Here is a 144,179-nt window from a genome sequence, read left to right on the forward strand (position 1 = left end):
CATACCATCGGCAGCAGCGAGAGTATGCATCTTAGCGAGTGGGTCTGAATGAGCTCCCCTGCTCCCAAGAGCTTACACTCGCTACAGTGTGTTGTGTTTACAGGATGCCTTACAGCTCATATCCCCCATATATGAACCTTTGTGAATCACTTGAAGCCCAGGGAAATGCTTAATGTCGTTGACTTGATCCCTCTGGCCTGATCTGCAGTACATCCTTGTGTGGCTCTCTCAGACAAATGAATGGCACACATCTGTATAAGCTTTCCTGGGCACTAGGACCGCTGCCCTTTCTGCATGGATTTGTCATTGGTTTGTCTCCGTTTACTCACTTGCAGGCTGCCGCTGTGCATGTTGGTGCTTTTAAAAGGCAAAGTGTAATCATTGTGAACTTCTGTCATTTAACACATTGTTAGTCAGCCATTGGCTTAATTAACAGCTGAAGGTTATATGGAAGGTGCACCATTGATTTGGGATGGAGACAGCATTGTTTCCTGCCCCGGGGATGTTCTTCCTATGACATGTGCTCGGATTCCCACTCTCGTCTCCCCTCTCCCCTTCACGCCCTTCTGAAGGGATTAGTGCCAAAGCATGGGGGCCTCCTCCCTCTTATAGACCTGACCTTGCTGGGAGCCATGGCAGAGGTTACTTATAGGGTGACAATGAGCAGGGTCTCTAGCACTGGATGCCACCCATCTTGGTCACAGACCCAACAGTACATGGTGAGTCTTCTTGCATCTGAATTGTTGTCCTGGATGAGCAAAGTAAGGGACTTCTCCCTTCACTGTGACATAAACATGATCAGTTTTCTGAAAAGTTGAAGTTTCTGCAAATTCAATTGTTATATGGCGAACAAATCAGTCTGCGTAGGTAAAGCGGAGAAAAAAAGTTTATTTTTTTTTTATTTTTTTTTAAACAAAATGTTATAACCAGTAATAAAGATGTTAAACAGATTTGCTGAAAATTGAACATTTGATTCAATCTCTCTTGGATCGGGTTTGTCATCCCAGTGTATATTTGTGTGCCCCATTGTCCTTAACTATTGCCTAAATCATTTTTTATATCCATATCATATTCAGAAACAATGTGTAAGTTAAAAAAATAGTATTCCTTTTATTTTATTTGTGTGTAGATATTGATGACATTGTTGTATTTTTGAACTGGTTTAAAAATTATTTATATACCTTTTAATGTTAAATGGATGAATATTACAAGTGAACAAGGAATTGTATGACTATATAAAATCAAGCGGAAGGCCTACTGTTTTTATACACAACATGGATCAGAGCAGTTGAAGTAGTACAATGCTATAATTCTTGTATATTACATTTACATAGCATACTGTATACATGTATGTGTGTATATATATATTATATACTGTATATATAAAATGTTTAGCAAGGTTTGCATGCAGTAGACGCTGATGTGGGTATGGGGTGATGTTAGTAACAGCAGAATGAGTTTAATCTGGGGCTTTTAATCCTTATTTATCTCCATCACTAAAACAGGACACATTTGATATGAAAGCCAGGCTGTCGCTTAACTCTCTCCCTGCCATGATCGTACACTGTGCACTGTTGCATTTCATTGTGCGATAATCTCTAAAGGCTGCAGATCTCTCAGGCTTTGTACCCTGACCTGTTAACACACACAAGCTCTATTAACGACTTCAAGTTTATAGCTACACTCAAACAATAGCTTGTGCGATTGCTGTCATCGTTTACGTTCCTGCTCACTCGATGACCCGTTTTATCACCCCATGTGGGGCCGTCACTGTATACATGTGCAGTGACAGTATACACGTAGAATCATCTTCGATATGAATCACATGAATAAAGGGCATTAGACAGCCATTACCTCTTCCGCATCAATGAACAAGTGCCAATAGCCTGTCTGCACTCCAGTTATCAAGTGCTTTCAATATTTTTTTCTCTCTGGAAATGTAGGTGACGGATGAGCTACAGTCTAGACTGAGCCTAAACTTGTCCTTAACTTGAGGACTGACCATCAACATGTTTGTGGGATGTCATTTGTTTAGCCTGGGTGTTAATGGGGAATTTGACCTGAATCATTATGCTCTCCACAATTCACAAATATGGTGCATGGGTTTTGATGCCTGTGGCACCTGCCCCATATATGCCTAAATGGAGCCCAGTCACAGCAATCAGAAGCAGCTGTATGAGATGTTGTGTGGCACCTACATCAGTGAATCCCATTTACTGAATACAAGGGATTTGGAAAGAAAATAGGTCACATGCGCAACGCTGCTGGTCATGTGGCTTCTTCGTGGGGCCAATAAGGTTTTTTCGGCATTTATGAGCTCAGAACAAAACCTATTTTGGAATTTACTTATTTTTTTTCCCTCAGCAGTTGTGATTTTCTCCCAGCGGTGAACGGAATACATCCCCACCAAACAGCCTTACCGAAAGATTTGTCGCAAGGTTACCGAGTAGGATCCGCCACCGGGTTTCCATACGGTAAGAAAATTTCCGGCTGTAGTTCGTGACAGTCATCATTGGAAATGGTAGTACGGAGCTAAGACTATAAATGTAATTAAAATTTAAATATTATATGAATTTTGCAATGCAAAAGGTATACTATAATGACATATGTATAGACTGTCTTTTTAGAGGTATATGATTTTATATATTTATATGCTTTATCTTATTTTTTTGATCACAATATTAGTCGGCATAATTTTTTTTTGAGCTTATCTACCTCACGAATGACATGGCTAAAACTCTTTAATGAGACGTTGAAATGATTTAATGACTTTGCTGATGTACCATAATAAAACAAACATGTATACAGTGAAATCTCTGGGCACATTTGTCCATCCACGTGAACATCTCAATATATAATTCACTGATGGCAAATATTCCCTGGCTCAATTGTAAAGTCATTTTCTGTAAGTGAAAATGGCAAATGTGGCCCCATTCTGTTGGAGCACCCAATAATATCATCTCCCTCAGCCCCCAAGGCATCCATTTTGTGATACAAATCCAGTGTGCATTTTATACCATTTTCTCCATCTTATAAGCGAGAACACCCAGTCGACAGCACCCAATCTTTATAATCGTGTTTTAAAGCTCTACTATGAAAACAATGGAAAAGGCTCCATTTAATATATTAGAAAATATAAAAAATGGTATAAAAATACTGTATAATGAATTATATTTTACTGTTGTAAAGACGTCATGATTTAATCATTTTCCGGCTGATATATTTGTCTGATGATTATATGCTAGAAAATTATCCACATGGCATAATATTGGTTTTTAGATGGTTTTATTCACTGAAATGGCTACTCAGTGTCCCTGTCATTTCATTCCAGTGCTGTTGGGTCCATTGATCCCATATTCAGTATTTTTTGTCTTATCTGTATGTGCATAAATTAGAGTATAATTAATGTCTTGAAAATTATTGCATAAATTAATCTGAGCCTGTCGATGTGAAGAATAAAGCAATATATATGTTCGTTCTACAATGTACGTTATGTGTCAGAGGAGGTTATGAAATACAGTAGAAGGGATGCAGACGTTCATACTAGTGTATGATTTCATAGGGGTTCATTAATACTATTAATGCACTGAATGTAGCATTTTTTTTTTTAAACAATTTTTTTTTTTTCAAAATGTTAGTTTTATATCTTATTTTACTTTTAGCAATTTCTTAAGGACAGCTAACTCCCTAAATTTTTTTAGTTCCAATTATTTCAATTAAAGAAAAATAAAATTAAATATATATTTTTTTAATTTTTGTCTGTGTTTTCTGAAAATATATACACTGTCTCAATACTTTACAGAAATTACTATTAATTTATCAAACAGCCAACTACAGTTTTTGTTTAATAGATAGGAGCATATCAGAAGTAGATATCATGGCTGTGTGATGGACGTGACGCTTATCTTGCATCTTCATCTCAGTATTGAAGAGTTTTGTTCTGGTTTTCTGGATTTATGTTCATTTGCTAATATTTATCTAAATGTGTCAGTATATATTGTAGTCATAAATGTGAAGACCCTTAAGAGATGATAAGCACATATGTATTTGAAGACCGTATGGCTTGTTCGAATCAGCAAAGACTAATATTCTTTTGCAAAATAGTACATGTCAATAGGTTGACAAAATCTATGTTCACTAGACTGGGGCCATCCACTCTACCTATACACATAGGGAATTGGATGGTTACATTTGTTATTTGGGTCCAAAATGGCCAAAAAGTCACTTCATGTATGAGCCCCAAACAGTCAATAATCTCAAAATAGAACTCGTGAAAAAGGGACTGGTGGAAATCTGCAATCTGCCAATGGGTGCTCATCAGCCGACTTCCCTAATTGGGTTGTTCAGCCTAAGCGCAGAATGGTGTAATGTGTCCATGATCTGCCAATTTGGCTGAAAATCAAGCATGCATCCGGATCTCCCTGTGTATGGACAGTTTTATTTGAACATCTATCAAATTGCATGAAAAAAATTAAATACGTGAAAATAAATCTTGAACTTTAATAGAAATAAATGCACAACAGATGCATCCATCTAACAAAATGCACGTTTATAAGGAAAATAATGTATAAAATATAATATAAAGTAACTATATCTTTTATTGTAGGTATCAGTCATCCCAGAATGGTCCAATGTGGCATCCTACTTATCCTACTTATTTGTAATATACACCAAGAGGGAAGATGTCCTTCTGAAGCGTCAGTGTGAGACAGATTGCATAGGTGGACAATAGTACAGATTCATAGAAGGACATAATAGAACATATTAAAGCTAAGATCGAATCTTTAGAATTGTGGACCAAAGTAATATGAGGTATGAGAGGAGCCACATATGTTGTAGTCTGAAGAATTTGATTTTGTGCCACATTCATATGTAAATTAGACATCATATATTAACAAACAAATCATTTATTACTTAGTTACTCAATATATTTTGATCAGTTTGACTCACTGATAAACATATTACACTACCCAAGGTCCATGGCCAAGATGTGCAAATTCCACATGCAAACACATTAACATTATATGGGCCCAAAGAGTCTAATGCAATTAAGGGGCCTATCCTTTAGGCAACCTGAAAGTCTGAACGTCTAGCGTTCAGACCTTCAGGTCGCTGAGGTGTGGTGCCCGCACTGAACGGCATTCACTGAACGTCATTGAGTGAAGGAGCCTGACCTCCTATCTCTGAACATGCCGAACCTGACGAGCGTCGTCAGGTTGACGGGCATGTTCAGTAGACAGTCGGGGTCGGCAAGGACCCAGCGTGCACGTGCATTGCTGGTCCTTGCCAGCTATCCATTGCCTGACTTTGTGAACAATGCGACCAAAACTTCCTAGATTTGGTCGGATTGTTCACAAAGCAGGATAATGGATAGGCCCTTTGACTTGGGACCTGTAGACAACATTTATGTAAGTGTTCCGACCTATGTGAAGTGCATGAGAGAGTGTGGAAATCGTCCTGAACCCCCCAAAAAGTGACAAATGAGATAAGAAGACAGTGGCTCCCAAACGTGGTCCTGAAGGCACCCTAACAGTCCAAGTTTTAAGGCTATCCATGCATGACCACAGGTGACTTGATTAGTATTTGATTTAACCACCTGTGCACAGCCATGGATATCTCTAAAACCTGAACTGTCGTGGAGCCTTGGGGACCATGTTTGGGAACTTCTGGTGTAGGAGGCTGTTAGTGGCCATAATCAAAGTATTGGGGGCTGTTACATGGTGTCACATGGTTAATTTTTCAAACTTTTTCTGAATGATGGAAACATTATAGCCAGCATGTGTATTTCAGCAAATGCAAGTGTCTGGAGTATATAGGGGTACATTAAAGTGATTTTTTAAAGTGATCTTTAGTGATTTTTAAGTGTATATACAAGTTTGTTAAAAGTTTTGAAAAAAAACAAAAAACTCACAACTCCCATCTGCTAAAGATTAAAAAAAAGTTTTAAAAAAACTCTTTCCCATCAATGCAACAACTCAACATACATGACTCACATCATTTACACCTCAACACACTTGACCCATACCCACATAATTTATCAAATTTTTCTGCTTTTTAAAGAAAATAAAATATATTTTTTTTCCATATTTTATTATTTAAAAACCTCTAAGTGCCTTATTATTCATTATGAATTTCTCCCTACTTTTCACCAACTCTGGAGGTTCGAACTAAAATCGGCGTCACCGCCCCTTGGAGACCCGCCTTAACTTACTACAGATTTCTAATTGAATAGCAAGACCTTGCAGCCACGGGTCTTTAGCACACGTTAAGCAATTTTGAGCCAACTTGCGGCTAATTGAATGTCCCTCAATTTTATTTTATTTATTCATTTGCACGTGATGGGAGATTAGTCTTATTTTATAGAGTTAAATTACTTTGCATGATATCAATAGGTAAGATGATCAAGATGGATTTAGGATTGTAATGTTAATGTGCATTTTTTTATACAGTATACAGCTTACTCTATGCTGTGATAATACAGGGCAATGTTTAGCTCTTTTGTCAGCCAACTGGTCCGTACATAGGGCCTGATTCAGAGCCGCTCGTAAGCGGCCGCTCGTTCGTTCCGAGCGATGTTTGCCCAACTGCGCATGCGTACGGATCGTTATACGCATGCGCTAACCAGTCAGTGTGGACGAAATTCATGTGCTCGCAAAATAGCGAATGCCTGCTAATTTGATTGACATAAAGAGGCGTATGTGGGTGGTAACAGGGGAAGGTGCTTGAAAACGGGGAGTGGAAATCAGAACGCAGGCGTGCTTAAAGGTGAAAACGGGCGTTTTATGGGTGTGCATATTTAAAACAGCAGCGTCATTGACCACGTCACTGGGTTATTTTATAGCCAGAACTGCTCGCAAAATTGTGGTAGCAAACACCAGCCCCAAGAATAGCGAGCAGTTCATACCCTGGTCGATGTACTCGATTAATCTAATAAATAGCGGACAGGACATAGGATGCGAGCGGCCAGGGGGCGTATTTTTTCAAAAAACGAACGCAAGTTTTGTTCGCTCGTTCAGACATAGAGGCGTGAACAGACCGCAAGCAGCGAATGGTTCATTTGAATAGCCACCCCTTGTTTTAGAACGAACGACCGCAAATAGCGAGTGGCTCTGAATGAGGGCCATAGATCAGACCTTATATGACGCCCATTGTCTTCGCTGTACCTGGACGTGGGTTAAATAAATTGCCTAGGCAAATAGGGGAAGAAAAACTCACCCTTTTATTGTGTGACAGCACACAACACAAGACAATAACACAAATGCAGGGTCACTGCTCTGCGAGTGAACGCTCCTAACTCTTATCTGCATTTTTTGTCGCAATCCCTTCTTTGTGTAATTCCAGCTGCTGCTCCGCGCTCTTTATTCTTCTACACACATGGTGGCACAAAGTCTTCCCACTTTTGGTGGGTACACAAAGTAGCAAATCCACTTAGGCTTCTCACTGTGACGTCTGTGCTGCCAACCCTCGCTATCTTGCGTCCAGTCCATCCGGAGTCATAACCCTGAGGCGGCACTGACCCCGGTTACATCCATCAATGACCACCCTTCTTAGCTGTGACTGTGCCTTTTAAACCCACCTGTTCCCTTGGTGCCTTGCTTTACCTAGGTTGGCGCTGGGTCTTCCGCCAACCTTTAACTTGTCCTGATTACCATGTGCAACCAGGTCTTCTATCCAGACTGGATGTCGTTTAGCGGGATACCCATGGAAAGCGAATACATGTATATCCTATAGAACAAGGAACATCGTAATATCAGTGTGGGGTCTGCACCACAGAATTACAGAAGGGCACTACTCGTATGGTGGCCTAGATTTGGTACCCCCTGTAAATGCAGCCATAGACATACCTTGCTTACTATTAGTTTGATCATTTCAAACTTGGCATTTAAATTAAGAGGCTAATGACTTCACTTTTTATTGCCAGTACTGTAAGTACAGTAAATGATGCCCTTCTCTGATGTCCTGTTGGGCACATAAGGCCAAGAAAAGGACGAATGAATGGAACCTGTGCTGAACATAATGAGCATAGGTATTGAAACCCGCTGTATTAGCAAAATGCAGAATATGGCAATCCTACCGTGATGTATTTGGTCTTGCTTTAGTGTTTTACTAGTGTTTTTATTATTATTATTATGATTTTTATTTTTATTATCCTTTATTTAAATGGCACCACAAGTGTTCCGCAGCACCTTACAAAGTACATAGACAAATAAGTGAACAGGAAGTCAGTGACTTACAGTACAGTACAATGCAGGACAAGGACATGGTTTGTACACATTGCTGCATTAGCGATCATAACACTCAAATTAGCAACAGGGCGTAAGCAACCAGGTGTTAGGTGCCCAAGTAAAGTATAAGTAAAGAGAAGCACATTCTAAAGGGGTGGGGCAGACAAACAGGTTTTACACAGATGGGGTAGACAGGGAGGAAGGAGCATGTAGCAGTGGGTTAGGATGAAAGCCTGAAGGCGTTGATGAAGTAGTGGGTCTTGAGAGCCCGTTTAAAGATTTGTAGAGAGGTGGAAAGTCTGATGGGAAGAGGGAGAGAGTTCCAGAGGTAGGGAGCAGCACTGGCAAAATTTTGGAGGCGGGAGTGGCAGAGAGTAATCAGTTGGCAGGAGAGGCGGCATGCATTTGTTGAGGGAAGAGGGCGGGCAGGAGAGTGAAGGGAGATGAGGTCAGAGATGTAAATGGGAGAGGAATGGGTGGCGGCTTCATAAGAGAGTGTAACCTTGAATTAGTTTCTGAAGGGTAAGGGGAGCCAGTGTAGGGCTTGAAGGAGAGGGGAGGCATATTCAGAACGTTTTGGAGAGGAAGATGAGCTGAGCAGTAGAGGACAGATTGGAGTGGAGAGAGACGGGAGTCAGGAAGGAGGAGGTAACAGTAGTCCAATCTGGAGATGACCAGTGAGTAGATAAGGGTTTTAGTAGCATCCTGGTTGAGAAAGGGTCTGATCTTGGAAATATTTTTTAGATGGAAATAGCAGGACTGAATGAGAGAAAAGAGTCCAGGATAACTACAAGACAGCGCACTTTGGGGCTAGAGGAGATAGTTGTGCCGCCAATTGATAATGAAATTGCGGGAGTGTGGGAAGATGTAATTGTCCATTTTACCGTCGGATCGGAACTTTGTGTTCTGCTACACTTCATCATTGGTTATGGCAACCAATCAGGTTTTAGCAATCATTTTATAGAATGTACTAGATAAATGATAGTTAGAATATTATTGGTTGGTATGGTGACATCTCCATCTCCACTTGTCCTCTTTAGAAGGTTTGATAAATGTCCCCCTAAGTCTTTTCAGGAATAGTCTGAAAAGATTGGTGAGTCACTAAGAAAAGAGTGGTATATAGATCAGGAGTAAAGGCTCATACACACTAGACGATGTACTCCATGAGTGGTATTGTCTAGTGTTTGGCCTTGTACTCATGGGCAAACGATTTCAGCATACACACTGAACGATATCATTAACGATATCGTTCATTGACGTCATGCTGCCAAATTCCCGAACTTGCAGAATCTGAGAATATCGTCAGGTTGCCCTGCAAGTTCAGGCGATGGAAGATATCCTTAACACTCCGTAGGAGCGTGCATCGTTAACGATATTGTGCATACACTCTGGACAATCTTGAACGATAATGATTCGTCCATATCGTTCACTTTATCGTCTAGTGTGTATACCTTTTAAGTTGCAGGAAAATGCTATGCTACAACCCAAGAACAAGAGCACAAGCAGGTAGCTTAGTCAAAAACAAGTTGTGCTCCTGGTCAAACTAAGAATATGTGAAGACCGAGCTCCTGCGGCTTCCAGCAATATAATGTACAGTAGTGACAGTAGTGACCCTAATTGGCCATTCAGAAGCAAATGTGCAGCTAAAGATGAGCTAATGATTATTGGTTTATAAAAGTTTCTAAAACGCTATTTATAGAGTGTAATTTATCAAACAGTAGCACTAGCCAATATGCCAGCAATTTTCCATTTTAACATAACAAAGCTGTACAGTATTTATGGAAAGCGGCTGTATTTTTTTGTTTTGTTTTGCAGGACTATACATAGATTTGCACTGAAAAAAGGTTTTGATTGCAGAGTGACCATTTCTTGTAAGTGACATTTGATGTTCCTTGGAAGATGGGAGTTGTTACGCTGCAAGATAAACTCAGGCGTATATTTCAAAGAGCGTCAGAGTATACAGGTCCCTTGATCAATATAGACTTAACCTTTTTAAAATAATGTTTAAGTTATATATAACACTTTCATTCATATTTGTTTTATTTTTGTAACTCATTTTCTGAATAATAATAATAATAATAATAAGGGACTGTGGGGGTGATTCAGCTGCACCCCGGCAACTTTGTAATTCCGCCCTGGCAAACATGCAAATGCAGCAGTATGACACCCCCTGTATGACACCCCCTGTATGACACCGCCTGTATGACACCGCCTGTATGACACCCCCTGTATGACACCGCCTGTATGACACCCCCTGTATGACACCGCCTGTATGACACCCCCTGTATGACACCGCCTGTATGACACAACCTGTATGACACACCCTGTATGACACCCCATGTATGACACCGCCTGTATGACACCCCCTGTATGACACCGCCTGTATGACACCGCCTGTATGACACCCCCTGTATGACACCGCCTGTATGACACCCCCTGTATGACACCGCCTGTATGACACAACCTGTATGACACACCCTGTATGACACCCCCTGTATGACACCGCCTGTATGACACCGCCTGTATGACACCCCCTGTATGACACCGCCTGTATGACACACCCTGTATGACACACCCTGTATGACACCACCTGTATGACACCCCCTGTATGACACGTCCTGTATGACACCGCCTGTATGACACCCCCTGTATGACACCCCCTGTATGACACCGCCTGTATGACACCCCCTGTATGACACCGCCTCTATGACACCCCCTGTATGACACCCCCTGCAGCATTTGCGATCCCAGCACTGCTACAGAGGTCGCAGGCTGGGATCACCAGTGGATGGCGCCGGGTCAGCTGATACTCCCCCATTTCCGGGAACGCCGGCCGTCCCCGCAACCTCCCTTATATGTCAATCAGGCAGAGGCATAGAAGGGGCTGCCTGTGATCACACAGGACCCATTCTGTACATTCGCAGAACGGGTTCTGCGCACGCGCAGATTCCCAATAATTGGGAATCTGCGTTCAGCAGTGCACGTATGCCCCTGTGTCCAGAAAAGGAAATAGGGCTGGGAGCCACATGACTATTTGCATTACAAGGTTCATTTCAAATTGCCCAAAATACATAAAAGCATAAACCTCCTGCTGGACGATACATAGGATATAAAATGACCAAGGGGTCAAATTCCAGGCAGTGAATGGATTTAAGAGATGAAACACAAACTATTTGTAATCTGTGCAACATAGGAGATACAGGGATAGAAGGCGTCTGCTGGTAGCATATATGCAGGGAGAGGAGGAGGAAGGGGGAAGGTAATAAAGGGTACAGAGACACAAGCACTGTCATGGAGAGTTACTGTAGGTGCCAAAAGAGTCATAATAATCAGTCCATGTGCACATATTTATTAGGACATTTGGTCAGGATGCTCCTTATAGGCATGATTAAGAGTTGCATGCAAATCATCCACATCTGTGGCCACATTGTGTGATTGGAAATAAGGGCCTGATTCAGAGGCGCACGCTGTTTGCATGCGCTGGCTCTGAATAAGGGCGTTCTTTTTTTTTTTTCGGCTTTCAGGCCGCTCGCACAGCTGTGGGTGACCACCCACAGCTTGTGCGAGCGGCCTGGCGATGGTCGCGATTATCGCGACCATCGGGCTTGCGGCGAGACCCTGCATGGGTCTCAGCTCCCGCAAGCCCGAGTGGACTTCCTGCTCTAATAGAGCAGGAAGTCCACTACTGACATCACGAGTGATGTCAGTAGGGCCGCCCACAAGTGTTTGTGCAGCCACCACCATCCCTGCCTACAAAACGGGGCGAGCTGTCAATCACCATCGACAGCCGCCCGTCTTGTAGTGAGCCCCGGAGCAACGGAGCTGCCGTCGCTTGCTGTGGCTCGCGCATGCGTACGCCGGAAGGAAGCGCATGCGCAGGGGCCAAACATCGACCCTCCAGAATGGCGTTGAACAATCTTAGCGGTATACGTTCAGGAAGTTGGCGGACGGAATGCCGACCGCCGGCTTCCAGACATTGTTATCCCGACTAGGGACGAATGACAGGCATCTAAATCTAGACCGGCGCCCGGCATCCCGATCGAGCGGATGCCGGGCGCCGCAGCGGACAGCTGCGGGTGGGGGGAGGGTTAGGTTTAGGGCTCCCGGGGGGGGACTTAGGTTTAGGCACCCCCCGGGAGGTTAGGCTAGGGGGAGGGAGGGTTAGGCACCCCCGGGGGGAGGTTAGGGTCAGGCACTCTCCCGGGGGACTTAGATTTAGGTGGCGGGGAAGGGGGGGGTTAGGTTTAGGCACTTAGAGGAGGGGATTAGGGTTAGGAACCCTAAAGGAGGGTTACGGTTAGCAGGTAGATTAGGTTAGTGAATACTTACCTATTACCTAGGGACGATCGGGATTTCTTCCTCTGTCGGCCAGGCGCTGTCGGGATTTGAACTGCCGGCCAGGGGTCCAGCGGTAATTCATACCGATTCCATCTTAGCAATGATGGACAACCTTCCTGGACTGTTTAAGGTTCAAATGGGCAAAATAAACCCAAAGGATCTACTGCAGAGCACAACTTCTCTTATCTGGGGATGTCCACAGTTTGCATACTTGCGGGGATTGGAACAGATTCTTATTCAGAGTGTTCACGACTGCAAATTAATTTTAGGAGATGAGTGTGCTGATCTTGGAAGGCAAAGACCTGTGCACTGGAGTGTTATGAGGGCAGGGCTTCATGTGACAGGCACAGCCAAAATATTTTCTAATTCCAAAGGTTTTATGTGTGTTTTGTTGTATAGAGCTAAAACTCACCTGTTCCACCTAGTGGACAAATACGGCATATACTTGATAGATGTTATACTGTATGTCACCCTGTGAGCTCTGATTTACACAGTGCTGCATCAGCGAGCCATGGTATTCAACAGTGGCTTCTATCAGCTGATGACGTATTGGGATTTCTGTGCTTATATTGGGATAGGTATGGTGGGTAGCTGGATCTGGCTGTGAGCTGTAGGTGTGCAGCTTCTGTGAGAATTGTAACCAAGTAACTGGCAGCATCGCCAGCCAGTCCGGATCCCTGTGCACATGCGTGGCACATTGCTCACTGAATGCATGCAGTTTGCGTTGTGTAATCTGTGACTGACATTTTGGTCTTTTTCCAGGTATGGTCTTGCTTGGGTGCACTCAGGGGCGTCTTTAGAGAGAAGGGGGCCTGTGTGCGTACCCATTATAAATAGGTTAGGTCTAGACTATACAGGGCTGATGGCCCTGTGACGTCACACCCACGTGACTCGGCCTCAAAGGGGGAGGGGCGGGGATGGTAACGGGGGACCAAAAGTGTCCCCTTGCGGGCTCGCTACGCTTCGGGCACGGTGGCTCGCTGCGCTCGCCACAAATATATATTCCCACTCTATGCCCTAGTGGATGGTAACGCAGGAGCGGTCCAGTCTCCTGCAGCGGTCACGTGGTGTCTACGTCACAGAGGTCCTTTCTCCAACTTGGAAATAGCAGCAACCATTATGAATACGCCCCTGGGTGCACTAGTGTGCAAATAGCTGCTGGTCGCTAGGACCAGATCTGTTCTGTTTCCAGTTACAGTTTCTGGAGATCTATTGGCTGCAGTAGTTTGGGGGTGGGAGCAGAGGTGCCAGGACTTTGCCAATAGGTGTTGGGGAGTCAGATGAGAGTCATTAGGGATTGGTGAAGTGTAGGGAGCATAAGTCAGTTGCAGAGGGAATCTTCTTTCCAAACTGTAGTAGCTGTCTAGAGAAGATGAAAAAAGTTATGCCGGGTACACACTTGGACGACCCGTCGACTAAGCGGCTGATTTGGTAAGCTATAAACACTTACCGCTCGATATGCCAGACATCACAACTGGGCAGGCACATTTAAATTTGGCCACTTCCCAGAACATTCCTGCTATACTCATACTCTTCTCTTTTCTCCCCCCGACTCGTTTCCCTTCTTTCTCCCCTCCTCCTCTTTTTTTCTCTAATACACTTTATTTTACTTTTTTCGATATAAGTTACTAAGACCCGCCATGGTTATTTTGGGCACAACCGTTTTCCCCGTCTTTTATGGGTCTGTTGTTTCTAATTGATGCGTTTTTTTTATTTTCCTTCTCTCTCGCTGACTTGTAAACATGTGTTTCCAGCTAATTTTTTGTATATCAAAATTCAATGATGGACGACAGTTCTACTTAGTTGTATTTTTTTCCCCTGTGCTTAATAAACAAATATAAAAAAAAAAAAAATTGGCCGCCCAGTTGTGATGGTTGAGCCTGCGGTTCCTGTGGCCAGTGTTCGGGTCGGTTGGTGGGTCGTCACCCGTACACACAGGCAGATGTACCAATATATCTGCAAGATATATCGGCATCGGCTGTGCTGCAGGGCCGACCTGATATGTCTGTGAGCACGGACAGATGCTCTTATCGCCTCGGCTGTGCGAACGACATATCTCATTGTATGCACCGGGCATGAGAGAGACAGGAAAACAAGATTACAACTGAGTCTCCCCCACCTTCCGGCAGAGCAGATAAGTATGACTCAAACTGAGAGACAGAGGAATACAAGGCTGTTAGTGAATGGAGATGGGGAACAGTAAATGTATGCAAGGGTTGGCTATGGAAGACCGGCAGTCGGGATGCCGGCCGTCACAAGACCGACAGTGGCATCCCGATGCTGAGAATCCCGATAGGGGCTCAGTAAGTATACTAACCCCCCTCCCTTCCTGCATCCTAACCCTAACCCCCCTGCACCCTAACGCTAACCCTCTCCATTAGTGCCTAAACATAACCCTCCCCTGTAAGTGCCTAACCGTCCCCCCCGTGGTGCCTAATCCTAACCCCCCCTGCCTGCAGCCTAACCCTAGCCTCCCCCCCTCCCACAGAGAAACCCTAACCCCCCAGTGGTGCCTAAACCTCCAACCCCCCTCCCCGCAGCTAACAGCTAACCCGGCCCGCTATACTTAAGTGTCGGGATTCCTGTGTCAGCATCTCAACTAACGTTGGGATTCCAGTGACGGTGTTCTGGACACAAGTCAGGATTCCGGCGCCCGGATTTCAACTGCTGGCATCCCGTGAGGCGGTAAACTAACTACATCCCTGTATGCAAGGTGTGTAAGGATGTGTTACGTGAAGATGACAAGCAGTGTGGACCATCTGTGACAATGGCTAATTTGAGGCGTGAGGACAGGAAGGAAGCAAACCATTGGTAGCACTTACTAACTAGAAAAGGAGTGCATGCCATTAACAAGGGGACCGAAGCCATCCTGGCTATATTCCCACAAGCCCAAGCTGCATATACAGATTTGATTGCATTTGCTCCTGTTTGCTGCAGAAGAGGCGTGAAGGGGAGAAGTGATCTTACATTGGTGCCTGCTATGAATACCTAATGATCTATACACCCTAAATGTCGCTATTGAGCGTTATAAGTCGCACAAGAAATAATTGCTTTCCAGACTTTGATTGTGGTTTCAAAGCACAAAAAGTTATTATTCACATAAAAAGCATTTAGTTACACGCTGTGATCTAAATACAATTAGCGCAAACAAATTATACAATCACAAGGTACAGTCGAATACATACGCATGAGCTCTGGATCTAGATTCCCGGCATCAACTATGAAACCTCCGTCAACAGCAAAGAAAGATCACTGACTATCTGATCCAGAGTGCTTGTTTTTGTACCCTTACAGAGCTGGCAATACAATAGAACAAGTTGGCATAATCCCATTGGTTCTTCTTCCTGGTTCTTCTGTTACGATACAGTTCATAGGTCAGTTTGTATTGTAATAGTTCAACCTCCAACAGCTCTTTGTGTCTGTTTTCCTGCCGAAGAACAAGTCTAAACTGGCTAGCAAACATTACATTACAGAGTACATTTCAATGCCTAACTCTCTATGATCCATAATTTGCAGACACATGTTGCGATCTCCTTGCCGATGGAACCGGAGATCTGCAAATAAACAGTGGTTTAGAATAGCACCAGACACGGTCTGCTTATTATGTACTAAACCTGAGATCTTAAATACAGTCGCTTTATTACATAATTAATAATGAATACAACCTTGTATATTAACCTTAATGCTAGGGAACCTTCCTATGTAAGTGTGCAATGTATAAGTGTAAGGATATTAAGAAAAGACGCTAGTTAGCGTTGTGCGTCTTCGTGTTTGTGGAGTGTACCGTGGTACGTGTTTTGCAGGATTGTTCATATTATATGTTTTAGTAAATGTATGTATTTATATAATGGGGACTTTTAACATTGTTCTATTGCATGGGAATCGCACAACGCTAAATAATAACATCGCCGTATGTACTGATACTGTGCGAGATTCGCCAAAATGGCCCTGGGCGGCCATTCGCAAAATGGCGTCTTTTTTTGCCATTCACAAAATGGCGTCATGCAGATTTTAATTTTAACAGATTCTGTCTCAGCCAATTATCCAGCTTCGACACTGCATAACAACGAAGAGATATAGATGCATATATATATACACCTGTCAGCAACTACACTCATCTGAGGACTGGTGCAAATACACACTGATGATGGTCACCTGCCTTTGAATGATTGCGCATTTATCTCTAAAGCTGCTTTCATCATACTTTTTGGGGGGTTACGATTTTGCAAAACAGGCGTGATTCTGGTGTATTTCCCGTGAGTTTCAACGCGCTTTATATAATAGAGTGAGATTCCAGACAAGCTCAACAGAATCAGGGGTCTATTTACTAAGCAGTGTTAGGTGACAGAAAAGTGATAAGGTGCCAGCCAATCAGCTCCCAACTGTCATTTTTCAAACACAGCCTGAGAGATGGCAGTTAGGAGCTGATTGGCTGGCACCTTATCACTTTTCACTCTGTCTCCTAACACTGCTTAGTAACTAGACCCTCAATCTCTTCGCCACGCAAGTTGCCCTCCAGATGTTAAAGATACAATTTGCCCGGCGTAATAGTCAGCGAGTAGACAACTAACTGGATATGAGCCAGAATTAACAGTGCAGCGAGATTGATGAAATCTGACATTCGAGGCCTGTTAGCTTATATGTATGGAATATTTCATCACATGCAAAGTCTATAGAAACCATCCCACAGGCCATTTCACTATAAATATCGCACTTTTGTTGCGTGCAAAGTTTATTATTTTCTTTAACAAACGTTTTTCAAATACCAAGTTCCTGCACTGGTCTTCCCTTTATGTTGGTAATTGTGTAAAATTACCCCATAAGTGCTCTGATAAATGCCTAAAGTGATGTGAAAACATGTTTGATGGGTTAGTTTTGCATACTAACTTTGACAGTTGTATTGTATTGTCCATTATGCAAGTCATATAAGTATTACCTTTCTTAAGTCGAGGACAACTTTTTGTTTCAATTTTTTTTTTTTTTTAAATAAAGTGTTTTTTTAGAAAAAGTAAGACTGCAAACTCACATTGTTTACTTAGATCAAAATAGAATGCACAAAAATATTTTGATCTTTATTTATAGTACAGCAAAATTATATTTTATTTTTGGTATCCTCCTCAACATCTGAGTCACTTTTGCATTCCTCTGCTCTGTCCTCCAATCTTTTTCCCTAAGCTATTAACTTATAATACTGTATGCCCTGTGTACAGGATGGAACTAGGGTAGTGCGACCTTGTGCCATGGCACAGGGCACCACAGGACAAGGGGCGCTGTTTGGGCCTGTCAATTTTTTTGTTAATTATCATTCTCACTTGTAGCTTCCTCTTATTTTATTCCCAGCATCTCCTGGCCGCCCCTATCTCTTCCCTGGCCCTTCCCCATGAGGCCATAGCCCTTTTTCGGGAGCGTTATGTCCATATTTGAAAAATAATGGGGGGGGGGGGCGCACCAATACTCTTTCTGGCACAGGGCACCAAAAAGTACAGTTACGGCTCTGCCTGTGTAATGCAACTCGCTGGCTGATTTGGGCAATTTTTCATGGGCTTTAGCAACTCGATGGAAGTCGCGGGAGACTTTATTTGGTACCTTCTACACTGAAGTGCCAAAAGTCATGGGAAAGGTACTTAGTATTGTGTAGAACCCCCTCTAGCCAGCGAATTGCAGCAACTCAACATGGCATCGATTCCACAAGTGGAAGGAATACGGTGACCTCTGGAGAGATGTTGACCCATGCCGTCTGGATAGCTTCCCACAGCTCCCTGATAATTGTAGGTGCAGGATCTTTGGTGTGAATAGACCTCTCCGCCACGTCCCATAAATGCTTGATTAGGTTCATATCGTGTGAAGGAGATGGCTACACCATTCGGCGGAACACTACTGAATTCTCCTTGAACCAATTCCAGACAACTTGGGACCGATGACACGGTGCATTATCCTGCTGAAATATTTCATCGTCGTTGGGGTACATGAATTCCATGAAGGGCTGCAAATGGTCATCAGTCAATGCAATATAGCAGTTAATGGTCAATAACGTGTTCAGGCGGGCCAGCGGACCCAACCCATGCCACGTGAGCACACCCTGCACTATTATGGAACCACCAACAGCCTGCACCGTACCTTGTTGACAACTGGGGTCCATGGCCTCATGGGGTCTACGCCACACCTGAAACATAACATCAGCCCTAAATAACTGGAACCGTGACTCATCAGACAACTCCACATGTTGCCAGTCATCCAGGGTCCAATTAGCGACATCATGAGCCCAGGTGAGGCGCTGTGTCCGTTGTCATAGTGTTAACAGGGGCTCTCTGGTAGGTCTTCTGCTCCCATATCCCATGGAAGCTAAAGAACACCGCACTGACCTGCTGGATGTAATTTGAGCCAGTGTCCCCAGTGTGATTTTGGGCAGATGTCACTGGTCACGATCATTAAACATCCTTGGTCAGCCACTGCGCTTTCTACAGTGGGTCATAATGCCTTCCATGAGGTATTCCCGGTACACACGTGACACCATAGATTGAGAAATGTTGAATGTACGCACAACTTTGAAAATGTCCCATCCGTTGAGCACCCACTAATATGCTCCGTTTGGATAATGCACATCGCCTTGCCATGAGCAGCCTAGCCAGTGTTCAAACTGACGAACGAGATGTCAGATTACAACTGATGCAGGTCTGGGCATTTCCAAGACATCACAGTACGGTGACACCACCTACGGTTACCTACCGTTACCTTTTACGTACAGCTATCCCATAACTTTAGTGTAAATCAACACGTATTACATCCCACAACTTTTGCTCCAAAGTTGAGGTAAACTCACTTCGAATTGTCGCAAGGTAGAAAGCTCAGAAAATGCAGAGTTCACCATATACACCCCTTTGGTGGAAGTATTTTAAATTATTTTTTCTACTTTCAATTGCATGCAATAAGTGATATTATGGGGCTGATACTGCGCATGCGCCAAGGAGATAAATTGGCGACTGCTCAAATGTGATGAGGCCTAGGGCTGTGTGGAGAGGCCTAGGTGTGTGGTGAGGCCTAGGTGTGTGGAGAGGCCTAAGATTGTGTGGCATGGCCTAGGGGTGTTTGGTGAGGCTTATGTGTGTGGAGAGGCCTATGTGTGTAGAGAGGCCTAGGTGAGTGGAGAAGCCTAGGTGAATGGAGAGGCCTAGGGATGTGTGGAGAGGTCTAGGTGTGTGGAGAGGAGAGGCCTAGGTGTGTGTGGAAAGGCCTAGGTGTGTGTGGTGAGGCCTAGGGATGTGTGGAGAGATCTAGGTGTGTGGAGAGGAGAGGCCTAGGTGTGTGTGGAAAGGCCTAGGTGTGTGTGGTGAGGCCTAGGGATGTGTGGAGAGGAGAGGCCTAGGTGTGTGTGGTGAGGCCTAGGTGTGTGTGGTGAGGCCTAGGGGTGTGTGGAGAGTCATCCTTTGAAAGTGTTAAAAAATACATCCTCCGCCCTGGAAAACACTGTGGGTCTGATTCTGATTCGCAAGCTGCTGTCACCACTTTAGCGTCTTTTGCCATAGTCGCGTCTACAACTTTATGTTAATGCTAGAATCAGCCCTTCCCCTGATGTGCAAGCGTCTACCTGGGATACCACTTGTTGCATCATTAGCCGCCACCATCGAAACTTGCACCAGCTAGGTGCAGATTTTCCATCTGTGAGCGATTAAACGTCGGTGTATGCAACCGGTTCAGCACCCCGTCCGCAACACTCTCATAACATCTGACTAGCCACCTCCCAGTTTCCGCCAAGCACATTTCCAATTCATTTCTGATGCTGTGCGTCTCAATCACAGCTGCGCCTTTGTGCACACACACCTTGGGATACATGCGCTGCATGAGTTTTTAGGGTGTTTTGTGCACGCGCAGCAGCAAAGTATCCCTCAACTCTGTGGACACCGGCATTGCTGGCGACTCAGTCTGTGACGGGGAGCGTTCCTGAAACCAGGGGGAAGGGGGTCTAGATTTTACGGAAGCTTCTAAAACTGAAAAATAGTGCTGTTCCTCATATTATTATTATTAGCCTTTATTTTTAATGGCGCCACAAAGGTTCCGCAGCGCCTTACACAGTACATAAATGAGCACAGAAGAAAAACAGTTAATAGTAATACAAAACAATGTAGGACAAGGACAAGGTTATAAACATAGCTGCATAACACAAGCAGCAGGACATGAGCAACCAAGTGTTAGGTGCCGTTGTGGGGAGGGAGGAATATCTCCGGGACCTCCTTCCCGGGACTATTCAACATCGCAATCAATTGAATTCCCCCAATAAAGTAAATAAAAGAGAAAGCTGCGTTATTATGTGTCATGTAGACAGAGTTTCCCAAGAACAAAATGTTTTCACAAACATTATCCCTCTGAGCAGGGGAGCCATCCGGGATCCTTACTAACAAATGCATCACCAATACGAGACTATGGCCCATATTCAATTTGATTCGCACCCGCAATACTTTTTCGACTCCCGGATTTTTCGCCCATATCGCCTGTTTTGCAGGCGAGAAAGTAACGTGTTCGCTGCCGCGCGTCCCCGTATTCAATTTGAAAGGACGCGAAAACAGGACCCAGCGAACTGAAACAGGCAGAAAGTCCTGTCAGATTTGGGGAAATCAGTCTGACACCCCCCAAAAGATGCACTGACATGGGGGTTCACTTTGGATACCCCCGAATTGCCCTGCTGAAGGTATTTGGGGTTTTTAAATGGTCGTGCTGTTTTGGGTCTTTGCATTTAGAAGTTTTCTTTTGTGAAAATAACTAGTCCCAGCAAATTTTGGGTACCTGAAAATGGGGAGCAGCATATTTTAAAGTTGATAAAGTAAAGTTTAAAAAATCGTGAAAAATCCATCTGGCGCAACCACATGCAAAGTAAAAAAGCACATGGGGCATACTTGGGGACCCCCCTGGAGTCTATTCCGCTAGCTTTTAAGTGTGTCCCCCCAACTTTCGCTTTTTTCACCCTCAAAATTAAAGTACTTTTTTGGGGTCTTGTAAAGTCTTTTTTTTTTAAATGTTTGACACAATTTAATTTTTGGAGGACTGTCTTAAGCCTGCTAGGGGGTTCCCGCAACGTTGCACCCCAAAACCCCAATTCTGCACTTTTTTCTGCCTGCAATTCATAGGCGAAACTTTTTCACCTATTACATTGCATTGACTTTCCACCTAGGCGAAACTGAATACGGCGATACTTTTCCGCCTGGCAAAATGATGTCATCAGAGAAACTTTTTCGCCGATCTCGGCTTTTCGCACCAAATTGAATATGGGCCAATATTGAGTAATTATGTCTAATGTAACAAAGCAATAACATACATAGGGGGAATTCGATTAGCCGCGAAAAAGCCGCAGTTTGGCGCAAACATTTTGCACCAAAATGTGTATTTTGGGGGGCTGAAAGGATGGTTCAGGTGTTATTGCAGGTGGCTTCAGCAGGTGTATTTTTTTTTTTTTAAAAGTGCACTTTATAGACACAAAAATATACTTGCACCCATTTTACTGTACCCCCAATTTAACTGCAACAATTATTTGATAAAAAAATATTGTTTTATAATTTTTCCACACTTATACAAATATGCATATAACAGCCATTTGACACAATTTATGAACCCAAAATACTTTTATTAGGTCCACTAATACACTTCTATATTGCTTTCCTATGTCAGTTAGGCTGTTTATGGGGTACAGACCATACTTGCCGACAATCAGCTCCAGCCTTCCGGGATGGAGCTGATTGTCGGCTAACAGCGGGGGGCGGGGCTGGCCATTGGGGGCGGAGCCGGGGCGCGGCTGGTCAGGTTTTTCCCATTGGGGGTGGAGCCGGGGGCGGGGCCACATGATCGCGTCATCGTGGCCCCGCCCCCTCTTCACAATGCCGTTATTTTCAGTGTTGTGAAGCAGGGGGCGGGGCCACGATGATGTGATTCAGCGCGAATCGCGTCACCGGCCCCCCCGCTGCGGGGGTTTCTAGTTGTTTCAGGAGGGAGGTAGGGAGGGTCAGGGACTTCCGGGAGGCTTGCCTGCCTTTCCGGGGGGCCGGGAGCGGCACCCGAAAATCGGGAGGGTAGGCAAGCCTGGTACAGACTGATTTCTCCAAAACGTGTTGTACTTTTCGCGGGTTTCACCATGTGCAGTTTTCGCAGGAATGTGTTTTCGCGTCTTTTGTAATAGGTTAGGGCAAAAAAAGGGAGCGAACAGACAAAAGACATTAAGTTTTCGCTTTTTATGTATAATTGAATTCCCCCCATAGTTCAGCATTTTATTATAACCTTGTTGTTACTTCGTAACAAGCCTCACTATTACCTTTCAGTAACCGGCCTATTTCTCTATATTTCTACATTTACACAAAGCTACAGTAGAAAATCAGGGTACGGTTCATATTATATCAATTTGTCATTCATATAATGAGTGCACTTTTAGGGTTTAAATGTCCTTTAAATGAATAAGGGGTCTAGTTACTAAGCAGTGTTAGGAGACAGAGTGAAAAGTGATAAGAAAGTGATAAGGGGCCAGCCAATCAGCTCCCAACTGCCATCTCACAGGCTGTGTTTGAAAATAACAGTTGATAGTTAGTTGGCTGGCACCTCATCACTTTCTTACCACTTTTCACTCTGTCTCCTAACACTGCTTAGTAAATGCGTAAGCTGCATTTTTCATGAGCAACATGGCTGCCTCCACTGAGGAATGTAGACAGGTAAATTTTAATCAGTTACGAGGTCACAGAGTTGAGTTTATTTTATCTTAATTTACATAAAGGGAGATGTATCAAGCTCTGGAGAGAGATAAAGTGGATGAGTGGCCCATAGCAACCAGTCAGCATCTAAGTGAAGTTGAACATAGTAACCAATCAGCTTCCAGTTGGCATTTCTCATGAATATTCTGTAAAATAGGTAGAAGTTGATTGGTTGCTATGGGCAACTTCACTTTATCTTCTCCAAGGGGTCTATTTACTAAGCAGTGTGAGGAGACAGAGTAGAAAGTGATAAGGTGCCAGCCAATCAGCTCCCAACTGTCATCTCACAGGCTGTGTTTGAAAATGGCAGTTGGGAGCTGATTGGCTGGCACCTTATCACTGACTTATCACTTTTCACTCTGTCTCCTAACACTGCTTAGTAACTAGACCCCTCAATGTTTTAATATCCTGCCGTCTTATGGTTGGTGTATCGCCCACTGACTTGCGTAGATTCATCAATTGGCTATGGAGAGGCAAATGCATATGATAATTAGAAAACAGAATAAATATTCCACGTGCCATGATCACAGACGTATGTAAGAATTCCCCCAGTTTATGAGTGTAATTAGCTCCAACCCCTCCCCCCCTCTTGTCATTATGTCCATCGTTAGTCTTATCAGGGAAGAGTCTCTGAGAACTGTGCTCACTGAATTATGCATCATGTAAGCTGTAGTCTCTCTATTGCACTGCACTAACCCAGCATCTGCTCTGATCCGGAGATCATGGTAGAGACTACATAGAACGATTTGTCACAATTACTTATTTATGAAGTGGGAATATATATTCTGCATTACCGTACACTTGGGGATTTGACCAAGATTGCGAACGTCAGTTGACGTTTACAAATATGGGAAAGCGAGCTTACCTTATATAGGAGACGTATGCCACTTCATTTTGTCACGTTAATCGTACAGTCGTTTATTCATCATGCCATACATTGGAGTTGCTTTGTGATTTTGGACATAAAACTGTTGATCTTTGTGAGTCCTTAATAAATCTGCGTTTGCTGCCAGTTTCATAAAGTGTTTTTGAAATTATTTAGATATCGTATTGCTTATTATCTGTTATATGGAACTGTTTATGTACAATTGTCGGTGATCTAGAGGACAAAGGGTCTTAGAGACAGTAACTAAGGCCACTGCTGTAAGTGCATTAGATGTCACCACGGTCTCGTATCCCCGTCTCTATTGTATAAGTGCATGACACAGCCAATCTAGGACAGTACTTGGATGTGTGACTTTAGGTGCAGGTCACTGTGTACATCTCGGGCCATTCTCCGATGGGTAAGAAAAGACTAGTGTTCCCGACAGTACAGGGGGCATGAAGCGTGATTAATCCAATAACCCTGGAAGATCGCGCCGCTCCAGCACATGACCCACTTTTTCAGTCAATTGGAAACATTTACACAGACATGGGAATTAATTGTGTATTTGTCAGCATGTGGTGTGCTGGATGTAATGTTAGGTCTGTGTTTCTCCTACCGATTACTGTATGTTCTGTTACAGCTATGATAACGAAACATTTACATTTAGGCGATAAATGTATACTTCTGAGTGCTTGTGCCAGTCTGTCCCTTTGTTTGTCTGTCTAGGCATCTGTCTGCTGATACTGCGCAAGTTTCCAGAATGAGTCCACTGGTAACTAATGTAACCTGACCAGCAGCAAACGCGCACACTGTCACCAGCTTTCATTGTTTAACTTTGCACTAGATGGAACAGAGCTACAGTAGTTGCAGATTGGTTACAATGAGTTACTACATACTCTACTTTATTGTAAAAAGCCTCCATTGTGTTTTATTGCCATTTAAAGGTGTTCTACATCTTTGGACGGAATGGATATGAAGTACCTAACCCTAATCTCCCCCCCAGTGCCTAACCCTAACCTCCCCCCCTAGTGCCTAACCCTAACCTCCCCCCCTAGTGCCTAACCCTAACCTCCCCCCCCAGTGCCTAACCCTAACCTCCCCCCTAGTGCCTAACCCTAAGCTCCCCCCAGTGCCTAACCTCCCCCCTAGTGCCTAACCCTAACCTCCCCCTCTAATGCCTAACCCTAACCTCCCCCCCTGTGCCTAACCCTAACCTCCCCCTCTAATGTCTAACCCTAACCTCCCCCCCAGTGCCTAACCCTAACCTCCCCCCCTAGTGCATAACCCTAACCTCCCCCCTAGTACCTAACCCTAACCCCCCCCAGTGCCTAACCCTAACCTCCCCCCTAGTGCCTAACCCTAAACTCCCCCCCAGTGCCTAACCCTAACCGCCCCCCCGTGCCTAACCCTAATCTCCCCCCCTAGTGCATAACCCTAACCTCCCCCCAGTGCCTAACCCTAACCTCCCCCCCCAGTGCCTAACCCTAACCTCCCCCCTAGTGCCTAACCCTAACCTCCCCCCTAGTGCCTAACCCTAATCTCCCCCCCTAGTGCCTAACTCTAACCTCCCCCCCTAGTGCATAACCCTAATTTCCCCCCCTAGTGCCTAACCCTAACCTCCCCCCGTGCCTAACCCTAACCTCCCCCCCTAGTGCATTACCCTAACCTCCCCCCCAGTGCCTAACCCTAACCCCGCCCCTAGTGCATAACCCTAACCTCCCCCCTAGTGCATAACCCTAACCTCCCCCCCAGTGCCTAACCCTAACCTCCCCTCTAGGGCCTAACCCTAACCTCCCCCCCTAGTGCCTAACCCTAATCTCCCCCCCTAGTGCCTAACCCTAACCTCCCCCCTAGTGCCTAACCCTAACCTCCCCCCCTAGTGCATAACCCTAATCTCCCCTCCTAGTGCATAACCCTAACCTCCCCCCCAGTGCCTAACCCTAACCTCCCCCCTAGTGCCTAACCCTAACCTCCCCCCAGTGCATAACCCTAACCTCCCCCCAGTGCATAACCCTAACCTCCCCCCCTAGTGCATAACCCTAACCTCCCCCCTTGTGCCTAACCCTAACCTCCCCCCCAGTGCCCTAACCTCCCCCCCTAGTGCCTAACCCTAACCTCCGCCCCTAATGCCTAACGCTAGTGTTCACTCTAGGTGCAGGGTGCTGATCAGTGAGGAAGGCATATTTTAATTCTAAAGGGCAAATTTTAGACGTAAGGTTTCGCTACAGCTACAGGAGCTGTAGCGATCATCCAATCTAAAATGTTGCCCTTTAAAATTAAAAATTGCCCCCCTCACTGATCAGCACCCTGCATCTAGAGTGAACACTCTAACCCTAACCTCCCCCCTAGTGCCTAACCCAAATCTCTCCCCCTAGTGCCTAACCCCAACCTCCCCCCCTAGTGCCTAACCCTAACCGTTCCTAATGCCTAACCCTAACCCCCCTTACCGCACCCTAAACCTAACCCTCCCGGGGGCTGCCTAACCCTAACCTCCCCCCTAGTGCCTAACCCTAACCTCCCCCTGGGGGTGCCTAACCATAACTCTCTCCCCCCAAACCTAACACTAACATCGCTACGCTCCCTAAACCTAACACCCCCTCCCTGCGGCTAATGCTAAGGGTGCCCCAGGCTTACCTCATTCGGGCTGGCATCCTTCAGCGTTCTGTTGTCGGGTTTACGATATGCATCGGTATTTCGCCGCCTATCTTAAGTTCCTTGCCGCGGCCGCCAGTCGCACCTGCTATTTATGAACACCTTCATCAGATCTACCCAGCCCTTACAGGGTAGGGATGGCCATTGCAGAGTAGGAATGGTAGCTATGCTGCCATTGGAACTTGCCTTGTAATGACTATATGCCATCAATGGATAAACCATGCACATGCGCAGTAGAAGCCGGAGCTTCACGCCTGCGCAAATGAGCTGTGTTTCAGACATTAATTGCGGGAACATCAGTGGTTGCCAACCATCGGTTTCCAATGTCCATCCTTATCACAGAACATTGCAGCCATGTGTCGGCAGCAATGGCAGCCGTGAGAGCTGAGATTTGTCAGTGCTGGAGAACACAAGCCCCCAGAGCTGCTTCAGCGATTAGGATGGGGGTGGGTGAGAATTTGCAGGAGTGGGTGGGGGAGTCTGAACCTCTGGTTGAGTTCTCCCAGCCTGTGCTAATTGCTCTCTCTGCTCCTGGCTGTCCGTGCTGGTGGCGCTCGGCTGCAAACTGGCGGCAGGCCTGTGTATTCTGAGAGTTCTCCATCAAAAGAGGGTACAATCGATGGGTTACTTAAAAAAAACGAAATGCAGACAAAGTTTATTTAAAGGGAAATTTGTACCTTTTTTTGTGCAGAATCAGCTTTTGTTTTTCGTTGTGGTCAGATGTGCAGGTTCTGTATGAATGAATTCTTAATTCGCTGTCAATACTGTCCTTCTGGCTCCTAAGTTGACTTTATCTGGCACATTTTATATTATAGGACAGACAAACCCCAACACAACCAATGTATAGGGGTAATAAATCCAAATTAACTATGGAACATTCTTGTTACTCATATAAATTGAACTGATTGCGGGTAAACAATGTTCACTAGTCTTCAGTTAGTTCAACAAAGGTTTCTTTTTTTTTATTTCACAACATTAATGTCAAAATAAGAAACAGTGTTATATCCCGGAGAAGTAAGACCCTATGCCTATATATGGGATGTAATGACCTTACCGCCACCTGGAATGCCGGCCTTCGGAATCCCAACAGTGGAAGGCTGACCCGGGACTAAAGACAGGCTTCGAGATCCCGACGGCCGGCATCCCAAAAGAAGGTAAGCGGGGATAGTTAATTCTTGGGGGGGGGGTTAGATTTAGGCATCCCAGGGGGGGACTTAAGGTAAGGTACCCCCTCGGGAGGGTTAGGCTAGGGGTAGGGAGGTTAGGGTTTTGTACCCCCGGGGGGAGGTTAGAGTTAGGTTTAGGTTGTTGGACGGTGGGGTTAGGGATAGGCACCACCAGGGGGGGGGGGGTTAGGCACCCCCCCCCCAGGGAGTTTAGGGTTAGGCACCACTAAGGGAGGGTTAGGGTGAGGGGGGAGTGAGGGGAGTGTTAGGATACTTCCGTGCCCCTGACGGGATATGTTGTCATCGGGCTTCCGGCGTCGGTATGAGAACCGGCAGCTATTCAGCCATCTGTATTTCATACCGTTTCCCTATATATTGGTTGTGTCACAGAAAGTGCCGGGGATTGTCTCTCCTATATACCCTCTGGAGCACTTTGGGAAGCTCCAATATCTCGCCATGGCTGCATCTAAGACCAAACTATCTGCTCTAGGAGGTGCCAGCCTGAAACATTTGCTGTTACACATTTTATATCATAATAGATATTTTATATTATACATTGTGGTGTTTAGTACTGTAGCTGTGTATTATCGAGCTTTAGTTTTCATCACATATGATGTATATTTTCAAAAGTAACAACGTAATTTTAATAACACGAAAAAAAGTATTTGTATCACACTCCTACTTGTCCGTCTCTGACCATGTGGGATGTTAGGAGGCCTGTTATTGGTCCAGCCTGGTAAATGATCCATTGTATGCAAAGTGATGACTGAGCGTGTACAGCCATGGCCAAAAGATTTGAGAATGGCACAAGTATTGGTTTTCATAAAGTTTGCTGCTTCAGTGTTTTTATACCTTTTTGTCAGATGTTACTGTGGTATACTGAAGTAATATTACAAGCCTCTGACACTTATGAAATGCTTGTAATTTACAAGCATTTCATAAGTGTCAGAGGCTTTTATTGACAATTACATTAAGTTTATGCAAAGAGTCAATATTTGCAAGACCTCTGCAATTCGCCCTGGCATGCTGTCACTCAAATTCTGGGCCACATACTGACTGATGGCCGCCCATTCTTGCCTAATCAATGCTTGGAGTGTCAGAATTTGTGGGTTATTGTTTGTCCACCCGCCTCTTGAGGATTGACCACAAGTTGGGATTAAGGTCTGGAGAGTTTCCTGGCCCATTTCGATGTTTTGGTCCCCGAGCCACTTAGTTATCACTTTTGCCTTATGGCAAGGTGCTCCATCATGCTGGAAAAGGCATTGTTCATCACCAAACTGTTCTTGGATGGTTGGGAGAAGTTGCTCTTGGAGGATGTTTTGGTACCATTCTTTATTCATGGCTGTGTTCTTAGGCAAAATTGTGAGTGAGCCCACTCCCTTGGCTGAGAAGCTATCCCACACCTGAATGGTCTCAGGATGCTTTACTGTTGGCATGTAAACAGGGCCGAAACTAGGATATATGTCACCCTGTGCAAGGTAGCAATTTTGCGCCCCCTCCTTTCCCGTACCTGGATTTTGTCCTTGCTCCTCCATAAGGCAGTGCACTAGTCAAACGTCCCTGGTATAGAGACTTACATTATTCCACACACAATAATGCCCATTACACATTATGCCACACACTATAATGCCTATTACCAAAGTGCCACTTACATATTTGCCCAACACCATTGTATGCCCCACAGTAAGGCTTCTAATTACTTTAAAATTACCTGCTCGTTGTCAGGGGTTTCATGCTCGTTGCCAGGGGGTTTCATGCTCGTTGCCAGGGGGATTCATGCTCGTTGCCAGGGGGATTCATGCTCGTTGCCAGGGGGATTCATGCTTGTTGCCAGGGGGTTTCATGCTCATTGCCAGGGGGTTTCACGGAAGAAGATGCAGCTTTCAGTATCTTCTCCCGGCACTTGCGCTGGCCTGACACTAGAGGTCCAGTAAGGACCACTAGCATCTGTCTTCTCCTTGGTGGCGGCCATTTTTGGATGGCCATTTTCTGACTCTCCAGCCCCCAAGCCACCGTGAGTCATCCCTTTATTACCCCCTGCATTCCAGCACCCGGTGCATGTGCACCTCTAGCCCCCCCCCTAGTTGTGGCCCTGATGTAAAGAGAGATAACGGGGGGATGCGGCAAAAGGCGCTGGCGTGTGGCGACTGTTTCGGGGGCATCTCACACCCTGCGACTGCGATCCCGTATGCAAAAAATATTTTCACACAGCAGCTGCATACACAGACACAATTGCAATGGCGCAAGCCTACAATGCCGAATCAGGCCCACAGCGCATTGTTCCTGCCCAGATGACCTATGTCTGATACTACCTGTCCCTTATCTCAATATGTGATCATTGTCCCCTACCACTTTATTCCTTCGGCAGCCTGGCGTCCCTGAATTATATTAGCATCTCGGCCATGTACGGCTGCTGTTCATGCTGCTCTTCGATAATGGGACATTGGAATTAGGATACATTTAATATCTTCTTCTTAGTCATTACTTGTATTTCCCAAAATAATAGTTCCCATCATGGGTTTAATTCACATAATACAGTTGTGCACATTTCCCACTTTGAAGATTATTTAGAATAACTCTATATCATTGTATTAATTTGCTTTTGTACATATTATATGTGTTTATACAGGTGCCTCACTGTCATTCCTGCACTTAGAACATGGAATCCAAAGTGTCGGAAGGAGGTTTAAATGTCACCTTGACAATTCGCCTTCTAATGCATGGCAAGGTAAGCGAATCAGACAGCACCTTCTGCTGTTACCGGTAGTGAATACCAGTTATAATGTTGTGCATTTAATTATATATACAGTGGAGGCAGTCACGTTATGGGCTAAACCAGTATTCATTACAATGCAATGAATCAATTCACTAGGAACTTATGTCCTTACAAATGAATATTGTATAGTCCCCAACACATACTTGCCAACTCTCCCTGAATGTCAGGGAGACTCCCTGAAATAGTAGTAATCTCCCTGACTCCCTGAAGAGTCTAGCAATCTCCCTGATGGCAAATTTTCCTCATTATGGAGCTGTTTTATACTTATAAAAAAATAAATAAATCCTAGATATATACATTCAGATGGGATCATCATCAGTACACGCCCACTTTACCACCACGCTCATAGGTGTTACTTTCACAGTCTCCCTGAAATGCTTTTTCAATAGTAGCCAAGTACGCCCCAACATTGCTTTCTCCACTGTCTTTGTTAACATACCATTTGTCAAATACTGTAGGGCATTAACCACTAGATGGTGCTGTTCCTCCTTCCCTCCAATTCACTTTCATGTTCCTGACGGTATGTAGTTACATTGCCGATGGACGGGATGCTGGCCGTCGATATACCAATGATGGAATTCCGCTGGCCGGCAAAATGCAGATGCCGCAACCCCCTTAGGGATCAGGATGCCGCTGTTGGAATCCCGGCAGCCGGCACCCTGATCGTAAGACGGCGGAGCCAAGTAAGAGTTAGCCACGGGGGGGAGGGTTAGGTTTAGCCCTTAGGGGAGGAGGGTTAGTTTTAGGACTTAGGGTTAGGCACCCCCGGGGAGGGTTAGGGTCAGGTTGCGGGCGGGAGGGTTAGACACCATCGGTGGGCGGTTACAGTTAGGCACCACCCTGGGAGGGTTAGGTTTAGGGTGCGGGAAGGGGGGCATAGGGTTAGGTACCACCGGAGGGGGGTAGGGTTAGGCACACCCTAGGGGGGTTAGGCACCACTGGAGAGGGGGTTAGGGGGGGAGAGGGGTAGGGATAGCATCCTTACAGCCGCCGTCGGGTTTCTGACTGTTCGGACTGCCACTGTCTCAGCATTTGAACCGTCGGCTACCCATCCTCCCCTTCCATCTGCATTCAACTCAACCTTGTTATGTTTCTTAGGGGTATATACACTAAAGGTCGATTTTACTTGATTTAAAATCAATCTACATCGATGTTGAGTTTCTGGGGCTAAATCACAGATTTCATAGATTTTAAATCGATTAAAATTGACCTTTAGTACAGTCAATATACCCCTTAGTGTCCCCTCGAATAGACTACTGACTCCTAAATTTGTTCTGCTCCCAGGATTGTTGCACATTTTTACATTAAGCCTAATATGTTTTTTATTTTAAAGTTAGTACATTTGAATTAAAATATGTATTGCTAAGGAGCTTGATGGGCTGACACTCGCACGCAGCACCAGATGGGGCCTTGTGCCATGGACCTAATGCATAATCCTTTCTCACTTGTTTTCCTGAGCGTAGTGCAAAACAGTCTGTAGGATGACCGTGGTTACTCGCTGGAAGTATGAGCAGCGTTTATCAGGTGTGGCCTGGCTTGTCAGCATTTAGAAGTTTGACGTGGAATTTTGGTTGACAATCAATTTGTAGAAATGTATGAAGGTCGACATGGTTAAAATGTCGACACATTCAGAATGGTGACATTTAACACGTAGACACCAAAAACTTCGACATGGCCATATCGACATTCTGACTGTGAACAATCAGAACCGGTCGAAATTCTGGTGTCGACATTCTGATAGATTTGATTTTTTGTTGTTGTTGTTATTGTGTTATTACTGTATTCATTTGTAGTGGAATTGTACTTTTTGTAAAGCTTGGCATTAAATGTATGCATTTTTTTCCCTCAGGAGGTAGGCAGCATAATTGGGAAGGTAAGAGCCTGCTGGAGTGCAGCATTAATATTTTGTTAAACTCTGATACAAACACATAACGAATTGTACACGTATACACTGGAAAGATAAGGTATACTTATATGCAGCTCATCTGCCATCTTGTGGTGGAAAATGGTTTTGCTACACACGGATAAAAGAAACAGCTCCCCCTCTAAAGCTGTCTACACACTAGGCGATGTGGTCACGATGCGATATCGTGGTCGGTTTTCCCTTGAACTCTCCGCAGCAGCTCCCCGGCAGTCGTGGGCATGATTTGGTGTTAAAAACTATCCAAATTGACCCACAATCTATTGTGCATCCTTACTATTTCCAGTGCATCGTGACTGAGATTGTCAGATCTTGCCTGCAGCAGGCAAGATCTGAAGATGCGATGTACGACCAGCGGGTACGTGCATCGGCAGCGTGATCGTGAGTGGACACTCACGATTAGGACATATTTTATACGATCTCTCTTTCCGATGCACCGGAATTGGGCGGATCCTGTAAAATGTTGCCTAGTGTATAGGCACCTTACCTGACATAGGGACAAATGTAATAGCACGCGATTTGCGGGAGCCGGCGCGATACCTGCAAGTTAGTCATTAGATTTAAAGCCACAATTAGTTAAAAGGCAAAAACAGCCTGGTTTAGGATATACACAACTTAATGTGACGGCATAATGCTGGTGGGGTTCTAATGCTGCTTAAAACATTTTAACCATAAGAGCATATATGTGCTGCCACTCTGTAGAATGAGATTGCCAGGATGGCAGATACAAAATGGCACTATAGCAACAGACACCCAAGCTACTTTAAATGTTCTCTTTATTACATTGAAATGCATCTAAAAATGCACATTCCCACATAATTGTGTGTCTAATTTCACCCATTGTTGCGTTACCTGTGCCTAAATCTAAGTTACCGACTTTTGGGCTGCTCCCTGCTGAAGTGGTCGGCAATGCAGTGGGGGCGTGGTGCTGTCAAGTGGGCGGAATGTCACGCTCAGACCCCGCCTCCACCCACTATGCAATGCTGCGATTACCTTCATTGTAAATTGAGGGGCGGGACCATGAGGAATATAATCGCATCATCGGCCACCCAGATCGCCCACTGTATCAGGAAGCGGGCGGCCTACGAGCAGCCTCCTGTACCTTCGCAGGAGAGTAGTCAAGTAGGGCTTAAATCTATTCCGCCTGCGCACACAGCGTTATTTATTAATATTTAACTTCACAATTATAGAATTGTGATGCACGCAGAGTAATATATCATATATATGTAACACACTGACATGTATACACTAATAAACCTACATGCACACAGAGTAATATAACATATATATGTAACACACTGACATATACACACTAATAAACCTACATGCACACAGAGTAATATAACTTATATATGTAACACGCTGACATATACGCACTAATAAACCTACATGCACACAGAGTAATATAACATATATATGTAACACATTGACATACAGTATACACACTAATAAACCTACATGCACACAGAGTAATATAACATGTATATGTAACACACTGACATACAGTATACACACTAATAAACCTACATGCACACAGAGTAATATAACATATATATGTAACACACTGACATATACACACTAATAAACCTACATGCGCACAGAGTAATATAACATATATATGTAACACACTGACATATACACACTAATAAACCTACATGCACACAGAGTAATATAACATATATATGTAACACACTGACATATACACACTAATAAACCTACATGCACACAGAGTAATATATTATATATATGTAACACACTGACATATACGCACTAATAAACCTACATGCACACAGAGTAATATAACATATATATGTAACACACTGACATATACACACTAATAATCCTACATGCACACAGAGTAATATAACATATATATGTAACACACTGACATATACACACTAATAATCCTACATGCACACAGAGTAATATAACATATATATGTAACACACTGACATGTACACACTAATAAACCTACATGCACACAGAGTAATATAACATATATATGTAACACACTGACATATACACACTAATAAACCTACATGCACACAGAGTAATATAACATATATATGTAACACACTGACATATACACACTAATAAACCTACATGCACACAGAGTAATATAACATATATATGTAACACACTGACATATACACACTAATAAACCTACATGCACACAGAGTAATATAACATATATGTAACACACTGACATATACGCACTAATAAACCTACATGCACACAGAGTAATATAACATATATATGTAACACACTGACATATACGCACTAATAAACCTACATGCACACAGAGTAATATAACATATATATGTAACACACTGACATATACGCACTAATAAACCTACATGCACACAGAGTAATATAACATATATATGTAACACACTGACATATACACACTAATAAACCTACATGCACACAGAGTAATATATTATATATATGTAACACACTGACATATACGCACTAATAAACCTACATGCACACAGAGTAATATAACATATATATGTAACACACTGACATATACACACTAATAATCCTACATGCACACAGAGTAATATAACATATATATGTAACACACTGACATATACACACTAATAATCCTACATGCACACAGAGTAATATAACATATATATGTAACACACTGACATGTACACACTAATAAACCTACATGCACACAGAGTAATATAACATATATATGTAACACACTGACATATACACACTAATAAACCTACATGCACACAGAGTAATATAACATATATATGTAACACACTGACATATACACACTAATAAACCTACATGCACACAGAGTAATATAACATATATGTAACACACTGACATATACGCACTAATAAACCTACATGCACACAGAGTAATATAACATATATGTAACACACTGACATATACGCACTAATAAACCTACATGCACACAGAGTAATATAACATATATATGTAACACACTGACATATACGCACTAATAAACCTACATGCACACAGAGTAATATAACATATATATGTAACACACTGACATATACGTACTAATAAGCCTACATGCACACAGAGTAATATAACATATATATGTAACACTGACATATATACGTACTAATAAACCTACATGCACACAGAGTAATATAACATATATATGTAACACACTGACATGTACACACTAATAAACCTACATGCTTGTATGCAATATTCTACAAAATATAAAAAAATAAACTTTGCTTTTAAACCTACAATAAGAAACACGCAGTTGTGCACAAACACACAGGCATCCAGACAGGTAACAATGTTGCTACTTCGACTGTCTAAAAATACAAAATGATCATTTCACACCAGGCAGCGACTGGTTCAGTTTTGCTAGTGACCAATAAAATTACACTATACCTTTTTTTCTTCTCTTATATAGAAAGGAGAAACTGTAAAGAAGATGCGGGAAGAGGTAAGTGGCAGCACAGGAGTTATGTAATACAGGTACAGTAACACATTACTGACAGCAAGTGGAGCTTGCAATCTATATTCCCTACCACAGTGGTTCTCAAACTCGGTCCTCAGGACCCCACACAGTTCACGTTTTCCAGGTCACCCAGTAGGAGCGGTATGCAATCGGCTGACATTATACCGACAGCTGGCTTCCCGGCTGTCATATCCCGGCGAGGGTGAAATGACCGCCGTCTAGATGTAGACGCCGCTCATTTTACCGAATGCCGGGAGACCGGCGCCCGGCATCCCGATCGAAGGAATGCCAGGCGCCGTGAGCGGACAGCCGCGTGGGGGGGGTTAGGTTTAGGGCTCCCGGGGGGGGTGATTAGGGTTAGGCACCCCCCCGGGAGGTTACGGTTAGGCTAGGGGGAGGGAGGGTTAGGGTTAGGCACCCCCGGGGGGAGGTTAGGGTTAGGCACCCCCCCGGGGGACTTAGGTTTAGGCAGCGGGGAAGGGGGGGGTTAGGTTTAGGCACTTAGTGGGGTGATTAGGGTTAGGCACTTGGGGGGGAGGTTAGGGTTAGGCACCTCTAAGGGAGGGTTAGGGTTAGGGGGGTAGGTTAGGTTAGTTAGTACTTAACTGGAGACGATCAGGATTTCCAGCGCTGTCGGGCTCCCGCTGCCGGGATCCCTTCCTCTGTCGGCCTGACGCTGCCGGGATTCGAACTGCCGGCCATGCGGCCGGCGGTATTACATACCGATTCCATAGGAGCACAGGTGTATTCATTACTCAATGACACATTTTAAAAGATCCACAGGTGGAGCTAATTATTTCACTTGTGATTCTGTGAGGAGACCTGGAAAACATGCACTGTTTGGGGTCCTGAGGACCGAGATTGAGTACCTGTGCCCTACCACATGTACACACACACAGGTTAATTATTGTCAGGAGCCAATTAACCTAGCAGTATATTTTTAGAGTGTGGCAGGATACCAGAGTACCCGGAGGAAACCCACGCAAGTATGGGGAGAACATACAAACTCCACACAGTCAGGGCCATGTCGGGAATCCAGGACCTCAGTGCTGTGAGGTAGTAATGCTAACCTTTACACCAACCGTGCTACCAATTGATCACATACAATACAGGATTGATCACATACATTATAGGATTGCAATAGAACATGATTTGATACAGATGGAATGACGCCTTTGTCACAGGTGTCTATAATAGAAAACAAAGAAGTGAAGCAGAAAGCACTGTACTATGGCAAATATAAGCAATACACCGGCTACCTATATCAGTGCATAAGGTGGAGAATTGGGAATCGGACACACAATAGTGCTCTGGGATAACTATGGAGAACATACAAAATTAGGGAAAATAGTTTAAAGAGGGTGATGTGGATTTTATGGGCCAGGTAAGTTGTTCCTGTACTGTGGGCCTGATTAACTAAGGATCGCAACTACAACAGCGCATGCAGTTGGCAGATTGTTGCGCACTGCGCATACTTATTCATCGCAGTGTGCGAAGGCACCACTGCGATCGCACTGCGATCACGGAGACCACGGCGAGCCATCGCAGAATGATTCACAGGCAGTGAGCGTTTGGGAGTGGTGACGGGGGGGTGGTTGGTGAAACTCAGGCATGCCCCTGGTTGCATGGGCGTGCATAAATTAGCCATTACAATTGTATGCGCAGCTTGAGTGCTTACTGCATGCAACGAGGTTAGCAATTTCTAAGTAAGGTCAGGGCTGCTGTAATTCTGTGTGAGGGGCCGATGGTACTCGATGTTACTGATGTATACGCAGGACTGCAAGGTATTACGGATGTGAGATAGCGGTAGTGGGAGGCAGTGGGCGTCTCTACGCTAGTTGTGAGTATTCTCCACTACAGCCCAGTTACCCCTATTCAGCTGGAAGTGTAGATGCCATCAAAATTGGATGTAGTTACATTACCGCTGCCCGGAATGCCGACAGTGGAAGGCCGACCCAGGACTAAAGATAGGTGTCAAAATTCCGACGCCTATCTTTAGCCCGATGACGAATCCCGACGGGCAGCATTCTGAACGAAGGTAAGCGGGGATAGTTAGCTCTTAGGGGCGATGGGGAGGGTGAGAGATAGATTTAGGCATCCCCAGGGGGATTTAGGTTTAGGCACACCCCGGGGGGGTTAGGCTAGGGGGAGAGGTGGTTAGGGTTAGGCACCCCCAGGGGGGTTAGGCTAGGGGGAGGGGGGGGTTAGGGTTATACCCCCCTGGGGGGGAGGATAGGGATAGGCACCCCCCGGGAGGGTTAGGTTTAGGTAGTGGGAAGGTGGGGTTAGTGTTAGACACCCTCCAGGGAAGTTAGGGTTAGCCAACACTAAGGGAGGGTTAGGGTGAGGGGGGGCGAGAGTGGAGGGTTAGGGTACTTACGTGCCCCTGTCGGGATATGTCTTCATCGGGCTTCCGGCGTCGGGATAAGAACCGGCGGCTATTCAGCTGTCGGTATTTCATACTGATTCCATCAAAATGTTTATGACTGTGCATTGCCCATATTTCTACACTTAGATTTGGTACAAGCCCTGTGCAAGAACACGCAAGATGTGCTCCACCAATAGGTATACAATTAGCTCTGCATCAGCACGTGGGTAGAGAGATGGAAAACAGAACATTCAGGAAATGCAGTACCCTTCAAAGCTTTGTTACAGCCGTATAAAGCAAGGGAGAGCATTCCAGAAGCTAGGTGCAACATGAGAGATGTGACAGGACAGATATACAGGTCCAGTACTGTGTGTGACATTGATAATAAAATGAAGGCTTTGCTATTGGATCCTGAGAGATTGGCAGCTAATGCTGTGATTGGCAGAGACTCAGTGGCTCCTCCCTCTGTTATCACTGATCACCATCATTTCCTTATGTCTTGGGTCACTGAAATTGTCTATTTTTACCACCTAGAGTGGAGCTCGAATAAACATTTCAGAAGGGAATTGTCCAGAGAGGATTGTTACCATCACCGGACCAACAGATGCTATTTTCAAGGCCTTTGCCATGATCGCTTATAAGTTTGAAGAGGTGAGAGATTAAGTTCTGTATCAGAGGCATCTACCCATTGCTGCTGCCAAAAGTGTTGCAGGTATTTAGTAACAGTTATGTATGACTCTTACACATGAAACCGCGCATTACATGGAATATTTTAGTCATTCACAGCAGTCCCTGTCCCAGTGGAGCTTACAATCTATATTATTCCTTACCACACAGACACACACTAGGGTTCATTTTTTTCTTTTATCGTCAGTGGCAAAATGAACCTACAAGTATGTCTCTGGATTGTGGGAGTAGACCCACGCAAAAAAAAAGTGCATGGGGGAAATATATATATATACAGATGTGTCCTCATACATCTAGCCTCAAAACGCTGTGCAGCGTGAGTGAGCCGCCAAGTCTCGTGAAACTCTGTTAGCGTTGGGTGTTTATTTTTGCTTAAAATGCATCTAAGGGCCGTATTCAATTTGAAGCAAAAAGTAATTTTCGCGTGTTTTTGGCGAAAATTTTTCGCCGATGACGTCATTTTTGCCTGTTTGGGTACTACTCCGTATTCAATTTGAAAGACTTGCCATCAATGCAATGTAATAGGTGAAAAAGTTTCGCCTATGAGTATCAGGCGGAAAAAAGTGCAGAATTGGGGTTTTGGGGTGCAACATTGCGGGTACCCCAGTGCAGCCTTCAGACAGTCCCCCAAAGGTAAACTGTGTCAAAATTGTTTTAAAAAACACTTAAGGACACCACAAAAAATTACTTTGAATTTGGGGGCGGAAAAAAAAAATGTTGGGGGACAAAGTTAAAAACTAGCGAACTTGACTCTGGGGGGGGGGGGTCCCCAAGTATGCCCCAAGTATTTTTTTGATTGCAGGTGCTTGAGGCAGGTGCATTTTTCATGATTTTTTCAACTTTAGCAACTTTTAAATACGCTGACCCCCATTTTCAAGTACCCCAAATTTGCTGGGATGACTTATTTTCTGGGAAAAATACTCCTGAATACTATTCTGCACCACGTATGCAAAAACGCTATTTAGCAGCTTTTTTAAAAACACCAAATACCTTCAGCAAGCCAAATCGGGGGTAACCATAGTGAACCCCCATTTTAGAGCATCTTTTGGGGGGTGTCAGGCTGATTTCCCCAAATCTGACAGTACTTTCCGCCTGAACAAGTTTCGCCGGGTCCCATTTTCACGTACATCCATATTGAATACGGGTTAAAGCGGGGATGGCCGCAATACTTTTCCACCTACAAAAGACGCGATGTAGGCGAAAAGTCTGGGAGGCGAAAAAGTATCGCGAATCTGCTCTAATTGAATACGGCTCTAAGTTGCAATAGTGTGATGCAGCTAGGACGCTCCAGGAGACTGTGCTGAGTAATCTGATAGAAGACGTTTGTATATCTGTGTGCTGCATGATTGCACAAGCACAACAGAACTTTGTATATTGACACAGAGACTCAGTTGCTCACAGAGATACAAGTGTCGCATTAATCAGCGCAGTCTCCTAGTACGTCCTAGCAGCATCACATTGCAACTTAGACGCATTTTCGTCCAAAAAAGACGCACAGTGCTAGCAGAGTCTCACGGGTCCTGGCACGCCGAGAGGGGCTTTTTTGAAGCAACTGCAGCAAAGAAGTATAAGGGCACATCTCTAAACACTCACACTTGCATACAGTAAGGATCAAGGAAAGTACGTCTGTTCCAGTTACCGCACAGTGAAAGTTCCAGCATAACAAGGTAGTCTCACAGAATGATAACCACAGTTACGTATAGCTGCAGTAGAAATGCAGACAGTCAGTCTGATCGTAGACTGATGGGGTCCAGGAGTAAGGCGAGGAAGGCCTGTATGCTCATGTTGTAAGTGAATGATTCCCCTCCAATGCAAAGGCATTCTCAGCTGACTTGTGTACGGAGCAATCATGCAGCAGAGCTCGGATTGCAGCACCTTGATGCGTTTCTCTGACTTGGCGTTCATTTCATAGTAAGGAATGTAGAATTTGATGTATGCGGGGTGCAGGGGCGTTTCTAGAGAGGAGGGGGCCCGTGTGCAGTCTCCGTCACGAGCCCCCTCCTCTCCGCCCCGCAGCGCACTGAGCTGTGCGTGGCCAGCGCCGGAGTTATAGACTCTGGGCACTAGAGTGTGCCCAGAGTCTATACTGTCTGCACAGGTCACCGGGAAAATGGCCGCGGCGGCCATTTTCCCTGTACTGCGCATGCGCAAACGACGGGAAAATGGCCGCCGCAACCATTTTTCAGTAGTTTTACAGAGCCGGTCCCCCGCGCCAACGTGGGACTCCAGAGAGATAAGCAATATTATGGGTGCAGGGTGTGCGGTGCGGGGCCCCCTGGACCCTAGGGCTCGTGTTCCCCGCACACCCTGCACCCATTATAGATACGCCCCTGGCGGGGTGGATCATCAAGGTGCACCGCTACAAAGTCAAAGCCCTGTCCTTGGTGCAAGTGATCTGTTTGAAATCAGAAGGATCTCTGGGCCTAATTCAGACCCGCTCGTGAGCGCTGAGCGCTCGCAAGCGGGTCGATGTTGCCCAAGTGCGCATGCACACGACGGAGGCGGCTCCGTCATGCGCGAGACCCGAATAACGACGGCCAAGCCATCGTTATGGGTCTCGCACCAAAGGGGGCGTGCTGTCGATGGTGATTGGCAGCACGCCCCCTTTGGTGGGCGTGCTGGGGGCATGGCTGCCCAGACGGAGGCGTTCCCATGGGAACGCCTACCGTCTGGGGCCGGCCCCACTGACATCACTAGTGATGTCAGTGGGAGTGCTCTCGGCTGTGATAGAGCCGAAAGCACTCCAGGGCTTGCGGCAGCGAGACCCTACCGCAAGGGTCTCGTCGCAAGCCCGATGGTCACGATGGTCTTGACCATCGCGACCATCATTTTGGCCACTCGCTATAGTGAGGAGGCTGCTCCAAAAGGTAGGAGGGACAGCCCTGATTCAGAGCGAGCGCTCTGTCAGAGCGTCCGGCTCTGAATCAGGGCCTCTGTGTACACTCATCTTTGAATAGCCTGCAATTCTGTCTACACAGCTACAACACACTCATAATGCGAGTGAACACCCAACTGCCACCCAGTTACACTCACTGTAGTTGCTCCAAGTTGTGTATGCATGTTTCCGATGCATGCGCAGTTTGTAAAAATTTGCGAGATCCACCTGCAGAGCAGACGTGTGAATGTAACTCTGAATCAGGCCGTGAGACCTTTGTAAATTGTCAGCACTTACAAAAAAAATTCAGGACTTTTGTTAAAAAAAAAAAAAAAAAAAAAGTAATAATTTACACTGTTCATTTATTTTTCAGTGTAAATATAATTAATATTAAAATATTTTGCTCAAGTATTCTATGGGTTTTATGATATACCAACTCATAGCCTATGGCAGTGGTCTCCAACCTGTAGCTCGCAGTCTTCATTTTGGTAGCTCACCAAGCTGCAGTATTGCCGAGTCAAGTAGGAGGAAGTGACCTCTGATGTGTGCTCCCCCGTGGCATTGACGCCATGGGTGGAGCCACAGGGAAGAACGTCAGGTGACTGCCGCAGCCTCTAAAGCAATCACCTGACGTGCTTCCCCCGTGGTTCCACCCACGGCGTCTACACCGTCCCGCCCAGCTCTGCCAATGTCTTTTGCTCCTCTACTGCACATACTTCCTTGGAGCCCTTAAATTAACAGTGAAATGTGCTTACATTTTATGTACAAACTACCAACAATATCACTGTAATAATTAAATGCATTTTTATTTTCTATGAAACATTTTATTTTTTTTCTCATTTTCATTAAATTACCTTCAATTGTTCGGTTATTAACCAGATATTTTTTTCTACAATGTTAGTAGCTCTTCAGGAGGTTTCATTTTTCTAAAGTAGCTCACACCTCAATTAACGTTGGAGACCACTGACCTGTCCCAAGTCTTACTTTACATAATCTTTGCAATGATGGCATGTTTACAGCAGAGGGCAGTATAGCTCCTTCACTGAGGATTACTTTTAGGAATTTATGTTCTCTTGTTGGAAATGTTACATAGGGTAAGAATTATCCTTTCTTCACAGGACATCATAAACTCAATGAGTAATAGCACCGCAACCAGCAAACCACCTGTGACGTTAAGACTTGTAGTACCAGCGAGCCAGTGCGGCTCCTTAATCGGAAAAGGCGGCTCTAAAATCAAGGAAATTAGAGAGGTGAGTGCATTAGGAAGAATATTCGATTAAAACAGGTCTTACTTATTGCGTATTTATTTTTAAATGATAAATTAAGAATGCATCAAAAAGCACAACCTTATACGTATGGGCAAAGAATGGCATGCTAGCTAAGGCCACGAAAACATAAGGAGATATGCAATCAGGGCAGCCATCAGAAAGTTTGGGTCCCCTACAGGGAAACGCCATAATTGATCACAAAAGCTCCTGGTGCTATATGTAGTACATTTAAATAGATACTCAAAATGATGTAATTAGTACATGACGGGTACCTGGGGTTCAGTTGCTAGGGAACAATAGGCCTGTGCGATGGCCTCAAAAACAGATGGAAAAGGAAAAAGGTTCTCTGCAATTGTGTAACTTCAGGACCCAATAATATCTGCTTGTTGATATGAATTACACGTACAGATGTGTCCACGCTCATCTTTGCCGCCGCTGTGAATTTCCGCGGCACGTATGCCACAAGTCGTACGCCCTAGGATGGGTGCGTGCATCTTGTTCTCTCCCGCGATCCATAGGATCGCACAGAGCGACAGCTGGCGTACTGTGGCATACACTGCAAATTGAATGCCGCGACGCGTGTGCATGTTTGCCGCATCGGCGGGAAAGGTGAGCGTGGACACATCTGTAGGCGTAGATGTAGCTACAATAATAAGTATTTACTATAGTAATAGCAATAGCAGAGCATCACCAGGGATGAAACCCAGCGTCTGGTGATGTCTATGTGTTCCAGACTTCAGGCTGTAATTGCCTGCAAAGGATTTGTAACAAAGTATTAAAAAGTGAAAGTTAGATTTAGGATTGTTTAGTTTGTCCCATTACTTTTGGCCCCTTAAAAAGTGGGAGGCACATATAGAAACCGTTGTAATTCCTACACCGTTCACCTGATTTGGAAATAATTACCCTCAAATTAAATCTGAAAGTCTGCCGTTAAAGCACATCTTGTTTGTTTCATTTCAAAGCCATTGTGGTGATGAATAGAGGCCAAAATATGAAAATTCTGTCAATGTCCCAATATTTATGCACCTGACTGTATAAGGAAATATAGTAGAACATATAAATCGGTCGTCCTTATATTCACATACCCATAATAGCTGTTTGTTACAGTGTATGTTACTGACAGCTGCTACAATTAACAACGAAACATCAGAGTGTCGCCTGAGAGCTCAGTGGAAGGAGCTCCGGAGTTACTAAGCTTTATACCGCCAGCTTGTTCAGCTCCATCCCTTACTCTCCTGATGGCGGCTCTGCATGCGATAATGTGACCTGGTCATATAGTATACTATATTAGCATTCTTCCTTGTACAGTCTACAGGGGCCCAGGTGCAGGTGGCTGGAGACATGTTGCCCAACTCCACAGAGCGGGCGGTAACCATTTCAGGAACTCCTGACGCCATCATCCAGTGTGTGAAGCAGATATGTGTGGTGATGCTGGAGGTACAGTGTGTCGGAGCAGCGGTAATGTATACACACCCAAGCCACACCTTATTTAAAAAATAACAACCTCACTAGGGAGGACAGAAAGACATTAATAGCGTAGGGAGCACAGCCTGAGAGACAGCGCCCCCTAAGGGACTGGTAAGAAGTTACAGTATAAGCTGTGAGAACTTTGGGCATGAGTTACAGTGCTCCTTGTTGAAAGTGTCCAGAACTTACACCTAACAGTACATGGTGCAGCAACAGATTACTATAGTCAAAATACCCTTAATGGAGTCGTCAGGTCAGGAAGTAAGCATATGTAGAGTGATAACATAAAAGTGAGGTTGTCAAATACATTATGGGGGAGATGTATCGAGCCTAGGATAAAGTGGAGAATTTGCACAAAACAACCAATCAACCATTTCTACAGTTAAAAGCTGATTGGATTCTTTGGGCAATTACTCCACTTTGGGGTATATTTACTAAGCCTTGAATGGAGATAATGTACCAGCCAATCAGCTCCTAACTGCCATGTCACAGGCTGTGTTTGAAAAATGACAGTTAGGAGCTGATTGGTTGGTACATTATCTCCATCCACTTTATCTCTCTCCATGGCTTGATACATCTCCCCCATATGTGTGTGGATATGTTAGCATTCCTAAAGTGTGCAGTACTTATTGGTACAAAGTAGAAGCAGCCATTTTGTGAGCTCACTGGATCAAAGTGATATCACTGAGGTGTGAGACGCTTTGTGAATGCGTAAGCTGCATTTTCATGAACAACATGGCTGCCTCCACTGAGGAATGTAGACAGGTACATTTTAATCAGTTACGACATCACAGAGTTGAGTTTTTTTATCTTAATTTACATAAGGGGAGATGTATCAAGCTTTGGAGAGAGATAAAGTGGATGAGTGGCCCATAGCAACCACTCAGAATCTAAGTGAGGTTGAACATAGTAACCAACCAGCTTCCAGCTAGCATTTCTCATGAACATTCTGTAAAATAGGTAGAAGTTGATTGGTTGTTATGGGCAACTTCACTTTATCCTCTCCAAGGGGTCTATTTACTAAGCAGTGTCAGGAGACAGAGTGAAAAGTGATAAGAAAGTGATAAGGTGCCAGCCAATCAGCTCCAAACTGTCATTTTTCAAACACAGCCTGTGAGATGGCAGTTGGGAGCTGATTGGCTGGCACCTTATCACTTTCTTATCACTTTTCACTCTGTCTCCTAACACTGCTTAGTAAAAAGACCCCCCAAGGCTTGATACATTTCCCCCATAGTGTGTGATTTAACGTATAAAATTAGCCAGATGCAAAATTATCACCTACTTCAAATATTAATACTTCATATACTTTCTATCAGTATTATTATAATACAGTGACAATTAGAGTATTATTATAATACAGTGACAATTAGAGAATTGTGAACTGCACCAAGTATACTCAAAGCAAGAGCTTCCACACGGCTGTGCGGGTGAGTGCTCAGTCGATCTGCAGTTGCTAGTCTGTCTTGTACATCTCTATTGCTGGGCAAACACTGTCTGATAAAACTCACCCTCAGACCGACAGGCCAATTATCTAGCCTCCCCCTCCCCTACCCGCAGCCCGCCAAACAGTAAATGAGATCCCAGTTGGGATGGGAAGGGGCAGAGAAAGTAGGGGGTGCTGCGCGATGTGCTGATGCAGCTTCTATCTACCTCCTGTAAGCACGGTGCCAGCTTCGTCTCGGTGGATGCACCGGTGACAGAGGGGGAGGCCCCCGCACAGAGATTGCGCACAGGCCTGTCCGACCCTGCTTCCAGTTATCACCCAGAAACACCCAGCAAAATTGCATGGAGAAAGAGGCCCCTAGATTCATGCTCATTAGGGCTACCATCTTTTTATTTTCAGATTCCTGGACAGGGAGCGTGACAAGAGGAGTGCCAAAACCGCAGTAGGATTACAACCATTTTATTTCTCAGATTTAAGCCCCCCTCTTTATATGCCCCAATCCCCCCCATGCCAGATTATATCACTCAGATCTCCTTCATATACACAGCGGTGGTAAGATGCAGATGCTAATTACAGCCTTCCTCTTGTGTACTAGAGTATGATGGACTCTGCAAGCTCTGAGACTCCCACTTTCAATGCTTATGGACAGTGCAACTCTACCGGCAGCTGTAAACATTCCGCCATCGGCGCACCATCTACCTTTCGACATTTACGACGCCCTATTAGGGCGCGGTGTCTGCGTACGAATATTCACTAAACACGCATTGACGCGTTCACTGACACGTCCGTGACGCTCCCATAACAAGCCGATGTTACTGCATCTTTTTGTGTTCACTTCAGCCCTCCTCCCAGTTACACCCAGGAACACCCATGGCTTTCCACCACTAGCGCAAATGGGAGTGATTCCATAAGCAACAGCGGTCTCTGCGTTGACTCATTGGTACGCATGAGCCTTAGGGGTTTCCAGAGCGAATGCTCAGTAGTACATAATCTATCAGCTGCTCAAACAAGGACACTGCGCCCACCTCTGAATCACGACCTAATACACTACAATTAAAGTGCACCAGTGCCTGGGACCCTTACATATGCAGATGGTAAGCCTCCATGTGTCCTAGAATGTAATGTAAATGTGCATGTATCAAACACCACCAGCACCTCTTTAATGAGCCCAGCAATAAATGCAGACACAAGTCACACTCACCCTGCTGGCACCTGTACACTGGCACTGCTGGTCCCTGGGCATGAGGCGTAGTCACACGGGGACAACACACAGCTCTAGTTAAAGGTACCGGGTATGTGGGTGAGCCCCTCTGCTTATGTCAGTGTGCAGAACGCAGCATACTGGTTCAGGGCCTGATTCAGACCTGCTCGCGATTGCTATGCGCTCGCAAGCGGGTCGATGGTGGCCCAGTGTGCATGCGCGAGACCCGGATAGCGACGGCTACTCCGTCGCTCCGGGTCTCGTACCAAAGGGGGCGTGCTGTCGATGTTGAGTGACAGCACGCCCCCTTTGGTGGGCAGGCCAGGGGCGTGGCTGCCCAGACGGAGGCGTTCCCATGGGAACGCCTACCATCTGGGGCCGGCCCCACTGACATCAAGTGATGTCAGTGGGAGTGCTTTCGGCTCTGTTAGAGCCAAAAGCACTCTGGGGCTTGCGGCAACGAGACCCTACCACAAGGGTCTCGTCGCAAGCCCGATGGTCGCGATGGTCTTGACCATCGCGACCATCATCATGGCCTCTCGCATAAGCTGTGGGTGGTAACCCACAGCTATGCGAGCGGCCAAGAGGCCGCAACAAAAAAAAAAAACGCCCTTACGGTAGGGTCTCGTTGCCGCAAGCCCCAGAGTGCTTTCGGCTCTAACAGAGCTGAAAGCACTCCCACTGACATCACTTGTGATGTCAGTGGGGCCGGCCCCAGATGGTAGGCGTTCCCATGGGAGCGCCTCCGTCTGGGCAGCCACGCCCCTGGCCCGCCCACTAAAGGGGGCATGCTGTCACTCAACATCGACAGCACGCCCACTTTGGTGCGACGGTTTGCCCGTCGCTATCCGGGTCTCGCGCATGTGCCACCATCGACCAAAGTAGCAAAGTAGCATCATTGTACTGATCACATTGCTTGCGGCTGGGAAAGGCAACCTCAAGGGCTGCGAGCATCTCCGATGGCTCTCGATGTTACCGATTAATCAAACAATTCCAGGAGATGACATGTGTTGCGAGGGGAAAGGGGGCGTCTTTATACACTAGCGAGCACACAGTGCCGTAGCTTGCTAAGACATAGAGGGCTTCCTTACACCATGCAGTGCGATTGAGGAATTTGAATATCCGGCCCCTTTTCGCCAGTGAGCGACCGCATCTTGCGAGCAGGTCTGAATGAGCGCCTATGTTTCTTTGTTCTCTCTCTGAATGATTGAGGTACACATTTGGGAAGAGAAAATCCTTACTCCTAGTGGCTGAAATATCCTCATCTTAACCTTGGAGAAGAGAAACATATAAGAAACTTTAAAAAGGAAATTCCTGTGTTTGATGTAAGGACTTTTATTATATACAGTACCTACCTTGCGCCAGTTTGAGGGATATTTGTTTTGTTTATACCATCATAGGGTTACTCAAAAGACAGATAATCACCTGATCTGCGACAGATGCTGAGACTTTGTACGCAGGTGCTTGGATTTTCCAAGCTGCCCGTGGGCGTCTCAGTACATCCCTCTGCGTCTGCGACATTTGCATAATTTTGTACAGCAGCTGCGTACGGGAGAGCAGCTACGTTGGCTTTAGTGCACCACACTGGATCAGGCCTTCTGAGTGCTGCACTGCTGGTAATTATGTCACTGATCCAGATATCCCGGACACCACCTGTCCGGACTTTGGATAGAGCTGCTGATTTCCAGATTGTCAGGAGGAATCCCGGACGGGTGGTAACCCTAAATGGACACATTTGTGCAAAAATAGGCTCGTGGCCACACAAAATGACATGTGCGCTGCAGGTCATGACATGGTCAGACATTGTTATCTTACCCTTAGTGACTTGTCTACCCATGTGATTGTTAGTATTATAGTGTTATGGCACAGAGGTTCCTGCTTAACTGGTGCAGGAAGATTGTGGGGTAAAAGCATGCTTACTTATTCTCCGGGAATATCTGAGAGACTCTTATATCGCGGGGGAGTTCTCACAGACTCCTGGGAGATCAGGAAGTCCTCCCAGATCACATCACTACTCCACCTGCACTTACCGCTTGGACTTCCCCTCTGGGAAGTTATAGAAAGTAGGCAGGCGTGCATGAAAGGCGCTTCAATATGAGACTTATGAGATTTATGAAACATCCTAAAGATGACAAGTGGAGGGGTTGCCCGTAGCAGCCCATCAGATTATAGCTATCTACCTATCTGGTAAAGTCTGTAATATGATAGCTACAATCTGGTTGCTTTGGGCAACTTCTACACTTGTCCAGGGCCATTGAGACAGCCACGCCTCCCAGATTTGGCCACACCCCTCAAGAAATATAAACCAATGGAAAAGACTATGCGCTGCAAAGGGGGACATTTGTCCCCCTCAGCAGCTGGCCCGGGCCCCCTTCTCGGCAGTCCTGCCCTCGTCCTCTTTAGAAGGTTTGAAACCTCTAACTAAATGTTCTTACACACTGCTTTGTGTGTATTTACACTGCACCTCTACAGGAAACTGGTGCAGTTTCAAAATATATCTAAATCTAAACTAAATTAGCTCAGATCTCAGCTATAGACAAATGACTCATTGGCTGCACTACAGTGTTATACTGTATAGCAAGCTAAAGTAGCAGAGATAACAACTGCAGCTCCACCAACTATCCTATACATAACATTCATTGGTCTGTTTGTTTGTTTGTTTGTTTGTCTGTCAGGCTATGCATTTGTATACCCCTACACCGATTGGGATAAAACCAGTTGGATCCTGGCCAGGTTTTAGGAGGGTTGGGGTCCCGGTCGGGGTATGCAATCGGGAAGCCGACTGCCTAAATACCGGCAGCCGGCTTCCCGACTGTCATATCCCGGCAAGGGTGAAATGCCGGGCGTCTAGATGTAGACGCCCGGCATTTCCCCGACGCCGGGAGACCGGCACCCGGCATCCCGATCGTAGTGATGCCGGGCGCTGTGAGCGGACAGCCGTGGGGGGGAGGGTTAGGTTTAGGGCTCCCGGTGGGGACTTAGGGTTAGGCACCCCCCCGGGAGGGTTAGGGTTAGGGAGGGTTAGGGTTAGGCACCCCCGGGGGGGACTTAGGGTTAGGCACCCCCGGGGGGGACTTAGGGTTAGGCACCCCCCCGGGGGACAGGGTTAGGCAGCCGGGAAGGGGGTGGTTAGGGTTAGGCACTTAGAGGGAGGATTAGGGTTAGGCACTTGGGGGGAGGTTAGGGTTAGGCAACCCTAAGGAGGGTTAGGGTTAGGGGGGTTAGGTTAGGTTAGTAGATACTCACCTATCCATGATCAGGATTTCCAGCGCTGTCGGGCTTCCGCTGCCGGGATCTCTGCTGATGTCGGGCTGCCGGGAATCGAACCATGCGGCCGGCGGTATTTCATACCAATTCCCCGGTCGGATCTCCCATTAGTGTATGCTGGGCAGGACTCTGACCCAGGGAGCCTGTTCTGTGCCTTCCACTGGATGGATTTGAATGAAATCACATAATAAAATTTCATAACTTGAAGATTTAAACCCGGGTAATGTCAGGCACTTCAGCTAGTATATATAAAAACACAATAAAACATGAAAGCTTGTAGAATTTAAAAAGTGGAGCTCAATTCAAATGTTATTGTCCTCGGACATCTATGTGCAAGACCTTGCTTTGGCTATACATGATGTCAGTCATTTAACCAGGTATCTTTTTTTTTTTTTTGCACCTCACATTAATCACATTTTAGAACTGGTTTGTTGAATATTAGTAGTTTGAGGTTATTTTACACCTGGTGATTATTGTCTGTTTCTGGGGGGTACTCTAATATTGTCTCTCCCTCTCCTGTCCCTTCTCCTAGTCCCCACCAAAAGGTGCCACCATCCCTTACCGTCCAAAACCCGCCTCCGCCCCTGTCATTTTTGCAGGTGGTCAGGTAAGAGCGGACCCACTGGGTGCCTCCGCTGCCAACCTCAGCCTATTGCTGCAGCACCAGCCTCTGCCCGTTAGTTTGCAAAGATTTTCTTGCATGTTCTCTCATCCTGCTGATTATCACTCATCAGACTGGAGCGTTAGCTCTGAGACACAGCCGGGCCTAGTGTTCAGCATGCACAAAGCACAAAGCTAAGACACAAAATAAAGGACAAAAGGGGACTTTTCCCAATTCTTCTAGCCCTTTTTGTTTTAAAATGAGTACCTGAGTTCTATGCAGTGCACTCTAGAAATAATTAGCTTCTCAAAGTTTGCATTGAGAATTTGCTGTTGAGTGTAACCTGGCATTATGGACTTTGATAAACCATTAAATATTCCCGTTTGCAGGCCAAGAGAATATTGATCCTGTACGGCACCACGTTATAGCTGTAGAAAATGGCGAAATGCGCATGGCTTGAATCGCCTGTATGGTCTTTGTCATTACATAGTACCATGTAGTGCTGCAGGACATAGGGGGAGAGATGTCAAATGCTGTTGGAACCCTGGGAGAGAGGAGGGGGCCCCCGGATGGGGAGTGAACACAGGCCCCTTCCTCTCTTAATACGCCCCTGGTAGCGCCCCTATCCATACAGTGGCAAGTGGAGATACGGCTGAAGTGCGTACAACTCATCTGGAGCAGGCACAGCGGGAAAACATGCAACATACGCTCCACAAACAGGCATATATTCTACTCTGCATTAGCCCCTAATAGTGTGCTTTCATTCATTCATTGTGATCTATTACTTACTTTTTTCAGGTCTCTTATTACTACATTCATCCCTTTGGTTGAATGCAGGGTAATGGACGATGGCTATCTCTGTAACCACCCGTTAGTCCATGCTGTGGTTCTTACATCATGCATCATTTAGTTACATAACATGCTGATTATCTGATACACTAATTGACATTGCCTGCTCCTGTCACATTACAAGTTACATGTTGCTTGTAGATGGAATGTGAAGGCTTAGATGCCTAGAGTAAATCATTCTTATGGCCCCTTCACAATATTACTTTAATGTACATAAAATGTTCCGGCAGTGATACTCAGAGCTAATGGTCACTCATCCTATGCATGATTGGGAGGGTAAATCTAGCTGTTTGATCTGCTCCCAATTTAATTAAGGGACTAATGGGAGTTGTCTTTATATCACTTTTATCTAAACAATGTCTAGATTGTAATTACTCACATATGTTTGGTACTATAAGGCAAGAGCAGTATGTAGACTAGAAACAGCTTGTATCCAACAGTGACTTCATCTACCTAGCCGAGAGCTATCTGCATCTCTTTAGCGCAGATTTACAGGTAGACATCAAAGGTCTGTCTATAAAAGAAATGCAAAGTAATAAGGCGAGCAATTTACTATATATCAAAGCAGTGGTAGATTAAAGCTATCAGAGGCCCTAGGTATTCAAGCAATGGCCCAACGCCACAAATTCCCCCACTGAAACTCAAACTTATATGTATGAAAATCCCCTACAGAGCACGTTTCATTGGAGCACACAGCACTGATTTAAATAAATGGCTCAAACGTTGTCATTCAAGGTGTTCTTTATTTATTGACATATTCAGACCCAACTCCACTTTTGTTTTTTCTCTTTTTTGTCAATATCATACTTAAAAATATGGTGTTGAATGGGGATGGCTTAAACCCTCTTTAATCACCGGGATCCAGGAAAGTCTGTCAGTGTTTATCGTAATGGGAATCATGTGTAGACCCCTTAAATGCTTTGCACTGCCTCTTTCAATCATGTTATTTAACACCATAGGATGGAGGTTTGGAACAGTTTGTGCATGAAGAGGGGCTTCAAAATTATTTAATGCTTGTTTGACATATATCGTTTCAAATAATTACAAAGAAATAATTGAGCAGCAGGAAACAACACATTAGGGATAGCACTGGGAGAGGGCGAGGGTAGGTAGTGGGTGTGGGGGGGGAGTGGGGATGAGAAGGAAGGGGGGAGAGGTATACATCAATGTGTGAAGCGCGTTCAATGCAAGTCATAATAGTGGGCAAAGAAGAGAAAGAAAGAAAACAAAAAACTGTCTAGGGGACAAGAAGTTGGGAGTGGAAGAGGGGTGGTGGTGCTGTTAGTATGAAACAGGCAAGGCACAAAATCAAACTAAACTGTGTTTAAGGGGGGGATTGGCCTCAAAGTGATCATGATTTTCTGGACGAGCCTGGAGCGATATGTAACAGGGCTAAAATCACTTAATTTCTAATAACGTGATGCCCTCTTCAGCCAGGACAACCCTCTGCTTCAGTCTCTCCCGGCCAATGATAGTAAATGATGTACCGGCCCAAGGGGGCAGGTCCAAGCCCTTTAATCATTAGCTCTACTGGTCACAATTGTCATTCTTATGTTGTGTTCTCAGAACAAGTAAGAGTTATATTAACTTGCTGCATTAAAGTCCCTCATTAGCGAGGGTCCTACTTGGAACCATTCATAAAACTGTATAAATAAATAAAAGCGATATAGAACATAGTTTTTCTACTTGTCACTTAGTGAAATAAAAGGTAGCGTGCATGGTATTTCTTGTGATCCCCTCTGTAAAATTTAGCGAGGTTGAGGGTGATGTATTGCACCTCCCTGGGTTAAACATATTACGATATTCACAGTCATTCTCGTCTTGTATCTATGGCGCTGTTTCCATATGTGCTACACCGTACTGACATGCTTTTATTTCACCTTCTGTTTCAGGCCTATTCCATCCAAGGACAGTACGCAATCCCCCATCCTGATGTGAGTTCTCATCTCTAACTTTCTACCACCCTCCTCTTCCGTACACTTTCTTCCCCAGCATGCTGGTGTTACTGATAATTAATATTAGACTATAATATTAATATGTCTGAGATGGGAGCTCTTTATCTGTTACACTGCGGGCAGCCATGGGACGTGTGTCACAATAGAAAGAGGACTTGGCTTTTTCCTAGCTATTGTTCTAGTTTTTATACTATATATCTTCAACACTAACAGGTGATCTTCAGACATGATAGATAATACTTTAATTGTCTATTTGATCATTGAGAACAAACAGCACAGAGAACACCTGACAGAGTAATAGACGGTTGTGACCTGCGTCAGAGAGGGCTTTCTCCAACTCATGGAGGAATGCAGTTGCTGGGCATCGGCACGATGCCTGGCTACACACCTATCAGCCAGTTATTGCAGTCCCTACAGTGCAAGTTTTCCTAGTCACCTCTATGAGGAGCAAGACAAAACTTGCGTTGTAGATGGACGCGTTTTGCCATTCCAGAGCTGCAAATCATGTCGAATTGAATTCCTAAAGTCTTTAATACCAAAGCAGTGTTTTGTTACAACCATGATAGATAAGTAAGGGCCCCAAATGCCCTTCCAATAAACGAATATACAAAAGAAGAATCCTTTGATGCAGAGGGATAGAAGAGAGAAGAAAAGGTCAAAAAGTGGTCAATGCAGAGTTGAATGCAAGTCGGCTGCATTTGCACTTACATTGTGTACACATTACTAAATGCATATATTCACCTGTATGCTGAGCTGTATTCATCTCTGCCACCACGCCACCTCTATCCGAGCACTTGGCTTTGTAGCTGTCATCATCACTTACACCACCCCTATGCCAAGACACCTTCTGCCACCCTCGCTTAACTTTGCCTACATGAAAATGCCCGTTACCACCCAGTGACACCTCTTCAGCTGCAAATGGAAATGCGGTAGATGTGTATACTCCATAACACACGCACAAAAATGTGCAAGGCACGCTCCGCACATTGGGTGCACGTTCTACTCTGCATCATCCCCATAGTGTGAACCATTTTTACTAAAATATAATATAATTGGATAACTTACAATTTTGCAGAGGTAACAAAGTAGAAGTAATTCTGTACAGTACGTCAATCATCTGTAATCTGTCTGTGGCTAGTTTATCCTTAGTCCGTGTCACCACATTTTTTACGCGTTTCGCAATTCTCTGATTACGTCTTTAGAAAAGTGGTGGCTGTACTATTTCAAGTGGTTATTTGAACCGAACCAGTTCAGCCTTCCCAGTGATCATCCTAGATTAAAGGTCATTCACAAATTGATAGTGTAACTTCAGAGGCTTACACAAATTCAGTACTTTGATTATTTGCCTGGTCATTCAACAATGATTTTACTTCAGTTTCAGGACTTTTTGAGGTGCATGAGGAAGCTGATGTTCCTGGATGAAATAAGTCAATAAAAAAAAAACCTCTCAGTGTATTAAGGTGAACATTTACTGTATATGTAATCACCTCACTCAATCCCCCTCCTCCTTGTCTCCTTCCCAACTCACCACCCAACTCCTCACCCTTTCCTTTTTAGTATGTAGGCTCTAAGCAGCATGTTAACATTTGTCGACTTGATGGTGCCTGCATTCCGGCATCGACATAGACAGTACCGATTAAACATATCAATCCCATATATATTTATAGTCAACAGTCAGAGCAGGACCCTTTCAAAGACCACATACAGGAGGCACCAGCCTAGCAGGGGAGGCAGGCGATCTGTTTCATTTTCCTACTATCTTTTTTTTCTTATGTACCCCTATCAATTTAAATAATTAATGATGATTTTTAATTACTACTGAAACATTCTAGTTCATAAATATAGGACATTGTTGATATTTTAGGGCAGGGATGGGGAACCTCAGGCCCGGGGGCCGTATAAGGCCCCCGGAAACATTTGGTCAGGCCCTCGGAGCTTTATTCTGCTAGCCTCATCTGGCAGCCAGAATCTATGCAGCAATGCCGCCTGGAGCATCCTTAGGAAGCTTCAGATGGTCACACCGCTGACCTTACAGATCCCCAGAGCATCATCAGGATACTCCGGGCATTGCTGTAATCACCGGCGATTGTGGTACCGCCCCCGTGTGACATCACACGGAGGGATCGTGGCTGCACCGGCCCTGCAAATTATATTTTATAAATCAAAATGGCCGTCAGCAGAAAAAAGGTTCCCTGCCCCTGTTTTAGGCTATAGAACTCTGTAATGATTAAGGTTAATGTGTGCAGGACTGGTACTACCATTAGCATACCTAGGCAGATACCTGTGGCTCCAATGGTTAGGGTGATCATAAAACATTTAAAGCATTCAACACATGACATTTAATTCCCCCACAGCCCCGCCACTCATATTTCTGGTTGCCAACCTGAAGGGGAAGTAGCCACCAGCTTCCTAAATGTGAAACTGCTGCCTGCTACCCTTCTGTGCCAGTGTTTTGCAGGGCACGTGGTGTTTGTTTGTGATGCCACGGTCCCAATGTGAGAAGAAAATACAGTCAGCCCTACCTTCCGGCTGCCAAGGTAAGAAGCAGCTGGGTTGGCTGTTTCTGAATGGGTGACTGGCGCCACCGAGGGAATCTCCAGGGATCTCCCTGGTCCTGAAAGCGGAGACAAGAAAATGTAAAACAGATTCCATAGTGTGACCCAATGTCTCCGCTGTTTGGAAAGTAAGGTCAAACCCATATTTGAACATGTTTAGCATATACTGTATGAAAGTTTGGGGACTATAATGTCAAAAATCGACATGAAATTACTGATTTCTGCATTTCATCTGTACACTGTTCCAGACTTTGAGACAGGGGCGTATCTATAATGGGTGCTGGGTCCAGGGGGGCCCCGCACCGCACACCCTGCACCCATAGTATTATTTACCTCATCCGGAGTCCCACGTCAGCGCAGGGGTCCGGCGCTGTAAAAACGACTGGAAAATGTCCGCCGCAGCCATTTTCCCGTCGTTTGCGCATGCGCAGTACAGGGAAAATGGCTGCCGCAGCCATTTTCCCGGTGACCTGCGCATACTCTATAGACTCTGGGTGCACTCTAGTGCCCAAAGTCTGTAACTGCGGCACTGGCAGCGCACAGCTCAGTGCGCTGCCGGCCGCTGGGAGGAGAGGAGGGGGCTGGTGTTGGAGACTGCACACGGGCCCTCTCCTCTCTAGAAATGCCCCTGCTTTGAGATAGCTGTCAATCTCATAGAGTCCCTTTAAATGATGGTGCTTCTCTATCTTGCTTCATTTCAGAGCAGTGGAAAGCCAAAACTCCTGTCATGGGGGAGATGTTTCAATCCTTGGAGAGAGATAAAGAGAAGTTGCCTAAAGCAACCAATTGGCTTCTGTCATTTATCTAGCACAGATGTAATGACAGATTCTGATTGGTTGCTTTGGGAAACTTCTCTTTATTTCTAAGGCTTGATACATCTCCTCTATAGACTGTCAATCTCTTGGTATGCTCTGCACAGACTGCATATGTGTGCAATCATCCACAGGGTCAATAACCCAGAAAAAGTAATTGAGCATTTTCTTTCTTCCTCTCAGTTGTAGTGTGGGAGTAGAGATTAGATTCATTAAATAAAATAATACTTTTTAACAAAGATGCAAAATATCTGAATAAAACAAATGAATTAAAGACAGAACAATCTATTTTAACTATATGCTCTATATATGATGCAGTAATTGAATCTTTGTTTTTTGTAATAGTTCTTTATGTACTATCATTCTATAATGGCAAATGTTTTTCCATTGTTACTGGCGATGTTGCGTCCACATGAGTAACGCAGTCATAGCGTTTGTTCCCCTTACAGTGACGTAGCACAGAGTATTGCACCAGGCAGAAGTAAAATCTAATGTGATTACATGCCCTTAGGCTTTGTACCCTGCTAATCCTGCATAGCTGCCCATCTTGGCTCCCCTGAATGCAGTTTTTAGGGGCTGATTCCTGTAGTCACGAGGCTCTGTTGGAGCTCTGTGAGTATCGCTTCAGCACACATTAGCAGCAATTACGGTAATGAGACCATTGCTCATGAGCGCTAATGAGCTAAGACCATTACCTTGGCATCCCGCAGAAACCTAATGCGCGACCCTATTATCGAGACCTTATTGAATTGGCCCCTCAGTATCCTGATATTATTTTATGATGTCTACCTGGATATCTGGTTGCACTAATAAAAAGAGTCATGAGCTGTCTTTGATAAATGTCATTTGTTGGCGTGTAGCCTTGTCCTTCATTCATATTGGACATTGAGAAGAACTTGGCTGAGAAGATCACCGCCCCCTACACAAAGCGGGCTCATGTGATGGTTACAGTTACACTACACCCTTCTTGTAATTACATATACCTCTGTCTGTGCTGTCTATCAGTGCTTAATGCTTACACTTATGCGGGGCAAGTTCCTATTATTCTTCTATTTATATCATCTTGTATATAACAGAAAAAGGCAACTTTGGCAATTATGTTATATGCCCTCTCTCTCGGGTCACTCTTCTGGTTACTCCCCACCCTCTCAGCCTGTAATGACTATGGGGCAGGGCCCCTCTTCCTTTGTCCTCTCCTCCTAGCATTAACCCTGTCACTAGAGTGAATATTTTTCCATCTCCATTTTTCCCACCGGTGACTCTGATCCTGTCTGTCTGCCTGTTTAGTGAGTACAGACTCATTGGAGTAAATTTACTAAAGTGAGAGTTTTTAGAGGTGAGTTTTTGAAGAGATGTTGCCCATAGCAACCAAAACTCTCACTTTAGTAAATTTGCCCCATTGAGTGCTGTATGCGCCCTTCTACTGTGCGAGCAAACCATCGTTACCTGCTTTTATAAGCCTTAGTGAGTCTTAGTGAATCTTACACTCTACACCCCCCACCAATGTCTGGGTTTTATAATCATGATTATGCTACCCTATGTATTTTTGCAATCATTGTACAACACTGCAGACACTTTGTGCTGCCCTATAAATAGAGATGATAATAATAATAATAATAAGGCAGAAATACAGCACATGTGAAATACTTGTCTTGTAATAAAATAGAAACAGTGTGCTAACCAAGCAACACACTTTTCTGGTTTAGTAAAATAGGTTTTAGTGCCCAGGGCCATAGAGATGGATATGTGAGCAATTCAGGGTCCTGGGGTCCCCACAACCTCTGCATCTGGCTAGCAGGGTGCCTGGAATGACACCCTGCGGCCAGTAGCTTTGCTACAGTGCTGCCTTGAGCAGGTCTACACTTCCTCCTGATGGCGACCGCGCTCCCTCGCGTGAGTCAGGGAAGGGGCCAGCAAAGGGCACCGGTGAGCCCTACTCTAGCTCTGTTGGCACCTGATTTTAAGTTGCCCCGGCAAACCTTGATTTATGGTTTTCCCTGACAAATGTGATGCTTAGTAACTGCTTAGCCTGTGCTGAAACAGGAAAATATTATAAATGTAGAACGGCTGTGCTGCCTGGGGACATTCCCACATATTAACCAGGAAAGATATAATTAGACTATGCGTTAGTAGTCCTCGTTACTGTTGTGACTAACATGAATTCGGGCAGCCAGAAGGATTTTTATAATAAAGCAGTACAACATAGGACACCGTTTCCCGTTCCTCCTGTCTAATGTAGTAATTAAAGGCCTATCTCGATGATAGATGTGATTGCGCTATGAGGAATAACTAGAGACCTCCAGGTCATATCCACTCCGTCCTTCGGGCCAAGTCCTCTCTCCTCTAGGCTGTGCGCATGTCCCATGGCTCCCTGGTAATTTATTTTGTTTTATTTTATTATTTGATTCTGTTTTCTTGTGCCTGTGACTTCTTGTACTCTCTAACAATAACCTTCTTAGTTCTAATGTCCCTCCTACCCCTCAGCAGTTGACCAAGCTCCACCAGTTGGCCATGCAGCAAACCCCCTTTACTCCCCTCGGACAGACCACCCCTGCTTTCCCTGGTACGTACCCAACTTTCCCGTTCTAAAGTCTTCCTTCTTTTCTCTTCTCACGTCTCAGGCATTTTCACTTTTTTGTCCATGTATGGTTTTTATGCACTAATGTTCGTGTAAGCACACCGCAGTTAGTCATGTTTTACACCCCATATTATATGGCTGGGTCTTAGATCATTTCTATTGGTGGTTCTGCGATAGGCAAAGTCAGTTCTTCCATAAGTACTGCTGGATTTTATACCTTTTATCATCAGTTTCTGAGCTTTTTGAGATGATGTAAAACATGCAAATGTTCCAAAGGGCAAGAAAGTTAAATATATTTCTTCTTTCTCCTTAGGAGAAAAGCTGCCCTTACATTCCTCTGAAGAAGCTCAAAACTTGATGGGCCAATCAGCAGGTAACACACTTGTAGCAGGACTAGATACATTCACATAGAACTATTTTTGTCAACACTACTCCGGTGCCCTTGGGGTTAATGATCGTTATATAAAAATTATGCTAAAATAAAGTAAAAAGAAAACCGCAAACTTGTGGGTCAGAGGCAAAGGAATTGGCACATCAGAGAGTAAACTGCGGTGGTAGAGCCACACACATGTTTTATGGACACTTCTGTAAGGTTATCTGTCATTCATCTATTACACGGATTCAGTGATGATCCATCCTGTGCATCCTGCAGTCATTCCAGGCATCAGTCTATTGAAAAACCATACAACCTTCTGGTGTAACCAAAATATGCTTTTCTGTATTCAGTTTTCACTCCACAAATTGAACATAACTATGATAGTGGACCGGATTCAGTACGGATCACAGCTGCGATCGCAGCTGCGTAATCGCACGCAATGCAGCTGTGAAACTATGCTAATGCCTGCCTGATTGTTTTCTCTTGTATCTGAAAAACGTTCTTTTCATGTGTAGACAGACCACTTTAAAGCACTTCTACTTCATGAAGAACCAGAATGGGCCTATGGGTAGGCACTGCTCCATTTGGCAAGCCACCCCCCCCACCCCGCCTACAAAACGGTGTGAGCTGTCGATCACCATCGACAGCCGCCCCTTTTGTAGTGAGCCCCGGAGCGAGACAATTTCTCTTTCGCTCCGGGGCTTGCGCACGCGCAGTGCGGCCGCTGCGCGTGCGCAGGGCCTCAACATCGACCCGCTTGCGAGCACTCAGCGCTTGCGAGCTGGTCTGAATGAGACCCACAATTCCTACAGTATATTCAGCATCATTCTCCTACACAGGAAAACCTAACTAACATTTTACTGTCACATATAATCATTATACTAGTTTATTTACACATATTTAAGGGTAATTAATCAGTTTGATTTGTTTATTTTCTTGTTAATTTCTTGGCCAGGTTTGAGGCTGGGCAATGTTCGCAGGTTTATCTTGGTTTGTTTTGTGTTTGGTCTTAAATATTTGAGATTGTTAAGTATGTCGCCAGGCTTAAAGATTTTCTGAGTATGATCTCGGTTATAATAGAGGCTATAAGTACTTTTTTATATTTTTATTATATACTCAAGTTTTTAGGTTGTACATTTCTACAGTTTTACATTTTTTTATTTATAAATGTTCCAAAAGAAAAATTATTTTGTTACATTCACTGGTTTTTTTTTTTTTTTACATTGCTCTGTGTTTACTCCATGTTTCCTTAGACGTTTGCTACAATTCATAAAACACATGCTTTATGCATACTTTTATATTGGTAGTAATATGAGAACGTGCTTGCAGCAGGTAGGTGCTGTTGGTTTCCATTATCAATCGTTTGGTGGTTTGACTTGAGTTGTACAAAGAATATTAAAATGGCAACACTACATACCAACCAACTACATAGATAATGTTCAGGTAAGTAGCACTTAAGAACTATGAACCTGTAAATAAAGCCACATCTGGTATATTCTGCTAAGGTGAGTGAAAGGGGAGAGCCATGGGGTACTGTGAGAGAAGTCTTCTAACTCTGCACCCAAGACAGTGTGGGCGGCTGGTCTAAGAACACATGAGATACAATTGGAATCTATGAACTGGGTACATTGATTATTATTTTTGTATCACTCTAATACCCTTTCTTCACATAATAGGTATGGATGCCAGTCCCCAGGCAAGTACTCATGAACTCACCATACCAAATGATGTGAGTACAAATCTTTCCAACTCAGCTGCTCTTTATTCCAAATCTTTTCCAATCTATGGTTCTCACTTTTGCAATGAAAACCTCGCTGCTTATTACTGTCATAGAACCACAATGTAGGTGACTAGTGTGTGCCGTGGAAGCTCCAGCAGTCTGATTTTGCAGATCCTGGGCCTGCTTACAGAGATGGAAGCAGAAGCGCGCACAGCAACGTCTATTGGCAGTTACCTGTGTGCGACTTTATACAAATGCTGCTATAAACTCCTTCTCTGGTGTACAGCCGCATGCATTGTAGTACACCCGTTGTGAGCATACTAACATTGTTATTTGTAGAGAAAACCTTCCTGTTAGGATAGGCTGCAGAAATCGGGTTACAGTATTCCTTTACAATTAACGTATATAATATTTAATGCTTTTTGGTTTTTGCTTTTTTTTCATGTGCATTTGGCGTGAGATTTTGCGTGTTACGTTGTCATTGTGGCAGCTATGGACATTTGTGTGACACACGCCTGGTCACACCACTTCTGTGATACCAGTAACCCTACGCCACATGTGTAGGGTTAATATTCAGATGGGATGCAATCGGGAAGCCGACTGACATTATACTGACAGCCGGCTTCCCGACTGTCATATCCCGGCGAGGGTTAAATGACCGGCGTTTAGATGTAGACGCCGCTCATTTTACTGATGCCAGGAGACCGGCACCTGGCATCCCGATTGTAGGGATGCCGGGCGCCGCGAGCGGACAGCTGCGGGGGGGAGGGTTAAGTTTAGGGCTCCCGGGGGGGACTTAGGGTTAGGCACCCCCCCGGGAGGTTAGGGTTAGGCCGCAGGGAAGGGGGTGTTAGGTTTAGGCACTTAGAGGGGGGATTAGGGTTAGGCACTTGAGCGGGAGGTTAGGGTTAGGCACCCCTAAGGGAGGGCTAGGGTTAGGGGGGTAGGTTAGGTTAGTTAGTACTTACCTGGGGACGATCGGGATTTCCAGCGCTGTCGGGCTGCCACTGCCGGGATCTGTTCCTCTGTCGGCCTAACGTTGCCGGGAATCGAACTGCCGGCCATGCGGCCGGCGGTATTACATACCGATTCCATTCAGATGTGTCCACATTCATCTTACTTACTTGTGCATTGTACAGCCCTAATAGTCGCGCCATGCTGTGGCGTTACTTGGTAGCGTAGAACGTCTTTTCGTGCAACTTTTTACCTTCAAATGCTTCATATTTGCAAAACGATAGGAATAGGATGCACAAGAAGCTTCTGATTAAAATGATATGATATATTCTGTGTGTGACAGCGGGTGTATCTGCATGCGAAATGCTATGTTACAGTGTTACAGCCGCTGACACTGTAATGTAGCATTTCGCATGTAGATATAACCGCAGTCACTCACAGAATATTGGCATGCCGCATATCATTTTAATCAGTAGAAGGTGCTTGTGCGTGCAATTTGCATCACTTTGCGAATAAGATGCATTTGAAGGTAAAAAGTTGCACCAAAAAGATACTTGGCGCTACCAAGTCGCACGGCGCTAGCCCGTTATGTGCAGATACATTTATTTTTTTGCATGCCGGATAAATGCTGGCTGCTTTTGCATGTAGCCCACCAATACAGGACAGCTTTATTTTTACACTGCAATTTATATTTCAGTCTGATCTGTTCCTTCCAAATCCAAATCTCTCTGCACATGTTACACCACCCCCACCTGCAGTGCAGCATGGTTTGTCCCGTTGCACAGTTACTTGCTCTTTCTTGCTTTGCTCCCTACTCAGAATCAGGCCCTCGGAGAGTAAAATGAGTAGTTTGGAGGGTGAAAACCAAAACTGTCATCAAGGTGTGGTGGGTTTAAAGTCCACACATCACCATTGGTTTGGGACATTCCGCAGTGGGGTTTTAAAATTAATAAACAAATATTTTAAATAAAGAATATCCCCTTACCTTTTTTCTAATAGGTGCATGCTGTTCAGCATCAGGGCCCATCATCTGGACAGATTTTGGGTCGGGGGCGTATGCAAACATATGGTGCCCTGCGTAACTGAGGCATGCGGTACAGCATTTGGTTCTTCCTGATATCTCTGTGCTAATAAGACTAATAATAATAATTAAAGTAGTGCCCCCAATGAAAATAACTAATTGTCCCCTTCTAATAAAATGACAAAAATAATTGCCCCTTACTAATAAAATATAATAGTGCCGGCATATTTGTAAAATAAAAAAGTAGTAATTCCATTTAAAAAAAACAAACAAAAAACTCCAGACTAAAAAAATAACCTCACTGGCAACTTTGAAACAAGTCACAATCTATTTAATTTCCCCCAAAGTAGTCAAATATGTTTGTCAAATACTGTAAAATATTGAAATATCCTGCAAATTTTTTTTGCCAGCAGATGAAGTAGGCAACAAGCGTGACAACCAGCCCCCAACTGCACAAAGCAGGACTGGTGTCTAATTTGGGTGCTTAAAAAGCAGCAGACAGTACCCCCTCCAAGAGGATACCGACCACATACTAAATTATTCTAGGGCTCTTTCTGACAACCCTAGGCTGTGGGAGACAGGGTGCTTAACAAGTTTAGGATTCCTCGAGTGGCAACTTTGCGAGCCTAGTATGTCTGCTTATTATAGCGAAGAAAAAAAAAAGAGAAATGTAATTTAATATATATTTTAATGGAATAAAACATTCCCTTGTTTACCGCTTTTTAGAATATAAATAAACATATTTGATTCTTCTTGTTCCATCATAATCTACATGGACAGAAAAACTCTGGAAAAATACTTAGAAAAATATGAGAAAGGGAGAAAGTGGGACCATCCTTCACCACCAGCCAATCACAAGCTGTTTTCCATGCTGGTTGCTTGTGATTGGCTCGCGGTGAAGTAGAGTCCTGGAGAATAATTTGTTTTGATCCCCTTTTATTGCAGTCCTTTGTAATGAGCTTGTGGTATTTCTTTTTATAAGAGCATGTTTCCCTCCCACCGCTCAATTTGGACTATGGCAGATCATGGAAGTAGAAAAGAAGATTTTATACATCTGTGGTTTGATTGAAGTTGTCTGATTGATGTTCAACCAACAGATACTTAAGCTGGGTACACACCGTACGACGGCGCTACCCAGCGATGCCTAAATGTGATGTAACGATACATCACATGCACTGTACACACTGCACTATCCAGTGTATAATGGCGCGATATATCGTCACACGATGTAACAGCACTGCATCGTTCATTGCATTGTCCCTTCTGCCATGCAGAACAGCAGCTGGGATGATGTGATGAACGACGGATCGGGAGCACGCACTATACGATGTGTACGATATAGCATTCTGACTCGTGTCGGAACAATATATCGTACGATACATCATATTATTATTATTATCGTTTATTTATATGGCGCCACAAGTGTTCCGCAGTGCCTTACAAAGTACATAAACACATAGGTTGATTTACAGTGACTTACAGTACAGTACAATACAATACAGAACATGGATAATATACATTGCTACATTCGCGACCATAACACCCAGATAAGCAACAATGCAAAGCAACCAAGTGTTAGGTGCCACGGTAGAGAGTAAGAAGTAGATGAAGGTAGAGTAAGGAGAAGCACAAGAGGGTAGAGGGCCCTGCTCATAGGAGCTTACATTCTAAGGGGGAGGGACAGACAAACAGGGGTGACACAGTTGGGGTAGACAGGGAGGAAGGAGCATGTAGCAGCAAGTTAAGGTGAGAGCTGGAAGGCTTTAATGAAGTAGTGGGTCTGGAGAGCCCGTTTGAAGGATTGAAGAGAGGTGGAGAGTCTGATGGGGAGAGGAAGGGAGTTCCAAAGGTGAGGAGCAGCGTGGGCAAAGTCTTGGAGGCGGGAGTGGGAGGAAGTAATCAATTGGCAGGAGAGGCGGCGTGCATTTGTTGAACGAAGAGGGGGAACAGGAGATTGAAGGGAGATGAGATCAGATAGTGTGTACCTTGCTTTACACTTAGACCACAGAAACAGCCATTTCATTCATTTCAAATTAAATTTTATTCTTTTTTTTTATTATTTGCAGCAACTATCGTTGTAAACTGTGATTCTCTCACATCCCATCTATTTACAATGATTCAACAACACAGCAAGTAGCTAGCCATGATACTGAATGTGCAATTTATCAATAGTTTGGTGTAAAATGTGGATAAATCACACTACAGTACATCATCTGTACGGCAGACTGGCGGAGCAGCCGTTCAAAAAATGTATACATATTAATGAATATACTGCATTGCAATTACGTCAAGTCAACATCTGCACTTGTTACCTTTGCAAGCATACATATATATGAATTAATTGCAATGAAGTGTAATGTATCATATGGATTTAATAATATTTTTCTTTTCATTTTTAATTTAAATATAATTTAAATATTATAATATATAGTACACCTTTAGAATTTGAAGCAGGGTAGTTAAGGGGCGCGTTAAGGTAACAGATGCAGTGCATTACTTACTATGGTGTACCCACCTGGCTATAACTGTGCCCTCCCACCTGTGGACATGTTTCAGCTGCTCTCATTTTCCAGCTAATAGGTTGCATCATCGGACGCCAAGGGACCAAAATCAATGAAATACGACAGATGTCTGGAGCACAAATCAAAATTGCCAGCGCCATGGAGGGGTCAGCAGAGCGTCAGATCACCATCACTGGGAGCCCAGCTAACATCAGCCTCGCTCAGTACCTCATCAACGCCAGGTAAGCAGAGTCTGCACAACACAGAAATGCATGTCTCTGTCCGGGGGCCTCATATAAACCTACAATGACAGAATATCCAATTATTGAATTAATAATAATAATAATAATACAAAGCAGTATAACCACATAAAAGCAGCACATTTTGCAGGCAACACTTTTCATAACTTAAATGTCAGTGGCTTCAGTACACGTTCTGTTAAACCCAAGATCACCACATTAAGCTGGATATCAGTTAAATGATCATCATTGGATCATAAATTACTTATTGCATCCAAGAATGTGACATTAACGGGCAATTATGCCTTGGCTGGAGGAGGAGGTGAAGGCTTGTGGCACAACCAAGGGACTGTGACCCAGTACCAGTAAGCTGCACTAAAGCCGACCTCATCACAATAGCAGTTACTATTATTATGGCAGCATACTATGAGCTAGTTGGCTGACAACATGTTCTGTATTATTATTATTATTATTATTATTATTATCCTTTACTAATAAAGTGCCAATGTAGTACGCATTGCTGTACATTGAGAGTCTCATGATGCAAGTAACACACAATGATATGAAACAGATTGTAAAGTTTGCCTTGCCCATATGAATTTACAGTCTAATGCTGGGCATACATCCTCAAATAGAAATGTCTGTCAGACTGACAAACCAACATCTAATATCATTGCCAGATTATGGCACCTTCATTGGATGTATTCAGCCTGTCAGCATGTCAGATAGTTGCAATTAGAGCAGCGATTATCGGACATGCTGGACGATTTTGCATGTCCGACAGACCGTTACTGCTCGTTCACGGCGATACACTGTACAGTTATCGTCCCCTGATCACATGACTATCGGCTGATCAGGCCGATAATTGAACAGCATTAGACGATAATTGCCCAACATTAGACGTTTGAAGAACAATGGATACATAAAGTAGCAGAATAAGAATTGGTGGCGGAAGTGGGGAAAGTTTGTGGCTATGGTATGGCAGAAGTACTGTAGTATCAGCCTCCAATTTTAAAGTAGGCATTTCCAAGTGGCATTTCCATGCAGCTAATGGTAGTGAGACATGATTGGAATGAGGAAAGACAGTGGGAAGTGGAAACATGAAAGATGAGTTATCCACTGTACATACAGTATCTTAAGACTATCAGCTGCTGGTTTAAATGATTGGCTGCAATTACAATCTGCATGGGTGAATATGGATGTTGGACCATATGCCAAGTTGTGCCCATCTATGTGAATACACTGCCCCTATCCATACACTTAGGAAGCATTGTTATAGGCAGACTACTTACACAGACAAAGTATTAATTCACACTTGTCTCACTACCTCATTATGTTGTAACTCAAGGAGAAGGTGAAGGCTGTCGTCTTGTCTCTGGTAGTAAGTAATCTTGTGATGATGCCATCAGGATTCTGATTTTCCAGGCTAAGGAGGACTTATTGGGTCTCCGTAGACCCTGATATGGGCTCTCTGATACTTTGAAGGAACTATAACTAGTGTTAAGGTGCATATCGATTTAGCGATATTTGCAGGTGATTGAATGATAACGACGTCGTTGACGTTCAATCGCGTGCAGATCGTGCATGCACCGGGCACTTTTATGTCGGAGACGACAACCGAAGCCCGTGACCTCTGGTCGTTTCCGACATCTGTCATCGCCTGTACATGCTGGTCAACCTGACGATCACGTCAGGTTCAGCATGTACGGGGATGATGGATGTGCCTACACTGAACGACTGAACGTTCAGTGTAGGCACAGCACAGGCATAGAAACGACTCCACGATTACAATGTCATAATCATGCTGTGGTTTCTATGTCTAGTAGTAGATACGCACCTTTAGAGCAATATTATACTTAAACTAATAATAAAAGGGAATTAGTGGAGACTTACAGTAGTAATGATCCCTGACACATCAGACCGTAAGTGGCAGCCAAGCTGATTTGCCTCCCAAGAAGGTGTAGTCTGTTCTGGGTCCAAAGGTTTGCACAGAGTGAAAGAGGACTTAGGGCCTGATTCAGAGCCGCTCGTAAGCGGCCGCTCGTTCACTCCGAGCGATGTTTGCCCAACTGCGCATGCGTACGGATCGTTATACGCATGCGCGAACCAGTCAGTGCGGTCGAAATTCATGTGCTCGCAAAATAGCGAATGCCTGATAATTTGAGTGACAGAAAGAGGCGTATGTGGGTGGTAACAGGGGAAGGTGCTTGAAAACGGGGAGTGGAGATCCGATCACAGGCGTGCTTAAAGGTCAAAACGGGCGTTTTAAGGGTGTGCATAATTAAAACAGCAGCGTCATTGAGCACGTCACTGGGTAATTTTATAGCCAGAACTGCTCGCAAAATTGTGGTAGCAAAACCAACCACAAGAATAGCGAGCAGTTCATACCCTGGTCGATGTACTCGATTAACCTAATAAATAGCGGACATGACGTAGGATGCGAGCGGCCAGGGGGCGTAGTTTCCCAAAAAACGACCGCAAGTTTTGTTTGCTCGTTCAGACCTAGAGGCGTGAACAGACCGCAAAGAGCGAACGGTTCATTTGAATAGCCACCCCTTTTTTTTGAACGAACGACCGCAAATAGCGACCGGCTCTGAATCAGGCCCTTATTCCAATAAGTCCCAGCAACCATGGATAAATTATACTTTTTGCTACATCTTCTAAGCAATGGCTTTTGCATTTAATTTAGAAAAATGGGTGGCGGAATGCAGGGGCCTCCTCAGATTTCCAGGATGAGGCACAACCTTTTTTTCTCTGCAGAAAGGGCTTTCATCTTCTGGAAGTTCCAGAGACCAGGGCCTTCCCTATACTTACAGTGGAATGCATTTTGCACCTTCCAATTTAAAAAAGAAAAGAAAAAGTTGCTAGTTACAATATATTTAATCCCAGAGATACATGGAATTTGGATGTACAGTATAACTGCATGAGCCAGATATGACATTTTTTTGGAAGTATCTTCTTGAGATTTAACCTATCTTATTGTCTCCAAATATTTTTCTGGTTTAGATAGAGAACTGTTGTTTCCTGGATAATCTCTATTTAGCTTCACAGCTGATGAAAGCTCGTTCTATCCAAATGCGTCATTGTCGTTTTGGCACAAACACATAAGTTAATAAAACCCTTACACTCGGCGAACAGCATGTGATGTTGCCATGCACCTCAGCTGTAATGGACATCAGGCGTAGAACAATTCATGAGGGCGCTGCTGGGGCCAGATCCTAAATTTATGATGTGACAGAAAGTTTCACAATTTATTCACATCTTGTTCAAATCATTAATCCTAACCCTGCCGTATACACTGTCCACGTCTTCGTGTGATTTTAGTACACAGTCTTATGTAATACTCAAGTGCCAATCTGTTCCCATCCATTGTAGGAGACTTCCTCTCAGTTACAAGGGTTTCAGAAAGTCTTCTGCATGGTCCACTCCAGTGGAGGCTCCAGAGGTGGGGCTACATCGCAGTCCAAAATTCAAATAGGGGAACCACAACAACTGCCAGTGAGTCCCGGGCTGGTGATGTTTGGCAGTGTTTGGAGTGGCAGTTGGTGTGGCTCCCCTATTTGAATTTTGGACTGCGCTGCACCTCTGGAGCCACCACCTGTCCACACACAGGATACATGAGTGTAGCCTTTTGTCCTCACCTCTGGCTCATGTTCATCAGGTTCTTTATTAAGATCCATTCTCTTTTAAAATGCATTGTACTCACTACTTGAAAAGGTATTTCAGGGTGACTTTGATAGCAGCGCCTATGCACACAGTGCTGAAGAGGGTGCGTACAATTTGGGAATTGTGAATAACGCTAAAATGGCTTACAGTGCTAACAAATAGATTTTTGCTAATAGCGGTTTACAGTTAGAGCAGATCTGCCTACTCTCACGGAACGGCCCGGGGGGCTTCTGAATCTCAGGTGGTGACCCCAGCTGCCCCTTAAGAGTATTTAAGTCTGCTGGAGCTGCCTGCGTCCTCCCGGGACCGCCATCTTCGCAAGTGAAGTGAACGGTCCGGGTGGCCGATGACGCGATTCATGTCATTGTATAGAGAGGGCGGAGCCACAATGACGCAATCGTGCCGTCACTCTCCCCTCTGCCCACCTATGCTGCACCACGCCCCCGGTTGTGTTGGCCTAATTGTTCCCTCCTATATAGTCAGCAAGTATGATTTAGAGCAGTAGTGTCAAACTCGGGCCCTTCAGCTGCAGTGGAACTACATATCCCAGCAAGCACTGCCAGAGTTTTGCTATTAGCGCATGCTAAAACTGTAGTAGGGCATGCTGGGATATGTAGTCCCACAGCAGCTGGAGGGCCCAAGTTTGACACCACTGATTTAGAGGCTATTCTGGTGAGAGTGACTCATTTCTGAGCACCATCAAGTCTGACTGTTACAGTCACAGTGCAATATGGGATATGTTACTTTATCTACTGTCACTAATTGCTGCCTTTCTTTTTCCCCTTCAATCCTCATCCATCCATCCACAACTTACATGTTGTATGATCCTACATGTGTTGTTCCTCCATTACATGTGCCTGTGAAATACCATGTTACTGCCACCTGCTTACAATTGTGCTTTCTTCTGCCTTGCTTTACTTTCTCTCTTCTCCTCTTATATTCTTCATCCTTCTGCGATCTCTTGTGATCTCCTTCTCCTCCTCTTTCGCTCACCCTCCTCCTCCTACGTGTCATCTTCCCCTCCATCTTATTTTTTCCAGGCTGACGTCTGAGGTTACTGGAATGGGCGCCCTGTAACTGCCACTCCTAAGTCACCCTACTCTGACCCGCCTGGCCACTGCCGTCCGTCTTCAAGATTCTCTGCTTTACTCCATCCTCCCTGCTACACTACAGACCTGTGTGATAAGTGCAGGACTTTGCCAAAGCTGCTCATGTAACCGTACGTGTAGTTACGTGTAGCTCCAGCATGTGACATCACAGTCACATAGGAACACGCAGAACTTGTGAGAGACTGCATTACAGGCCTGCACACATGTACAACTAATACGTATTGCAACACATGCATGCTGAGTGATGATCTTGCATTAAAACTGCAAGCCTCCGCATACTGGTCATTACATACTGTATATGTTCTAGCTAGATTCCATGTTCCGCATATTTACGTTTGGTGTTCACGCAGCAACACATGCATGCAACATATACTTTTTGAAAGGGTCAATATTGACAATCAGAATTATAGGAAGTTGGAAAGTCCATTATATCTAATGATTTATTCGCTGCTGTTTCGTTTATTTATTGTAATTGTTATTTTGGATGGATTGGTCACGTGATACTGAACGTACATGGATTTGTGTTTAGTAATTTGGTAATTAGCATGTTCACATCACATCTAGTACAAGTAGGACACTAGCTGTAACCCATAGCGACCACTCAGATATTAGCTTACATTTGATTACTCTATACTGCTACAAGCTGATACCTGATTGGTTGCTGTCAGTTACATTGGAGGAGTTCTCTTTGCACTACATTAATAATTAAGCCGCCATAAAGCTGAGTAGGCCAGAAAGTGCCCAAAGACAATAGTAGAAGACACAGACTACTAGAGACACAGGATATGATCTTGGTTTAATATGATGTATTAAAATTACAACTCCCCACTTTGTTAACGTTCTTTGTTAACGTATTCTTTAAAAGGTTAAACGCATTTGTACAACCACAGCTGGTTAGGCACCTCCCCCTCATGTATCTATAATGATGATCAAAATCACACCTCTCTCTTAAGCTGGGTACACAACTATACAATTTTCAGGCCGGTCACCTGGTATTGGCTCGATGATTATATACGTGTCTATGCAGGAGCGTTAGCCGTCAAACAGCTTAAAACGCTCCTGCAAGTGGTCGCAGCTCATGTGCAGTTTAATATAAACTGCCCGACCTCCCGATTTACTGAAGAACGTCCACACTGAGCTAGTGCGGTGTGCATGGGGGTCACACGGATCGGATAAACGGTCCGAGGATTGGAACGTTCATCTTATCTGCCAAGTGATCAACCAAAAAATTACGTGAGAGGAGGTTTGCATAACTAACAATGGGGTGAACAAAGTTGTAGAAGTCCTTTTAACACAGTGGGTAATATTTAGCTATTTAAAATAACACCCATCAGAACAAATATACACCAAACAGGATATTCTAAAGTATTATAGCCCTGCAGTATCCTTTCTACGAGCTCCTACAAAATCCACACTCTCTACTTTACCAACAGTGTATCGCCCCCGGCTTCTGTTAATATGGTTTCTTCCGCACAAATGAGTCTCTCATCAGCTTTTAGATAACAGTCCCCAAATACTACATATGTACATAGATATTTCTTGCTTATGGCATATAACAATGCTCCCCACATTACCTCAGTACAGAGATTATTATACCTCGTATTCCATTAAACCGATCATTTCTTCTGCTCCAGACGCATCTGATTTCACTGTTGGTTTCCTTATCTGGGCGCCCTTAGCTTCCGATGCCTCCGCTGTGGAATGAAACTTAGTTGATTTAAGTATGATAATATTGTTTTGTTCTTTGAGCTTATTGATGTGTATGCAATAATTATATGCAAAAAGTCTAATATATATTATTCTGTGCACATTAAAGACTCCGACTGCTTATTTGTCAGTGCAAGCTAACCTGCAATATTTATTTATTATTATTATATATTACCAGTTATTTATATAGTGCAATAAAAATAGCTAGCTAGAGCAGCGCTGAATGAAATTTATAATTGTCACAATTTATTAGACACAACAATTAATAAAATTATTAATAAAACAAGTCTTCCTTCAGTATTGAATGTACAGATGTATAAGGCACATATAAATTAAATTATGGACATGCATGTCTGAAATAGAAAGCTCACATATAAATGAGCATACACCCTGGGCAGGCACAATCAATGTTCATAGGCACCACACAGAATTCAGTTCCAAAAGGAATGCTCCAGTTTGAGAATTCATCTTTACCGGCTTGAAGAATAGTCCAGAGACTAAAATTGGAGGGACAACAAACTATGACTAAGGGTATTTTTAATTTGTCCTCCAAAAAACTGTCCAAAGACGAATTATCTCTGTTAAGCAAAGGTCTAAAATTCTCTCCGTCTGTAGAACCAAATATTTTTGATCTATTTGTAGATCTGAATAGATTTATCTGTCACCTTTGCAGACAACGATTCTTCGCAAAAAAAGCGATGACTCAGGATAGTCAAGATACCCACCCTATTCTCCTTGATTCAACCGATGATACCATTATAGACATTTTACAAAGCCTACAGGAAGAGTCTAATCCTACTGAAGGAAATGAGACACTCCAAAGAATATATAATATTGATAAAAGAGGTCTGAAACTTAAATCTGAGTTTTTGCCATCAGTTTTAAGAGCAACAATATTGAAATATTTTATAAAACTACATTAGAGAGTATCCGAACTTTATGTACATTGAAAGAAAAATCTAGAAGAGTAATCTAACTAAACAGGAAAGGAAGGCCCTTAAAGAATTAACCAAAGATTCCTCCCTTATAATAAAAGAGGCGGATAAGGGAGGAGGTCTAGTATTACAGGATAAATCTGACTACACCAGAGAGGCTCTTAGACAACTTGGAGACAACAACTTTTATTGTGTAATTCCAAAAGATCCTAATCTGGTTTTCCACTCAGAATTAGAAGGGCTATTGGTGCAAGTATTGGAGGATGGGGTTATATCGAAAGAAGAGCTCAGATTTCTTCTACCTCCTTTTCCCACTGTTTTGGTTTACTATCACCTTCCCAAGATACACAAGTCCCTCACTTCACCCCCGGGACGTCCCATCATTTCTGGTGTTAACTCTCTTACTTCATTTCTTTCTGCATATGTGGATGGATAGCTTCAACCATGTGTCTCTCAGTTAAGATAACATATATGTGATACTACGCATTTTTTATAATTGATCCAGGGAGTTAGGTTTCACCCATCATATGCCTTCCTAACCCTGGATGTTCAGAGCTTGTACACAAATATGCCCCATCAGTTGGGAGTAGAGGCAATAAGGAATACCTTGATTCATGATGCTGATCTGACCGAGAGACATATACTATTTCTTTTAAATTGTATTAGTTTAATTTTGACTCACAATTATTTTATTTTTTCGAGCACCTTTTATCTTCAGTCTATGGGAACGGCCATGGGGACTAGGTTTGCGCCATCTTATGCCAACCTCTACATGGGTCAAGTTGAGGATGAGCTCGTGTGGGGTGGTGGAATCGGCGACCACCTGGTCCTCTATGGCCGTTACATAGACGATCTGTTTATTATTTGGGATGGGGATCTTGACACTGCTATGGATTTTGTTAAGTTTCTCAACACTAACACTTATAATTTAGTTTTCACTCACTCATTTGATAAGAGTAAAATTAACTGGATATTACCCTTGAGATCTCTAATAATCAGATTGTGACTTCAAATCATATGAAAGATCATATAATCATATAATTCCTTATTGCCTCTACTCCCAACTGATGGGGGACATTTGTGTACAAGCTCTGAACATCCAGGGTTAGGAAGGCGTATGATGGTTGCCACCTAACTCCCTGGATCAATTGTAAAAAATGCGTATTATCACATATATGTAATCTTAACCGAGAGACACGTGGTTGAAGATATGCATCCACATATGCAGAAAGAAATGAAGTAAGAGAGTTAACACCAGAAATGATGGGACGTCCCGGGGGTGAAGTGAGGGACTTGTGTATCTTGGGAAGGTGATAGTAAACCGGAACAGTGGGAAAAGGATGTAGAAGAAATCTGAGCTCTTCTTTCAATATAACCCCATCCTCCAATACTTGTACCAATAGCCCTTCTGATTCTGAATGGCAAACCAGAGAAGGATCTTTAATGACAGCTGGTATGACCACTGGCCCTTCCCACCTGTTTCAAGGGAGAGTGAGGGGTGGTAGAGAGGGACAGGGGGGGGGGAGAGATAGGAAGAAAGTGTTGGGGTAAAGAAAGAGAAAAGGAGGTAGGGAAATAGAGAAAAAGTGGGGGGTAGGGGAGAGAAAGAGAGGGGGGAGCAGAAAAAATATATAGATAAAACCCAGACAATACTGAGCATTATAGCAAGTATTAATAAGTACTACTGTTACACATGCTGTTTTATTTTCTATTGTGCCAGACAGGAATCGGTATGAAATACCGACAGTCGGGATCCTGGCGGTCAGAATCCCGATGCCAGGATCCCAACAGGGTTAACATACTGACACTTGTTGGTCAGCATGCTATCCCTCTCCCTAACCCTCCCTCTTTGGTGTCTAACCCTAACCCCCCTCCCTAGTGCCTGAACCTAACCTGCCCAGACCCTAAACCTAACCCTCCCCCTTAGTGCCTTACCCTAAACCTCCCCCTAGTGCCTAACCTTAAACCTAACCCTCCCCTCAACCCTGTTACTTCCCTTTGGGATGCCGGCGCTGGGATTCTGACCGGCATCGGTATTCTGGTGCCGGTAATGTAAGCGTCAACATCCTGTCCACCGGGATGCCGAATACATACCTACCAGACATATAGGGGCCTATTCATTATTACGTACAATTGTGTGGAGATAATTAGGTTTAGAACTTGCACTGAGTTCTACCTATTTACCGGGGGAATTCATCATTCCTCCTCTCCATAAGTATCTATTCCGGAAAGCTGTAATATTTTTGGAAAATAGACCTTTTCCCTACCTTCATCCACATTACACTGCTGTCCTCCGTGTCTCCCTGCTCCATCAGCCCCTGCGGCGTGTCCGGCTCCCACCCCCGCTGCCTGCACCATCCACTGACACACCTCTTCAGGTACAGGATGTGGCCGGTGGGTGAGATGTGAGCTGGGCAGAGGGGGCTGCATTTTTTAAAAGACTTTCCTCTGTTCTCCCCATTGCCGCATGCTGCAGCTGCCGGGAAGCATCTCCCCTCTGTCTGTTCCCCGATTGGCATTTGTAAGTTACAGTATATACTAAATAAACAGTTAATTGAAGAATCACTTAAGTGTCTTCGGGGAAACAGAGGGGGCTGCTTCCCGGCAGCAGCAGCAGGGAGATCACACAGTCCAGCCGGAGGAGGGAGCGACAAGGGAGCTGGAGGAAGACCTGCTCATGGTGAAAGCAGGTAAGTACATCCCGCTGCTACACAAGCTGCCGTGTAAACATCCTCAGATGGCGTACAGAAACACCATCAAATTCCGAAAATACATAATTTTCAGAATTTGATGAATAGCCTATTTTCTACATCCCCATACTGTGTGGCAATTTACGCAGACGCACTTAACCAGGAGATATCAGTGATATCTCCTGCGTTAAGTGTGTTAATGAATACTAAAAGACGGTATTTAAGGAAAAATGTCCTTAATTTAGTGTTGATGAATAGGCCCCATAGTTGTATAGATAAGAATAAGCAAAGTATTATTAAAAAAAAAAAATACTTGTCTTGAATGCCATCATTTACAGTAGCACAGCATAAAAAAAAGGATCTGCTGTGACTGTCACTGTCCTGTAGAGGGCTCTGTTGTCCACATATCTGTCCTTCCCAGCTCAATTCCTGCTTCTCATCTGTACTATATGTAACGTGTGTCAGTGTGTGTATGTGTATATCTATGTTTCCACTGTATCTGCCCAGTAAATTCCTATAATTAAATCATTTCAATGCTGCTGTTTCTGGCAGAATCAATCTCCCCCCAAAGTTCTACTCCTAGCTGGATATGACTGTGTTTTTGCCATGGTGTGGTACATAACTGTATAATGACTTCTCTAACAGACTAGCTTTATGTATCAATGTCTCTCACTGCCACACCCTGCTCTTTCTCACCACTGTGTGGAACATTACCCTGCTATGCCCACTGAATTGGGACACACTTGAAAAGCACATTGAATGAATCATAGCCTCATCCTGCCCATAACTGGCACATTGTAGCCTCTATGCTGGCCATTATGGGGACAGTGTAACCTCTAAAGTCCCACCCTAATCATACGTCTCATATTATAACTAAACACTCATACTGTACCATACTACAACCAAACACTCATAACAAGGGTACTGCTCCAACACCACTGTAGTAGTATACTGCACATATAGTAACCACCATTATATAATAGATGCTATGATGGAGGCTTACATCATAATGTGTTTTCTTATGTCATTTTCTTCACACAAATTTACAAACTGGTTGATTTTAGCCAATTGTTGGTGATACACTTTGAGCAAATTTGGCAAGGAGGTGACACCGAGCCCGATTCAGCAGCGATCGCAACTGCAATTACGCACGCAAATAGACGATTGTTGCGTTCTGCACATGCGCTCCACTACGACCGCAGTGACTATGCAGACCCAGCGCAGAGTGATTGGCAGGAAGCGAGCATTTGGAGGTGGGGGGGGGTGGCGGCGAAACGCAGGAGTGCCAGTGCATTTGAACGCCGTTGCAAGGGCGTGCATAATTTAGCCAATGCTATGCCATATGCAGCTTGTGTACTGTGTGCGATGAGGTTAGCAATTCCTGAGTAAGGTCAGAGCTTGCGCAAGTGTGCGTGAGGCTGCGAATGTACTCGATGTTACTGATGGTTTCGCAGTCCTCTTTTCACCAAAATATAAACCCATCACCTTATGCGGAAAGAGGCCCATAGGCTTGTATCGGCAATGCCGTCTGTCGAGTACAAACTCCGGAAAGTTTCGCTTTCCGTAGTGTGATACATTTGAGGAGGTGGTCTAACATTCTAAAAACTGCATTTCTCTGAGGTTTGACCGTATTACAGTGTTTGTACATTCCGCCCTTCATCAAATAGACAAAAATGAATATACAGTACAAATAGTACTAATAACGAAGCATGTGCCACAATCAGGAGAGCATCCTTACATGGAAGATGTAATGTTATCTTTTATTTGGGGTCTTTAATCTGCTTCTCAGATCCCTATAGGAAGCTTCTGGCATCTATGAAAGTACTACACCATTGTGCACAGGACCCCGCAATCCTGTGCTGCTGCTGCGCAGTTATGTGAAAGGGGATGCAGTCAGGAAGCCGACGGTTGAAAATGCCGCCCGCCGGCTTCGCGACTGTCAAATCCCGGCAGGGATCTAATGACAGGCGTCGAAATCCTGACGCCTGTCATTATACGTACGCCGGGAGACCTACACCCAGCATACCGAACAAAGGTAAGCCGGGCGGCAGGCGCGGACAGCCGCGGGGGGGGGTAGGGTTAGGTTAGGGGCTCCTGGGGGGACTTAGGGTTAGGCACCCCCCCCAGGAGGGTTAGTGTTAGGCACCCCCGATGGGAGGTTAGGGTTAGGCACCCCCCCGGGAGACTTAGGTTTAGGCTGTGGGGATGAGGGGGGGGTTAGGTTTAGGCACTTAGAAGGGGGTTAGAGTTAGGCACTAGGGGGGGTGGTTAGAATTAGGCACCCTTAAGGGAGGGTGAGGGGGTGGGGGGTAGGGTTATACTTACCTAAATCCCTTGTAAGGATTTTCACTACTGTCGGTCTGCTGACGTCAGGATTTGAACCGCAACATGGGTAATTCCTGTCCTCATTCACATGGACATACTAATGCTCTTATCCCATAGTGGAAAGAAATGGTGTGTGTTAGTGACGGGGAGGCAGGCACAAGCCAGCAGCTGAGCACAGGGAACATAAACACACACTTGGCTTATGTAAATTGTTACTCATTTCTGCCTTCTGCCCAATGGTTAATACAGGACTCCCCACGTAAAATGTACTAAATAAAACCACAGGGACTCTGCTCCCAGGGAAAATTCACCAGGGTCTGGGGGGGAGGTTGGAAAATCTTTCAAGTTTTATTTTCCCTTCAGATTGTTTTACTTAGGATTTCCAGATGTTCTGTTTAGTGTATGTTTTTCGGCTAAAACTGAATAAATAATGTTCTATAGAAGAGCCGGTTGCCCCCCACCACGCTGTCACTGTAGGTACAATAATTCTTACAGCTATTGTAGTAATAATAAAGAGGCAAGGCCCGGATTAAGAATGGTCCCCCCTGTTCCCAGGCTGCGTTTTCTATATGTCCCCTCCACGTTCACCGGCTGTTGCATTCACCACGACCTGACTGTAAACATACATGTATTGCCTACTTTTTATGCTTTCTGGGATAGGATACGAAAACAGGCCATCTGCTGCGCTTGCATCATCCATTGGATGGGCCAAGGCATACGCCACAATTCCGATCAATGTGCCACTGAGATGGGCAGGGATTGATAGTTTTTGTCACTGAAATCTCCAATAATCTGTGACTCACCTGGAGATTATTGAAGAGTAGGCAACTATGATTTATTACTCTTAGGTTTCAATCCAATCAGTCGTGAAGAGTGCGAGTTGCCGTTGCCATGGCGTGTTTTTAACTCCATGGCAACGGCAAGTCGCGCCCTTCGCCACTGATTGGATTGATCCCAGCAATTGCACCTCATCTCGCACCCCTCGCGGCCCGCTCTGAGCCGGAAATCACACAATTTTGCTTCCAGCTCTATGGGGCTCCGAGCACTTTAGTGCGAGTTTGGGCTGTCATAAATTGCGGTTGTTGCTGCGATGACTCACACCCGCGAGTTCATCGCAGCTAATTGGATTGATAGATATATCAGCAGATGATGGTTGTTCATACACACTGAACAACCATCACTGCCTCTGGATGCGGGTCCTGCTGGCCGGGGGTTGCGTCGCGACCCCTATCCCACCGACCTCTGCAGCAAGTGTACAGGCGGTCGGCCGACCGCCTGTACACTCAGGACGATGAGCAGAATCATCTGCCATCGGCTGTGCTGCACAGCAGATGCGATATGTCTGTGAACAAAGTCGTACTTATGATTCTTTCTTACCAATATATTACAGAATCTTTAAGGCAATTTGTGGATATTAATAAAAATATATAAAAAATTATAGAAACAAATTATATATATATTTTTTTTAAATCTAAACATAAAATATATTGGTAGGAAAGTATAAATAATAAGACGTCAATGTACTCCCATGTATGAAATGTTTTGTAAATAGGTTTATGAAGGAATGTTTTTTCTTTTAATAACTTCGTTTGAAATAACCGTGTTATATATATTAGTATGATGAAGATTACTGTGTTTAGAGTATGACAAAATGGAATCCAGAGAATTGGCATCCAGAAGATGGAGTCTGTTGTATAGTTTTTTATTCTGACCAATAAGGAGATAGTTGAGGATATATAAAGTGCACTTCTATTCTTACTGAATGAAGCTCCTGATGAAGTCACAAAACGCGTTGTAAATTGGGACCCGGAAGTGAGTAGTCAGTGGTTTGAGAAAGAGGCTTGGTTCTGACTCCAGAAAGTGTAATTACCACACAGTATGGCGATTCCAGAAGAGCGGGCTAATTTCTTTTTTGATATGCTGATATATATTTATGATGATGTACTTATTTTCTTTAAGGTTTTTGTTTTTCATATATACAGTATATATATATATATATATATATAAAAGGGATGTGCGCCGACCCCCGTGTTTTGGATCTGTATCTCCTAGTGCTTTGGATCTGGATTTGGTTTTGCCAAAACCGCCCGTTGCATGATTTAGTTTTGGATCTGTATTTTTTTTTTTTTTTTCAAAAATTTATAAAATCTGCTAAAATCACATAATTTGGTTTTATGTTGTTCATACAGTATTATTAACCTCAATAACATTAATTTCCACTCATTTCAAGTCAATTTTGACCACCTCACGGCTCACAATATTGTTTTCATCCTTGGCAGTTCAACTTCCAACGTGGCACATAAGGAAACATATGTTTTCATTAATGAAGATGCCTGAGGAGTTGGAGTATGTATGTAGTTGAAGGCAGGGACAGGAAGGGTTGATTGGTAGTAAATTTAATTTATATTTTTGATTCCTTAGCAAATTTATGAGGGAGGAGGGGAGAGCATGGGTGAACAATATGTCCCATATTTTGCCCACAAAATAAACTTGGTGGTTCAGATTTTTTTTTTAAATTAAAGGGGCATGCAGGAGATGCTGTCTGTGCCCAGAAAATTTTTTGGACATTTCTGGCATTGACCAACCGCATGTCAAAGATTGCAGCAGCAGTGGCAGTTCAACTTCCAACATGACACATCACGAAACAAATGTTTTTATTATTCAAGATGCCTGAGGGAGTTGGAGTATGTATGTAGTTGAAGGCAGGGAAATAAATATTTGATTAGTAGTAAATTTAATTACATTTTTTTATACCAAAGCAAATTTATGAGGAGGAGGGGATGCTTTTCCAAAAATTTTTTTACTAATTCACATCAGTCCTTGCCCCAGAAGAATCCTTGAGTGCTATGCCTGCTGCTGCTGCCTACTGCTGCTGCTGGGAGTGGATTTTCATCCCAGAAGGGGACCAGGAAGACTACTAGTAGTGCTTTAAAAAAACAATTGACTGTTAAACAATCCTTTGCAAAGATTCCACTTCACTAGAAAAACAATTCCCAATCTGTACAGGGACATTAAAAAAAATCTTTATTAGTGGCCTCCAAAATGACGTTGTATTCACTGCTCACTTAACCACAGATATGTGGACAAGCTGAACAGAGGAAATGTACGATTTAAGGTTTAAGTCTTACATTGTATCTTTTTTTACAATCCTTGAGTGCTATGCCTGCCGCTGCTGCTGCTGGGAGTAGATTTTATCCCAGAAGGGATGAAGATGTTGTGTCTTCCCAACGGACACAGATCTGAAGAGATGCAAAGAGCTGTTGGTAAGCAAATTGTCAGCTCAAGTGGCACGTGATGCAGCGGTGGCTTCTCCTTCAGTTTCTGGAGGAAGTGCATCTCCCAAAAAAAAACTAAGCTTTCCCAAAAAAAAACACTGGTGATGCAGATGAGTCAACACAACCAAGTTTTTTGTCTTGTGCCCAGACATGACAATGGGCTTTTTCTTATCATGGGCAACAACTGTTTCATCCACTGGTGCCTAATTTACACAAACAACATCCTCATCATCAACATCCTTATTAGCATCAGCTACACATATATCCTGCTCATCCTGGTGCACTTCCGCAGAAGCATCCTTGGTTTCTATTTCAGCATGTTCACTTGTGCTTATATCATCATAAGAGGCAGAACCACCAGTCAGAAATAAAGATCAAGGCCTTAGCCTTTCCTTGCCACTTCATGTGGTGCAACTGGCATATTGCCAATTTTATGTATTTCTGCAGCTAACTTCCCCTTTGATGTTTTTTTTTTTACCACTGTAAAAGATTGGTTCTTGATTTTAGATGCCCTGACTTAAGCCCTGTATGCCCTTGGCCATCAGCTTTAGTAGATGATGTAGATGGACTAGTATTGTCATGACTAGTGGCACTGGCAGCAGCTTCAGCACTAGTATGTGGTTCCTGCTCTCCTCTCAAGTCTCAACTGATCGTTCTCCATATCAACAAACATGAATGAAGTGGGGTACTACACAACACATGTCAATTTGTACCAATTTTAAATATTACACTGGTATCAATGACCTACAGTGTCACAAGATTTTTTATGAATAAGAAAAGAATAACACACTGTGCTGCCACTTACAGTGTCACAAGATTATTTATGAATAAGAATAACACACTGCGCTACCACTTACAGTGTCACAAGATGAATTATTTATGAATAATAATAACAAACTGCACTACCACTTACAGTGTCACAAGATTATGAATAAGAATAACACACTGCGCTACCAATTACAGTGATGTAATTATGTTTTATATATAACGCATGTTATTTAGCACTTTGGTGTGGTCTTGTAGTCGGCATGTAGACTAATCATTTGTTCACAATTGAGGAAATAAGTGAAAGTTGAATATTAGACTGCGCTACCACTTACAGTGTGACAAGATTAATTATTTATGAATCAGGATAACACAACTGCGCTACCACTTAGTGTCACAAGACTTTTTATGAATAAGAATAATACACTGTGCTATGAATTATAGTGTCGCAATATGTGGACGATAAACTGCGGTCTGGCCGGCAGTGTCACCAAACAATAATAGTGCAGATAAGTTGCTAACACACACACACAAAAAAAAGCACTTTTATTTGTTTGGACACTGGGGAAGAGCACTCCTAAATGAGGCAGCAGCCCCTTGATGAACAACACAGACAGCACCCCTTTTTATGGACAACAAAGCACCCCTGCCAAGTGCGGACAGGCCACCTGTACAGTCACAAATATGTTGATGATAAACTGCAGCAGTGTCACTGTATAGCGCAGCTGAGTTGCTAACGCACACACACAAAAAAAGAAAAAAAGTACCTTTATTTATTTTTACACTGGGGAAGAGCACCCCTAATTGACAGAACACCCCCCCTGGACAACACAGCACCCTTTTATGGACTGCAGCCCTAGCCTGATGGACAGGACAACAACACAGCAGCAGCCACAGGTAATTGACAGGACAAGTGAGACAGCAGCTGCAGCACCCACTGAAGGAAGCCCCCCTTTATATACTGCAGCCTAAGCCCCTTTATGGACAACACAGCTGCAGCCTTCAGCCCAAGACCCCGACTGGACACACACACTGAGTGACTGACAGTGACTGACTATGTCTGCTAGCTTCTCTCTTTACAGCCGGAGTGAAAATAGCGCTGATCGCGGGGACCTTTTATATAATCCAAAACCCGCGAGAATCCGACAGCGGGAGGATGATGCGTTTTGCCTCGTTTTCGGATCCGAGCCAGGAGGGAAAACCCGAGCCTAATTCGGTTCTCGCCTCGGATCTGGAAGTTCGGGTGGGTCCGGTTCTCAGACGCCTGTCTTTTACCCGACGCCGGGAGACCGGCGCCCGGCATCCCGATCGAATAGATGCCGGGCGCCGTGAGCGGACAGCCGCGGGGGGAGGGTTAGGTTTAGGGCACCCGGGGGGGACTTAGGGTTAGGCACCCCCCCGGCAGGGTTAGGGTTAGGCTAGGGGAAGGGAGTGTTAAGGTTAGGCTCCCCCGGGGGGAGGTTAGGGTTAGGCAACCCCACAGGGGACTTAGGTTTAGGCAGCGGGGAAGGGGGGTTAGGGTTAGGCACTTAGAGGGGGGATTAGGGTTAGGCACTTGGGGGGGAGGTTAGGGTTAGGCACCCCTAAGGAGGGTTAGGGGGTTAGGTTAGGTTAGTTTATACTTACCTTAGGGACGATCAGGATTTCCAGCGCTGTCGGGCTTCCGCTGCCGGGCTCTGCTGATCTGTCAGGCTGCCGCTGCCGGGAATCGAACTGCCGGCCATGCGGCAGCCGGGATTCCATACCGATTCCATTAACACTGTATATTTTATATATACATACAGATGTACCCTTCCACGAAAAAAGAAGAACCTATATTTTTCTCTGAAGTTACTGCCATGTGTAAGGCAGCACTGTACAGATTTCATGGCTTGTTTTTGGAATGCCCAAAGATATTCCAGGTTATACACTCGAGTGTTTGCATCTGTATATGGAGTGCCAGACCAAAGTTGCATATATATCTATACAGTGGCGTAACTATAAATTTTGCTCCCCCATGCCAAAAAAGTTTCAGGCGCCCCCCCCACCCAAAGATCAAACACACCCAAAGACTACGTTTAAGGTGTGTGGTTACATGATACAGCAACGTGCCTTACACATTATGACACACTAAGTAATGCCACTTATAACACAGTGTGCCACACCGGAATGCCCCTTACAACACATTATGCCACACAGCAATGCCCTTTACACATCCCACACAATAATGCCACATATAAAACATAATGACATACAGTAAAGCGCTTATAACAAATTTATGCCATGCTGTAATGCCCCATTTCACATTATGCCACACTGTAATGCCACACACAACACATTATGCCACACAGTAATGTCCCTTACACATTATGCCACACAGTAATGCCCCATATAGCACATTGTGCACACAGTAATGCCAAATACACATTACGCCAAACAGTAATGCCCATTACATCCCACCATGACAGATCTACTTCACCAACCCTCCTTTCTGCTCCTGCCAGTCCGTCACCTCAGCTCAAGACAGGTTGCACAGTTTTTATGTCCGTGTAGAACCAGATTATTGGGAACATAGTTTATAACCTGTAAACTGTGTATCAAATTAGTGCCCCTTATACAGTGCCCCCTGTAGTTGTGCCCCAAAATGCAATGCCCCCTATACTAGCACCCCTTATGCAATGCCCCCTGTAGTAGTGCCCCTTATGCAATGCCCCCTGTAGTAGTGCCCCTTTTGCAATGTCCCCTGTAGTAGTGCCCATTATGCAATGCCCCCTGTAGTAGTGCCCCTTATGCAAGCCCCCCTGTAGTAGTGCCCTTATGCAATGCCCCCTGTAGTAGTGCCCATTATTCAGGGCCCCCTGTAGTAGTGCCCCTTATGCAATGCCCCCTGTAGTAGTGCCCCTTATGCAATGCCCCATATACTAGTGCCCCTTATGCAATGCCTCCTGTAGTAGTGCCCCTTATGCAATGCCCCCTGTAGTAGTGCCCATTATGCAATGTCCCCTGTAGTAGTGGCCATTATGCAATGCCCCCTGTAGTAGTGCCCCTTATGCAATGCCCCCTGTAGTAGTGCCCCTTATGTAATGCCCCCTATAGTAGTGCCCATTATGCAGGGCCCCCTGTAGTGCCCCTTCTAGTAGTTAGCCCCCTGTAGTGCCCCTTCTAGTAGTTAGCCGCCTGTAGTTAGCCCCCTGTAGTGCCCCTTCTAGTAGTTAGCCCCCCTGTAGTGCCCCTTCTAGTACTTAGCCGCCTGTAGTTAGCCCCCTGTAGTGCCCCTTCTAGTAGTTAGCCCCCTGTAGTGCCCCTTCTAGTAGTTAGCCCCCTGTAGTTAGCCCCCTGTAGTTAGCTGCCTGTAGTTAGCCCCCTGTAGTTAGCCCCCTGTAGTTAGCCGCCTGTAGTTGCTCCCCCCCTCCGCACGCACACAAACAAACACACACACACAAAAGAAAAAAACACAAACACTTACCTTTATCCCCGCCCCAGTGCTGCTGCCGTCCATACCCCGGCGTCCGCTCCTCGGCACTATGGGAGTGACGTCATTACGTCACTCCCATAGTGCTCTGCGGGACCCGGAAGACTGAGCTCACTCCTGAGCTCCGTCCCCTGCGTCCGCTCCTCGGCACTATGGGAGTGACGTCATTACGTCACTCCCATAGTGCCCTGCGGGACCCGGAAGACAGAGGGAGCTCCGTCCTCCGGCTGCCGCCGGGGGTTTGAATAGGAGCCGGGCACCCGCTGGTAACACACTCAGCATGTACCCAGCAGATGGAGGGTGCAGGGGGTGCGACCGCACCCACTGCACCCTCCGTAGTTACTACTACTGCCCCGTCGCCCCCAAGCTACCCAGCGCCTCCAAGCCACCGCGGGGGCTGCGGGGGCAGTAGTTACGCCACTGTATCTATATATATATTAGGGGTGAGCGGGTTCGGATTTCTGAAATCCGAACCCCCCCGAGCCCCCCCGATCCGAGTCCGATCCGAGTCAGGCTCGACTTTTCCCGCCTGACTCGGATCTGACATCGAGGCAAAACGTCATCATCCCGCCTTCCGAGTCTCGCGGGTTTTGGATCCTATATAAGGTACCCGCGTCGGCGCCATTTTCTCACTCGGCTGTGGACAGTGAAGAGGGAGGGTGGGAGTTAGTGCTGTGTAGTGTAGTGTAGTGTAGTGCTGCTGTTGTCCACTACTTCAAAGTCCATAGGGGCTGGCTGTGTTGTGCTGTGCTGCTGTTGTTAATAGGGGCTGTGTCCACTACTTCAAAGTCCATAGGGGCTGGCTGGACTGTGTTGTGCAGTCAGTTCTCCATAGGGGCTGTGTCCACTCCAAAGTCCTGTGCAGTGTCCCAGTCCTAAAGGGGTGCTGTAGTGTTGTCCAGGGGGTGCTCTGTCCATCAGGGGTGCTCCCCCCAAGTGCTAAAAAAATAATATATTTTCTGTGTTTGTGAATTGTGTGCGCAGTAGCCGCACGTGCATCAACAAAGTAGTGCCAAGCGTGCGCCTGTGTCATAAGTAAAGGGCCGGCTGGCTTGACCGTTAAAGGGTGCTGTAACCCCCGAAAGTACACTCCAGTCCAAACCAAAAAAAAATTATTTTCTGTGTTTGTGAATTGTGTGCGCAGTAGCCGCACGTGCATCAACAAAGTAGTGCCAAGCGTGCGCCTGTGTCATAAGTAAAGGGCCGGCTGGCTTGATCGTTAAGGGTGCTGTAACCCCCGAAAGTACACTCCAGTCCAAACCAAAAAAAAAATTATTTTCTGTGTTTGTGAATTGTGTGCGCAGTAGCCGCACGTGCATCAACAAAGTAGTGCCAAACGTGCGCCTGTGTCATAAGTAAAGGGCCGGCTGGCTTGACCGTTAAGGGTGCTGTAACCCCCGAAAGTACACTCCAGTCCAAACCAAAAAAAAAATTATTTTCTGTGTTTGTGAATTGTGTGCGCAGTAGCCGCACGTGCATCAACAAAGTAGTGCCAAACGTGCGCCTGTGTCATAAGTAAAGGGCCGGCTGGCTTGACCGTTAAGGGTGCTGTAACCCCCGAAAGTACACTCCAGTCCAAACCCAAAAAAAAATTATTTTCTGTGTTTGTGAATTGTGTGCGCAGTAGCCGCACGTGCATCAACAAAGTAGTGCCAAGCGTGCGCCTGTGTCATAAGTAAAGGGCCGGCTGGCTTGACCGTTAAGGGTGCTGTAACCCCCGAAAGTACACTCCAGTCCAAACCAAAAAAAAAATTATTTTCTGTGTTTGTGAATTGTGTGCGCAGTAGCCGCACGTGCATCAACAAAGTAGTGCCAAGCGTGCGCCTGTGTCATAAGTAAAGGGCCGGCTGGCTTGACCGTTAAGGGTGCTGTAACCCCCGAAAGTACACTCCAGTCCAAACCTAAAAAAAAATTATTTTCTGTGTTTGTGAATTGTGTGCGCAGTAGCCGCATGTGCATCAACAAAGTAGTGCCAAGCGTGCGCCTGTGTCATAAGTAAAGGGCCAGCTGGCTTGACCGTTAAAGGGTGCTGTAACCCCCGAAAGTACACTCCAGTCCAAACCAAAAAAAAATTATTTTCTGTGTTTGTGAATTGTGTGCGCAGTAGCCGCACGTGCATCAACAAAGTAGTGCCAAGCGTGCGCCTGTGTCATAAGTAAAGGGCCGGCTGGCTTGACCGTTAAGGGTGCTGTAACCCCTGAAAGTACACTCCAGTCCAAACCTAAAAAAAAATTATTTTCTGTGTTTGTGAATTGTGTGCGCAGTAGCCGCACGTGCATCAACAAAGTAGTGCCAAGCGTGCGCCTGTGTCATAAGTAAAGGGCCGGCTGGCTTGACCGTTAAGGGTGCTGTAACCCCCGAAAGTACACTCCAGTCCAAACCAAAAAAAAAATTATTTTCTGTGTTTGTGAATTGTGTGCGCAGTAGCCGCACGTGCATCAACAAAGTAGTGCCAAGCGTGCGCCTGTGTCATAAGTAAAGGGCCGGCTGGCTTGACCGTTAAGGGTGCTGTAACCCCCGAAAGTACACTCCAGTCCAAACCTAAAAAAAAATTATTTTCTGTGTTTGTGAATTGTGTGCGCAGTAGCCGCACGTGCATCAACAAAGTAGTGCCAAGCGTGCGCCTGTGTCATAAGTAAAGGGCCGGCTGGCTTGACCGTTAAAGGGTGCTGTAACCCCCGAAAGTACACTCCAGTCCAAACCCCAAAAAAATTATTTTCTGTGTTTGTGAATTGTGTGCGCAGTAGCCGCACGTGCATCAACAAAGTAGTGCCAAGCGTGCGCCTGTGTCATAAGTAAAGGGCCGGCTGGCTTGACCGTTAAAGGGTGCTGTAACCCCCAAAGTACACTCCAGTCCAAACCAAAAAAAAATTATTTTCTGTGTTTGTGAATTGTGTGCGCAGTAGCCGCACGTGCATCAACAAAGTAGTGCCAAGAGTGCGCCTGTGTCATAAGTAAAGGGCCGGCTGGCTTGACCGTTAAAGGGTGCTGTAACCCACAAAGTACACTCCAGTCCAAACCAAAAAAAAAATTATTTTCTGTGTTTAGCCGCACGTATATATCAAATCGATATAACATAAATGGAGGACCAAACTTTCTCCGATAAAAATAAAATAGAGAAAGATCAAGAACCACTTCCTCCTAGTGCTGAAGCTGCTGCCACTAGTCATGACATAGACGATAACATGCCATCAACGTCGTCTGCCAAGGCCGATGCCCAATGTCATAGTAGAGGGCACATACAATCCCAAATGGCAAAGTTCAGGAAAATGACCTTGAAAAAGACATTTAAATCAGCTGAAGAGAAACGTAAACTTGCCAATATGCCATTTACGACACGGAGTGGCAAGGAACGGCTAAGGTCGATCCCTAGTATGTTCATGACTAGTGGTTCAGCTTCACATGACGATGGAAGCACTCCTCCCACTAAAAAAATCAAAAGAGTTAAGCTGGCAAAAGCACAGCGAAGAACTGTGCTTTCTAAGAAGATATCACAAATCCCCAAGGAGAGTCCAAGTGTGGTGGTGGTTGCGATGCCTGACCTTCCCAGCACTGGACGGGAAGAGGTGGCTCTTTCCACCATTTGCACGCCCCCTGCAAGTGCTGAAAGGAGCACCCACAGTCCACTTGCTGATATGCAAATTGAAGATGTCACTGTTGAAGTACAACAGGATGAGGATACTGGTGTAGCTGGCGCTGAGGAGGAAGTTGGCGAGGAGGATTCTGATGGTGATGTGGTTTGTTTAAATCAGGCTCCGGGGGAGACAGTTGTTGTCCGTGGGATGAAAAAGCCCATCACGGTCATGCCTGGGCAGAAGACCAAACATTCCACCTCTTTGGTCTGGCAATATTTCTATCCAAATCCGGACAACAACTGTCTTGCCATATGTACCATATGTAAAGGTGAAATAAGTAGGGGTAGGGACGTCAACCACCTAGGAACATCCTCCCTTATACGGCACCTGCAGCGCGTTCATAAAAAGTTACTGTCAAGTTCAGAAACTTTGGCTCAGACCGTAAGCAGTCCAGGGACACCTAAATCCCGTTGTCCTGTTGTATCCAAGCGCCTGCAAACCACACCGTCAACTCCCTCCTCGTCAATTTCCTCCTTAGTCAGGATCGGAAGTAGTCCTGCAGGCCATATCACTGGCATGACTGACTCTCCTATCCGGGATTCCTCCGGAGGATCCTGCATTGCTACGCCTACTGCTGCCGCTGCTGCTGTTGCTGCTGCTGCTGGGAGTCGTTCATCATCCCAGAGAGGAAGTAGGAACACCACTACTTTTACTAAACAATTGACCCTCCAACAGTCCTTAGCGAGGAGGATGAAGTACGACAGCAGTCATCCTGAAGCAAAACGTATAACTGAGGCCTTGACTGCTATGTTGGTGTTAGACGTGCGTCCGGTATCCGCCATTAGTGCAGTGGGATTTAGACAATTGATGGAGGTAGTGTGTCCCCGGTTCCAAATCCCGTCTAGATTCCACTTCACTAGGCAGGCGATACCGAGACTGTACAGAAACGTCAGAAAAAGTGTCCTCAGTGTCCTGAAAAATGCCGTTGTACACAATGTCCACTTAACCACGGACATGTGGACAAGTGGAACAGGGCAGACTAAGGACTATATGACTGTGACAGCCCACTGGGTAGATGTATCACCTTGCGCAGCAACAGCAGCAGCGTCACCAGTAGCAGCATCTCAGAAACGCCAGCTCGTTACAAGGCAGGCTACGCTGTGTATCACCGGTTTCAGTAAGAGGCACACCGCCGACAACCTCTTAGAGAAACTGAGGGAAATCATCGCCCAGTGGCTTACCCCACTTAGACTCTCCTGGGGATTTGTGATATCTGACAACGCCACCAATATTGTGCGGGCATTACATCTGGGCAAATTCCAGCACGTCCCATGTTTTGCTCACACAATAAACTTGGTGGTGCAGAATTTTCTGAAAAGCGACAGGGGCGTGCAGGAGACGCTTTGGGTGGCCCGAAAAATTTCTGGCCACTTTCGCCATTCAGCGACTGTGTGCCGAAGACTGGAGCGCCAGCAAACACTCTTGAACCTGCCCCGCCATCACCTGAAGCAAGAGGTTGTGACGCGGTGGAACTCAACCCTCTATATGCTTCAGAGGATGGAGGAGCAGCAAAAGGCCATACAAGCCTATACATCCACCTATGACATAGGCAAAGGAGGGGGTATGCACCTGACTCAAGCGCAGTGGAGAATGATTTCCGTGTTGTGCAAGGTTCTTCAGCCCTTCGAACTTGCCACACGTGAAGTCAGTTCAGACACTGCCAGCTTGAGTCAGGTCATTCCCCTCATCAGGCTTTTGCAGAAGCAGCTGGAGAAAGTGAAGGAGGAGCTAAGACGGAGCGATTCCGCTCGGCATGTGGGACTTGTGGATGAAGCCCTTCATTCGCTTTGCCAGGATTCCAGGGTGGTCAATCTGTTGAAATCAGACCACTACATTTTGGCCACCGTGCTCGATCCTAGGTTTAAAGCCTATGTGGTGTCTCTCTTTCCGGCCGACACAAGCCTGCAGAGGTGCAAAGACCTGCTGGTGAACACACTGTCAGCTGAAGCGGAACGTGACACGTCAACGGCTCCTTCTTCATTTTCTCCCGCAACTGGGGCTGCCAGGAAAAAACTTAGGTATCCTAAGCAACCCGCTGGCGGTGATGCAGGGCAGGCAGGACCAAGTTTGGACATCTGGTCCGGACTGAAGGACCTGGCAACAATTTCTGACATGTCTACTGTCACTGCATATGATACTGTCACCATTGACAGAATGGTGGAGGATTACATCGGTGACAGCATCCAAGTAGGCATGTCAGACAGTCCATACCTGTACTGGCAGGAAAAAGAGGCAATTTGGAGGCCCCTGTACAAACTGGCTCTATTTTACCTGAGTTGCCCCCCCTCCAGTGTGTACTCCGAAAGAGTGTTTAGTGCAGCCGGGAACCTTGTCAGCGAAAGGCGTAGGAGGTTGCTTCCACAGAATGTGGAGAAGATGATGTTCATCAAAATGAATTATCAGCTCTTCCAGGGAGACCAGCCTCCAGAAGGTACAGAGGGACCTGTGGTGGTGGATTCAAGTGGGGACGAGTTAATACTTTGTGAGGATGAGGATGTACACACTGAAGAGGGTGAGGAATCGGTGGATGAGGAGGATGAGGATGACATCTTGCCTCCGTAGAGCCAGTTTGTGCAGGGACACATTAATTGCCAGCTTGTTTTGTGGGGGCCCAAACGAACCAATCATTTCAGCCACAGTTGTGTGGCAGACCCTGGCGCTGAAATGATTGATTTGTTAAAGTGTGCATGTCCTGTTTATACAACATAAGGGTGGGTGGGAGGGCCCAAGGACAATTCCATCTTGCACCTCTTTTTTTCTTTGCATTATGTACAGTTTGGGGCCTAGTTTTTCTAACTGCCATCCTGTCTGCCACTGCAGTGTCACTCCTAGATGGGTCACGTGTTTGTGCCGCCCACTCGTGTCGCTTAGCATAGTCATCCAGCTACCTCGGTGCAACCTTTTGGACATAAAAACACTATTGTGAGGTGTGAGGTGTTCAGAATAGACTGGAAATGAGTGGAAATTAAGGTTATTGAGGTTAATAATAGCATAGGAGCAGAAAAACCTACAAATTCTGTGATTTTAGCTGTTTTTATGCTTTTTTTCAAAAAAATACAGATCCAAAACACAAAACCCAGAACCCAAAACACGGAAGGGTGGTTTTGGCAAAACCAATCCAGATCCAAAACACGAAGAAAGATCCAGATCCAAAACCAAAACACAAAACACGAAAAGTGGCCGGTGCACACCCCTAATATATATAGATATACTGTAGTCAACAGCCCATGGACGGCACTCGTAGAGACTTTAGACAGATAAATAAATACAGCAATATCCATATATCCATATATACTGTATATATTTATTTTTCTGGTTTGACATGCGGTTTTGCAGACCACTGCTTAATACATTGCATAATTTATATTCTTTATGGTGGTTTAGGAACTGGCTCTGTGAAATAATGTGGGTTGATGTGTGGTGTTACCTCTAATAACTCACGGTTTACAAACTTCACATGGGGAATAGCAAAAAAAATGCACTTTAGTAGATCTCCCCCTAACTCCCAGCAATGTGTATGCCTTTGATCAGCTGACAACTGTGCTCATCTATGGCTGGTCTTACAAATGATCCACACCATATCTAACTGTATCCAGGGGGGGCACATTGCAGTCGTGTCATAGCCCTTGCAGTGCAGGGAAATTTCTGCCTTATAATACAAGAATGTTAATAAAACGTATGAATGGACGTTATACGTATTAAATAATATAATGAATAAGCACTGCAGGTGGATCTGTCCATTCACACCATCGCATTACCATGGCATTATGTTACAGGGGCAGCCACAGCGATGCAATTTAAAGCAAATTGCGGAGTCATCATGCCCCCCGCCTACTTCACGGCAGTAGGCAGCGGGATGCGGGAGTGTCGCCCACTATGCAGTGAGACAAGAGATCTCCTAAAAATGTGGAAGTTTCCTGGAAATTTCAGCAGAGTAAGTATCTACTGTATGATCTTATATGATAGACTGAGGGGTCTATTTACTAAGCTGTGTTAGGAGATGAACGGTGATAAGTTACCAGCCAATCAGCTCCTGTCATTTTTCAAACGCAGCCTGTGAGATGGCAGTTAGGAGCTGATTGGCTGGTACCTTATCACCGTTCACTTTATCTCCTAATACTGCTTAGTAAATAGACCCCTTCTTGGCGGCAGTGGGGAGATCTACGTTATTGCTAGTGATGAAGTAGTGATGATGGAAAGGAATATTCCTTATCAGACTTTATAGACTATAGCCTATACCCGCTTTGCATATATGCCTGTATGTAAACAAGCCTCTCAATACCTTTGCAGAAGTTACGGGAGACTTCCATACAACTTTGTATATCTCTACCAAATGGAATGAATATATATGTGGGGAATACAGAATATAGGGCCTGATTCAGAGCCGCTCGCTCGCTGAATCAGGGCGGCCACTTTTTTTTTTTACCCGTCCTCCTGGCCACTCGCTAAGCTATGGGTGACCACCCACAGCTTTTGTGAGCGGCCAGGTGATGGTCACGACCATCGCGACCATCGGGCATGCGATGAAACCCTTGTGGTAGGGTCTCGTTCACACAAGCCCCAGTGAGCTTCCTGCTCTAATAGAGCAGGAAGCTCACTACTGACATCACGAGTGATGTCAGTAGGGCCGCCCACAAACGGCAGGCATTCCTTCAGGAACGCCTCAGTTTGTCCAGCCACTCCACCTCCCTGCCTACAAAACGGGGCGAGCTGTCGATCAACATTGACAGCCGCCCCGTTTGTAGCGAGCCCCGGAGCGAGTGAATTTCTCACCCGCTACGGGGCTTGCGCACGCGCGCAGTGCCCCACCATTGACCCGCTTGCGAGCGGGTCTGAATCAGGCCCATAGTGTACATGTAATATAACCACACAAACAATGTTCCCCCGCTAGTCTTCGATGTCACAGAATACGTGTTTTGCAATGTCAGCATTTTCAGTGTATGACCGAATTGCCTCACATACAGTAATTTACCTGTATACGGTATATGTGTATGTATAGGTAAATGTAAACCTTACGATATGTAAAAAGCACAACAAATAGACATACAATAAGCCCTGCTCTGAAACAAAACTGAATCCACACTCTTGGGCTTGATATGTTTCATCTACAGTGACTGCGTCGACTGTAGATGAAATGTCTTGATGGCGGAATGCAGGCGTGATGATGTTGACGCAGATAACACACTACTTAGAGCATTTTAACTATGTCGTCATTATAACTATACACATGCTGGTAAAGCAGCACGTTATAATACCAATATGTTTACAATTCTCTAAGTAGGGAGTGGCTGGGTGGGTGACTGGCACTTGTGGGTGTGGCAGGGGTGGGGCTACGCGATCACTTCAGTTTGGCCCCGCCCCCGCTACACAACGCCGATAATATAGGCATTGTGAAGCAGGGGGCGGGGCCAAAATGATTCGAATCACGTCACCCCCCCCCCGCTGCGGGGGTTGCAAGGGTTATTGCGGGGGGATAGGAGGGGTGGGCGGCAGCCGGGAGGCTTCCCTGCCTTCCCGGGAGGTCGGGAGCGGCACCTGATTTTCGGGAGGCTCCCGGCCAAATCGGGAGGGTAGGCAAGTATGACCCAGATCCAACCAACCGCACGTTCCCGCAGAACCATGATTGTTTTACCGTAGCCTGCAGCTAATTTGGGGTCCAAATATTGGATTGCCAAAATCTAGTATATTGTGAGTATTCTGTACACTAAAAACATAGTTTACTTTACAGTGGAAGAGTTCCTGCCTAATATTATCTGTATTCTATAACAAGAGCAAGTCTGTAAAATCAATTATCATTTAGTAAATAAAGAACAAATCCAAACTTCTCTGTACGTCACCCTGGATATACTCTGTGGGAGAGAACCAAGAGACCGAGCCGAGTCATTCTACAACTACATCTCCTGCTAGTGCACTTTATAAACAGGAATAAACAGACTTAATACTCTGGTTTGGACACATTTGCACATTATAAATTACCTTCAGTCAACTAGGCGCATTTAATGTTTTTTGCTTTTGTAGCAATGGCACATTATACCAATACTATTTTGTTGTATTATTACTATAACCCAACTATCGACTGCAGCTGGCCATCCACTATACAATTATCTGTCAGATATTTGTCCAATCTGGCTGGTTGGAATGAAAACCTGGTAATGTATGGGAGCAAATGACAGTCGTCCATTTGCTCACAAACACTGGAAAATAGCCAAAAATGGTCGTTCAGACAAATTGGTTAAACTTAAAACACACAAATTTAACCAATTTGAACACATTTTTTTGGCCTTTTTTCAGTGTTTAAAACCATATGATCGGCTGTCATTTGCTCCCATACATTACCAGGTTTTCATTCCAACCAGCCAGATTGGACAGATATCTGACAGATAATTGTATAGTGTATGCCCAGCTGAGGCTCCACCATTGCAATAATGTCTTAACTAAATAACAAATAATATCTTAACCTCGCATACCCACACGGAGACATGTTTTTAGTGATAAATAAGTGGCACAATTTATTTTGTCAAGTAAAAAGGAAAGAGAGGTGTGGAGATTAAAGGGAAAGTGGCAAAAAAAGCATACATCCTACAGCTGCACATTCATGTGACTGCCAGGGCCAGAGCTGGCCAGAGCCAAATTACTGCCCTAGGCAAGATTTTGGGTGGTGCCCCCCTATGGGATCCTGATATGGGGTGTGGCCTCACGGAAGGGGTGTGGTCTCACTGTGCTGTGGCCCCTTCCCCCACTGTGCTGTGCTCCCAGCACATCACCTTTCACCCCTCTCCCAGCACCGATCACAGCACCCAGCACCCTTCTCCCAGCACAGATCACAGCACCCAGCACCCTTCTCCCAGCACAGATCACAGCACCTAGCACCCCTCTCCCAGTACAGATCACAGCACCCAGCACACCTCTCCCAGCAAAGCACAGATAACAGCATCCATCACCCCTCTCCCAGCACAGCACCCTTTACCCCTCTCCAAGCACAGCACCCCTTTCCCAGTACAGATAACAGCACCCAGCACAGCACCAATACAGCACACCACCCATTACCCTTCTCCCAGCACAGCAGAGATCACAGCATCCATCGCCCCTCTCCCAGCAGAACACCCCTCACCCAGAACCCCAGCTCTCACCAGAACAGAACCCCTCAAACCTCCGCCGGCCCTAGGTGGGCTTGGATGTCCCTAGGCATTTGCTTAGGTTGCCTATGCCTAGGGCCGGCTCTGGCCAGGGCCGTAGGGAGCGGTGTGCAAGCCGTGCCATGGCCCCGGGCGTAGGACCCTGTTGTGTGTGTGTATAGCTGCCCAGAGCTACTTTCTCCTGCCGATGTCCCTCGCATGATGTCATGTGTTCAGAGGCGGCACTGGGCGGTGGTGAGTCCTGCTCTGGCGCTGCGTGACACTGCTGCTACAGTTAACCAGTACCACTTACTAGGGCATGTAGTTAGCATCCCGGTGGTCAGGATGCCGGCATTCAGAATACTGGCACCAGAATGCAGACAGCAGTCAGACGCCAGAATCCTGACCTCCGGTATCCCGCCGGTAAATTTTAGGGTTAGAGACTAGGGTGAGGGTTTGGCTGTAAGGGGGGGGGGTATTAGGGTTAGACTATGAGTGGGATGGGTTAGAGGTTAGGGTACTCACCTAGTTGGGTTGGGATTCTTACTGTCGCTATGCCGCTGTCGATATTGTGATCGCCGGGATACCGTACCCTACCCCTTACTAGTACAGTTGTAATATGAATACCTCTGAGCAGGACACTGTAATTGCTATTGAGAAGTTATTGTGCTGTTTGACAAGAAAAGTTTAGACTAGCCAAATTCTGTTTAGCCAATTTAAAGTTTACCCGAAGGATGACATATACAAACTTTACAAAGGGTATTGTGTGCACAATAGACAGTTTATTTAGCATGAGAAATGATTCTTCTGTGGTTATTATATCTACATATAACATGTCTGCTGCAGCAATATTTAGTGTATATCTTTAACTTTGCTGAAAATTGGTTGTTTCTCACAAATATATTAAGTGAAACCCATGTCACTGAAGCACCACTGGCCTTACTGTACAATGAGTTATTTATCACTAATACATGATTAATGTGATGTTTTGAATATTAGTAAGTTGTAACCTATTACTGAGATTGCTGATACCAAACTGTTATTTGCCATATGTTAATTGTCATTTGCATATTAGAAATATTGTAGTATCACTGTATAGTATAGTAAGACTGCTATTAATCTGCTGCAGGGTTTGAAACTCATATTACAGGCACAGAAAATAAAGCCACAAGTTTATGGCGTCTTATCCTTGTGTCTCTTGTTTCACTTCCACATTAAGCTGATCGTGCCCCCCATTGGTTATGCGCCGGGCTGAGGGGGCTCACTGCACCCCCCTCGCCAGCATGCAGCACTGCAAACCCTTTTCTTTCTTTTTGTTACCTAAGGGGGCGTGGCCACTGACCACACCCCCTTTTACCTGGGTCCGGCGCAGCTCTTGGAGGGCCTGGCTACGCAGACCCATCGCAGAGTGATTGACAGGAAGTGCCATTTGTGGGTGGTAATGGGGGGGGGGAGTCGGCCGAATGCAGGCGTGGCAGTGCGTTAGCACACCGTTGCAGGGGCGTGCATAAATTATCCACTGCGATGCCATATGCAGTGTGAGGACCCGTCCCATAGCGTGCATAGATGTTAGCAATTTCTTAGTAAGGTCGGGGCTTGTGCAAGTGTGTGTGAGGCTGCGATGGTACTCGATTGTACCGATGGTTTCGCAGTCGTGCTAAACATTACTGGATGTGTGTAAGGTAAAGTGGGCGTCCTTATGTAGTGCTGAGTTTGCATAGCGATCGCAATGGATTAGCATACTATCGCAGTTGAACTGCGTGCGTATGCAATATTGCGATTCATAATGAATCAGGCCCTATATGGCATCTGCTAATCCCTCCCCTTACAATCCTATTGGCCAATCACAAATCATGCAAATGAAGCTCCCAACATGATATAACCCTTCCAGCACTATACTTCACCTACAGACCACTATAACCAACATAGCAGTAACATAAACCCTATTCTGAGTCTCTGGGAACTTAGCCGGATCTCCACTTATGAGAAAATGGGCGTAATTGGGTGACACCTGGGCATTTGCACATAGTATAAGTTGTGTGTGTGTGGTGGAATTGTAGGCAGAGTTGCGACCAGATTCTACATGGGCATACACAAAGATCTGTCTTTTTCAGATCTTTTGCACCCAGCCAGAGGCATCAGCAGGTCTGGCGACACCCGGTGCACACTGTATATGCCCCCCTCCTTTTGTATATGCCCCCCTGTCTCACTGCAGCACCTGGCTCCTGTCACTGAGGAGGAGCCAAGGGTGACACCCGGTGCAGCCCGCACCCCCATAGTGACACCACTGCACCCAGCATAGGCTGATATAAGTCTCTGCTGATAGTGATGATGTCTGCTCGTGCTGGCAGAAGTATGGGGGCAGTGCGACCGCATCTTGCGTACCATTCAGAATAAGTGCGTATTTTAGATTAAAATTTTACACATGTAATGTAATGAGACTGCAGATGCATGTGACCTCAAAATATGTGTTTAATTACCATTGTAATGGAGTATTCAATTTTAATGTTTATAATAGTATGATCAGGGGTGTATTTAGAGAGGAGGGGGCCCCCCAGGGACCCCCCTCTCTCTCCGGCAGCGGCACTGCCCTGGGCACTGCCCGGAGTCTACTGCACATGCACAGGACACTGGGAAAATGGCGTGGCAGCCACTTTGCCGGTAATTCCCCTAATGCGCATGCGCAGAATGCCGGGGAAGTGGCCGCTTTCCAGGGGTTCTGTGTAGCACCTCTCCAGCCGACATGGAACTTCAGAGAGGTAAGTATTAGGAAGTATGGGTACAGGGTGTGCGGTGTGGTCCCCCCTGCCCCACACACCCTGCACACATTACAGATACGCCCCTGAGTATACTGTAGGGCCGGCTCTAGGGGTGTTCAACCTGTGCGGTCGCACAGGGGCGCCACCCATAGAGGACGCACCCCTCCCCAACATCTTGAAGTGGCCCGCGGGTGGTTAAATCGGGAGGTTGGGGACCTCCACCGCCACAGCGGTGCGGCGGTGCAGGAACCCGGAGACTCTGAATGGATGCTGCGCCAGTGATGGCAGAGGGCTGGGGGAAGCCAGCTAGTGAGGCTCCCCCCAGCCTGACGTTATTAGGAGGCGGACACGCCTCCTAATAACGTCATGTAGGGGGCGTGACCTATGGTAATTAGGCCACACCATCATTTTTGGTCATGCGCGCAAAGATAGGGCGCTCTGGAGGGGGCCGGCACAGGGTGCTCGGACCCCTGGAGCCACCCCTGGTATAATGTAGTTGCTATTGCGCACGCGCAACGATTGCGTTGCGATTATGATCGTACAGAGGAACTACTCGCAAAGTGAGTGACAAGTAGTCAGCGTTTGGGGGTGGTAAAGGGGTTGATGGCATCGAAGGTACCAATGTTTAGGCTGTTGTACATCGTCCGATGGATATGAGAAGGCAGCAGTGAGCCTATCTAGGCTCAGCTAAGATTTGGAAGGCATTAGCCTATTTTAGCAACTGCAATCCGTGAGCGAATGTAGTTGCGATGACATTACCGTCCATATCTGCATCAGGCATTACATTTGTACATTCTGTTCCCTCCATTTGTTATAACATTATAAAAATAATGTCCAGAAGCCATAGAACATGTAGGAACCAGAACTGTACTACACTGAGGGGCCCATTTATCAACAAGTTTTATCATAAACAACGAGAGATAAAATTTGTTGTGTATGATAATGGTGCTCCAGCCAATCAGCTCCCAACTGCCACCTGTTTGAAATATGACAGTTGGGAGCTGTTTGGCTGGAGCACCATTTATCATACGCAACAAGTTTTAACATTTATTGCGTATGACAAATATCGTTGATAAATGAGGCCCCTTTATCTGAAGTCAAAATCCCTAATCTTCTCCTATCATTATTACAGTGTATTACAGTCCTGCAGAGCAGCACTCTCCAGTGTGAGATCCATGCGGAGGACACTGGGCTGTTTAGAAACCAGTCAAGATGAATGTACGTTACCAAGCTGGAAAATCTAAGTCAGGGCATCCAAGGAACAAGGATGGAAACCTGTAAAATAGGAAGGAAAATAAAGGTAACCTATAATATATAAGACCCCGAAACATTCCTAATGGAGCGAGGGAAATGAGTTCATGCAGGATGACGAGTAACAGGTGAGTCATAAATGATTTAGGGTGGGGTCCTGGCCAACAACTTCTAAGTACTCCAAAGGAATAATTGTATTTACTGTGCTGGCAAAATAAAACTAACGCTCTTACTGTACAGTACTTGTAGCCTTGTTAAGTTCATCAGACGTTCGCACGTTTCCAGACTACAGTATATGGCAAGTATTTCTACACAGGGGAATATAGGTTTGTAGGTAGAGATACAGCAATGGGCCTGATTCAGACTTGTGCGCAGCTGCTATGCAAATATATCCAAATGCCGCAGCGGCAGGGAGATGTAGGGAGACAGACACCTGCGGCTCTGCAAATCCCAGCATCTGCAATACATGTTTCAGCGTCGGTCGCAGATCACTTGATTGTCACAGTCCTGAGTGAGCCTATAGCCCTGCTGAATGGGTGCGGCAACCGAGACGACGGAGCCAAATTTCTTGCGTACGGGATCGACAGATTGCAGATTATCGCTCAACTGTGATAACATCGGCATAGCGTATAATCCACAATGATCATGTATCCACATTATCTTTGCATTCACAGCTGCCGGAAAAGGGAGGGGGGCTAGGAGGTGGCTCGCCCCCCAGAAAACATTTGAAAGGCACCACTGTGGAGCCTTTTGTTATAGCAATAGGCTGTACGGCCCCTGCACTGCACGGAGGTGGAGGAGGTGTAATGTGCGGCCTTTGTGTTAAAAGACCGCACATTACACTTCCCCCTACGTGCAGTGCAGGGGCCGTACAGCCTATTGTTATAAAGCACAGTCCCGGACCGTCTGCGACCGCCGCTCCAGTCCCTGCCTCCTGCTGCTCCAGCGCCTATGCGCCTGCCGCCCAACAACAGGTAAAAAGTTGGAGGAAGGGCGGAAGGGGTTGTTGAAGGGGGGTGGGGTGCAGCCAAAATTAAATTATATAATGCCCCAACATAAAAGAGTTCCCACACCCCTGGTTGCATTAAATATATGCAGTCAAATTAAGCACAGGTGTTTGAACATAAAATCTAAGGGGTGTATTTCTTAAAGTGCTGGATTTTAGAAGTGGAGTTGTTGCCCATAGCAATTAATGAGATTCTAGCTTTTATCTTCTAGATTGGTTGCTATGGGCAACAACTCCACTTTTAACAACTCACACTTTGGTAAATATACCCATAAAAGTGGCTTGATGAATGGAATGCACATGCATTTTAGATACGGTGTGTAATCCCAGTCTGCCTGGTTTCCCAGAATGTCCGGGAGATTCCCGAATTTCAGGGAGTTTTTCTGGAACCCCGAGAGAGAAGAACACCCTCCAGGATCACCCTCATTTGCCTAATGAAGTGGTTGGGTAATTTTTCAAATATGTGCAGATATTTTTGCAGACTGGAGCATTCTGAAAGGTAATCGTTAAGTGCTAGTATAGAAGTGATTGAAGTATTCTGCAATCGCCTCTTCTGTAGACTGGTAAAACAATGCAGGCCCATAACAGGAAAACAGCTTGTTGCAGATCCCTGGAACGGCCCCAGTGAAGTAGCTGTATCTGGAGAATTTTAAAAACAAATGCGACTTCTACAAGCTGTCAAGATTTCACTAATCGAACAAGCTGCAGGCTGCTGTAGCCAGGGTTGGGCTGGACTGGGAGACCAGGTGGCAGGTGCCCCCATTCCCCTCCCAAGGGGCAGTCCCATTTACAGTGCATTGGGGATGGCCACCGGCATCTGCAGGGCTGCACATTATATACTGCACATTACATTTTACTTTACATAAGTGGCACAGACTCCTACATGTGTAGCCCCGCCTCCACCACCAGTAATGTCCTATTAGGCCTGCAACTCTTCCTCCCTGCTTCATCTAGTTTCCGGGCTGCTTTATGCACCACACATTCCCTGGTCTAAGCTGAATAAGTCAGTGGTATGCTGGTTACACACTAGACCACAGGTTCTCAAACTCGGTCCTCAGGACCCCAAACAGTTCATGTTTTCCAGGTCTCCTCATGGAATCACAGGTGAAATGATTAGCTCCATCTGTGGATCTTTTAAAATGTGTCAGTGAGTAATGAATACACCTGTGCATCTGTTAGGTATATTGGGCACATCGTTTAGTGTGTACCTGCTATGTCACTGATGATGCGCGCTCCCGCATGTCGTTGGTGGCATCCTCCATTGGCCCTACGTGCTGAGAGATGTAGGGGGGGGATGGTGTGCTGAGAGATGAAGGGGGGGTGAGGTAATGGTGTGGCTGAGAGACACAGGGGGAGATGATAGTGTGGCTGAGAGACACAGGGGGAGATGATGGTGTGGCTGAGAGACATGGGGAGATGATGGTGTGGCTGAAAGATGATGCAGGGAGATGATGGCATGGCTGAGAGACACAGGGGGAGATGATGGTGTGGCTGAGAGACATGGGGAGATGATGGTGTGGCTGAAAGATGATGCAGGGAGATGATGTTGCTGAGAGATGCAGGGGGGAGATGATGTTGTGGCTGAGAGACACAGGGGAAGATGATGGTGTGGCTGAGAGTCACGGGGAGATGATGGTGTGGCTGAGAGATACAGGGGGGAGATGATGGTGTGGCTGAGAGACACGAGGAGATGATGGTGTGGCTGAGAGATGATGCAGGGAGACGATGGTGTGGCTGAGAGACGCAAGGGAAGATGATGGTGTGGCTGAGAGATGCAGGGAGGAGATGATGGTGTAGCGGAGAGACACAGGGGCAAGATGATGGTGTGGCTGAGAGACAGAGGGGGAAGATGATGGTGTGGCAGAGAGACGCAGGGAGGAGATGATGGTGTGGCTGAGAGATGCAGGGAGGAGATGGTGTGGCTGAGCAACGCAGGGAACAGAAAGTGATCTGGTTGATCTGCTGTTGTATGAACATGACCTTGGTAATATTCCCACACAAACAGGCATCTTCCTGACCATGATATCCTACAGTACATCACAGGTTCTCAAACTCAGTCCTCAGGACCCCAAACAGTGCATGTTTTCCATGTCTCCTCACATAATCACAAGTGAAATAATTAGCTCCACCTGTGGATCTTTTAAAATGTGTCAGTGAGTAATGAACACACCTGTGCTCCTGCTGGGTGACCTGGAAAACGTGACCTGTGTGGGGTCCTGAGGACCGAGTTTGAGAACCACTGTGCAACATGAATAGTGAATACCGATGGAAGACACAGTCTGCGCAGGGAAAATATATTTCTGCAGAGGTTCCCCATTGTGAGAAACCGCCGGGGGGGGGGATTTTTCATCTTGCGCTGGGCCTCTGCCCCCCAGCCCACCCCTAACTCCTTCCCCCCTTGTTTCATTTCCCAACAGTTAGTCACTCTGACTCTCCAACTCCCTTGTTTCTGTCTCTATCACCCCTTCTCTTCTATTCCCCTTTGTGTGTCTCACCTGGCCTCCAGTTTTGTATGTGTATAAATATCTTCCTGTCTATCCCCCATGTGGGTTTCTGTCTGCATCCAACTTTATTATTTGTCTTGGGCAACATTAGTCTCATCCACCTATGTGTCTGTTAGACACCAGTGTGACATTGCTACCGCATCCTGCGAGATGGACATTTTGTCTTGGCCAGCCCAGGAGGGAAGAGAGAGAAGAAAGACAGAGGAAAGATTATATGGTCACGTAACGGTTATTTTTTTAAGTGTGTCATATCTATTCTATCTTTGATTTGAGTTGACCTAAGAGGGTTGGCTTCTTTTGTGCTACACATCAGCTTTGTCACTTTCTTTTGGCCTAATACTTTTGGGGTTCAATGGGAGAGGCATATTACTTCTATGTTTTTTTGCCATTATGCAGGCTCCGTCTATCTGTTGGGTGTCATTTTTGTCCTGATTATGCTAGTCGTCGTCTGTTGCCCCTGTCCCATTCTATTGTTATTCATTGGTAAAGTCCATTATTAGATGGTGAAGCATTGGATGTGTTACATTACTGTCGCCCAGTCTTCTTCGGCTCCAGTTGGGGATGTTCACCGGTCTTGTTTTTCAGATTCCGAAGTCGATTTTTCCTGCCTGGAGGATGGGGATCCAGGTGCTGCTCCTTTGTTGTAGTTCGAGAATGTCTGGATTCCTGAGGTTATTGCGTCAGATTAGAGGGCGTAGATGGGTCGCTTTCATCTGGCTCATTGCGGACATATGAGCATGTTGTTTTCCCCACCTCCTGTCTTGTCTGTCATTGTGTGCCTTTGTCTTCTTTCACTACTCGGAGCTCCTTGTCTGGTCGATTTTGGTAGGTTTTTAATTTTTCTTCACTAGACGGATATAATAGGATATAAAGTCCCTCAGGAGGGTTTTTTCTTTTTTACCTCTCACAGAGTTCGCTTGTGTGTTCCTTGTCTGTCCACGCCTCCCGCCCCACCCGCCTGTTGTTTATTTTTCCCCCTTTTTTGTATTTTGTCCTTGCTCTCTCCTTGTTTATGCTTCCTGCTGGAGGCTTTTGGGTTAGCAACTTCTGTTTTCTCCTGTTTAGTCTCTGTTTTCCTCCCACTCGGTTTACTGTTTTTGAGCAGCTTTGTCTGAGGCAATGATGCTTTCTGGCTTGTTTGCTGGTGTAGATAGAGTGTGTTGGCTTGGTTGGCGGTGGTTACCGGGCTGGTGTGGCAGTATGTATGAGATAATATTACTGTGGTGTGACCTGTAAGTAGCTGACTTAAACTGTTTCCATGTTTCATGGGTTTGCTCTTGCCCATCCCTTGGTACATTTCCGCTATATCTGTCTCTATGGGTCGGATTGTATGCATTTTCGTGATGTGGTTTGCTAGTTTTCTTCTGGGTTCTATTTCATTTTCTGGACAGTTAAGGTTGGTGGGTATATGGTGGCAATGCAGTGGTTCTGTAGCAGAAGGCGCATTGGTGGGACAGTATTGGTAAATGCTACAGGTTGGTAGGTGCATAGCGGATGTAAGCAAGGAGGCTAATACATGGATTGATTCCAAACCAGAGTAGGTTTTATGGAATATAACAGGATATATGTGAAAGAAGACAAACAGCAGTCAATACGATAAGGTATCATTCCCTCCTTCGCTATACAGCTGTACAGCACTGTGATGCACCAATAGCACAGTGACAGTCTTATAAACATGCAAATCTTATTATAGAGGCATGTACACAAGTTTTGCACCTGGAGTCTAGACAGCCTGACCTTTAAGTTTGGTGTATATTATTTACTCAAATAAATGAGTCATGCCCAAAAATAGTTAAGAGACAGCATGTAGTGATTAATCATTTAATTACATATCAACAGAAAGCACAGTAGAACAGAAGACCATGTGCGAGTTGTATGCTGAAAGTTATAATTATATTTGTTTGGGAGTGCACTCAACTTTGTGACTATTTTGTAGCTACAGCATCTTTACAGGGGCAAGAACCTCCCTTACAAGAAGGGTAGTCAAGTTTAGGAGGGGGAGTTGGTTACCCATGTTATGGTTGTGTTTTTGTGCACCTTGATGGTCTTGGCTTACAATGCAGGTTCATTTAAGTTGGTAGAGCTTTGTAGGTTTTTGTTGTGTTCTTGTTCGTCCTTTCTTGGCCACCATATTTTATTAAAGTGCTCCCTAATATTAACATTTATTGTTGTATAAATTAATAGCTGACCTAATTTGGATCCAAACTTTGTCTTTGATTTAGAGTAAGGCTGGGTACACACTAGATGATGTGTATCCAGCCCGATACCTGTAGTGATGGGACCCGGCGGTGGGAGCCAGCTTCGGCAAGTGCATACACACTTGCCGATGTGGGCAGTGATGGAGCGATGTTGTGGGCCATGCTGCATTCAGGCCAACTGATAACCCGCGGGAGCGCGCATCCTCAGCGACATAGCGGGTACACACTAGATGATGTGCTGATTTGTCGGTACAAGCCGCGGGATCGGACGACATATCGACTAGTTTCTACCTGGCATAAGTTGCAACGATGTTAGTAGAAATGAGCGGTTCGGTGTTGCCTGTTCTTTTTGTCAAATTAGCAGAAAACCGATCCGCTCGTCTCTAGTTGTTATTGTTGTTAATTTTGTGATTGACATGAGAAACACTCCCCCTCCCCCCTATAGTAGATTTATAAGTAGGAAGACTATATTTAGGGGTAATATAGATACCAAGGCTACTGCCCACAGCCCCTAGGTGGATGTGTGTGGTATGTAGGAATGTTTCCTATAATCTGGTGAAGTCTAAAATTAGGCATCACCAGATTATTGGAAACATTCCCACATACCACACATTTCACCTAAGGGCTGTGCGCAGTAGACTTGTTATCTATCGTTCTATTAGGTCAGGGCGACCTCACTACCTGCAGCACACCCCGCTATACTACTATCTTCCAGTGCACAGGGTACCCCCTATATCATAATTACGGGTAAGTTTATATAGACGATATCATAAAAAAGGGGTTAGTTTATCCGGTAGGTAATTTATTGAACGGGACTGGGTGTTGGATCTCAGTGAACCCCTGAATGCAGAGGATTGGTCGGATATTTGGTCGTTGGGGTCTCTAAATCTCCATCTGTGCTAGCAACAAGGAGGTCGGTTACAAATGAATATTCCACTGGTACTTGCTAGTCTCCATAAAATCTTTCCTTTCTCTTCTCCCCTTTGTTGGATAGGTCCATCCTGCAGAGTCTCTGGGTGGAAATGCAGTCCATGCTGTCCTCGATATTGGATTCTTATGTCCCATTCTTGCCCAAACATGGTCTGCTCCCTCTACCCTTCCTGGACCTCACAACACAACAAAGTTAGCCTGCAGGAACCAACACCATCTTCAAATTGGTTCCTGGAGCCCCGATTATTCCTATGGAAAGGTCCGGGGTTACGAAGAGGGATCTCCTCTTCGCAGATCCCTCCTCTGCCTCATTTGTGCCCTGAGGCCATGCGCAAGGGTGAACTAATGTCACACATGAGCAGTCAGCCAGCCCGTCACCGGTAACACTGCTACTGAAGTAGACGTGTTACAGATTGCGGGGACAGCTGCTTTTTAGCCCCTGATGACAAATAGTCCCCTTATTCATATACAATTTTTTTTTTCTGCTTTGACAATTTTTATCCCCTCTGTGGGACATGTGCTTGTGTTTACTTGGTGCTATAATAAACTTTCTTTGCAAAAATAAGAAGCTCTGGTGGAATGTGGAGGAGTTGTCTCTAGAAGCACTGGGGGTCTCTTCAAAGTATTACTATGGGGCCCACAAAGTTCTGGTTACACCATGCTATGCAGTCAGCATCCAGCCACTGAGACTGTTCCCTGCAGGATCCTATTGTTCAGTCTGATTACTGCACATCATTTTTTACATTTGTGTTTCATTGAATTCTATTGTCTGTGAGGTTGAGGGCAAAGCTTTGAACCGTGCGTAGATGGGCCCACCTTTCTGTATGATTGTTCTTACTTTGGCACAAACCTGCAAACATTAGGTTTTCTTTTGCAGTCAGAGATAATCTAAATGAGATAAATGGTTTTCCTGGGCACGCTTCCAGGAGGGTTCCCTTTATATGCGGGAGGTTGCACTGCTTAATTTTTTTTCATTACCTAAGAAGGAATTCGTTTTTCCAGGAAAAATCTAACCAAAGGACTATGCCTATGCTACTGGGAATTCGCGGTGACCTTAGCCGCTGTTTTAGGAGCCTGCTAACTCCTGGCAGAAAGCTAGTGTGGGGCACACACTTGTGTGTACTCACAAGCAGATGTGACAGATATATCTTTCAGATGCAGCACCACCCATGCAATGTATATGTGAAATCCATCTTTCGCAGATATATTGGCCCTCATTCAGAGGCGGTCGGAGGATGCAAGCGGTCGTTCAGAAACTGGGCGGCCGCTTGCATCCTGACCGGCCACCTCCGTTTCGGTCGTTAGGCTGTGGGTTTACAGTACACCCACAGCTCTAACAACCGCTAGGGTGATGGTCGCGATGGTCATAGACCATCGCGACCATCGGGGCTTACGACGAGACCCTAGGGTAGGGTCTCACTTGTTGTAAGCCCCGGAGAGCTTCTGGCTCTGTCAGAGCCGGAAGCTCTCCACTGACATCACTAGTGATGTCAGTGGAGCCTCCCCCAAACGGCAGGCGTTCCCATGGAAACGCCTCCATTTGGGCTGCCACCCCCCCCGGCCCGCCTTCCAAACGGGGCGAGCTGTCAATCAACATCGACAGCTCGCCCCCTTTGGAAAGAGACCCGCTACGACTGGCACTGTCACTGTCGGCGCATGCGCACTGGACAAACATCGGGGCGGCCGTGCGGTCGTAGACCGTACGGCCGCCTCTGAATGAAGCCCATTGTGTGTACAATGTGTGTACAGTGTGTACACACTGCCAGATGGACTAAACGATATATTGCCTAGTGTGCACTCAGCATAAGGTAAACACTAATTAACCGTGCTTAGGTGTAACTTATGAAACCACTGTCAGTTGTGCATCCAACCTGTGGGCCTTAGAGTTGTACGCTATGTATGCAGCTGCTGTGTGCATATACACTAATGCTGCAGGAAAAAGACGCCTCCAGCCAGCACCCCAGATCCGATGCCTGTGTCCGAAGACGTAGCATAGGTTTAACATTACAACCTTCGCCAATCCGAATAAGCCCAAGGGCTACTCAGATGGCTGCCTCTTCTGCGTTGCTGAGTCCATGAAATCTGCATCAAAAGAGGCAGACACTGGCCTCTGCACCCCAAGAAAATACGACGCAACCCCACTTCGGAAATGCTGCCCCACGCCAACCCCGAATGGCTGCAGCCTGTCAGTCACAGGCTGCAGCTCTGGGCAAACTGCCAGTGATCTTGCAGGACCCGTTCTGCACATGCGTTCTACAAATGCGCAGTATCCCCACCATAGGATGATGTACACAAACCACGGGGTTTACATACATAGCATTCGGAATCAGGCCCTATGTTCAAAGGCGATACATTTACCTCAATTTGGGCTTTGGTATTTTTTTTTAGATATTTTAACTCTTGCTTTTCTTTATTTCAGTCTAATGTATACGGCATTCCTCGCTGGAGCTGAAGTACTGGAGTCTTTCAGCCATTTAAAAAAGGATTCAAAGCATGTGAGATTGTTTATTCTTCCAATATGTACAAGCAACACAGCATGGATTAACCCCATCCAGAGAAACATGGTTGGTGTAATGGTTAGCATTACCACCTCACAGCACTGTGGTCCTAGGTTTGATTCTGCTTTCCTCCCACACTCCAAAAATATACTGTCAGGCTAAGGGGCCTATTTACTAAGCAGTGTTAGGAGACAGAGTGAAAAGTGATAAGTTTGTGGTAAGGTGCCAGCCAATCAGCTCCCAACTGCCATCTCACAGGCTGTGTTTGAAAAATGACAGTTGGGAGCTGATTGGCTGGCACCTTATCACAGACATCACTTTTCACTCTGTCTTCCAACACTGCTTAGTAACTAGACCCCTAATTGTCTTCTGACAAAAATGAACCCTACTGCATGAGTCAGGGAATATAGATTGTAAGCTCTACTGGGACAGGGACTGACGTGAATGACACATACAGTACAGTATATATGAGTGCTATATAAATAACTGTTTTATATATATATATATATATATATATATATATTAGAGCCGAAACAGGGCACAATTGCACCCCATCATGATGTCAGAAAGGGGCGTGACCGGCAGCTCTAGTAAGTGCGCCAGTGCCAGTCACCCATAGCTAGTTACGTCCCTGAGATATATATATATATACATATACTGTATACCTACACATTTTTACAAGCTTGTACAGCTATGGACAAAGTTTTGAGAATGACACAAGTATTGGTTTTCACAAAGTTTGCTGCTTCAGTGTTGTTAGACCTTTTTGTCAGATGTTACTATGGTATACGGAAGTAACATTAGAGGCATTTCATAAGTGTCAAAGGCTTTTATTGACAATTACATTAAGTTTATGCAAAGAGTCTATATTTGCAGTGTTGACCCTTTTTTTCAAGATCTCTGCAATTCGCCCTGGCATGCTGTCAATCAACTTCTGGGCCACAGACTGACTGATGGCCGCCCATTCTTGCTTAATCAATGCTTGGAGTTTGTCAGAATTTGTGGATTTTTGTTTGTCCACCCGCCTCTTGAGGATTGGCCACAAGTTCTCAATGGGAATAAGATTTGGGGAATTTCCTGGCCATGGACTCAAAATTTCGATGTTTTGTTCCCTGAGCCACTTAGTTATCACTTTTGCCTTATGGCAAGGTGCTCCATCATGCTGGAAAAGGCATTGTTCCTCACCAAACTGTTCTTGGATGGTTGGGAGAAGTTGCTCTTGGAGGATGTTTTGGTAACATTCTTTATTCATGGCTGTGTTCTTAGTCAAAATTGTCAGTGATACTACTACCTTGGCTGAGAAGCAACCCCACACATGAATGGTCTCAGGATGCTTTATGACAGATGAACAAGCCCGACTGTGGTGAAATGTGCGTACTGTCTCTCTGACACTTCCCCACTGCAGGGGGAGAGTGTTTGCGGCAGGCTCCTTTGAGATAGATTCTCTTCAAGTCAGGTATTTCTCTTTCAGGTGGGTCGCGAGTTACCCCGATAGCGCATCCGGCTCCTGCAATATTTTAAGTAACAGGACCCGTCTAACACCATACACAGGCGCACTGTCCCCCACGACTCCCTTTTGTTTCCAACGGTGCTGCCATGTGTTCCTCTCTCATCCCAAGTCTGTTCAACTTGAAGACCTGGGAAAGCAGAAGGAACCGGACCTTCGCACTGTATCTAACCATTTATCTGTCCTTTTTGAACCTCCTTGGTTCTTGTTGCCAGCTCATTTATAAATGGCAGTGTTCATGTATTATCCCCAATTGTTTTTCCATGAAGTATAAATAATAATCACAGGAGACAGGGGCTGCAACATTGTATACATAACTAGATGTGTCATTTATTTATTTTCTATTATTTGTTTCTAATACATGATACTAACAAACTATCTCTCATATAACAAAAGTATATCGAGAATATATCTGTCCTGTATGTACAGTCAGGTGCATAAATATTGGGACATTGACAGAATTTTCATATTTTGGCCTCTATTCACCACCACAATGGCTTTGAAATGAAACAAACAAGATGTGCTTTAACTGCAGACTTTCAGATTTAATTTGAGGGTAATTACATCCAAATCAGGTGAACGGTGTAGGTATTGCAACGGTTTCTATATGTGCCTCCCACTTTTTAAGGGGCCAAAAGTAATGGGACAAACTAAACAATCCTAAATCTAACTTTCACTTTTTAATACTTTGTTGCAAATCCTTTGCAGGCAATTACAGCCTGAAGTCTGGAACGCATAGACATCACCAGACGCTGGGTTTCATCCCTGGTGATGCTCTGCCAGGCCTCTACTGCAAATGTCTTCAGTTCCTGCTTGTTCTTGGGGCATTTTCCCTTCAGTTTTGTCTTCATCAAGTGAAATTAATGCTCAATCGGATTCAGGTCAGGGGATTGACTAGGCCATTGCATAACATTCCACTTTTTAGCCTTAAAAAACTCTTTGTTTGCTTTTGCAGTATGCTTCGGGTCATTGTCCATCTGCACTGTGAAGCGCCGTCCAATGAGTTATGAGGGGATATATTGTTGATGATTAAATATCATCACCACAAAGTAATTAATTCATACACAATTACAGAATGTCTAATATGATATGTATGTGTGCTTATTGATGGCTATGATATTTATGTGTGCTTGTTGATGGATATGATATGTATGTGTGCTTATTGATGGATATGATATTTATGTGTGCTTATTGATGGCTATGATATTTATGTGTGCTTATTGATGGCTATGATATTTATGTGTGCTTATTGATGGCTATGATATGTATGTGTGCTTATTGATGGATATGATATGTATGTGTGCTTATTGATGGCTATGATATGTATGTGTGCTTATTGATGGATATGATATGTATGTGTGCTTATTGTTGGCTATGATATGTATGTGTGCTTATTGTTGGCTATGATATGTATGTGTGCTTATTGATGGATATGATATGTATGTGTGCTTATTGATGGATATGATATGTATGTGTGCTTATTGATGGATATGATATGTATGTGTGCTTATTGATGGATATGATATGTATGTGTGCTTATTGATGGCTATGATATGTATGTGTGCTTATTGATGGATATGATATGTATGTGTGCTTATTGATGGATATGATATATATGTGTGCTTATTGATGGATATATTTATGTGTGCTTATTGATGGCTATGATATTTATGTGTGCTTATTGATGGCTATGATATTTATGTGTGCTTATTGATGGATATGATATTTATATGTGCTTATTGATGGCTATGATATGTATGTGTGCTTATTGATGGATATGATATATATGTGTGCTTATTGATGGATATGATATGTATGTGTGCTTATTGATGGCTATGATATTTATGTGTGCTTATTGATGGATATATTTATGTGTGCTTATTGATGGATATGATATATATGTGTGCTTATTGATGGATATGATATGTATGTGTGCTTATTGATGGCTATGATATTTATATGTGCTTATTGATGGATATGATATGTATGTGTGCTTATTGTTGGCTATGATATGTATGTGTGCTTATTGATGGATATGATATGTATGTGTGCTTATTGATGGCTATGATATTTATGTGTGCTTATTGATGGCTATGATATTTATGTGTACTTGTTGATGGATATGATATTTATGTGTGCTTATTGATGGCTATGATATTTATGTGTGCTTATTGATGGCTATGATATTTATGTGTGCTTATTGATGGATATGATATTTATGTGTGCTTATTGATGGATATGATATTTATGTGTGCTTATTGATGGCTATGATATTTATGTGTGCTTATTGATGGCTATGATATTTATGTGTGCTTATTGATGGCTATGATATTTATGTGTGCTTATTGATGGATATGATATGTATGTGTGCTTATTGTTGGCTATGATATTTATGTGTGCTTATTGATGGCTATGATATTTATGTGTGCTTATTGATGGATATATTTATGTGTGCTTATTGATGGATATGATAAGTTTGTGTGCTTATTGATGGCTATGATATTTATGTGTGCTTATTGATGGCTATGATATTTATGTGTGCTTATTGATGGATATGATATTTATGTGTGCTTATTGATGGCTATGATATTTATGTGTGCTTATTGATGGCTATGATATTTATGTGTGCTTATTGATATATAGGATATTTATGTGTGCTTATCAAGGCCGTAATTAGGGTAGTGCGACCAGTGCCATGGCACAGGGCACCACAGGGCAGGGGGCGCTGTTGGGGCTGTCAATTTTCCTGTCTATTATCATTCTCACTTGTAGCTTCCTCTTCTTTTATCCCTAGCATCTCCTGGCCTCCCCTATCTCTTCCCTGGCCCTTCCCCATGAGGCCATGGCCCTTTTTCAGGTGCACTATCTTATGTCCCTTTTTAAAAAATGGGGGGGCGCCAATGCTCTCTCTGGCACAGGGCACCAAAAAGGCTAGTTACGGCTCTGGTGCTTATTGATGGGTGACTATAATATTTTCATATTCAGAGTTATAATAATTCCCAGGAAACAATGAAAGTACCAAATGCCTGTAGTGTTGAATAATATAAATGTATTTATTATATCACAAGAATCATTCCAATATTTCAATCAATATGTTAATCATAAAAATACCCTTTAAAATATATTCTGCATGCAGAAAACAATACTTATCACATCTATAGTTAATGAAATAAAAAAAGAAAATGGAAATGGCTTTAAATCAACTCAATAATGCAATCCAGCCTCTAACATCCCACAATAGCATTTGCATGAGACATTGTATCAATAAGATAAGTGAACAAAGTACCCCTTTAACCCACAATGTTTCTAATGCTGCCCATCCATTACACAATGCGGGCACAATTACGACGCCGTCGTCCCCTTAGGGGTGAGGTGCATACACTGAACGTTCAGTGTATGCAGATCAATCATCCCCAAACATGGCAACCTGATGGCGGTCGTCAGGTTGACCGTCATGTTCAGGCGATGATTGATGTTAAAAACGACCAGCCGCGCATCGCTAGTCATTTTTAACGTTTTACTGCCCGATTTGCGGGCGATTACCAAGCGATGGAGTGATAACGACCGTTGAATTTGCTCCATCGCTAGGTTTAATCGCCTGGTGGATGGGCAGCATTAGAATGTTTAATTAGGACTCCATGTTCTAAGTAACTCAATGTCATGGGCAGCTCATATTAAAATTCCACTCAGTCGGCTGTTGTCGCAGTTTTTTATTTTGTTAAATATATCAGTTAGGGTTATTCTACCAACACTTTTTTACAATTCTCTTCTCCCAGTGTCTCTGACACAAGATTTAATCAGTGGAAATATTAATGGCGGCTCCTTTGATCATGACACCTAAATGAGTTCCACTAGTGTTTCTGCCGCAATGGATCTCCTACATCAATGTCAATGGAGGGACCTGTTATTATAAGACCCCTGGGACCCAGCGTGGCTGATCCCAAATTAAACAACAGGCGTAAGCTCACCTGGTCTGTCAGGGGTTAATTGCAGGCCAGGTTTTACTGTTGTCTCTGCGGCTCCAGATCATAATACATGTTCCCTCCGGTCCGTTGTCAGCTCGCCCAGCCTTGTATGGTATTGCGGCTCAGGGCTGTTGCACAGTGTCCGTCAGTGCAGTGGCGGAACTCCCGGAGACAATGGAGTCAGTTGCCGCCGGGCGCCAGCCCTGAAGGGGGCACCTGGCTCCATTGTCACCAGGGTCCCGGCTGTTCCACCTACGCCTACCAGTACCGGCTTCTTCGTTTTAACAGTTAAAAAAAAAACAGAGCCAGAGGAGCCGCCGAGCTGAGCGCCTGTCAGCATCAGCGGCGCTTCTCCTCCGGCTCCACTACACTCTGTGGTTTCTCTGGTCGCATCGGGCCGTGGACGTCACGTATCATGTGACCACCTGCGACCCTGTGCCTGCCCCTTCTGAGGAGCCTCCGACACTGCATCGGCGGCTGTCACTGACTACTGCGGATGCGGAGTGCGGGACCAGGGAGAGAGAGGCTGTGTCCAGGGCTGCCATCAGGGGGGGACGGTCGGCGAGCTCCAATTAAATTGCAGCCGGCAACACATTGGATATGTCACTCACATTACCTGGGCCTCTCAGCGTCAGCGGCGTGCTTGAAGAAGGAGACGCTACCCGGCAACTGCCAGCCAGCGTGGTGAGGCCAGGCCAGGCCACGAAGAGTACACCCAGGGGAGAGGGAGGAGCAGTAGCTCCAGGAGGAGAAGCTGTCTGCATCTGCTGCCGCACGATGGGGAAGGTAAAGAGCTCAGACGAGCAGGAGAGGCTGCGGGGGATCCCACTTCCCACCCACTTATTACCATGGTAGAGACATTAGGTACAGAGATAACTGCTCTCCCACCCTCATCATGCTCTCTCACCCTGCTCTCATCACAGGCCAAACTTTTGAAAAATAAAATAAAAAATTTAACTGGTTTATGCACCAGTAATGCCCCACCCACATTAGCAATACCCACCTCTGACAAACTGCCCCCCCACCGAAGGGGTGGGGCCCTGACTATTTTGAGAGTCCCGGGCCCCACAATCTCTGATGGCAGCCCTGGACTATATTGATTTTTACTGCCTGTCTCCATTCACAGTGCCACAGCCCACAGACACAGCCTGTGTCTGTGGGCTGTGGCACTGTGACTGGAGACAGGCAGTAAAAATCAATATAGTAAGCTAATAGGGCCCATACACCTACACGACCAGCATAACATCAGATGAATGATACGTTTTCCCTACGATTCTCCCGGAGCTCCCTGGTAGTCCCTGCAGCATGTTTGTGGTTTTTCTAGCACAGGATCAGTCGTAAGATCGATCCTTTGTCTCACAGGCTCATCAGGGAAACAGTCATTGAAATGACTTGAACTGCCACACGATGGATCGCATGAACAAAACAAACGGCACGATCCTCATACGGATACGACGGGCAAGATGTGCTGCACATATGATCAGAAGACACGATGGTACGAACAGCGGGAGCGCGCATTGGATCGTAAGTTACTAAAAAAACACACAATTTTCACAAGATCCATCTTATGATTGTGTGAAAATCGTGTAATCGTCCAGAAATCGCGTAGATGTATGGGGGCCTTAAGTCTGTCTCAGTGTCCGGCAAGCCAAGCCTAATGAGGGTGGGGTGGGGTCGTTGCCTGCGTTGGTGTCAGCGGTGGTGGAGGGGGGGAGGCTGGTCTAGGACTTTGGGGGTTACAAGCACATTTTTAGGAGCATTCTCCTTTGAATTTTGGAACCATCAAAAGATCATATGGAGATCATGTTTCATCATTACTATTCTTATAATATCATATACTTTACACAAATCATTTGAACTTCTGTGGGAAAGCTCATTTCTAGCCTTCCTTTTCACAATGTAATAAAAAGCATTAAATAAAAAATTCCAGAAGTAATAAAGACAATTCTCCTTGCACTTATGACTATTTGGAGCAGGGGCAGAACTATGGGAGACAATGGAGGCATCTGCCGCCGGGCTCCAGCTCTGAAGGGGGCACCTCCTCCATTGTCCACAACATATTCACCCCACTTTGGGCTGTAACTATGTACCTGGAGTGTACTGTCACGGCCGCCCAATACATGGCACCTATTCCCGGCACCTGAGAAGCCACCATACACTAGTGGAGAGCTCCTTGTCAGACCATCAGCTGCTGCCTTTGTCTATCTATAGCCTGTCTGCATGCGAATTGCTACATTACAGTGTCAGCGGCTTTGATGGGGGGGGCACCAAATTATAACTTGCCTCCGGGTGGCTGGGATGAATTTACGCCACTGCGTCAGTGTGGCTGTGGACCGGAGGTCCGTGAGCAGATGTACTGTAAATTGTATCCTCTCACTTGGTTCAGACTTGGGAGGGCTGCCCCACATACAGGTGGTCCACTCTCAAGTTTTTCCACAGCCTGTTGTGCTTGTAGTGCTCTGACTGTGGCCGTGATATAAGTTCAATAGAAGGACCCTCCTTCAGCAATTCACACGATTGACTGTAGTAGGCAGACACAGGCTGTTGGATCACCAGTGGGGAATCTGACCTGGATACTTGTTCAAATCCGTTTCAAGTCAGATGTATTTTCTTGATTTTCTTTTAAAGAAGGATCCGATTAAAAGTTATGTTTTAATTCTGTTCATTTCCTGATATCAGTTATATGGTATTTATGGGTGTTTAAGGAAAATCATATTTTCACACTCAGAATCAAAATAGTCTCCAATCTCTTTAAAGAGGGAACCACTTAAAAGTTATGTTGTAATTATGTATATTTCCTGATATCAATTATGTCAGTTAATTTATTATAAAAGAGTGCCCGACAAAGGAATCACTTGCTGCACATTGGCTGAGGCCAATGGAAGTTTTTTTTCTGAGTACTTGATATTCGATTCCAGGGAGCACCTCCAGCTATATATAAAATTTTGGTAACTAATTATTAGACTGTGCTAAATTGCTGGTCTATAAATTGAATTACATTTTTTTGTCCTGTGCAGGATATTATATGTGTTTCTTAGTACATAGGGGGTCATTCAGACCCGCTCGCGAGCAAAGGATGCTCGCAAGCGGGTCGATGTTACCCCAATGCGCATGCGCGAGACCCGAACTGCGACAGCCAAGCTGTCGTTCCGGGTCTCGCACCAAAGGGGGCGTGCTGTCGATGGTGACTGACAGCACGCCCCCTTTGGTGGGCGTGCCGGGGGCGTGGCTGCCAGACGGAGGCGTTCCCATGGGAACGCCTACCGTCTGAGTCCGGCCCCACTGACATCACTAGTGATGTCAGTGGGAGTGATTTTGGCTCTGATAGAGCCAAAATCACTCCAGGGATTGCGGTCACCGAGACCCTACCGCAGGGTCTCGTCACAAGCCCGATGGTCGCGATGGTCTTGACCATCGCCACCATCTTTTTGACAGCTCGTATATGCTGTGGGTGGTCACCCACAGCTATGTGAGCGACCAGGAGGCCGCTCCATTTTTAGGTAGGAGGGCACTGATTCAGAGCGAGCGCTCTGGTCAGAGCGTCCGGCTCTGAATCAGGCCCATAGATCCCACAGACTGTAAAGTGACAGTAAGGAGCTGGTTGGATGATCTATTTCCAAGGTTTAGAACATCTTCCCCTAAGACACATAGGGGCTGCTAATGTAGTTGAGTTATATTTTTTTTCTGTGCATGTGCGAAAATTTCTGATAACTCCTCCAGCGCCTGCATTTCAGAGAGTACACACAAAGGCGTTGCTGCAATCCAGACAGATGGTATCAAAAATGTTGTGTAAAACTGATGGGCGTTCCTGGGCGGTGACTGGGAGGTGGCTAGTAGTGCACGCAACGATGGGGGTGTTACGGGAGTGTTGTGGGTGTGTCCATGCAAACAGCTGCGTTTCCAGATGCACCGCCGCAGGCATAGGCGGCCATGGTCAGATGGAGATACTGCACCTGCCCTAGGGTTGGTAAAAAATGTTGATGGTGTGACCGATGTTGGCGTATATGGGCGCACCAGTCAATATTACAGTGGGCGTCTCAGTCCTTGCATATTCGACTGCATGGAAGGGGAGGAGTTTGCAGCAGCGGTATTTGTATAAACTCGCAGATGAGCAACAACCAATAAAGTGTAGGACTGTTGTGGAGTGTATCAGCCTGGTGATTAGCACAGTAGAGTAGGGTGGTTTAAAATCCATGGAATTGGTTTTAGAATAACAAAAGCTGCGCCTGCAATTAACCATATCTTGTTTGGGAATCGGTATGTTATACCGCTGGACGTCAGCCTGGCGGATGAAATACCGACACCGGAAGGTCGGCATATGGAGATCCCAACAGGGTAAGTATAAAGACTATCCCTAACCCTCTCCCTCCCTAACCCTCCCTTAGGGTTACCTAAACCTAACCCCCTTCCCTGCACCCTAAACCTAACCCTTCCCAGGGTGGTACCTAAACCTTACCTCCCCCCGGGGGCGCCTGACCCTAACCCCCCTTCCTCTAACCTAACCCTCACAGTGGGGTGCCTAACCCTAAGTCCCCCCAGGAGACCCTAAACCTAACCTTCCCCCCCTGCGACTATCCGCTCCCGACGCCCGGCTTACCTACGATCGGTATGCCGGGCATCGGGATTTCAGCGTGGGGCTAATGATAGGCGTCGGTATTTAGAAGCCTATCATTAGTCCCATGCCAGCATTTCGACCAAGGGCTTCCTGAATCCTGACTACCTACCCTTGTTTGGTTACAGTGTCCTTGGTACTATAGATTCAAATTCCCAACCAGAAATATCGCTCAGCTACTTTTTCCCAGTACTGTGTTTGAGTTTAGTCCAGACCCGAAGAGATGGAACAAAATGGAAACATGAAGAGAGAACTTTCCTAATTGTTAGTTACATTAAGCCAAAATATACACTCCCACACCTACTTTCCACTGACACTTCCCATCCAAACTGTACGTTTCATTAAAGAATAAACTTCTGTGCAGAGCTATTTTTGTATTGTCAGTTAATGAGATCAGTCCGTGACAGTGACGCTGTAGCATTTTTACCACGAGAATGCCTGGCCAACGTGTGCAAGAAAGAACTGAGAGATGAAGTAATTTTCTTTGTACCAAGCCAAATTAGGGTTTATAATAAAGGCCAGTCTAAACAAAGAGATGATTGAATATATGTAAGAAAAAAATATAATTATAATAACAGAGACAGATCAGCTGCACTCCCAAGGGCTCCTGTGATACCCTTAAATGCTCAAAATACAAGAAAAGAAAAATTGGGGTGGGGGGGTTGCGCTGTCCTGTCTTAATTATAGATAAAGAGAGCCAGGACTTTCAAATAATATTAGATTTATTAAAATTAGTAAAAATTAAATATTAACAATAAAAATAATTCACTTAAAAAGACACACACCATATAAATTAAAGCTTATCCTCTCTAGTGTGTGATGCTGACTGCATCCCATGAGGATAGTATATGATTAGACACAATGTTACTCTGCACATATATATATCTTGTAACAATGTAAGCAGAACTGTGTTACATTACTCACAGTAGTCACACAGATTAAATATTTCACACCTCTGAACCAATTGTTCGAACAAAAAGCATATAAATAGTCAAATAGATGAATCGTAATGTGTTAATTCAATGTCCAGTCAATATTATGGTAAGTGATGAATAAAAAAAAAAAAAAGAATTATCCGGTTATAGTCATAATCTGATTGAAAAATGAATCCAACGGCAGAACACTCATTAGAGGGATAAAACTGCCCACTTATTTTTATTGGAGCAGTCACTCTTATGGTGCATACACTCGGTCCAACTTAAAAGAATGAATATAAACGATAACGATATCGTTTGATTGTTTATATCGTTCTGTTTTTCAACCCCGAACGATGGTCGATGAGCGGGCATGGATGGTCGATATCGACCATCACCCATTCACGTGCATGCAGGCCAACCTTGTCGATATCGACCAGGTTAGCATGTTTGTTCTAGGGACCCGCGATCGTTGACCACGGGATCGTTAAGTCAGTAGGGGGTTGGTGCATGGTGCTGGATGTTCGATAGCAAACATCCAGCACAGCATGACGATCAGACAATGATATGTGATCATTGTCTGATCAACCCATGTGTACGGGCCATTACCTTGCTGCAGATTGGATATCGGCATTATAGGGCACATTACTGCAGCATTATCAATGTGCCGCTGCCTTTTCTGCTATACCCAAAGGACACCGTCCTGTTCCGGCCCACTTTAACCCCTAGTGGGTGTGGGGGCCTCTTATGTGTGTGGCCCCGTAATGACCGCCCCTGTTGCCGTCCTATTATCCCACTAATGAATGGTCTGCCGTTGGATTCATTTTTCAATCAGATTATGACTATAATCGGATAATTATTTTTTGGGGATTCATCACTTACCATAATATTGACTGGACATTGAATTAACACATTAAGATTGATCTATTTGACTATTTATGTCCTTTTGTTAGAACAACTGGTTCAGAGGTGTGAAATATTTAATCTGTGTGAATACTGTGAATAATGTGATACAGTTCTGCTTACATTGTTACAAGAGGGATGAGGTTAACATCCCGACGATCGGGATGCCGACTGCTAAAATCCCGGCGCCGGAATCCCGATCACTGAGAGAACATCTGCATCGGAATCCCGACATGACTGGGGATGCCGACATCGGAATCCCAGCAGCCGGCACCCCGATTGTAAGGAGACCGGGGCAGAGTAAGTATTGGGGGGGAGGTTTAGGTTTAGGCACCCCAGGGGGACTTAGGGTTAAGCTGCAGGAGGGGAGAGTTTAGGGTTAGGCCCCAGACAGGGAGGTTAGGTTCAGGCACCACCGGGGGGAGGTTAGGGGTAGGCATTAAAGGGGGAGGATTAGGTTTAGGCACTTCCCGGGAGGTTTTGGGTGCGGGGTAGGGAGGGTTAGTATTAAGGTACAAAAAAGGAGGGTTAGGGGGTAAATAGGATGGGGGATCAGTACTTACCGTTCCTCTGTCGGGATTCCAATCATCGGGATACCGCTGTCACTGCACTGACAGACGGCATCTCCTCTGTTGGTATTTCATACTGATTCCATTACACGATATATGTGCAGAGTTACATTGTGTCTAATCATATACTATTCTCACTTGATAATCACACATGAGAGAGGTTAAGCTTTAATTTATATGGTGTGTCGTTATAAGTGAATTATTTTTAGCTTTTACTAATTATAATAAATGTAATATTATTTGACACTCTTGGCTCACTATGTCTATAATTAAGACAGGACAGCGCAACCCCCCAATTTTTATTTTCTAAACTACAGAAAAAAAGGTAACGGTTTAAATTGTTAATATCGATGCTAAGTGAAGTAAGGTTGATGAGTGATGCATCGCTTTTATGCTTTATAGTGCTTATCTGATTCAAGTTTTGGTGTTTTTTTATCCTAATTTAATACTGATTATTTGTACAATGCTACCATAATATATAGAACTTTCCAGAGAACATAGAGTCAATCACATCTGTTCCTGCTCTGTTGGAGCTTACTGTTTAAATTTCCTGCCATGTGATCACAGGGAGAACATACAAACTCAGGCCAGAACAGGAACAAAACAGGAATATGAATAATAAACAACAGGAACAGAATGGGTACAGGAACAGACAAACATGAGCGAAAGAGGACCAAAATAGAAAAAGAACAGGACCAGAACAGGACAAAAGATGAATACAAAAGGAACAGGAACAAAATAAAACAGGAAAAGACAGAACAGTGAAAAAAGAGGAATAGGAACAAAACAGAAACAAGAGGAGAACAGAAACAAAACAAAATAGTAACAGAAACAGGAACAGAGCTGGAAAAAAAACCAAGTTCAAAACAAGATCAGTGCATGAACAACAACAAATCAAACCAGGAAAAAGAAAAAAAATAATCTGGATTAAAATTAAACAGGAATAAAAAAAACAGAACAGGAACAAAACATGTAACAGATAATATTAAATAAATTTACATCAGTTTTTGCTGCTTTGGAGCTTACATGTGAACACATGGAGAACATGCAAACTCTGAAAATAACATGAACAGAATCAAAACAGGAACAGCAACAGACAAAAGAGGAACAAAATAGTTCAATAATAGAAATAAAAGAGGAACAAGGCAGGAACAGAACATGAACAAAAAAAGAAAAAGAAATGGAACATGATTATTTTCTTACTGTCTGTACAAGAACAAATGAAAAACAAGAGCAGAACAGGACTTGAACAAAAGTGGAACTTAACAGGAACAGAACTGGAATAAAACTGGAGCAAAATCAAAACAGAGGCAAAATAGAAACATAACTGGAGCAGGAACAAAACAGGAACAACATGAACAGGCACAAAACAAAAACAGCAGAAACAACAACAAAAAAGTAACAGAATATGGTTAAAAAAACAGGACGAGAACAGGACCAGGAACAAAATAAAACAGGAACAGAGCAGACAAAAAGGTGGAATATGAATAGAACATAAATAAAATAAAATAGGAGCAGAACAGGAACAAAAAAAAAGCAACAGGATAGGATAAATAATCAGGAAGAGAACAGGACAAGGAACAAAACAAACTAGGAACAGAACTGGAAGAGACCAGGAACAAAACAAAACAGGAATGAACAGGAACAGACCAGAACAGAAAAAAAACAATAACAGAACAGGTACAAAACAAAATAGATACAGAAAAGTAACAGTACAGAAACAAATCAGGAAAAAAACATGCACGGATCATGTACAAAGCAAAACAGAAACAGGGCTGAGGAATAAAATGCACCATTTACTGAACCTATCAACTATTACCCAAACTGTGTAGAACCTATTAGCCAGGTTTACTTTATATATACACTAAAGTCAATGAAAATATGGAACAATGGCTTGTGGGGATGGGCAATGGCATAAGGGGACCTAATGGCTAACCGTTGGTACTTTTACTGCGAGCAAAGGTTGAACAAGACATTACAAAACTTCCTTTGCATACAAATGACCACCAAACAGAATGAGACAAGGGCCCTCATTCAGAGCCACTCGCTAGCGGCAGTACGCTCGTTCCGAGCGATGTTCGCACATCTGCGCATGCGTACGGATCGTTATACGCATGCGCGAACCAGTCAGTGCGGCCGAAATTCATGTGCTCGCAATATAGCGAATGCCTGCTATTTTGAGTGACAGAAAGAGGCGTATGTGGGTGGTAACAGGGGAAGGTGCTTGAAAATGGGGAGTGGAGATCCGAACGCAGGCGTGCTTAAAGGTCAAAACGGGCGTTTTATGGGTGTGCATAATTAATACAGCAGCATCATTGACCACGTCACTGGGTTATTTTCTAGCCAGAACTGCTCGCAAAATTGTGGTAGCAAAAACCAACCACAAGAATAGCGAGCAGTTCATACGCTGGTCGATGTACTCGATTAATCTAATAAATAGCGGACATGACGTATGGTGCGTGCGGCCAGGGGGCGTTTTTAACAAATAAACGCGCGTATGTTTTGCTCGCTCATTCAAACTTAGAGGTGGGAACAGACTGCAATTTGCGAACTGATCATTTGAATAGCCACCCCTTGTTTTTGAACGAGCGAGCGCAAATAGCGAACGGCTCTGAATCAGGCCCAAGGTACTGATGGTTTCAAAGACCTTTGGATCTTCTGAAGTCTTACAATTAAGGGCCTCACTTAAAACAGTTTTTTTTAAAGATTTTCAGGGACAGAGCCATTCTGAAGAAGTTTGTACAGGAGATTGACTTTTATACAAGTGTAGTTGCAGTAACTGATCTCTAATAAGACCAAGAACAATTATATCAGTTGAGATGATGGAGGTGAAAGGAGGAGGATCTGAATGTTGCTAAAGGAAGCTCCCAGGCAGACCACTTGCATTGAGGTTCTAAGTTAAACCTGTAAAAGATCAGTGCCCATCTGGTTTATTTGTGATTTAGCCTTTTGCCATATGCAGAGATTCTTGTGGCCAGTAATCACTATAATAGAATATTCAACACTCTACTCCTCAATGCCCACTTAATGTCCAAACGTTCTCCCACTTCACAATATCCTTCTGCAGAAGACAATTTCCTAGAAAAGAAAGCACAGTGGTGCAAGTTATTATCAGAGGGACGCACATATGGCAAATGAGCTCCTGCTCTCACATTTGAGGCATCCATATCGACAATAAATAGTGACTCAAGGTCTGGGTGATGAAAGACCACTGTCGGCTGAAACACACTCTTCAAGTTGCTAAATACTTTGGGGACTTCTCCGGGCTACTTAGTAGGTTTAGTCCCTGTTCACTGTTAGTGAAGTCATAACGGTGGAGAAAGGATGTGACAAAAATGATTGGAATACCCAAGAAATCACTGTTTCTTTTTTTGGAGGAACCCATTCTTGAATGGCTTTAACTTTAATCGCATCCATAGGAAACCTTTCTGCAGATATTACATAGCCCAGAAAAGACACTTGAGGCACCTTGAACTGAAGCTTTTCAAGCTTAGCATACAACTACTTGTTCATCAATGTCAGTAGAACTCAACAGACTTGGTCTTAATTTTGCTGCAGTGATGTGGAATACAGTATGATGTCATAAATATATACAACAATGATCTTTCAATGACTAGCTGTATATAAATATTTTTTTGGGGGACAAATATACTTTAAGGGATTGTTTATGAACCATGGAAACAAATAATGTTTTATCAGAATTTGCACAGGCTTCTCAAGTCCAAAATGACTATATGTATATAAATATACAGTATATATATATATATATATATATATATACATATATTGCACACCCCGAACACAAACTGTTATATATGTATGCATATATAAATACATAGATATATATCCCATGATCTAACTCGCAGGAAAATCCAACTATATATTAAGCACTAATCAGGCAGCTTATCTTGACTCATGAAGTTGCAGCATACATTTCAATCCAGTAGATAGTGCTCCAAGACCTATACAACATATCATAAAGTTGCTGCTCATGTTATTTGGAACATTTCGGTGTTACTGTGCTTAAGTGGCTTGCTCATAAGTTAGTAGCCCCAAGCGTCTTTTTGTGTTAATCCCTTCAGGAAAAAGGGTAAATATTGTTTACAAAGACATTTTGTGATCAATGTCTACAATATAAAATATACATCACAATATTAGATTCCACTACTGTCTTTTTAAAATAAGTTCCCCTGAGTAATAACAGACATCCACGCGAGCGAAGCTGCGGGCAAACGCTAGTCATTAGTAAAATCTTGAAACACAGTTGAAATATTAATGAAACTAGAGAACTTCATTAAATATTCACAGTGACCAGTATGAGTGCTAAAAGTGGTCTCCACTTGTCACCCTAACGGATGTATATCAGGATATTCTGTATGTCCCTCGCAGATCAGATTTAGTTAATATCAGTGGCGTAACTAGGGCAGGTCTGCCGGGGCTCATGCCATGGGTGCCATGGGACCGGCTGCGCGGGGTAGGGTGGCTGCCGGCCATGGTCCAGGTCCATCGGTAAAGTCAGTGTAGTGCGGACCGCAGCACCCTGTAACACACACATCGCCACCAGCGCTGGGTAGTAGACTCGTACTACACAGCACCGGTGTGGGTATGTGTGTTTCAGCAGCCAATGAGAGTCAGACAGACGCTCATTGGCTGCTACGCCCACTGCCAGAGCCAGGCTAGAGCTCACTCATGAGCTCCGCCTTCCGGCTCCTGCAGTGGTTGATAGGGGAGACGTCATGATGTCTCTCCCATGGTAACGAGCAGTACCAAGTGGGAGGACGAAGGAACAGACAGTGGCAGGAGCGGGGATTGAGGTGTTTTGTGTATGTAAGAGGGTCCACTACTGGGGGCACTACAAACTGGGGGTACTGTATAAGGGGCACTACTGGGGGCCTGCATAAGGGGGACCACTACTGGGGGTACTGCATAGGGGGGACTGTATAAGGGACAGTGCATAGGAGAGCACAATATAAAGGTGCACTACTGGGGGCACTGCATAAGGGGCACAGTATAAGGGTGCACTACTGGGGGCACTGTATAAAGGGCACTACTGGGGGCACTGTATAAGGGTGCACTGTACAAGGGGCACTACTACATAGGGTACTGCTACTGGGGACATTGCATAAGGGGCACTACTACAGTGGACATTGCAAGAGGGGCACTACTACTGGGGGCATTAAGATGTATATGGAAAGGAATGTTCCCATAGTGATGAGAAAGGGGTGGGGGGGGGGGGTGTTATGTTGACAAGCCCCATTTTCAGTGTGCACACCTCTTGTGGCATGTGACCACACCCACTTTTTGCTTTGGCGCACGCCAATGGAGGAGGCTCCATTTTTCATCTTGCCCTGGGCTCCAAATACCCTAGTTATGCTACTAGTTAATATGGTCAAATAATGCAGGGATTAACGGCAGTGGGTACTGGTTCATAATTGTAATTTATTTTAACCCACCGTAATCTATACATGGCTACAGGCCTCCATCTTTCTTGCCCACAAAGAAAAGACCAGCTCCAAGCGTTGAGCTGAAAGGTCTAATAAAACCTTTCATAAAGTTTTCTTTGACTGATTTGCATTCGGAATGGATGATACAAACAATCTCCCCCTTGAGCAGGCAGCTGCACCTGTGCTAGAGTAAATGGTCCACCTTCCATAGTGTTGGGTTTAATGTGTTTGGCTGGTTATAATGTTATGGCAATACCTGCAGGCAGGCAATATGACTGTAGAACCACTTGGAGAGATATTCACCTTGCGAATGATAAAACTCATTGATAATGAGGCCCAAAGAGTGTGTAACTAGCAGATAATTAAAGCCGGCATGCATGCAAAGAGTGGTGGGATGCATCACATCCCGATTGCGATGTGTAACGCTTTTAGTAAATATAGTACGTGTAAAAGAAGATTTGTATTTTGTGTTTTGTGAAGTTTGATCCACCAAAACAGATATACGTGTAATTATATTTGTATTTATTGTAAAGGATGAGACATGCCCCCAGGATAGGTGATTACACACACCTCACATACAATAGTACATAGGGACATGGAGGATATTTCTAGAAGGGACATGTGGAGTAAGGAGACAGAGCCGTGCGGACAGGTTACAGGGTATATATACCACTGTAACTGCCAGTCTCCAGTATTTGCTCATGATTTAAGTGAAATACTTCTTTATGGTTTAATGAACCACTTGCTACATGATTTAAAAAGAAAAGTGTTACAGATTTATTTTAACCTGTAGAATTATATGTATAGAATTGAATGTATTGTTATCTATCTATGTTACAACTACCTTTGTTATTATATTGAATTTTTATTAAATATACTAGATAAATGGTGAATACTTTATTGTGTGGTAACTTACCTATTACCAGTTACCTCGATGACTGGGATCTGTGAAGAAGAAACAGAATCTTATAAGCTTTGCATGTGTGGTAAGTGATTCACATTTTTACACTGTTATACCAATAGTTATCAAGTGGGTGATACCCAAACAAACCCACTTGGCATACTCTCATAGTATCTAGCTTGGGTGGAGGCACTTCGCATAGACGCCCTAGAGTAAATATAGGGTTACAAGTGGAGGCACTGCTGAGATCTGGACAGTGGGTAGAGAAGTTTCAGGATACCTCCTGTTTATTATTTAGATATGGCACAGATAAAGGGGGAAGATATTTTAGAAAGGTGCAAAAGGAAAAATTTTCTGACAGGGGATCTGTTCGGAGTGCTCAGATCATATTAGCTGTGGAAAATGTATTTGGGGTTAAAGATTGCTGGGAAAAGAAGAATGGAATAGAGTGCACCATATTGTTATCCACAAGAGACCTACTAGAAAGGGATCTGATTCCTATAAAAATACCCATGCCTGATAATAGCAAAGGACAGAAGTGGAATAATATTTGGCCTGTAGAAAAACAAAAATGTTATTTAGGAGCAGGGGAATCTGACCATGTTACACATTCCACTGCTTATATTGGGGAGAGATCTCAGAATATAGGGAGTGCTACTGATCAGGGTCAAAATTATAATGTAGATTCACACCAAAATGCTGCTATGGTAACAGTTGTAAAGACTATAGTAGATGAATTTGGAAGAATTCACTATGAAGGAGGGTACAGATGATTGAGAATTTTCTCAGAGATTCGACCAATTCCTGCAGGAGAAGATAGTTATGAGACATGGAAGGACACTGTTCATCAGTTGTCAGAAGAGTGGCAATGCTCTGATGTGGTTAAGAAGCAAATAATAGAGAGTCTAAGGGGACCCGCCATGGAAGTAATACATGCCACTCGGAGAGATGACCATACTACTAGTTTTGGAGACTATCTTGCCGCTCTAGAACTTGAATTTGGGACACTAGAGAATGTAGATAACCTCAAGTATCGATTAAGACATACTTACCAAGACGTTGGGGAGAAATTAACAGCTTATCTGTTTCATATTGATAAAATAATTCATCAAATCGTCGAAAAAGGAGGGATGACATCGGATGAAGTAAATGAAAGAAGGATGCAACAGTTGATAGAAGGGGCTCTTACCACCGATCCTATAGCTCAAAGGCTTAGATATACAACTGGTTATCAACAACCCCCTTCCTTCACACAACTAATGAGGGAGGTGAAACAGGAGGAGGCTTTAGTCGAAGCAAGAGAGAAGACGGTGAAAAAAGTAAAAGTAATAGCATCCAAAGTAAGTGAGACAGTAACTCCTATTGAAAATTTGACTAAGGTCATAGAAGAACTACGAGGGGAAGTAGGGCAACTAACAATCCAGTTAAAGGAAGAAATAAAAAAGAGAGAAACTGCTAGAACACCTATTGGACCTACACCTTTGAGGAATACTGAGAGGGGAAGAATCATTAGGCAACAAAGATGTTTCAGTTGTGGAAGGTTTGGGCATAGAGCCTTCAAATGCGATCAAAGGTGGAACAATGTAGTAGAGAATTCTAGAGTTAGTCCCAGAGAAAACTCCTCGGGAAACACCAGTGGGAGACCGATGAACCCCGCATCGGCTCCCTAGATCATCAGCGAGAGTTAATGGGGAGTTGTCGTGGCCTATACTCTATACCCAGGGGGTTGATGGGACCGGCTCCACTGATACCTGCATTTGTTAATGGAATTCAGTGTACTGTTTTGTTGGACAGTGAATCACAGGTCTCCATCATATTCGAGGATTGGTATAAACATCATCTGGCTGATATCCCAATATTACCATTGTCATTCCTTATTTTGTGGGGATTGAGGACCTCATTCAGATTCGGTCGAAGCGGCCGCACGGTCGTACGCCACTGATGTTCGCTATACTGCACATGCGTAAAGGCCGCAATGCGCGTGCGCAAACTAGCCGCTATGATCAGAAATTTCTCTCTCCTTGCACACCGCCAGGTCGGTAGTTTGAGTGACAGATTGAGGCGTTTGTGGGTGGTAACAGGGGAAGGTGCTTGAAAACGGGGGTGTGGAGTTCCGAACGCAGGCGTGCCTCATTATGCGAACGGCGTTTTATGGGAGTGCATAAATTACAAAGTAGTGTCATGGCACACGTGACATGGGAGGTTTTACACTGAAATGATCGTGGAGCTTAAGAGAGGGTCAGGTCAACCTTTAGCTCTACGACCAGTTCCGATGGCTGTTGATGCTCGCGATTAATCCTTATGTAGCCGGAGATGACGTGCTATGCGTACGACATGTGGGCGTATTTTTAGCGGTCCGACCGCATCCACCACTTGGTCGGCCAGCTAACGATCCGACCGTAGGGACGCAACTTGCGAGGGAATCATTTGCATATCCGGCCCCTTTTTTACTGTACGACCGTGCGGCTGCTTCGACCGACTCTGAATGAAGTCCCGAGTGCCTATTACGTTAAAATTTCTCCCAGAGGTAACTGCAGTGAGCAGTGAGATAAATACCATAGCTTTAATATGCCCGGAATCAGATGGAGAAGAAAGAGAGGCTCCCATTATTCTAGGAATGAATGCCAATTTATTTTCTCAATGGTGTCGTGAAGTAGGAGGAATAGCATAAACAAATTCCTTACGCATCCATCCTTCCTGTCTGGAAGTATATCGGAAGATCGAAGAGGAAGAAGTACAGGCCAAAATGAGTGACAATGTTTCGATTGATTTTAATAAATGCTTTTCAGAAAGTGATATCCCGATTGAAAGTTAAACAAAGTTGGTGAAGGACCTTATACAGCGGGGTGCTGCATTCTCGCGACATGAGTGGGATCTAGGGCTATCTACCAATGTGTCCCATCAGATTCGATTGACCGTTGAAACCCCCTTTAGAGAAAGATTCCATAGATTAGCACCCGCTGATTTAGAAGACATGAGACAACATCTGAAAATGTTGTTAGATTGTCAAGTTATTCGGGAATCTGAAAGCCCTTTTGCATCACCCATAGTGGTTGCTAGGAAAAAGCATGTGCGCTGATTATCGCACACTTGATCAATGGACTATACCAGGTCAGTACACGGTGCCACGGAAAGATGAAGCTTTGGATTGCCTTCATGGTAGTCAATGGTTTTCAGTGTTAGATTTGAAGAGCGGCTTTTATCAGATTTTGATGGACCCAAAAGATGCAGAGATAACTGCATTTATTTGTCCTTTCGGATTCTTTGAATATTTATGGATGCCCCAAGGGACCAAGGGAGCTCCTGACACTTTTCAAAGAAGTATCGTGAAGACTCTCAGAGAATTAGTGGTGTACTTGGACGACATCATTGTGTTTGGTAAAACTTTGGAGGAGCATAATAAGCGACTTTTGAAATTGTTAGATCGTCTCATTTCCAATGGGTTTAAACAATCTTTAGAAAAGTGTAAAATATGCCAGACAACTGTGAAGTATGTAAGTTATATAGTCAGTCGGAAGGGGATAGCGGCTGATCCTTCTAAAGTGGAGGCAGTGAAAGAATGGCCTAGGCCAACCAAACTAAAAGAATTACACTCCTTTCTAGGGTTTTGCAGCTACTATAGGTGTTTTGTGCCAAAATTTTCTAGAATAGCTAAACCATTGACCGATCTCACGAAGGTGTATCCCCCTTTTAGAAAATCCTCGCCTAGAAGTATTACAAATGAGTTAGGATCCTTTTATCGTATTAATGAAGAATTTGGGGAGCTATGGACTCCACAATGTGAACAATCCTTTCTAGAATTAAAAGAAAGTCTTACATATACACCAGTCTTGGCTTACGCAGATCCTTCTTGACCATATTTCCTGCATATAGATGCATCTTTTGAAGGGCTTGGAGGAGTCCTGTACCAACAACATGATGCTCAATTACGCCCTATCTACTATATTGGTCGAGGGTTATCGACTAGTGAGCGGAATTACCCTGCTCACAAGCTAGAATTTTTAGCTTTAAAGTGGGCGGTGGCGGACAGACTACATGACTACCTGTACGGTGTGGCCTTTGAGGTTCACACTGACAACAATCCCCTTACATATGTTCAGACAATGGATAAGTTAGATGCCACAGGTCACAGGTGGTTGGCTGCTCTATCGGTGTATAACTTTTGCTTAAAGTATAGACCAGGGACTAGCAATATCGATGCAGATGCATTGTCAAGGCTGAAGCAGGAACCAGATGGCTCTCAGGAGGAAGGATGGGTATAAGTACCTGCCTCAGAAGTAAAAGGATTATGCCATCCGATTTCATCTAAGCTAATTGCAAAGAATTTTATTGAAGTATTGGGAGCTACAGGTAAGGCACTTCCATTAGCCTATTGCTGGTTGTTAAGAAATAAGCCATAGTGAATTATTTATGAACAAAAAACAGATCCATATATTCGGGAAGTTAGGCAAGCTGTGATGAGAGCGATGAAACAACCTCCGCTGAATCTGATTAATAATCCGAAGGCCCAATTGCTTTGTCGACAGTATCACCTCCTCAAAATTAGAAAAGGATTGTTGTACAGGATGAAAACCCCCAAAATGGGAAAACCCAAAGAACAACTAGTGTTACCAGAAACGTACCATCCTATGGTCATCAAATCTTTACCCGATGACCATGGCCATTTTGGGGTGGATAAGACTTTTGCATTAATTTCTGATCGATTTTATTGGCCTAAAATGGCAGAAGATATAACTCGTTATTGAAATAATTGTGGTAACTGCGTCCTTCGAAAGACTTTGCCTACATAGAATGCAACCCTTAAAAATATCTCTTCAGAAGGTCCTTTGGATTTAGCATGTCTGGATTTCTTAACTATAGAGTCTGGAGAGGAGAGAAAATCTTCAGTATTAGTGATCACCGATCATTTTACCCGTTATTCACAGGTCTACTTAGCAAAAGATCAGAAAGCTATTACTATCGCCAAGATTTTATGGGAACATTTTTTCATCCACTATGGACTACCGGCCCGTATACATTCAGATCAGGGACGTAAATTTGAGAGTCAAATCATAAAGGAAATGTGTGATATATGTGGTATAAAAAAATCCAGAACCATCCCTTATCATCCATAAGGAGATCCCCAACCTGAGCAATTCAATCGCACCCTCCTTAATATGCTGGGCACCTTTGATCCTAGAAAGAAATCTCATTGGGGCCGGTGCATTAGTCTATTGGTGCATTCATACAACTGTACTAAAACCGAAGCCATGGGTTCTCCCCTTACTTCTTGCTGTTCGGAAGAGAAGCCCGTCTTCTGATAGATGTTTGTTTTGGAATCACTGAAGGAGCTGGTTATATACCCCATTCAAAATACATAGAGCAACTAAGAAGAGAATTACAAGAAGCACACCAGCTCGTTCAAAGAACTGCTAAAAAGCTAGGAGAAAAGAACAAAGTGTATTATGATTCTAAAGGTCGTGAGCATCGACTATTACCAGGAGATAGAGTTTTGATCAGGAATTTGGGGCCTTCTTCTCTACATACATTAAGTAACCGGTGGAGGTCTGATCCCTATGAAATTGTGGAACAGTTACCAGGAACTCCCTCTTACAAGATTAGACCAGAAGGGGACCACTGGCCCAATTAAAACCTATCACTGACAACTTCTGTTACACATACGTCGTGAAATCAGACTCCTTTCAGATTTTCAACCAGAGCTTGAAGAGAAAGGAGATTCTTCTGACCATATCCATCGAGACAAGAAAAATAAGAGAGGTGTGAAATAAAGTGATCCTAACCAGTATGAGGGAGGAGGGGGATATTACTGTAGTGATGCCCAAATAAGAAAATACATTAATATACTCACATTCAGTAAACGAAGAAAAGAGTTTTTTAAATCACCTTCTCCTGAATTATTAGAGAGAGTTAGTGAGAGTGAAGATACCAATGAGTCCTCAATGGTGACACTCTCTGAGATCTTCCAGTTAGAGACTCCTCAGTTAGGAACCCGAGATTTGGAAGGGTTAAGCACGGAGGTTTTTGAAACTGATGATAATTTGGGGGAGATAGGAACTATTCCACGACCAAAAAGGAATGTTAAACCACCGATGGTGCTAACATATGATACATTAGGACAGTCTATTGATTTTTCTTGGCCATATTTTGGGTGGACATTGGAGGGATAAGGGAGTGATAGGATGGGAGTAGGTTTTTTAGAGAAAATTATATTATACAGTATAGGTTATGCTTTACTATATGTTAGTGATGCGCTAACAGAATTCTTTAAGAAATTTAGTTATGCATCAGGGGGAGAGTGTAACACTTTAATAAATATAGTACATGTAAAAGAAGATTTGTATTTTGTGTTTTGTGAAGTTTGATCTACTAATATAGATTTACGTGTAATTATATTTGTATATTTTGTAAAGGATGAGACATGCCCCCAGGATAGGTAATTGCACACACCTCACATACAATAGTACATGGGGACATGGAGGATATTTCTAGAAGGGACATGTGGAATAAGGAGACAGAGCCGTGCGGACAAGTTAGAGGGTATAAGTACCTCTGTAACTGCTGTAACTGCCAGTCTCCAGTTCCCCATGTGAGCTAACTGACCTGTTTGCTCGGCAGCTGCGGGGCTAGAGCTGAGAGAATAGCGGCAGCAGGGTGTCAGGTACGGTTAAGCCAGTGTGGGCACGGTAGCCAGGCTCCCAGAGGACGACGGCATCTCCTGCATAACACTAAGAGTCCCGGAGCTGAGTGACAAGGAAGTCCCGTCATAGCTGAGGGGCGGCGGCTCATGTAGGCTGGCCCACTGAGGGAGAGGTTGATTCTGCTAGACTGACAGGAGGCGGGTCAGGAGGCGGACCTGCTGATATAAGCTGACATGGTTCCCTGCTACTGAATCAGCTGTCGGAAACTGAGAAGCTCAAGAGTCTGATGTTGTGGTGCTGGTGAGCCTTAAAAACATCCCAGACTTTGGTATACTGCCCATTTCAGTGTCTACAGTTATATATATGAAAGACAGTGATGTAACTGATGAATGAGGAGCAAAGTGAAGTCCTCACAGTACCACGTATCTACTATCATCATTAACACCAGTTCAGGGAATTATTTGTAATAATATTAGTTGACACACTAAAGCAATAATATGACTACAGGGAAAATGACACATAGAGAGTTAGGCTATGGAAAAGTGAGATTTAACTGAAACTGTAGAAGAGACCTAAAGTGAATCAATTGTTAGGTTCAAAGTTTTGCACTAGCCATACCCATGTCCCGGAGTTGTGTTTCATCTTCAAGTAAAAGATATGTACTAGGCATCATAATTGATCTCCTGTGAATCAAAGGTTTTTTGCACTGGTCGTCAGTCCCTTTAATGATTATAAAGGCACAGGAGGATAGAAAGTATTTAGCCAGGAACATCTATATCTACCTTATTTGGATGTCTACAGGATTTATATTTTAAAGCAGAACTACAGGAACTACCATGTTCATTCTCTCTTCATGAACTAAACAATAGGACACAGGTCCTGATTCAGAGGAGCTCGCCATTTGCGAGCGCTCGCTCTGAATCAGGGCGCTGTGGGTGACCACCCACAGCTTGTGCGGGCGGCCTGGCGATGGTCGCGATTAACGCGACCATCGGGCTTGTGACGAGACCCTGGTGGTAGGGTCTCGTCCACCGCAAGCCCCAGTGAACTTCCTGCTCTAATAGAGCAGTAAGTTCACTACTGACATCACTAGTGATGTCAGTAGGGCCGCCCCCAAACGGCAGGCGTTCCTTCGGGAACGCCTCCATTTGTGCAGCCAACCGCCTGACCCGCCTACAAAACGGGGCGAGCTGTCGATCAACATCGACAGCCGCCCCATTTTGCTGCGAGCCCGGAGCGAGTGAAGTGCTCGCTCGCTCCGGGGCTCGCACACGAGCAGTGCGCACGCCACGCATGCGCACTGCCCGACCATCGACGGGTCTGAATCAGGCCCACTGTCCGATAGACCATAGACTAACGGATAATAACTAATTTATAGACTCCAGGTTAATTGCATTTAGTATTGCATAACCTTCAACTGTATTTATTTGGGTGGTATTTGCTCATGATTTAAGTGAAATACTTCTTTATGGTTTAATGAACCACTTGCTGCATGATTTAAAAAGAAAAGTGTTACAGATTTATTTTAACCTGTAGAATTATATGTATAGAATTGAATGTATTGTTATCTATCTATGTTACAACTACCTTTGTTATTATATTGAATTTTTATGAAATATACTAGATAAATGTTGAATACTTTATTGTGGGTAACTTACCTATTACCAGGAACCTCGATGACTGGGATCTGTGAAGTAGACACAGAAACTTAGAAGCTTTGCATGTGTGGTAAGTGATTATCACATATATACACTGTTATACCAATAGTTATCAAGTGGGTGATACCGAAGCAAACTCACTTGGCATACTCTCATAGTATCTAGCTTGGGTGGAGGCACTGCGCATAGACACCATATAGTAAATATAGGGTTACAGATGCGTCATGCATCCCGCCCCCTATGTGTTGCTATACGAGGAACCATTGTGGGATTACGTCTAAACCTGTCAACAACTTTCTCCTATTTGCGACTATACACCAAATAGATGTCTGTAGATAAGATTATCATGCACATTTTCTCTGCCGCAAAATACCAAATTGCAAGTAGCTGGAAATAAACAGCCCCACAAAGAGTGATCATGGAATAAATATAACTATCCTACAAAGCATACAAAGTCAAGAATTTACTCAAATTTGGGGATACCTGGTATTCATATTATGCTACCCCGATACCAGGCATGTCATAAACCTTATTGCACCTCCAGCTGGAGTGCACCTCACTTTGTGCTCCTCACGTGACCCTACCCCCTGTCTGTCACTGCTTCCTGCACTTACAAACGCTTTGCTATGGACTCAGGGCCTGATTCAGAGCCGCTCACTGTTTGCGAGCGTTCGTTCTGAATCAGGACGGGGATTTATTTATTTTTTCGGCCTCCAGGCCGCTCACTAAGCTGTGGGTGACCACCCACAGCTTTTGCGGGCGGCCTGGCGATGGTCGCAATTATCGCAACCATCGGGCTTGCGAGGAGACCCTGTGGTAGGGTCTCAGCTCTCGCAAGCCCGAGTGGACTTCCTGCTCTAATAGAGCCGGAAGTCCACTACTGACTTCACAAGTGATGTCAGTAGGGCCACCCACAAACGCCAGGCGTTCCTAAGGGAACGCCTGCGTTTGTGCAGCCACTCCCCCTCCCCGCCTACAAAACGGGGCGAGCTGTCAATCAACATCGACAGCTGCCCCGTCTTGTAGTGAGACCCGTTGCGATGGAGCTGCCGTTGCAGTATGGGTCTCGCGCATGCGCACGCCGGAGGCGGCGCATGCGCAGTCAGGGACCATCGGGTCTGAATCAGGCCCTCAGAGTCAGACTTAGCCTCTTCTAATCCTCCTTCAACTTCTGACCATGCCGTGCCGATCACAATAACAAAGCAAATAAAAAGTACATACAGTACATTTAATGAATTAATACCAAAAAGTCTATTATTACTCTACTCAGAACCTAAAAACCAATTGTCTGTTTAGTTTTACACATTATTAGCTTCTGTTATCACATAATTTTTCCATATAAACATATGACCTGCATTTTTTCTTCTTACCTTCCTGCGCAATGTTCTAAAAAAGTTAAATAAAAATATAAATGTTTGATAAAAGAAAAATGTGTAATTGAGACTCGCTTTGGGAAAACACTGAATGCAAAGCAATTTCTATACAATGCCACGATGCGTTACCTGCAGCGTGACGCTCATATATGCTGTACAGTGGTTAATCTTGTTTGTTACACATAATTACATGTATACAGTATAGATAAATTACCAATGAATGTACTCATAGACTAGACCAGAAGTTCCCAAACTCGGTCCTCAAGGCACCCTAACAGTCCATGGTTTAAGGATATCCATACTTGCCAACAGGTGACTTAATTAGTACCTCAGTCAATTTGATTTAACCACCTGTGCTCAATCATGGATATCTCTAAAACCTGAACTGTTGGGGAGCCTTGAGGACCGCGTTTGGGGAAACCACTGGACTAGAGAATGATGAGAAACCAAAGCACCCATGTGACGTTATGACATCATGGAAGAGACGATCAGTAAAGCTGCAGGGCCCGGTCACTGTCCAGGCTGAGGGGTGCTGTTCCAGGCATCCTGCAAGCATAATACAGCTGCTACTGGGGCAGCAATGGTGCCGATACTTTGGCCTTACGCCCTGTGCGGCGGTTACAGCCCTGGTAGAATAAGATGAACACTAAAAAGTCAGGAGGGTGGCTAAACACTGAGATACAGAACAGATGTACAGAGATGGGAGAAGTCACTGAAATGACCACAAATATTCTATCTAACACTACCGGAATTATTACAGAAAGGGCCTTTTCTATGTTTCCAAGTGTTGGGTCTTTTTTTGTCATTAAAATTAGTTGGGTGTTTTTCAAAAGCCTTATGTGTCCCAGACATCCAGATCAGTGAGTGTGGAGTGAGCCGTGTGTGATGCAACCATAGGTATTTCCATATTGCAATATTCAGCCTCATAAATCACTACACCAAGTACCTAATGTGCTTCCTCTCAGACCACTGATCACATTGTAATGCAGCAATCACAGCCAGGGGATACAAATAAATTAAATGAAAGGTCCTGTGAAAACTGTTGTTAGTAGTAATATAAATTTCAGCAGGTATCTCATTAACCAATAGAGAGTGGGTTTCACACGCTCTGACCAATCACAGAGAAGCTGCACTGTACTTATTATAATTATAAGCCGACTGGCTACAAAGCTTGTCGGTAACGTCACGTTATTGGAGCAGGGAGCAGGTTCGTATCATTAAAATTTTTATATTGTTTGATATTTTTTTCACAAGAACGAAAAGCTATTGTAAATTACGTTTCCTCCTGGATGTAGATGAATAATAAATGGATAAAAAAGGGCATGTTTCACTATTTTGTCGCGGTGGGTGTGCTTCTCTATTACAATATTATTTTTCTGATGCACAAAAGTTCCCAGCGGATCCAGGATGTAGTTCTAAAAGCGCCAGCAAGCCAAGGGACAGGGGGGTACGAGGGGAGCACTTGTACCAAGCCGCGAGATTCTGGGGAGCCCGGCCATTGCAGAGTCCAGTGTATCTGCTGCCGCCTTTAATAGTATATACACCTGCGCTGCTCTTGTTTGTGAATGGTGAATGACCGCTGTGTTCAGGGCCATAGAGAGCCGGCTAGGCACTGCATTGGAGAATGACGTTAAAGGTGTCAAATCATCTCTCACCTGATCATAAAAACACAGGAGGTTTGGAGTGTGGTATGTTCGAAGGTCACAATGTCGACAGGTTGGAAATGTCGCCATTGAACTTACCTACATGCTCATGATGTCAACATTGACCGTGTTGACATTCAAAGTGTTGACAGAATATTGTTAGCATGTCAACATCGTAGTTTTCTTCTAATTCTGTCCCTAACCCTAGCTCTAACCCTAGTGCTAGCCATAACCCTCCTGGAAATGTCAACATGACATTGTAAACATATTGCAAGTATTGACATTAATGATGTTGACATTTTAGCAGCACCAATGTCGACCTTCTGCTGTCGACATTGTCAATGTCAACATGCTGAGTGCCAACATCGTAACGGCACACCAGAGTTTATACGGTTGAGGAGCCAAAGTTCCAAGAGGACACTAAGAACATGTACTGTACAAGGTCTCCATAGACCCTAGTACTGGTGCTCCTCTTTCTTCCTGCACTTCATATAACGTGATGCCAACTTGTGCACAAGTCCATTTACCAAATTTGCCATAACTGCATTTTACTTTACCAACAGTTGCAAACAGGTTTGGTGCCATTTCTTACAGGCACTATTAACCATTATAGGCCAATAGGTTGCGATTTGAGCAATCTCACTTCTCACAACCACCTCTTTTTTTTTGCCATATTTTCCGGCAGTTTGTAACACCGCAACTTCAGAAACTTATTTATATTAACGGCATTGTAAAGCGGTAGGCGTGGCTATGATAACATTTATTCACCATGAATCATGTCATCGGCCCACCTATTTTACTCGGGGATGTGGGTGATGCCGGGCAGACGGGAGGCAATGTGGCATACTTGTATGCCTTTCCAGGCCTGGAGCAGCACCCAATTTTCTGAAGCCTATCAGACGTTCCGGGAGGGTAGGCAAGTATGATCTAATGTGTTTTTTTTTTTTAAAACAGTGATAGCCGGGTGATAATGCTCCCTGGGCGCTCCCCACCCACAACACATGTGACATCATGACGTTACAAAGAGGGGGCTGGGCCACTGCCGGGACCTGGAAACTGAGCTCCTGGACTGCCTTAAGGATGCGCGAGTTGGCTCTGTGGCAGATCTGCAGGATATTCCAGGCACTGTGCAAGCCAAATATTGGTGCCACAGGGCAATGACAGTGCCACCCAGTCGCTCTTGTTACGGTTCTGCTTTGTATTACTAAAAAACAAAAACAAATCACCTGGCAATTAGGGGGTAAATTTACAAAAGTGAGAGTTTTTAGAAGTGGAGATGTTGCCCATAGCAAACAATCAGATTCTAGCTATTATCTTCTAGACCGTGCTAGTTAAATGTTAAGTAGAATCTGATTGGTTGCTATGGGCAGGGGGACTACTACTGGGGGCAATGCATAGGGGGGACTACTACTGGGGGCACTGCGTAGGGGGGACCACTTCTGGGGGCACTGTATAAGGGGCACTGCATAGGGGGACCACTACTGGGGGCACTGTATATGGGGCACTACTGGGGGCACTGCATAGGGGGACCACTACTGGGGGCACTGCATAGGAGGACCACTACTGGTGGCACTGCATAGGGGGGCCTAAAGCATATTCTTGCACCTGGGCCCACCACTCTCTAGATCCGCCACTGTTTTAAACGATTAGAAAATTTATAAAACGGCATCAAATTAAAACTAGTTACACTCTACAGAAAGCATGCTGTTTATGCTGTAATCCCTGACATGATGATGATTACTTGTCTGTGGGTTGATAAGATACTGTGAGTTCCTGAGGGTTTGTCCTATGAGACCGACACATCCCAGAACGCTGGAAATTGGGCCAGTATGAAACAAATTCCGCCTGTTTCCGGCATTAGCAGATGTTGAAATAAGATTGCCTATTGCTCAGAAATCATTACGAAATCATTATGTACATATCAGGAATCAAGTGCTCAATGGTCTCTGGTTATGTCTCTGGTTATGTCAGTGATATATTGCACTTTGATTAAAACTCATAAATACATAAAGAGTTTTTAACTTTTTTTTTTTGTTGGAGCCATGAAAGAAAGTTTGTTATTCATTAGTCTCTGGAAGAAATCCCCTCTAATCAAACACATAAACAGACTGACATGATACCCTAGCATTTGAGCCCCCCCCCCCATATTACTGATATGGTGATGACCATTATGCAGTTCAAGCTGACCTGAGTGGATCTCAGCCAGTTAGGAACATTCATCCCATTATTTTGTCTACAGACCACAGGTCTGATAAGTCTCTGTTTTGTATATTTCACTCAGATGTGATGTGGTCCAGGCTGCTGGGAACCAGATGCTAAACCCCACCATCCCCTCCCTGCCTACTTCACAAGAAAGCCCTTTGCCCAAATCTCCCATACTTGCACTGTTGCTTTTGTTCTTCCCCCTCTCCTGTAGACAGTCAACTGCCCCTCCCGTCTCTTTCCCCCCCTGAACGCTGGCCAAAACTATCCCATGGCCTCAGTTATTAAAAAAAAAGAAATATTCTAAGCAGATGTGCATAGCAGCAGCAAGAAGGGGACAAGCACTCTTTCAAAGCCATATGCAAAGTTCTGAATGTTTGCTCTTTGCTAAGTACAGTAATCAATGTCAATATATTAGGAGAGTGATCTAAGTATTAACAATAAAGATTAATTATTGGCCTATTTCCATGTGAAATGTAAACAATATATATGTATATTACATGTGTTTAGAACTTCGTAACTCTTAACAGCTGCTATAGTTTTACACTGTATGGGGAGAGGGGGATATTCAAGGGAAGGGCGTGTGATATATGTCCTGCCAAAATTATACAGTGCAGAGGATGTGTGTGTGTGTGTGTGGGGGGGGGGGGGGGGGGTTGGTTGGAGAGTTACACAGATTTAGGGAGGTGAAAGAATTGTACAGTATAGAGGGAGGAAATATTTTGAGATTACATGTATACAGTGGTTGGGAATGGATGCTTAATGACTTCATTGGGATGCATTGAACTGAACTTCGTGGGTTGCAATTCTCTATGTGTACTCCAGGTGGCAATGTGGTTCTGTCTGATTCCATGGTCCATTAGCTAAATGTGCAAAGATTTGGCACAGATGTGTTTGGCTGTTAGAAGCATGTGTCTCTGATCATTCCCAGATGTGGCAGTACAGCCATATATGGAGATAGATTGACTGCAGTCACTGCCAGTGTCAAATGCTCTTTCCTGGAGTTATTGCAGCAGTTGATTCTTCAAAGTAAGAATGTGAGGTGCAGAAGATTTCTGTTCTTGTGTTTTAACTGCACAAGTGAAAAGACAAAAAAAAACCCTCCATAGGTCAGCATCCATATGATAAATCTCCGCTAGGTATCTGTTTGCATGTTCACACAT

General features: G+C 44.6%; 1 protein-coding gene across 9 annotated transcripts; it reads left to right on the forward strand.

Annotated features, from left to right (window-relative positions):
* The first annotated feature begins 660 nt into the window (after nt 1-660).
* On the forward strand, nt 661-73,486 carry PCBP3 (poly(rC) binding protein 3). 9 transcript variants are annotated; one of them, XM_088476376.1, is made up of 15 exons: nt 661-719; nt 2,368-2,474; nt 30,600-30,698; nt 32,596-32,619; nt 36,083-36,115; nt 39,033-39,149; nt 43,179-43,310; nt 44,637-44,786; nt 51,240-51,383; nt 54,050-54,091; nt 59,964-60,042; nt 60,371-60,430; nt 62,110-62,162; nt 66,702-66,871; nt 71,575-73,486. In XM_088476376.1, exons 3-15 carry the CDS (start codon nt 30,630-30,632, stop codon nt 71,609-71,611), a joined length of 1,110 nt encoding a protein of 369 aa, XP_088332502.1. In that variant the 5' UTR covers nt 661-719; nt 2,368-2,474; nt 30,600-30,629; the 3' UTR covers nt 71,612-73,486. The 9 variants fall into 9 exon arrangements, with proteins under 9 accessions (XP_088332502.1, XP_088332501.1, XP_088332503.1 ...); XM_088476375.1 differs by having other exon boundaries at nt 686-719; nt 2,365-2,474; XM_088476377.1 differs by having other exon boundaries at nt 686-719; nt 2,365-2,474; nt 59,967-60,042.
* The last annotated feature ends 70,693 nt before the right edge of the window (nt 73,487-144,179 follow it).

The sequence above is a fragment of the Taudactylus pleione genome, unplaced genomic scaffold, assembly GCF_031769625.1.
Source record: "Taudactylus pleione unplaced genomic scaffold, aTauple2 ptg000188l, whole genome shotgun sequence".
NCBI classification, from domain to species: Eukaryota; Metazoa; Chordata; class Amphibia; order Anura; family Myobatrachidae; genus Taudactylus; species Taudactylus pleione.

What these genes read in the sequence shown, in the direction of transcription:
- PCBP3 (XM_088476376.1), top strand. Translation starts at nt 30,630, where the DNA reads ATGGAATCCAAAGTGTCGGAAGGAGGTTTAAATGTCACCTTGACAATT. An exon ending in AAATCAAGGAAATTAGAGAG is followed by an intron (nt 43,311 to 44,636) that starts GTGAGTGCATTA and finishes TTCCTTGTACAG; the next exon opens with TCTACAGGGGCCCAGGTGCA. An exon ending in CAGTACCTCATCAACGCCAG is followed by an intron (nt 66,872 to 71,574) that starts GTAAGCAGAGTC and finishes TATTTTTTCCAG; the next exon opens with GCTGACGTCTGAGGTTACTG.